The sequence below is a fragment of the Hyaena hyaena genome, unplaced genomic scaffold (assembly GCF_003009895.1).
Source record: "Hyaena hyaena isolate Hyena2069 unplaced genomic scaffold, ASM300989v1 scaffold_34, whole genome shotgun sequence".
NCBI classification, from domain to species: Eukaryota; Metazoa; Chordata; class Mammalia; order Carnivora; family Hyaenidae; genus Hyaena; species Hyaena hyaena.
In genome coordinates, this window is record NW_024080665.1 from 1,922,876 (window position 1) to 2,034,931 (window position 112,056).

General features: G+C 47.6%; 2 protein-coding genes across 3 annotated transcripts; one reads left to right on the forward strand and one right to left on the reverse strand.

The window, feature by feature from the left end:
* Positions 1–7,586: 7,586 nt before the first annotated feature.
* On the forward strand, positions 7,587–16,844 carry SERPINH1 (serpin family H member 1). Of its 2 annotated transcripts, XM_039228744.1 has the most exons (5): positions 7,587–7,750; positions 11,722–12,386; positions 12,786–12,884; positions 12,983–13,215; positions 15,793–16,095. In XM_039228744.1, the coding sequence occupies exons 2-5, from the start codon at positions 11,765–11,767 to the stop codon at positions 16,093–16,095; spliced, it is 1,257 nt and encodes a 418-aa protein (XP_039084675.1). In that variant the 5' UTR covers positions 7,587–7,750; positions 11,722–11,764. The 2 variants fall into 2 exon arrangements, with proteins under 2 accessions (XP_039084675.1, XP_039084676.1); XM_039228745.1 differs by lacking the exon at positions 7,587–7,750 and having other exon boundaries at positions 11,765–12,386; positions 15,793–16,844.
* A 20,032-nt stretch (positions 16,845–36,876) lies between these two features.
* On the reverse strand, positions 36,877–111,835 carry MAP6 (microtubule associated protein 6). The gene is made up of 4 exons (XM_039228690.1): positions 110,711–111,835; positions 58,644–58,857; positions 56,458–56,654; positions 36,877–38,008 (listed from the first exon to the last, which is right to left on the reverse strand). Exons 1-4 carry the CDS (start codon positions 111,625–111,627, stop codon positions 37,180–37,182), a joined length of 2,157 nt encoding a protein of 718 aa, XP_039084621.1. The 5' UTR covers positions 111,628–111,835; the 3' UTR covers positions 36,877–37,179.
* Positions 111,836–112,056: the final 221 nt, after the last annotated feature.

Genomic DNA, 112,056 nt, shown 5'->3' on the forward strand with positions numbered 1-112,056 from the left:
CTTTAAAAACACCATGTGACCTTGTCTGTTCCCTGCTAAATGGTCGTCAGGGAGAAGCTCCAAGCTCCCCAGCCCCCAAAACTCTTGGGAGACCCCTGGCTGACCATCGTCTGCAGCTTTCCCCACACATACTCCTACCCCCTTACGTGGTGACCTTTGTTGGTACCTTCCCTCCCTGCTTCGGTGGCTTCCCATGAGACCCTGTCAGGATCTAACTCATTTTAGCCAGAGGCCAGCCAACAGGCTTGTGGTAGTGGAAAATGCTAGGCCTGGACAGATGAGCTCCAGCGCCAGCCTCCCAGCCTCCCCGGAGGTGAAGTGAGGGCCCCTGAGCCCCAGGCCCCATTGGCCAGCACTTCCCTACCCCCCACTCAGGCAAAGGTCCTTCAGACTGGCTTGACCTCCCATTGGATGTTTCTTTCCTATTCACTTTATTGATTTTTGAAAACTGATTATAAAAGTAATCCATACAATTGAAATTTTTCAGAGAAGCAGAGAGAGGAAAATAGAAACAACATGTATTTCTATCTCCAAAGATTAGTATTAAACCATTTAAGAGTATTTCCTTCTGACCTTTTCCTATGAATACTGTACACATTTCTCTATGTTTTTTATTAATACACATTCATTTAAAAAAAATAAAACAACTTCAGAGGTACCTGTCTGGCTCAATTGGTAGAGCGGGTGACTCTTGATCTTGGGTTGGGAGTTTGACCTCACGCTGGATACAGAGATTACCTAAAAAAAAAAAAACAAAAAAAAAACCTCTTTAAAAATAAAAAAAAATCCAACTTGAAATAGCAGACATGTTTTAAAAATTAAGTGGAAAATCATCTAATAACAAGGGTGGACTTTTTGGTGAGATATGGACATACTTTATCTGTGCCTCTGCACATAGAGTTTTCACAGATATGTTGTTTTATAAGCTGCTCTGTTCTTTATTCACAAATCCATCGAGCTGTCTTTCTCTGCTTGAGGACTGAAACAGCTTCCTCCTTTATTATGATGCCCATAGGCTATCCCTTACTGACACTGTCTCCAATATTTGGCCCTTACAAACAAGGCTGTAACGAGCATCCTTGTACTTGTACCTACACTCATATTTTCAAAAATAGTTTCCTTCAGCCGAATTTAAAAAAACTGATCTTTTTATCAAAATGAACAGAAACAACTTAACGTTTTAAAAATGTGTGAATAGGGGCGCCTGAGTGGCTCAGTCGGTTAGGCGTCCGACTTCGGCTCAGGTCATGATCTCACGGTTTGTGGGTTCGGGCCCCACGTCAGGCTCTGTGCTGACAGCTAGCTCAGAGCCTGTTTCGGATTCTGTGTCTCCCTCTCTCTCTGACCCTCCTCTTCTCATGCTGTCCCTCTCTCAGAAATAAATAAAACATTTAAAAAAAAAATTGTGAATAGGTAATGCATTCGTATACAGCTGGCCCTTGAACAACACAGGGATTAGGGGTGCTGACCCCCCACAGAGTCCCCAAGTCCACATATAACTTTTGACTTCCTCAAAACTTAATTGTTAATAACCTGTTGACCAAGAGCCTTACTGATAACATAAAGTCAATTAACACGTATGTTGTATGTTCTACGTATTATAATACTGTATCCTTACAATAAAGTAAGCTAGAGAAAAGAAAATGTTTTTAAGAAAATCATAAGGAAGAAAAAATACACTTACAGAATTGTACAGTACTTCTCCAAAAAATCTGCATGTAAGTGCACCAACGCAGTTCAAACCCATGTCATTCTGGGTCAGCTGTCATCCAAAAATAAGTCTCCCCCCTCCCTTTCTCCTGTACCTCCAGTCCTTCCCCTGAATGGAAGGAATGTTACCACCACCTCACCCACCTGCAGGGATGATCTGTGCGGATCTAACTGTGGAGTGAACCCTCACAATGTGCGTGCGTCGCTTTGCTCTTCCGTATCAATATCAGGACATAAAGGACTTCCTACCTTTTGTTTTTCCCAGCTTCTTGGTATTCTCACTCCCTACCAATGGACAGGTTGTTTCCAATTTTTGCTATTACAATCAAAGCTGTAGGGAATTATCAGTAACATGTCTTTAAAGCTTTCAATGCAAACTGCCTTCTAGAAAGGGTGTGCCTCTCTATCTGTCTCTCTCTCTCAAAAATAAATAAATAGTAAAAAAACAATTTAGAAAGGGTGTGCCAGTTTCTCCTCCTGCGGGAACACTTCATGCTGTTTAAAATGAAATCCCTCAGAGCCTTCTAGATCCTGCTCATGTCCCCCTGTTACAGACGAGAGTGAGGCACAGAGATGTAGGTGACTTTCCAAGGTCACTCAATGGGAGGTAGCACCAAGACTTCCTAAATCCCAGGCTTGGCTCTTGCCCCTCTGCGATGCCTCCCGTGTGTGTGTGTGTGTGTGTGTGTGTGTGTGTGTGTGGGCGCGCGCGCGCGCAAGGCCGGTGGGCGGGGGGGGGGGGGGGGGGAGTGGAACCACAGGATGGCCCTCAGAGCACAGAGCAGGAGTGGCCAGGAATGACTGGCCGTGAAGAGGCCAGCAGAGCGTGGAGCAGAGAGCCTAATGTCATTTGGAGTCCTCAGAGTGCTCTCCCAAGTCCTTGTGTCATCTGTGCTTCTCATTGTCTTTGAGATTACCATTCCCAGTTTACAGAGGGGCCTCTGGATCCTGGGCACAAGGCTAAATCACAGCCGATCTGGGATAGGATCCAAACCAGGGCTTCCTGTATTCCTAACACCTAACACCCAGGAGGCTGCACTGGGTGAAGTAGATTAGGGCTGGGGTATGGGAGGGTGGTCAGGATGTAGGGGTCCCTTTTCTGAGTATCAGAGATGGTAAGACAGGGAGGGGAGCCCTGTGGCTGAGGTGGGCATCGCTATCATTACAGCTGCCTATCATTACAGCTGCTGGTGTCAAGTAGGGGAGAGGTAGAGAGCTGGGAGCAGGGTGAAGGGGTGAGGGAGACAGCGGGGGCAGGGAAAGAGCCAGGCACTATCTAACAAGCCTCTACCACCCTACCAGCCCTCCAGGCCCAGCACTGCAGGCAGCTGGAACTATTTCCATGGGGCCGCCAGAGGAGGTCTGGGAGGGAGAGGCTGGGGGGAGGGAGGGAACTACTGATTCACTCAAAATAAAATGTGCTCCCCTACTCCCCAAAGCCATGCTTTCTTAAGAGCAACCTCCCTTGCTCTGCCCAGGGGCACGAAGGACCTGTAGCTGCAAACTGGCACACCTGATGCAAGGTCATAAGGGCAAAGAAGGGGCTTGGGTTTTCTCCAGGGACCATTGGGAGCCACAGAAGAGCGAGTACAATGGAGGGAGCCCCGGGCTGGGGTCCGGACCCTGTCCTGTGCCTGTGTTCTGCTCATTCCATTTCCCAGTGGGAACTATATCCTTGCCTTGTAGAGCTTCAGGCACCCCATGTATAATAGATGCTCAGGAAATACCTGCAAGTTTAGAGGTGAAGGCAAGGTGATTGTCAACTGGCAGGGAGTAGGGTGGTGAGAAGAAACACCCAGTCATTTTACTAATGGAAACGGAAGCCCAGAGAAGGAGGTAACTTTGACAAGGCTTCACAGCAAATGAGGGGTGAAGAGATGAGAGGAGAACCCCAGACTTCCCAGCTGCGCCCTTTCCCCTGTTGTGTGTGCTTGTACACAGGTTCCTATTAGGCACGTGTGCTACATGGGGTGTGCTTGTGTTGCTAGAGAATACGCACACATGCGTGTGCATACGTGTGTACGCGGATTTCACGGAGGGGCCGCAATGGGTGGATGGACACATGTGCATCTGCCGTGTCGTGTCTGTGGGCGTGTGTCTCCTGGGTGTCGTGTCAGGCGTGTGAGCGAAGGCACTGGGTTTCCCTTGTGACTCCCCTTGGCGCCAGGATCGCAGGGGGTGGGGGTGGGGCAGGCCTGCTCTGGGAGGAGGAGGGGAGAGAGCCTGTGCTCACCCTCCCCACCCCCACACGGGCCTCCCGCCCTCCAACGTGGCAGCTTGCAGGGCCGCCCTCTCAGTCTGAAAGCCCTACACTACACCGAGGGAACCAGAGATTGCAGAAATTGCGTTTCCCTGACTCATGCTTCGGGCTGTGAGCATATTCTTGGCTCCTGAACAGCATCTCAAAGAGCTGCCTGTGGTGGCCCTGGCTCCCTGAGCGAAAGGGCCCACAACAGGCCGGTTTTCGGAGCCTTCTTTGGCCCCAGTTTTATCCCATGTAAAAAGGAGGAAAGGATTACACTTCCTTCCAGTTAACGTCCTATAATTCAGAGTGAGATACCGGTTCGGTGCCCAGCACAGCCAGCCATAGCAAAGTGCCCCATCTATGGTCATTTTTCTGTCCTCCCCTTTCCCTACCTTCCCACGGACACACAGACCTAGTTTAAATCCCAGTACTGAATGCAACTCACTGTATGCTTTTAACCACTCCACTTAACCTCCCTGAGTCTCAGTTTCCTCGGTTTTAAGATGCTGACATTCTTACTTACCTTGAAAGTATTAAATATGATATGGGTATGTGGAACACTTAAGTAACCTTTTATTTTTTGTGCTAGGATTCTATGGGGCAATGACTGTGTGAATCTAGCCACTGGGACCAGAGCAAGCTGTTCCTGTAACCCCTGCGAAACGGGGCATGCTTACCTGGCTGGGTCAATTAGAAGCTGGTTTGGGGGAAGGAGAGCTGGGGGGTCCAATGCCTGGGCTCTGGACCAGCTCTATCTCAGACTTGCTGGGTAACCTTGGGCAAATTTCCACCCCTCTGGGATGGGATGGATGTGGCAGACCCGCTCCCAGAGGGAGCCAAAGGCACAGAAGGAATCCAGACCTGAAATGCTGGACAATCTCTCTACAATTCAAGAGTGTTTCCACCCTCCGAAAAGAGTGCTTTTTCCAGAAAGTGCAGCCTGGGAGTGTGGGGGAAGGGCCACAGCCTGGCCTGGGCTAGGCTCAGAGCTAAGAATAATGTGGCAAAGGCACTCAACATTTTTTTGCTGATCCTGGAAATTTAAAGGAGCCGTTGTCTTTCTTCAGGGAGGCGGTGCTTGGAGCCCCAACGACTCAGGCAGCCACCTCTCATCACTCCCTCACTGGCTGAGCTTACCAAGTTCTTATTCTGGGCATGTGCTTTGCTGGGTACTTGCTGTGCTGGGTACTGGGGACTCCGAGTAGGAGGCTGGGGTCTCCAGTGACACTCAGTGACAATACAGGGTGATGACATAAATCATGCCATAGAGGAGACTTCTGACCCACTATGAGTTACAGTAGCGATCCGGTGAGGCTGGCAAAGGGTCTTTCAGACCCAGCCTTCTTAGGCATCGGCTTCTCCCTCTGTAAAGGGGTTGGGGGGGGAGGGCAGGTATTAGTCCTTTCTACTCTAACCTTCTAGGATTCTAGGTTTATCTAACAGCAGGAGACTCAGCTTACCCTTCCCACTCAGGCAGTCACTGAGAGTCATGGCATTCAGCTTACCCCTAAAAGTGCTGGGGAGGCCTCAGAGAGCTAAGAGATGGAACCACGTGGAAAAGACGAAATCCATGTGTGATTTTGACAATCTGGACGTACTGGAAACCAAGACCAACCTTTCCTTTATTCCACCGGCTTTGATGGACTCTTAGTACACAGGCTGATTACCATAGGAGGACCAAGCTGGGCGTGGGGGTGGGGTAGAGGGTGGGGTATGGCCTGTGACCCAGGTGGTTTCCTTGGATAGCAAAGATTTACCCTTAAAAGCAGTACAGTTGAGGCAGGAAAGCACATGAAAACTATGACAGCCACTCAAAAGAAATGGACACCACTCTATAGAGGGACAATTCTGTTAATGATCAGACCTATCCCAAGAAAGAATACCGAGCTGCCTCTGTGGGACTCGAACTCCCTGTTCTTGGAGGTGCTGTGTGCTTGCCTTTGGGATACTGTACACAGGCTTTGGCCTGGGGCTGCACACAGGACTCCATGACCTCTGAGATGCCTTGCAGCCCAGAGCCCCTGCTTCTTTTCTTCTACGAGTTTCTGACTATGAGATTTAACACCCGAAGCTTCCTTAGATGGATTCAAAGATTCCATGAGGGTTCAAGGAAGATACCCCTTCTATGATGGTCACTTCAGGATTCAAGTCCTCTCTAATTCTTTGACCCTGAGTCAAAAAGTCTGAAGCTCTTTGAGTCCAAGATTTCTCACTTTTAATCAGACATTGAGCAGCAGCACCTAACCCGGACTTCCAGGTTAAGTCACCACTGGCAGACTGGGGTGGCCAGAAAGGGCCCTTACCCCACCCCTGCTGCCAGGGTGGTGGGATTCATTCATTCGATGATCTAAGGATGCACCTGGCCGAAAGAAGATATTCAGCATAGTTGATTAATCAAATGAATGAATGAATGAGCAAATGAAGGGTCCATCTACCCTGTCCCTTCTTCTCCATACCATGCCCATCTGTCATCTATCACTTCACTATTAGAAGAATTTTGGGAAATAGGGGGATGTCCTAAATAATCTTCTTCTGCCTTCTTGAGTTCCCTAACCTGCATGTTTCCTCCTCATAACGTAAATCCTTGAGGGCAGGGACTTTGTCCTGTCTCAGCTGTATCTTTAGCACCTAGAAGAGAAATGAATACCCAGCTTAGCTCAGAGCTCAAGGGACTATCAGTTGTTGGAGGGAGGGATTGATAGACCTGGAGCCATGGGAGGGAACCAGGACAGGGAGGGGTCAGGGATAACCAAGGAGACAAGGAGACAGACATACTTACAGACAGGGGAAGGAAGCAAGGAATGACAGCACCACATTTCACAGCCAAAGAAGGAACTGTGGCCTAGAAAAGGAAAGTAATTTGCTTAGGGAACATAAGCTCACACAACATACTACTTAGTGGACAGCCAGGCTTCTCCTTCCTGTGCACCCCTCCAGACCTGGCCAAACCACGACGTTCCCCCGGAGTCCCCGTTTCTATCACTTCAAGACTTTACAGGGCCCCTTAGGATCCTTCTTCCCCTCAGGGCAGTCACTAAAGTCGAGTTCCGCCGCCACTGCCAAGGTGAAGTGATCGGGAGAAGCTACGGATGAGAAAGATGCTGCTTCTCAATTTCTGACCACCTTTCCTAAGACAAAGCTGAGAGGCCCTGACCGAGGAGGGGACGTGTCGGGGGACCCAATTAAGTTTCAGCTCTGAAACGGGGGTACGGATTCCCTGGGGCAGAGCCCCTGCAAGAGAAACGGCTGCTGGAAGGAAGTGCGATCGGGGGTAAGGTGGTTTGTGGGCATTGGGGGTGCTCCTCTCCGGGGAGCTGGGCCCTGAAACCCAGTGTCCCCTTGCAGCTCAGTGATTCGAACTCCCCGCCGTCCGGCCCCGCTCTCCACCTCCAGGACTTCAAAAGTCCGGAGTCTTCGCCGCGTCCGCGCGCAATGCAGGTCGTGCGGTTCGGTGCCCAGCCTATCCGGTGGGGGTTCCCAGCGACCCGGCCGGTGGGGGTTCCCAGCGACCCGGCCGATGGGGGGCAGTAGGACCCAGAGGCCGGGTGAGAGCCCGCAGGGGGGAGGGGCGGGAGCCGGGGCGGTCTGGGGGAGGTCTTTGGCTTTTTTTTTTTTTTTTTTTTTGGCGGAGCCGGGGCGCCCTCCGGAAGCTTTTCCAACTTTCCAGAAGTTTCTCGGGACGGGCGGGAGGAGGGGAACGCCGTATATAGATCTGGGGAGCCGGGAGCGGCGGAGAGTGGAATCCGTCCGCGGCTTGAGTGGGACTACCGTCCGGCGCCAGCCCGCCCGGCCCAGGTGAGGGCGGGGACCGGTCTGCGTGCGGCGGGCGCTTTGGGGCCGCTCCGGGGAGTGGGAGAGGGCAGGAGGCCGCCGGGAGGGATTGGGGGCCAACCCAGAGCCTGCAAACCGGAGTCCCTGGCACTTTGGGAGCAGCTGGAGCGTTCGGGGTCGGGAGCCAGGGGCCAGACGGTGATGGCAGAGTGAGCCATAAGTACTAAAAAAGAGCGAGGTGAGAGCAGGGGTGGGGAGTCGGGGCACTCGGAGGCTCGGAAAAAGTGCAAGGTTCGATAGAAGGTTGGGGCAGGGGTGGTAATGGCAGGAAAGAGTGGGGCTGGGAGCCAGGATGCCGAGACTGCCTTGTGCAGGAACCAGCAGGGAGGTGGTGGGTCGGGGGCCTCTCCAGCAAGGGTAGGACGCCAGGCCAGGCTTGCAGTTGAGGTCGCCTTCACCTCTAGGGCTGGGGCCCGGGGACCAGCGGGGGTAGGTGGGCCAGCCTCCTGACCGGCATTGCGGAGGCGGCATCTGAGGCTCCTGAAAGTAGGGTGGTAGGAAAGGAGATGAAAAAGTCTTGGCTTTTCTGGGAGGGGTTCTTGGGATCCCCACGGTTTGCGGAGAGTCACAGAAGGTGGCTCCATTTCTGATAAGCAGCCTGCCTGTTTACATGTTGGCAGCAAAGGAGGAACTTCACCAGGACCAGTGTCCCCACGTCCCTTAGGAAGGGAGTGAGGAATCAGCAGGCTCCATATCCCCCCACCCAAGAGGGGAGGGTTAGCTGATTAAAAGGCTTTGAGTCAAGTCACTCATAACTCTGTCCACTGCCTCCCGGTTCTTGGAGTGACTGCGGGGTTAAGGCTACTGCCAAAGGCCAGGCTTCCCTGGCCCCAGCCCGAGGACATTCCTGAGGCGGCCAGAGTGGAGGAAGAATGAAACCACTTCCAGCATGGCCAGAAGGCCCGGCCCCTCCTCTTCTCGGTTTCCGGCAGGTCCCTCTGGGCTGTGGGGCCCGGATGGAGGGGATGGAGAGGATGGAGGCCAGAGAGAAATTGGGGGCCTTGGTTCCCTGGAAGTCCCTGGCTGGCACCACACCCTCCTTTCTTCAGATGGTTTATCTGCCCATCCCCCCTCCTGAGGCCTCCGGATCCACTCCCTTTTGTCTCCGGTCACCGGGATTCCCAGCAGGAATGGTTTTGCTTTGTTTTGTTTTAATCTCACTGTGTAACAGGATACCACATCCAGCCTTCCTCTGGGGGCTCTGGGGGTGCTTCCAGGAGGAAGAAGCCCTGCCCCCCCGCCCCCCCCACTGATCCTGTGGGACCTGGGGTGGCTCCCTGCCCCACTCTGGCCTCAGTGGCTCCCACTGTACAGTGAGGTGGACAACTTCCAAGGTCCCTGTAGAGCTGGGACTAGCTGGGCCTTCCTTTGTGCCAGGGGCAGTGTAGACGGGGGTCCCGTGTTGGGGTTGGGCCTTCCAGGCCCCGCCTCACCACCACTCCTGCTCTGTCGGAGTCCATCCTCCTCATTCTTCTGTTTTCTTTCAGAATGAAAAAGGCAGGCACTGGCCTCCCCCTGAGGCAGTTTCCAGGTACTTTAGACCCCTCAAGCGTTTGAGACCCTCTCTGGTGACCCCTCTAGCCTTTGCTTCCCTTCCCTCTTATTTACAAGAATCTGGAATCCAGTCTCAACTCAGTCTGGCCAGCTGTGGGCCCAGCCCTCGGCTCTCTGATGTTTTGTTTTTTTTTTGTGGGCCTGCAAGTTCATCTAACCTTGGCCTCAGGGTTGGGATTTCTCTGTGGCAGCGTGGGCTGGGCTGTGGGAGGCTGGCTTGCTTGCAGTGACTTGCCTTCCTCTGTTGCCGCTGCTGGGTTAACAGGGCAGCCCTTCTTCACAGCCACGCATCTCCCTGCACTTCCCTGCAGAGACCCATGTGCAGGAGCTAAGGCCAAGGAGGCTCTGGGGCACCCCCTGGGACCTGAACCCAGGCCTCCTGCTTCCCAGGCTGGAAGCCCCCCTCTGCTGGCCGAAGGAGATAGCTCAGTCCCCAGCCTGCCACGTCACCTAGAGCAGGAGCTGCAGCAGGAGGAGCAGGAGCGCAGCTGTGTGGCTGCCTGAGGAATCCCAAACTAGTCATTTGGAGCTTTCTTGGAAAGCCCCTCCCAGCCCTTTGAGGTTCTGGTTGGCTGGGGGGTGGGGGCTGTCAAGATGGTATCTGCCACGTGGCAGGGCTGGGAGCTGGGCTCTTTGACTCTCTCCCAGTGGCATGCTAGTGGCCTTTTCCCGGGAGTCTGTGCTCTGGCATCAGCTGTATGGACCAGAGGTGGCCTTTGAGTTGAGTGACCAAATGCCTGGTGTCCAGGCATAATAATCAGTAGTGCCCCATTTGACTCTTAGGTGTCCTTTTTTGTGCAGTCATTCTATGGTCGTTCTGCCTTTGAGGCTCCAGGCCTGGTGGGGAAGCAGCTAGGGTTGGGAGGAAGGTGGGCCCTGAGATACCCCCTCCCCAGTCTGTGCTCTAGGGTCCAGGTCTCTCTTACGCCTTGCCTCCTCCCCCCACTTCTCTCTCCATGCATCCTTTGTGTCCCGTTTACACTGCACCTTCTGAGAGGTGGCCGCCCAGGGAGGGGGGGACCTGCCTTGGTTCACAGGATGGCTACAGAGTGGAGCCTTCCCAGAGACCCAGTGCTCCTGCAGACAGGCCAAGTCCTGAGGGTCCTCTGCCAGGATTCTGAATTTGTGGTCTTTCTTAAGGACCCCAGGATGGGATCTGCTGGAGCAGTGGGACCCCAGCCTCCACCAGAGTTCCTACCAACCCTTCCCCCCCCATCCTGTATGAAAGTAGTGGAGAAGTATCCCATGCGGAGAGGCTGTCCTGACTAGAGGCCCCAGGAGGAGAGTGAAGCTTGTTTAAGGGGCCACTGCTATTGCTGTGGTTTGGAAGGGATCCTGAGCACAGCCCTGAAGCCACAGAGCAGAGGGCCTGTGTGACAGCCACTGTCAGATGGGAAGGCGGAATGGAATCTGAGGTGGACCGAGCTTCCTGTGAACACGCATCTGGCTAGCCTCTGGCGAATGGGAGGGGGTGTCATTGCTCCATTCAACTGCTTACTTACCCCTCCTCCGGCATCCTTCCTCTCAGGAAACCTGCCTCCCACCCTGCCTTCGTCCTGGGGATTTCCCATCCACTCTCGGGACTGTGGACAGAGGGGCAGGCCTGTCCCTTCTAGGACAGAGGCCTTGGGCATGGAGACCTAGACCCTTACAGCTTGGGAAATGGAGACTGAGGCTGAACGAGGGGTGGACACACACTCAGGTCACCCTTGGGGCAGCAGAGTTTAGCATCTGGGTTCCTCCATGTAATGAGTGAGCCAACCGGTGGTGACTCATTAACATCCCAGGGCAGGATAAAAGGCATAAGGGGAGGGCCAGTCCTTCATCCTGTCCCAACAGGACATCCTTTGTCCAGGCATTAGAGCTTCATGCAGACCTTCGGTCCATCCGCCACTTTTTTTCCACTGGAAAATGGTCCTGGGGTCGTATGAGATCAGACCTAATCATTATACAAACTGAGGACCCTAAGTCTGGCCAAGTGGCCCTGATTTCTCTTCATTGAGGAACAGCTGAGGCCCTTTGTGTGCTAGGCACTGGAGATGTAGAGGAAAACCAGACTGGCTAGACTTCTGTCCACCTGGAGTTCACAGACTAGCAAGGGATGGAGATCATGTATAATAAACACAAGACTAAGTGTTGTAGGTTCTGGGTAAGAAATCAATAGGGTGGAGCTGGTGACTTGCTAGAAACCCTGCTCTGGATTAGGAGCTCAGAGAGAGTGGGCAGATGGAGACCTCTGATCTGGACAACTCTGAGTTAGGTCTGGGTTCCCCAGAACTCCGGGCTCTCTTGGTCCCATCTGCAGGGGACTTGGTGGCATCCAGGCTGGGGATGGTTCTTGGGGAGGAACATCTAGGGTTTCAGGGCCACCCTCTCTGCAGCCCTCACAGGTCCTCCGTGGTGCATACAACCCGCCTCCCAGCCATGCGCTTCCTTGCACTCATCAGTGCCTGCTGCCTCCTGGCCGTGGCTCTGGCCGCCGAGGTGAAGAAGCCTGCAGCTGCTGCGACACCGGGCACCGCAGAGAAGCTGAGCCCCAAAGCGGCCACGCTGGCTGAGCGCAGCGCCGGCCTGGCCTTCAGCCTGTACCAGGCCATGGCCAAGGACCAGGCAGTGGAAAACATCCTGCTGTCGCCCGTGGTGGTGGCCTCGTCCCTGGGGCTTGTGTCGCTGGGGGGCAAGGCGGCCACGGCGTCCCAGGCCAAGGCGGTGCTGAGCGCGGAGCAGCTGCGTGACGAGGAGGTGCACGCGGGCCTGGGTGAGCTGCTGCGGGCACTCAGCAACAACACGGCGCGCAATGTGACCTGGAAGCTGGGCAGCCGCCTGTACGGGCCCAGCTCGGTGAGCTTCGCCGAGGACTTCGTGCGTAGCAGCAAGCAGCACTACAACTGCGAGCACTCCAAGATCAACTTCCGCGACAAGCGCAGCGCCCTGCAGTCCATCAACGAGTGGGCGGCGCAGACCACCGACGGCAAGCTGCCCGAGGTCACCAAGGACGTGGAGCGCACGGACGGTGCCCTGCTGGTCAATGCCATGTTCTTCAAGCGTGAGTCCGGAGGGGCTGGGTATGGAGCCCTCAGCAGCTGGGGTGGGGATTCAGCTCTGTGCGTGTCACCCAAATGCCCGACAGGGGCCAGGGCAGAGGGCGGATGTGGCAGTGGCTGAGCAGAATTCTTTCTCCTGAAAGAATTCCTCGTCCTGTGGAATAAGGCAGACCCTGACCATAGAGAGCCATAGCTTCAGGCAGCATGTCCCGGAGCCAATACCCCTGTCCCCCAGAGTGGGGAGCGTGTACGCTGTGGACCAGGTGCTCAGCGGGGAAGGTGAGCCCCACACACTGGAACGGAGACCTGTGGCTGAGAGAAATCCAGCGTGTGCGGCTGGGGATCCGTATCCTGAGGGGGGGCCATCTGTTTCTGACCTTGCGTTCTGCTTCCCACTACAGCACACTGGGACGAGAGGTTCCATCACAAGATGGTGGACAACCGAGGCTTCATGGTGACCCGCTCCTATACTGTGGGCGTTACGATGATGCACCGCACAGGTGGGTGACCTGTGGAGCCGGGGGGCCAAGGTGGGGCTGTGCGGGCACTCGGGGCCCGGCCCGCTCCCAGCCCTGCGCCCTCTCGCCTCTCCTCCCAGGCCTCTACAACTACTACGACGACGAGAAGGAGAAGCTGCAGATTGTGGAGATGCCCCTGGCCCACAAGCTCTCCAGCCTCATCATCCTCATGCCACACCACGTGGAGCCCCTCGAGCGCCTCGAGAAGCTGCTGACCAAGGAGCAGCTGAAGAGCTGGATGGGGAAGATGCAGAAGAAGGCTGTTGCCATCTCCCTGCCCAAGGGTGTGGTGGAAGTGACCCACGACCTACAGGTGAGGGGAGGCCCAACTCAGGGTCTGCAGGGCCTGAGGAGAGGGGTGCCTGGGGCACCCATTCAGCTCAGCAGACCTATCCCGAGCCTCTGTGGGTGTCCAGGCAGTACTGGGCACTGCTGGGGGAAGAGGCATGTGTCCTTGGGAACATAACGATGACATCAGTAGTTAAATGCAGTTGAGCGCTTGCTGTATGCCAGACGCTTCTGAGCACTTCATACATGTTAAATTTTCAATCCTCAAAAACAACTTCGTTAGGTAGGACTAACAAGCTTCTTAGAGATGAGGAAACTGAGGCTCGAGAAGGTTAAACAACTTATCCAGAGCCACACAGACAGGAACTCAGACATCTGGCACCAAGCTGATCCTGTGCTGTGCTGCCTCTGAGTCTGAGGTGCCCCCAGATCTAGACTGTTCCAGCCGAAGCGTCGTCCCTTGTGCGGCAGTAGGAGTAACAAGTGAGGCACTTGGGATGGTGTGAAACTGAAGCCACGCACTCAGCATTATTTTCTCCTCATGAGCACGCTGGGTGTTGGGATGTTGGGCAGTGGCTTGGAGGGAGGCAGTGACCTGCTGAAGGTTAGGACCTTGGTTAGTGAATGGTGGAGCTGTGATCAGTCCTCAGGGTGAAAACTCAAGGTGGCCTTTCTGTCAGTTGGGAGAGATTTTTTTTTCTTACCTACTCAAAAGGGAAAACTTTCATCTTGTTCCTGCTTTGGATGCCAGAAATGGTTCCTCAGCAAGCTGCTCACTCATGGGATTGATTCAGATTCACTGCTGACACTGTGGAGAGAAAGACTGCGATGAAATGGGGCTTCAGCTCCGAACCGCAGGCCAGTGGCGCTTGCATAGCCTGCACTGTGGATCGTGCTGAGGTGGCCAGAGAGGAGCCATCACTGTGCCCTGGGCCTGTCCCAGTTCTTCCCCAGCTCCTCCTTCTGCCATGGCTGCTATCTGACTCTTCTCCTGTTTTTCTTCCCGTGTCTTCCTGGAACCCCGGGTGGGCGCACCAGTCCATGGGGTACACTGAGTTGGGAAATTTGAAGTGTGTGACTTGCACAGGGTCATTGGGCCTGGAGTAGCTGGGCCTAGAGCGCCTGTCTCGGGACCCGCTGACCCTCAGGACCCCAGTTCAAGTGCCTGTTGGGCCTTGCCGGGGAGGTGGCCTGTTCTGCAGGAGCCTGGGCCCGGAGACTGCTGCTTACTCAGCCAGTAATCCTTCTCTGCAGCCTCTTCCTTGCTGAGCCGCAGGGAGGCAGGGCTCTGGTCTTGGGGGATAGGGCAGGCTTCCTGGAAGAGGGGGTGACTAAGGCCTTCTACAGGGATGGGCGTGGCCATTGAGATACCATTGAGGGTGCCGGCTGTAGGGGCATGCTAAGGGGTGAGGTCACAGCACAAGCACAGTTCACATGTGAAGAGCTTGTGCTTAGCGCTCGGGTTCTGTAGAGCCATGGAGTGTGCGTGTGGGGAGAAGGGTGTATGTTTGTTGGGGGGGTTAATTTTTTACTATGGAAATATATAAAAATATATATCGGGGACCTGGATGGCTCAGTCAGTTGAGCGTCCCACTTTGGTTCAGGTCACGATCTCATGGTTTGGAAGTTCAAGTCCCACATTGGGTTGGTTCACTGCTGTTAGTGCAAAGCCTGCTTCAGATCCTCTGTCTCCCTCTCTCTACCTCTCCCCCGCTTGTACTCTTTCAAAATTAAACATTTAAAAATATATATATTACATATGCATTAAAATTGATCTGTTAAATGAGCTCTCCTGTATCCATCACCCAGCTTCAACCATCAGCAACTCATGACTAATAAGGATTATCTATACACAGCCATTTCTCCCCCATCAGATTATTTTTTTAAATGTTTGTTTGAGAGAGGGAGAGAGAGCACGAGTGGGAGACAGACAGAAATGGAGACAGAGGATCCCAAGCAGGCTCTGTGCTCACAGGGCTTGAACTCATAAACCATGACATCATGACCTGAGCCAAAGTTGGATGCTCAGCTAAGCCATCTAGGCACCCCACCCTCAACAGATTATTTTGAAGCAAATCCCACAGGCATAAAGCACTGTGGGCAGGGTGAGATGGTCAGAGCTATCCTTAGATGCATCTTCCTTACATTTAAGTGTGCCAAGGATTACCTACAGATTTTGTTAAAGAAGATTCCTGTTCCCTCCCCTAGAGATTCTGATGAGTGGCTCTGGGAGGGAGAGGGTCAGGAGATGTGTTCCGTATGAGCTCCCAAGGGGCGCCTGTACTGGCAGTCCGTGACCCATACTTTGAGAAGCACCAATCAAGATTGCTCAGCAGGACCAGGGGGTAAATTCTACCTTCACCCTGAGCCTCTGTTTCCTTATCTGTTATGTGGCAATTAGAAGCTCATGCAGGGTTGCCGTGAGATTAAGAAAGCAATGGCTGAAGTGCCCACATCCCATCTGGCATACAGGAGGTGACGGGGAGGTAGTGATCTCTGCTCTGAGGAACGGGGTAGGAGATGATGGGTGGTGAGGGTAGAAGTTGCGGGTCTGGGAGCCTTGCCCAACGTGGCCTCACCTGGCACCCCCCTCGTCCCACAGAAACACCTGGCCGGGCTGGGTCTGACAGAGGCCATCGACAAGAACAAGGCAGATCTCTCACGCATGTCTGGCAAGAAGGACCTGTACTTGGCCAGTGTGTTCCATGCCACCGCCTTCGAGTGGGACACGGAGGGCAACCCCTTTGACCAGGACATCTATGGGCGCGAGGAGCTGCGCAGCCCCAAGCTCTTCTATGCTGACCACCCCTTCATCTTCCTGGTTCGAGACACCCAGAGTGGCTCCCTGCTGTTCATTGGGCGCCTGGTCCGGCCCAAGGGTGACAAGATGCGAGACGAGCTGTAGGGCCCTGGGGTCGCGGGATGGCAGGAGGCGGCCCGAGGCTCCTGAGACACATGGGTGCTATGGGAGTGGGGGGAGTTGGTTGAGGTACCGGCCTTGGATTTTCCATGGGGTGGGGGTGGGGAAACAGAGCAGGCTCCCTGTGTGTCTGAGCAGACCTTCCCAGCCAGAATTCACTCTGCTTGGACGTGGCTCCCAGATACCCTGATGCTAAGCCCGGGGACCTCACATTCTGTGGAGCCTGGGCAGTGGTCAGGTCCTACCCTCAGAGCCCTGGGATTAAGCCTGCATCAATCAGTGTTCATATTTATAGGTGAGTGCTTTCTCATCTGTGAGACGGAATCGAGCTAGTGGGGGTTCAGCACAGCCCCCATGGAAGGGAGGCCCTCTTCCCCTTACCCGACAATCACCTCAGCCCTCTCTCCAGCTCTATTCCAATCCTCTCCCAACTTCCGTCAACTATAAAATGAGGTGCTGCAGCCCCTGGGACAAGCACGCCCACTATGGCCCTGGCCCCAGTGAGGGGGGTTGGGAAATAGCTTATGGGCAAGGGCGGGGGGTAGTGGGGTGCTCGTGGGCAGATTCTGGTCAAGCATCATGGGGACGAACTGTTTTTTTTCTCCTTTTGTAGATTTTCAAAGATGGGGAGGGAAGGGGGAAAATGAGCCTTTGTCGCTGTCACACCAAGAACTTATTTGTACAATTTTTTTTTTCAATAAAACTTTTCCAGTGAAGTCTTGTTGGAGCCTGGAGGGTGACTGGATCAGAGATTCGCATGTCATTCTTCCCAGGAGACGGGCTCCTGGTGTTAAGCCAGGGCCCATAGCAATATGGCCCTGGAATGCTGGCACATAACCACAGGCCCTGCAGGCCAACTCAGGAAATGGTTTGGCTCTGGCTGCCCTGGAGAGGTGGCTTTGGGGCTGGAATGACAGTGCTGGACCTGGAGCCCAGGGCATTCTACACTGGCACTTTGGCTCTCCAGTCTTCAGTCTCCTGGCTTTTCGCTTCAAACTGATCTCATCTGCATCCAGGTTAGATAGGCTGCCAGGCTGGGCACGGCTTTGGCAGGAAGGAACTTGTGGGGTCCTTGTTCCGTCTGGGTGTGTAGCAGGAAAGGAGGAGGGACCTGATGGCAGCCCTCCTCACATGCTCCTATGGTTCCCTCTCATGGTCCGTGGGGCCCTTGACACCATAGCTCAGGGGAGGAGAGGGTGAGTGGGATGCACAGAAGACCTGCTGCAAAGGAGCAGAGGAACCTGGATTCGACACCCATCTCTGCTGCCTGCTGGTGTGATCTCGGGCAGGTCACTTCCTCTCTCTGGGCACCTCTCTGGCTCCCCTCTTCCAACAACTTTGCTCTGGGGGTTGTTGGTCCAGGGAGGGGAGTCCCTGCCTGGCCGGACAACCCAATTGGAGTCTTCCATGATGTGACTGAGGCTGCAGAAAGGCCAGCTGACTCACCTCTGTTGGTACCAAAGCAGCATTACAATACCACCGCAAGACCTCCAGGTCTGTCCTGTGCTATGGACCCAGTAAATCAGATCTCTGCCCTCAATGGGCTTCATCTGAAAGTGCAAATTTACAGTGACAAATGTGCTCACTACTGTGTTCCAGTCCCCTGGATCATTCTGTTCCCAGACTGCCATACTTATTCCCTGCCTCAGGGCCTTTGCACTAGCTCTTCTTTCTGCCTGACAAGTGGTTCTTTGTCAAAGGTACTTTTTTTTGGTCATCCAGAACTCAGCTTGAATGTCATTTGCTCAACAAGCCCTTCCCTGATAACCCAATGTAAACAGCAACTCCCCTGCCTCAGTTTCTGTACTATGTTTTCTCATTTTACGGATTCCCTAATGCTGTGAAATTTCCCACCTACTGACATATTCACTGTCCCCATTAATAGGATGGAAGCCCCGTGAGAGTAGGGACCACATCTTACTAATCACTGTACATCCTGCACCTGGATTCAGCCTCATACCCACGTAAGACACTGAAAACCTATTTGCTGAGTTAGTAAGTGAAGCAGCTATGCCAGAAGGTATAGGGGCTGTGGAAGCACACATGGGGAAGCCATGACCACCAAGGGGAGAGACAGAGGGCTCCCAGGAGGAGGTAACAGCCTTGAAGGGTAAGTAGGTATTTTTTTTTAATCAGAATAATTTAAATATCAGCTGGTACTACCTTTGCACTTTGTATCTAACACCATGTTTGTGCAAAATACCATGTCAGTCTCTTGGTGTATATAATTTTATCCAAACCTCTTAGCAGCTTGGCTAAGTAGGAATTCTTCCTGTTTAGTGGTGAGATAACCAAGGCCGAGGGAGGTTAAATCACCTGCCTGAGGCCCCACAGCACAGCCAGTGGGAAGTGGCTTCTAGAGCGTTGGCTAGTTCTTCCCCCATGCCACACAGGAAGGGCAGGAGAGGAACTGGCCAGATTCTAATAATGAAGGTGCATAGCCTGCTCACAGTCTATATATGTTGTCCCACGTCTTCCCCTCCACGGCCCAGTTGGGTGGGAAGTCCTAATCAGACAGGAGCAGCTCAGAGATGGGCAGAGACTAGACAAGAACCCAGGGCTCCTGGACCCAAACTTCAGCCTGCAAGAGCGCCCTCAGCAGGTGGGAGTTCCCCACCAGGGGGCGCTCACAGAGAAAGAAACCAGGCCTGGTGGTGGGGGCCACCCAGATGACACAAAGGGGGCCCTGAGGCCACCCGCGGCCATCTGGGCACATGTGCGGAGCGTGGTGAGAGGTCTGTGCTCCCTCCTCATCATGAAAGGTGGAGTTGCTAATGTGTAGGGAGACAGGTCAAGGTTGGGTTAGGGTCAGACACCAGGTCTGTGCCACCAATGGCCCATCCAGGCCCTGTGTGGAGCTTTCCTGCCACCTGGAGGCCACGCAGGGACATCCTATTATTGCCACCACGCTACTTGTAAAGTGGCAGAGATGATGACTCTGCTGAATTGTGAGGGTCCTGGATGCAGTGCAAGTGCAGGAAGGTGGGGACTAACTCTACTGAGCGCTGACCCTGGCACTGCTGTGTCTGATCTCATTTAATCCTCAGAGCGTACCTGAGGGGTGGCTATTACTGTCCTGTGTTACAGATGAGCGGTGAAGTGGCCGGCCCAAGGCCACCCAGCAGGTCAATGACAGGGCCCGGCCTATATGGGCACCCAAGCATCCTGGCTGTGGAGGAGAGAAGCTGTGGACAAGCATGAGTGCCGTGCTCTATAATTTACAGTGGGTAGTCACCAATGGGGTCCCATGTCATCTTAACCCCAGTCCCTGCCGCACGGAGCTCGTTACCTGTATCTATGCAAGAGTACCCCAGCTGAGATCTCCCTGATCTCAGGCCCTGGTCTGCCTGTATCCTGCCACACCCCATACCTAGCACAAGGCCTGGTACACAGGAGGCGCCTAATAAATGCTCACTCAAAGAAATTGTCCAGTGGGTGCTCTGGTGCTTTCTGGCAGAGGCGCTGGAGCCTGACAGACCTGACCTGACCTGTGGTCCTGCATCCTGGCTTTTCCCAAGCATGGTGACCTCCAGCTTCTGAGAAGAGGAAGGCAGGAGCTGAGGCCCTGGGGCCTGGGCTCTGCAACTTGCATCATGACACCTCCCTCACATTCTGTTGGCCAAAGCCAGTGGTGAGGTGTGCTGAGATTCCAGGGGCGAGGAATAGACTCCGCCTCTCGGAAGGCGCAGCGAAATGGCGTGGGCATGGTGTCAATCCACCATCCAGCGGAAGGTCAGTTCTCCTCATGCCTCACTCCCATTGTCTCCCTTCCTAGAACTGGAATTCTGTGCTTGCCTGCCTTGGGGAAGCTAGTTCCAAAGTCATATCTGGAAGGCGGAAGCATACACATCAAATGAATTGCAAGGTTTTGCTAACTTCAGGAGCACAAAATCTGGAAAACATGGGAATGTTTTCTGTGGGTGCTGGTCTATGGAGGGAGGAACATCATTTTATTGGCCTAAATCTATGTATGTATGTATGTATATACAGGAGGGGAGGGGAGGGGAGGGGCAGAGAGAGAGGGAGAGCAAGAATCCTGAGCAGGCTCCACACTGTCAGCGCAGAGCCGGACACAGGGCTGCAACCCACGAACCGTGAAATCATGACCTGAGCTGAAATCAAGTCAGACGCCCAACTGACTGAGGCACCCAGGTGCCCCCTGAATTTATTTGATACAGGATACATTTACCTGAGATCCTAGATTTGGTGTGCCAGCCTGCGCAGCGAGGGGTGGTTTTCGTCGTTGGTGTCACTGATTGACCGAACCCCAGATTCAATGGGAACTACGAACTATGCCTCATTGATATTGAAATGCCAGGGATTTCTTGCTTTAAAATAGGGCAAGGACCCGGAAGACTAAGACAGGGGAGTGTTGAGATGGGTTTGCCCTGCATGACCCACCGCATACCCCCTCGCTAAGTCCCACGCCCCCCAACTTCCTTCCCTAGAACCTTTGGGAAACTCCCTTCACCAAGGCATTGCGAACTCCATTAGTGACGGCAGTGTCTTTGAAACAGGATGTACCACTCATCCTCTGCAGGCTAGGGATGCTGGTGGAAGAGGCTGCTACAGAAATGGGCTCCATAATTTCAGCGGAAGTGTTGGGATCCCAGGGGAGCAGAGCACACACGGCAGCACTTGGCCTTCGGGGACATCAGACGTCAGGTGGTAATCAGAATGGTTTAACTTACAACTTTATCTTTATCAGAGGCTAATTGTTCAAAGACCAAATAGGACCAACAGGCAGCCTCTAAACCCTCCCCAATCTGTGTAACAGAAACAGCAAAACAATACCCGGACAGAACCTTCCGTGTTGGGCGGTAGAAGCCCTACTTGAGCCACTGTGAAAGAGAACCTCGGTTCCCTCACTCAAAGCCCCTTGAATGGAAGAGAGGCCAGTACACTTCGGAGCGAACCCTTCAAAAGCACCCCAGACACATACTGTAAATCTTTCCTGGGCCATTTGCCAGGGAACTGTGCTCTGTGAAGGGAAAATACACAGACTTTTCGGGGATTAGCAGACCTCGAGTCTATTTAATGCTAATTTCTGAGGACACAGAGAACCACTGTACAGAGGCTCCAGCGGATCAGGTGATAATTGGAGTTTTGACCCGAGTCCAGGCAGGCTGCACCCAGTGAGACTCTGGACTCATCCTGAAATTACTGTCTTAGTTTCAGGGTGTATAATTGAAATGTACAAGCAGAATTCACACGTGACTATCCAGGCCTACTGGATAAGGGCCATTACAGTAGAAAGGGACAAGTCAAGGCCCCCTGGAACTTCCCCTTCTTACCAGTCAATACACTGAAAGAGTGGTTCAGCTCTGAGAGTCACAGAAATTTGTGCCATCCTCAAAGACTTGTAAGACGCAGGGGCGGTTTCTACCACAGGCCACGTAACTCACGCATTTGGCCTGTGAAGAGGCACTGGTCTCTGAGAATGACGGGGAGCGATCACGGGCTTACTCAGATGAGGATGCCACTTGCAGTTGCTCTTGTAGGCGTGGCTTTTTTTTTTTTTTAATTTTTTAAACATGTATTCATTTTTGAGAGACAGAGCACAGGCAGGGGAGGGGCAGAGAGAGAGGGAGACACAGAATCCAAAGCAGGCTCCAGGCACAGAGCCTGATGTGAGGCTCAAATTCACGAACTTCCAGATCATGACCTGAGCTGAAGTCAGCCGCTTAACTGACTGAGCCATCCAGGCGTCCCCAGGCCTGGCTTTTCTGTGGGAGCAAATACACATATTTTATGCCACTTGATGTGAAACTTTTTATCTGAAAATATTTCTTTTCTCTTCCTGTACAGAGAATGGCAGAAAAAGTGTACTTTTTCTTGGCAGAGACAATAGGGCAGCTTTTTCATCTTCTCTTGAAACTTGTCAAGTTGCCAGTTCTCTGCTACAATTTAGTCGATGGGGATATTTTTTTTTCCTGATAGAAGGCTTTTTTAATTTTTTACTTTTTAAAAGCTTATTCATTTATTTTGAGAGAAGAGAGGGAGAGAACACGAGCAGGGGTTGGGGTGGAGAGAGAGGGAGAGAAAATCCCAAACAGGCTCTGTGCTATCAGCACAGAGCCCGATGTGGGGTTTGAACCTGCAGGGCTTGAATCCATGGGTGATTCACCGACTAAGCCACCTCAGTACCCCAGAAGAATATTTTTTTTCTTTATTTTTTTAAATTTAAATCCAAGTTAGTTTCCATGTAGCATAATAATGATTTTAGGAGTAGAATTTAGTGATCCATTACTTACACACAACACCCAGTGCTCACCTGAAGTGCCTTCCCTAATGCCCATCACCCATTTAGCCCATCCCCCCAATCTCTCTCCAGCGACTCTCAGTTTGTTCTCTGTATTTAAGAGTCTCTTATGGTTTATCTCCCTCTCTGCTTTTATCTTATTTTTGCTTCTCTTCCCCTGTGTTCATCTATTTTGTTTCTTAAGTTCTACATAGAAGTGAAATCATATGATATCTGTCTTTCTCGGACTTACTTTGCTTAGCATAATACCCTCTAGTTCCATCCATGTTGATGCAAATGGTACGATTTCATTCTTTTTGATTGCCAAGTGGTATTCCAATCAATGGGGATTTTGATTATCCTCTCAATTTATAGGGCATCATACTTGTCCACTGCATTGATGACAGTGTGCTCCTAGGATTTGGAGAGTGGAAAGTAGCAGGTATTGAGATGCATCGATAAGATACAAATGTGCTGAGCGTGGAAGATAAGGCCCATATGAACATAGAGGCCTGGCACCTGAGGAAGTTTCTGGGTGCACAGTGGTCAGGATTAGTTAGGATTCTCCATAGGAACAGAATCAATAAAAAATACAGATACATATAATATAGATATAAATGTATATAGGCAGATACAGGTATAAGGAGACTTATTATAAGGAGTTGGCTCCCATAATTATGGAGATCTGCCCAAGACCAGCAGTTGGCAAGGTGCAGATCCAGGAAAGTCAGTGATATAGTTCCAGTCTAAGTTTGGAGGCCTGAGAAGAAAGTGAGCTGATGGTGTAAGTTCTAGTCTGAAGGCAGGAGAAGACCAATGTCCCAGCTTGAAGACAGTCAGGCAGGGAGAACATTCTCCCTTACTCAGCCTTTTGTTCTATACAAGCCTTCAACAGATTAGATGAGGCCCACCCGAATCAGGGAGGCAGTCTGCTTTGCTCAGTCCACAGGATTCAATCGTTAATCTCATCCCTCACAGACACACCTAGAATAATGTGTGACCAAAGTCTCCCGGCATCCTGCGGCCCAGTGAAGCGGACACATAAAATTAACCATCACATCCTGCAAAGTGAAAGAACTTGCTGTGCTCTTGTCCCCTTAGTAGTAGGAAGAAAGTACACATGTTGGGCTTTTGTGCGTATGGGAGGCGATCTACATCACACTTAGGTGTGCTGCTCTGATGCATTTCCTGAGGGGCCTGTAAGGCTTTGAGAGGAGCCCAGAGCAAGAGAAGGTCTCCAGGTGGTCCAGGCTGAAGGGCAGGCAGCTCTTCCAATAGCGCCGATGACCCCAAGGGGATTCAGGTGTCTGTAGTGGTTGAGGGTGATGTTTGAGGTCATGGCCAACCGTGATAAAAGAACCACAATGGAGCATCTAGGATTTAGGAGCTAATCCGGGCACACTGTGGTGAGCAATTTTCTTCCTTTGGAGGAAGAGCTCTTGGCTTGTTGCTGGGCCTAGCTGAGGATGGACCCTGTGTGGGAGGCACCAGTAACTATAAAGCAATTAATGACTGTCAATCATAATTGTTTCTTTTCCAAGAATTGGGGTGTATGTGCTCAGTGATCGCTTACTGGGGTGTCAGTGAGTCATGCATCAGGTGTGAAAACACTCTCTATTTCTCTCCTTTTTTCTCCCTCATTTCCTAGAATCGGGCTGTTTCCTCCACTCCACAGATTCTGCAATTGTCAAGTTCGCCAGTGATCTCTTTATGGCTAATGCAATGGGGCTTTTAGAAAATTATTTTGGGGACACATGAACGACTCAGTCATTTAAGCATCTAACTCTTGATTTTTGACTCAGGTCATGATTTCACAGTTTGTTAGTTCTAGCCCTGCATCAGGCTCTGTGCTGACAGTATGGAGCCTGCTTGGGATTCTCTCTCTGCCCCCCTTCTCAGAAATAAATAAACGTTTTTAAAAAAGGATTAAACAAATAACAAAAATCATTTGGAAATATGGAAAATTTTAAACACATAGGTAAGTTGAGAAAATAGTGTAACGAACTTCCATCACAAAACCTCAACATGTATTGACATTTTACCCAGTTGCTCAGTGGACACTTCATCCATATTAGGGAAACACTCCTGGCCCCTTGCTCCTTGACACTTTTCCCAAGGCAACACCTTTTTCTAGTTCTCCTCTGATCTCTCCGATGCTCTGTGGCAGGCTCCACCCAGGCTTCCTTCCTCTCCAGTCCCTTCAATGGTGGCGTTTCCCCAGGCTCCGTCTTGAACCCTCCACCTCTGACTTTCCACACTCTCCCTTGTGAACTCACATAACTCCCTACGGTTGGTGAGATCTAAATTTCAATGAGGTCCCCATCTCTGCTTTCATTCCTGATCCCTGTCCAAGGTGGAGACTGCTATATCCAGAAGTCTCCTAGACACCTCTCCTTGGCTGTCGCACAGGTGTCTCCCACTCAACGCGAACCAAATTGAGTTCCTCCTGCCCAAATGTGCTGTCTCCTGGATTCTGATCTAGCCACTCAACGCACAGTCCTTACATTATCTATTGGGGGTGCAAGAAAAAAATGGAAGATTTGCAGTAAGCCAAGAAATCACTGCTCCATTTTAAAAAAAAAAAAGGACAATAACAAGTGTTGACAAGGATGTGGAGCAACTGGAAACCTCATACATTGTTGGTGGGAGCGTTAAGATGCCCCTGAAGAATCAGGTCTAAGCCCACTGAGGATTTAAAGTGGCCGGCTAGAGGGGGGAGGAGCCAAGACGGAGGAACAGCATGGAAATCTTTTTTCTGTCTCTCGTACATGAAATACAGATCAACACTAAACCATCCTGCACACCTAGAAAACTGATTTGAGGATTAATACAACGATCTGCACAACCTGAGCCACAGAACTCAGCAGACACAGGCGCGGAGAGGTGAACGGGGGAGAGAGGAGCCGCGGAGGGCAGGGAGCTGTTTTTGTTTGCAGAGGAAGGACAGAGACCAGGGGAGAGTACGGAGAAAAGCACCCCCCACAAAAGCAGCTGGAGAGAAAGTGGAAAAAAGGTGGGAACAGCTGCGGGAACTGAACTAAAAAAGGAGAAAGGAGAGGGTTTAAATTCCATTAAGACTCTATAACCAAGGGGAACACAGAGTCTGAAACCCAGCAGCTCAAATACCTGTGGTGCTCTGGTGGGAAGGGCGAAGTCCCAGGAGAAGAGTGGGTCTGGAGGTGCTCGGGCTACGCGTGACTTTCCATAATCGCGGAAACGCTCCTGCTACACGATCGCGGGAACTTTTTCTGGGGCGAGCTGGCAGCCAGCCGCAAGTACACTGGACATTGACAGCAGCAAGGCCCCGTGAAAGTTCCCCGGGTGTGGCCGGTACCGGGCCATTGCTGGGTGAGACCCTCCCCCAGAGGATCTGACCGAGTCAAAGCCATAGCTGCTCCGAAGTGAGGGATCGGGAAACACAGCCGCATCTCAGATAAAACTCAGGAGGAAGGTGCCGCCTGGCAACCCCACAGCGTGCTTAAGGACAGTGCAAAAGAGGGGAGTGGACTGAAACCAAAGACAAAGGATGGAGCACGATTCTTGGTCGCGGAGAGCACAGAGCTCTGATACCAGACCGGATACTTGACTGACGCCATTTTGACCCCGCCCGCCGAATGCGCACACACACCTATAGGCCCCAGAGTAAGCTACGCAGTAAGCTATGCAATAAGCTACGCAGCGCCATCTAGTGGAGAATAGAGCCATTACACTAAGCCCTGCCCAATCAGACCAACCGTCGTCTTCAGGAACACCACAAATCTCTCCATCTGCTTAGTTTACAGAATATAAAGTGCTTCATAGTTTGACTTCTAGGGGAAAACAGTGGAATATCAATTGTACTTCAGTCTGTTCGCTGGCTCATCTATTCAATTTTCTTTTTTCTTTTTCGTTTCTTTTTTATACGTGAATACAGAAAGATAAAAAACTTTATTTTTATTTTCAATTTTTATTAAAAATATTTTTCTTTATCTTCTTCGACTAAATTTTTTACTTTTTTGTAAAATTTTCAAATTCTATTTTACTTCCATAATTTCAAGTTATTCTATTTCATCGTATTCACGTTCTCAAATTTTCAAATGTTCTGTTTTGTTTCTTTTTTCTTTTTCTATTCTTTTTCCCTTTTTTCTCTAATCAGTCAAGCTCCTTTCAATAAACAGACCAAAACACCGAGGATCTAGCACCACTTATTTGATTTTGTGTGTGTTGCTTTTAACTTTTTAATGTTATTTTTCCCCTTTTTTCTCTAATCAATCAAACTCCTTTCAATAACCAAACCAAAACACACCTAGGATCTAGCATCACCCATTTGAATTTGTGTGTGTGTGTATTGTTTTTAATTTTTTAATTTTAATTTTTTCCCTTTTCTCTCTAATCAATCAAGCTCCTTTCAATAACCAGACAAAAGCATGCCTAGGATCTAGAATCATTTATTTGATTTTCCTTTGTGTGAGTGTGTGTGCTGTTTTGAATTTTTTAATTAAAAATTTTTACCTTATTAATTCCTTTTCTTCCTTCAAAATGATGAAATGAAGCAATTCACCCCAAAAGAAATAGCAGGAAGAAATGACAGCCAGGGAATTAACCAACACATATACAAGCAAGATGTCTGAACCAGAATTTAGAATCATGATAATAAGAATACTAGCTGGGGTCAAAAAGAGATTAGAGGGGTGCCTGGGTGGCTTAGTCGGTTAAGCGTCTGACTTTCGCTTAGGTCATGATCTCACGGTTCGTGGGTTCGAGCCCCGCATCGGGCTCTGTGCTGACTGCCAGCTCAGAGCCTGGAGCCTGTTTCAGAGTCTGTCACTCCCTCCCTCTTTGACCCTCCCCTGCTCATGCTGTCTCTCTCTCTCTCTCCTAGAAATAAATAAAACATTAAAAAAAATTAAAAACAGAGATTAGAATCCCTCTCTACAGAGATAAAAGAAGTAAAAGCTAGTCAGGATGAAAGAAAAAAAGCTATAACTGAGCTGCAATCTTGAATGGATGCCACGGCAGCAAGGATAGATGAGGCAGAGCAGAGAATTGGTGATATAGAGGACAAACTTATGGAGAAAAATGAAGCAGAAAAAAAGAGGTAGAGTAAAGCAAAAGAGCACGCTTTAAAAATAAGAGAAATCAGTGACTCATTAAAAAGGAACAACAACAGAATCATAAGGGTCCAGAAGATGAAGAGAGAGAAATAAGGGTAGAAGTGTTATGTAAGCAAATCACAGTGGAAAACTTTCCTAACCTGGGGAAAGACACAGACATCACAATCCAGGAAGCACAGAGGACTCCCACAAGATTAAAATAAAACTGACCATCAACATAGTCAAATTCACAAAATACTCAGGCAAGTATTTGTCCCACATACAAGTATGTCCCACATACAAGTATGTCCCACATACTGGGACAAAAATCAGTCCTCAACAAGCACAAAAAGATTGAGATCATACCGTGCATATTTTCAGACCACAGCACTCTGAAACTCAAAATCAACCACAAGAAAAAATTTGGAAAGAAAACAAATACTTGGAGACTAAAGAACATCCTACTAAAGAATGAATAGACTAATCAAGAAGTTAAGGAGGAAATTAAAAAGTACATGGAAGCCAATGAAAATGATAACACCACAGCCTAAAACCTCTGGGACGCAGCAAAGGCAATTATAAGAGGGAAGTATATAATAATCCAGGCCTTCCTAAAGAAGGAAGAAAGTTCTCAGCTACACAACCTAACCATACACCTAAAAGAGCTGGAAAAAGAATAGCAAATAAAACCAAAACCAGCAAAAGACAGGAAATAATAAAGATTAAAGCAGAAATCAATGCTATCGAAACAAACAAAAAAACCACCAGTAGAACAGATCAATGAAACTAGAAGCTGGTTCTTTGAAAGAATTAACAAAATTGATAAGCCACTAGCCAGTTTGATCAAAAAGAAAAAGGAAAGGACCCGAATAAATAAAATCAAGAATGAAAGAGGAGAGATCACAACCAAAACAGCAGAAATAAAAAACAATAATAAGCAAATATTATGAGCAATTATATGTCAATTAAATGGGCAATCTAGAAGAAATGGACAAATTTCTAGAAACATATAAACTACCAAAACTGAAACAGGAAGAAATAGAAAATTTGAACAGACTCACAACCAGTAAATAAATCGAATCAGTAGTTAAAAATCTCCCCAAAAAACAAGAGTCCATGGCCAGATGACTTTCCAGGGGAATTCTCCCAAACATTTAAGTAAGAGTTAACACCTATTCTCTTGAAGCTGTTCCAAAAAATAGAAATGGAAGGAAAACCTCCAAACTCTTTCTATGAAGCCGGCATTACTTTGATTCCAAAACCAAAGATCCCACAAAAAAAAAAAAAAGAGAACTATAGACCTATCTACCTGATTAACATGGATGCAAAAATGCTCAACAAGATATTAGCCAACCGCATCTAACAATATATCCAAAAAGTTATTCACCATGACCAAGTGGGATTTATACCTGGGATGCAGGGCTGGTTCAATATCTGCAAAGCAATCAATGTGATTCATTACATCAATAAAAGAAAGGACAAGAACCACATGATCCTCTCAAAAGATGCAGAGAAAGCATTTGACAAAACACTGCATTCTTTCTTGATAAAAATCTTTAAGAAAGTAGGGAAGAAGGATCATATCTTGAGATCATAAAAGCCATATATGAAAGACCCAACACTAATATCATCCTCAATGAAGAAAAACTGAGAGCTTTCTCCCTAAGGTCAGGAACAATACAAGGAGGGATGTCCACTCTCACCACTGTTATTCAACATAGTATTGGAAATCTTAGCCTCAGCAATTAGACAACAAAAAGAAATAAAAGACATCCAAATGGGCCAGGAGGAGGTCAAACTTTCACTCTTCACAGTGATATGATACTCTATATGGAAAACCCAAAAGATTCCACCAAAAAACTGCTAGAACCGATCCAAGAATTCAGCAAAGTGGCAGGATATAAAATCAGTGCACAGAAATCAGTTGCATTCCTGTACACCAACAATGAAGCAACAGAAAGAGAACTCAAGGAATCGATCCCATTTACAATTGCACCAAAAATCATAAAATACCTAGGAATAAATTTAACCAAAGAGGTGAAAAATCTACACACTGAAAACTATAGAAGCTTCTGAAACAAATTGAAGAGATTTCCAAAAAAATGGAAAAATATTCCATGCTTCTGGATAGGAAGAACAAATATTGTTAAAATGTCAACACTACCCAAAGCAATCTACATATTCCATTCAATATCTATCAAAATAACACCAGCATGCTTCACAGAGCTAGAACAATCAATCCTAAAGTTTGTATGGAGCCACAAAAGACCCCAAATAGCCAAAGCAATCTTGAAAAAGAAAACCAAAGCAGGAGGCATCACAATCCCAGACTTCAAGCTGTATTACAAAGCTGTAATTATCAAGACAGTATGGTACTGGGACAAAAACAGACACTCAGATCAGTGGAACAGAATAGAGAACCCAGAAATGAACCCACAAACGTATGGCCAACTCATCTTTGACAAAGCAGGAAAGAATATTCAATGGAATAAAGACAGTCTCTTCAGCAAGTGGTCCTGGGGAAACTGGACAGCGACATGAAGAAAAATGAACCTGGACCACTTTCTTACATCATACGCAAAAATAAACTCTGCCGGAGTTCCACTCCAGCCAATCCAGGGGTCCCTGAAGGACGGATGGTGTCGGCGAGAGAGTGATGAAAGAGCCCCGAGATTCTTTCTGATCATCAGGCAGGCATCTCTGCACTGAGTCTCAGCTTTATGTATGGGTAAGTGCATGGGGAACAGCACAGAAGTGGCATTTGCCTTAGTCAATGATTTCTGATGATAAGTTCTTTGATATGTAAAAATTTCCCAGAACATAGATTTGTAGAAGACTCATGCATAACTTTATCATTAGTGATTGATGTAGGTGATTTAGATAAGGGTACTCATGCTTATCATACGGGGAAGGAAGGTATCTTTAGCATTCAAATACAAACAAGATAATAATGTTTTTAGCATAGCAAAGATCAGTTCTTTATGAGCAGGGGTCAATTGCCTGTTTATCGTTTAAGGGGAAGTATGGAGAAAAACAGGATCCTCTGGAAACACAGTGTCTGCTCCCATAATCACAAAAGAAGAAGTTTCTACAATAAGTTCCTTCACAAGGTGCCATCAGCGTACCAGGGCCAGAATAAGGGGACAAGTCACTCCCAATACCAATCAACAATGCCTAGGGAGTTGATGCTCAAGCAAAAACAAGTAAGTGGGGAGGAGATGATATCTGTCATCATCTGACAGCAGGAGACCTTGCAAGCCTGCCTTAACCTCACAAGGAATATTCTCAACTACTAGTGAGTTCAGAATGACTCCCAACAAAACTCAAAATAGATTAAAGACCTAAATGTAAGACAGGAAGCCATCAAAACCCTCGAGGAGAAAGAAGGCAAGAACCTCTTTGACCTCGGCCACAGCAACTTCTTACTCAACACGTCTCTGGAGGCAAGGTAAACAGAAGCAAAAATGAACTATTGGGACCTCATCAGATTAAAAAGCTCCACAGTGAAGGAAACAATCAGCAAAACTAAAAGGCAACTGAAGGAATGGGAGATGATATTTGCAAATGACATATCAGATAAAGGGCTGGTATCCAAAATCTATAAAGAACTTATCCAACACCCAAAAAACAAATAATCCAGTGAAGAAATGGGCTAACGACATGAACAGACATTTCTCCAAAGAAGACATCCAGGTGGCCAACAGACACATGAAATGATGCTCAACATCACTCATCATCAGGGAGATGCAAATCAAAACCACAATGAGATACCACCTCACACCTGTCAGAATGGCTAACATTAACAACTCAGGCAACAACAGATGCTGTCGAGGATGCAGAGAAAGAGGATCTCTTTTGCGCTGCTGGTGGGAATGCAAACTGGTGCAGCCACTCTGGAAAACAGTATGGAGGTTCCTCAAAAAATTAAAAATGGAACTACCCTATGACCCAGTAATTGTATACTAGTTATTTATCCAAGGGATACAGGTGTGCTGTTTCGAAGGGGCACATGCACCCCAATGTTTATAGCAGCACTATCAACAATAGCCAAAGTATAGAAAGAGTCCAAATGTCATTTGACGGATGAATGGATAAAGATGTGGTATATATATATATATATATATATATATATATATATATATATACACACATACATACACAATGGAATATTACTCGGCAATCAAAAAGAATGAAATCTTGTCATTTGCAACTATGTGGACAGAACTAGAGGGTATCATGGTAAGCAAAATTAGTCAGAGAAAGACAAATATTATATGACTTCACTCATATAAGGATTTTAAGATACAAAACAGATGACCGTAAGGGAAGGGAAACAAAAATAAAATAAAAACAGGGAGGGGGACAAAAACATAAGACATTCTTAAATACAGAGAACAAACAGAGGATTACTGGAGGGATTATGGGAGGGGAGATGGGCTAAATGGGTGAGGGGCATTAAGGAATCTACTCTTGAAATCATTGTTGCACTATATGCTAACTAACTGTGATGTAAATTAAAAAAATAATAACAACAACAATAAAGTGGCCGGCTTGCAGAGGAGAGGGGGGTAAAGCATAGGTGCTTTGATGGATGAGGAGGTGAAGTGGCCTGACTTGGGTAATGGGGGGTGTATAGAAAGGGCAGGGAGCTGGGGAGCTGGATTGTGGGGCCTCTGAGGGATGGGTTACAGGAGAGCCTGGAGAAATGGCATAAACACCACCCAATCTGGGCAGACTTTGGGAGCTCCCCGCCAAGCATGGTGTAGAGGCGCTGGGGCCACCGGTGCCCCTTTGCCTTGGGCTGGGGGCAGCTGTCATGGTAAGTTGTGTCTTCTTCTCACACAGCCTGAGCCTTGTGGAACTGAGATTAGCCCCAGGGACAGGGGGAGGCTCTTGGTAAATGACGAACATTAGGGTTCCTGCCAACCCTGGCGATGAGAGGAGGGGACTCCAACTAGATTTCATGTGATTTATTACTCCCTGAGTGCCATGACGTAATATGGAACTATGAATTGGGAGACGTGTGAGGTAAAAAGGGGATGGTCATAGAGAAAGAGGGCAGATTTCCTATTTATTTAGCAAGTTGAGTGGACAGGTCTTAATGGTGGATTACAAGTGGAAGGTTGGAAATTGGAGCAAAAAACCCCGAAGATGTCCACGTTTCTGACTGAGATGTGGGTCGGTCGGGGTCCATTCCCCATCCCCTTCCTCTAGATGACCAGTCCTGGCTGGGGCAGAGACTACTGATGATACAGCCTCCACAACCTGGTCCCTGTCGCCTACCACCCATCTCCCAGTCACCCCCTTCCCGCTCCTACCTGGGGGACGGTGTGGCACAGAGCAGATGTTAAAGAGGGGGTCACATCACCACTTCCTGATAGGAGTACAATCCCAGCCTGTCCTAGGTTCGGCCACAAGGGGCTCCAATGAGGCCTCGGCCCGGTCCTTAAAGGGTTCCAAGACAGGCCAGGGAGGGGTCCGTGCTCATGGGGCTGAAGGTTCCCGAGGGTCCCTCTGCCCACCCGTGCCCCAGCATGTCCCACCCGCTGGCCAGGCTGCAGGAGACACATGGAAGGCAGCAGGCTGGCGCTGGGGCTCAGTGATTCTCGTTCCAGGGCAGGGTGGGATCCTGGTTGGAAGGTTCCCAGCCAGGTTGGGGGACCCTTGGGCTGAGTTTGGGCATCTTTGGATCTGAGTCTCGGATCAGGGCTTGGAAGCAGTCCTGGGTTTGGCCCTCGGCTGGAACCAGAGACTGCCCTTGCAGAGAAACCCCCAACCTTCCCCATCCCTCCTGGCCCCCTCAGCCAGGCCCTTGGGGGCCGTGGTGTCAGTGCCCACGGAGTGGCAGGCAGCGGAGTCCTTTGTGTGGATTGGAGGGGTGGCCGCAGCAGGGAGAAGGAGGGATGGAGGCGCTGACCCGGGAGGGGAGGGGGGAGGGGGAATGGCTGCAGCTGCGGAAGGCCAGGCTGGCGATGAAGTCTGTTTCTGAGAAGGACCGAGAGAGTCCGCTTCATTTCCTGCTTTTCCCCGTCCCAGCCCTGGACAGGAGGCCTTGGCCATCGCCTCTCTCACTGGGCCCTCTTCCCATGAAGTGGAGAGCTGGAGGCGCCGTGGGCTGGACGCTTTCTGCCTCAGGATCTCCAGGCAGAGAGGTTAACAAGGGGGGAAACTGAGGGGGCTGGTGCCGGGCTGGAGCCCAGGTCCACCTGTTAGAAAGCTGAAGCCGCCAAATGCAGCAGCCTCGGTCAGGTCCTCATCTGCACTATCTCTTGACCTTTGACACTGGGCATTACAGGCCGGCTACCAAAGACCCCTGGGTCTTCTCACAGCCTCCCTTTTAAAAAGACTCCAGAGCTTTGAACTGGGCCCACTTCTCTTCCATTGGGACACTGTCACTGGGAGAGCTTAACCTCACATGGGGCTGACTCCTGGCAGCTCTTCCTTCAGGAATGGAGCCCGGGTATAGCCAGTGGCCTCCGGGGCGTCTGCTCCTGGATGTCTGCGCCTCAGGGATGGCACTGTCATTGGCCTGGCCCTTGGGAATGTGTATGTTATGGGGCTGGGTGTGTGGGCCAGAGGGAGCTCTGAGAGTAGGAAGGAGGTGTTCACGCATAACATTTGTTTAACCTCAGTGTGGGCTTTTCTCATCCACAGGGCCCGAACTCTTAGAACTCATATGGCAGCAAGCTCTGTGTTGGGCCAGGAGGAAGAATCCTCATAGCATATGTGTGTGTGTGTGCGTGAGAGAGAGAGAGACAGAGAGAGAGAGAGAGAACAGTTTCTTGGGGGCAGAAAGCCCTGGTGCTATTGGGAATGGAGTGAGGAGGTAGGCTTGGGACCAGTTGCTCAAAACACTGACTCTTTGGAAGTCATCAGTATTTCCTGTGACAGTTTCTCTCTAACAACCAAGCTGAGTTACCTTAAAGGGAATCATTTAAAAACTGTTGTATGGGGGCACCTAGGTGGCTCAGTTGGTTAAGCATCCGACTTCGGCTGAAGTCATGATCTTGAAGTTCATGGGTTGGAGCTCTCATCGGGCTCTGTGCGGACAGCTCAGAGGCTGGAGCCTGCTTCAGATTCTGTGTCTCCCTCTCTCTCTGCCCCTCCTCTGCTCACGCGCTCTCTCTCTCTCTCTCTCCAAAATAAATAAACATTAAAAAAAAAACCCTGTTGTATGTAAGTGATGAATCATGGGACTCTACTCCCAAAGCCAAGAGCACACTGTATACACTGTATGTTAGCTAACTGGAAAATATAGTTTTAAAAAATTTTAAAAAATAATAATAAAAAAAAAGAGACCTTTAAGGGGCCCTTGGGTGACTCAGTAGGTTAAGCATCTGACTCTTTGATTTCAGCTCAAGTCATGATCTCATAGTTTGTGGCTTTGAGCCCCACATCGGGCTCTGCACTGACAGTGCGGGTTTGCTTAGGATTCTTTCTCCCTCTCTCTTTGTCTCTCCCCTGCTCTCTCTCTCTCAAAATAAATAAATAAACTAAAAAAAAAAAAAACCACTGTTAAAAAAAGAGACCTTTAAAAGGGGTTATGTGCCCGTGATGGGTTTTAAAGGCCCAAAAGGAGTTCGAGTGCTCCTTAGCTGTGGTGGGGCAATGGGTGGAGCTTCCCTGATGCCCCCAGGCCCCCAGGGCTCTGAGGTTATTGTGGCCCACACAGCGGGGCAGTCTTTACAGGACTCACCTCTGACCAAGGTGCAGCTTCAGCCCTGTTGGCAGTACCCCAGCGTTCTGCCCCGGCCTGCCTCCCTCCCTCAGGTCCTCAGGTTCAGAGAACTGGTCACCTCAGCCTGGTCCCAGTCTTCTGCCCCAGAGAACTGCCACACCCCTTGGTCAAGCCCTCATGCAAATCCACTACCTTTCATTCAAGGACTTTCTAGAAGGGGCTTACCCAGGCCCTTTACCCACACCCTTCATCGCCCCTGCCCGAGCTTCTGTACTCCATGGCCACTTTCTCTGAGGAGCCTTCCTGGATGCTCCCACCATGCATTCTCTCAAGGCCACCCCTTTAGTCGTCCTAGGGCCTCATCCCACACCACCTTTTATTGCCGTAAGACTGAGGCTTCTTTCCCAATGTGACTTCCATGCCCAACGATGAGCAAGATAGAATGGGCGCTAAGTAAAAGTCTGTTGTAAATGAACGAGGCACCTCAGGCATTGTTTTAGAAGCCTTGGCCAAGCTGTCCTGCATACGGCATGGGATGAGCAGATGTTAGGTTCAACCCTCATGAGTGTCCTGGAACTCTTCTGTTTAGAGGCCTGGTTTGCTTAAGAAGCGTGACCTCTGGATGAGCTTTAGGACTGAGCCCTTGATAAAAAACTGTCACCCAGAATTACCTTGGGCCCGCTGAGCCCCTGTTCTTCTTCCCTCTTTAGGCTTCAACTCTGACCAGTCCGGAGCTCAGCCTGCTGTGGCTTGGTATCTGTTCCTAGGCATTCATGGGACCCAACCTGTGAGATAATAGGAAATATATGCATTGTTCTCCATCCCTGGTTCCTGGCACGGAGCTCCTAAAACTCTTAGAACTCCTAGATGATAGGACTGTCCTTTGTTTTAATGAGGCAACTCTTGGTAGTCTCCTGGATAGTTTCCAGATGGGTGCTGGTCACCAGAAAGACTAAGCTTGAACTTTAAGTCCTACCCTTATCCTCTGGGAATGGGAGAGGAGCTGGATATTGAGTTAATGATTGACCATGCCTACATGATGAAGCCTCCAGAGCTTCTGGGTTGCTGGAGATACTGAGAGCATGGTGTGCCTGGTGAGCGTGTGGAAACTTCATGCCCCTTCCTCCTTCTCTTCCATCCGGATGTTCATCTGTATCCTTTATCCTTTAATGATAAACCGGTAAACATAAGTGTTGCCCTGAGTTCCCTGAGACATTCTAGTAAATTATTGAACCCAAGTAGGGGGTTGTGGAAATCCCAATTTATAGCCTGCAGCCAGAAGTGTAAATAACAGCCGGGACTTCAGTTGGCATCTGAAATGGGGGTGTGGGAGCAATCATGTGGGACTGAGTCCTTAAAACCTGTGGAGTCTGATGCTATCCCCAGGGGGATAGTGTCAGAATTGAGTCAAATCACAGGACATCCAGCTGGTGTTGACTAATTGTTTTATGTGTGGTGTCAGAAGTGAAGTGTTGTGGGAGTAAGAGTGAAGGAGAGACATGGGCTTGTCCTGCCCCACGTCCTCATCATGGTGTCCTGTCCTCAGTCTTCTAGCATCCCCCCCCCCCACCCCCCATCTTACACTATCTACTCGCAGAGCTGGGAGTTTGTCAGACTCATCTGACCCAGATGGATACACGCAGAGAGTCCTGCATGCCCTCTTTTAAATGTGCATGGCGTGCACGTGTGCGTGCACGCACGTGCGTGCGCATACACACACACACACACACACACACACACACACACACACACTCAGGTAGAGCCAAAGACACTGCTGCGCCAGAGGGAACAGCTTTATTAGATTCCAGCAAGACTATACAGTACGTGTTTCATGCAGATTAAATATGTGTCTTCGCTACCCCGGGAGGGAGCACTTCCACTGCCAGATCCTTCCTTGGTGTGTCGAGGGGCGAGTATCAAGGGGAACTCTCAATGTATTCCGCATGGGGGACAGTTGGGATCATGACTGGGGGTGGAGGTGGGACAGTGGGCAGCTGAGGGCCCCTGGGACCTTGAGTCTTCAGAGGTTCAGGGACTATAGGACCTTGGTCCTTTGCTGGCGGTGACACCAGCAGGTCTTAATCTTTCAGAGGCACTGGGATTATAGGAACTTGATTCTTCACAGGCTCAGGGACCATGGGATCTTGATTCTTTGGAGGCTCTGGGACCATGGGAGCTTGATCCTTGACTAGTGCTGGGACCACAGGACCTTGATTCTTGACATGTGCCGCAAGCACAGAATCTTGATCCTTCAGAAGATCTGGGGCCACTCCACCATGATCCCTGGCTGGCTCCAGAACCAGTAAACCTTGACTCTTTACAGGCTCAGAGAGCACAGGACTTTCATTCTTCATAGGTGCTATGACTGTGGCATGTTGATCCTTCAGATGCTCTGGAACCATAGGACCTTGATCCTTGCTCAGTGCTGAGACCATGGGACCTTGATCCACAGGCTCAGGCACCATGGGGCTTTGATCTTTGACAGGCGCTGGGACCATGGGCCCTTGAGCTTTTAGAGGCTCTGGTACCATGGAACCTTGATCCTTAACTGTTGCTGGAGCCATAGGACTTTGGTTCTTCGGAGGCACTGGGACCAAGGAACCTTGGTCTTTTACTGGTGCTGCGACCATAGACCCTCCATTCTTTAAAGGCTCAGGGGCTACATGATCTTGATCCTTAACTGGTGCGGGGCCCACAGGACCTAGATCCTTCAGAGGACCTGAGACCACAGGAGCTTGACCCTTCAGAGGCTCTGGGACCAGAGGGCTTTGATCTTTTGGACGATCTTGGATCACAGGACCTTGATCTTTCAGAGGCCCTGGGTCCATAGGACTTTGATCCTTGTCTGGCTCTGTGGCTACAGGACCTTGATTCTTACGTGAGTCACTGGTGAGTTCACCCTGGCTCCTGTAGAGGAGAGAGAGGTAGTCACTGTGAGGGCCAGCACTCAGGCCAAGGATTGGGCAGAGCACAGATTGCCTGAGAAGTCTCAGCCTAGTGGAGCCTGGGCAGGGCAGCTCTTGCCAGAGAGCCGAGAGGAGAATCTGATTTCCATGTTCCTGGTACAGAACATGGAGTGGGGAGAGGGGCAGGCTCAGGAATCAGTCATTCAATGTGCTTGCCAATTGATTATAACCTGCGCGTGGCACAGCGGGGGGGGAGGGGGGGCACCTGGCTGACCAAGGCAGTGCTGTAGCAGGACTGAGAGTCCTCCTGTGGCTGTGGGCATCCCAGCAGCCCATCCACCCCACACTCCTCCAGGCCGCTCTCCCTTCCTCCATGAGAGCGGGGCCCTCCTGTGAGCCCATCTTAGCCATCCCTTGGATGACCCTAGAGGCCAGGACACTTTCCTCTTCTCAGGGCCTCCAAGCCTCTTCCCTCCTCCCCACCCCTTAAATCCCCTGTTAAGGGCTGACTGTGGAGAGGGATAAGAAAGAAGGCAGGATAGGGGCACCTGGGTGGCTCAGTGGGTTAAGCATCCAACTTCGGCTCAGGTCATGATGTCATGGTTCATGAGTTCGAGCCCCACGTCAGGCTCTGTGCTGACAGCTCAGAGCCTGGAGCCTGTTTTGGATTCTGTGTCTCTCTCTCTGCCCCTCCTCTCCCCAAATAAATAAACATATATATATATATAAAAGAAAGAGGGCAGGAGGATGTCCCTCTGACTCCTCTTCCTGCTAGGGGGAAAGTATTTTCTCATTAACATTGTTTAGGATGGCCTGCACAAGGTGATAATAAAAAGCAGAGTGGTTTTTCATTGGTTTTTCTTACTGCATTTAAATTCTCTATAGACAATGCACCACATTGTTGCCTGTGCCACTGCCATCTTTCCCGCCTTTGGTAGGTGAGTGGCAGTGACTCTCCATTCAGAGTGTGAGGAGGCCCTGCTCCCCTCCCTCTACCCCTGCTTCTGGCTCCCTCTCCTGGCCGTGGCCCCTTGCCCTCGCTTACTCCAAGGCTCTGGGGCTGATCCCCCTGCAGCCGAATCCAACCCTCTGACCAGGCTTTACTGTGCAGACACCTGCCTTGTAACCTTGGCCCATTCACATCTTGGGCAGCGGGCGACATCACTGACACATTCAGTGCCACACTCAGAGCCCGTCACTCTAGTTTAGAACACACATTCCTTCCTCGCAGGCCAGGCGTGGCCACCGGGCCAGTGTCCCAAACCCTTGCACACCTAAGCACATTCCGCTTTCCCAATCACTTCTTCTCATAGCTCATTTCAGCCACCCCATGACCCTATGAAGCATGCGGGGAGGATTGAACTACCCTTACTTGTCAGATGAAGAAACTGAGGTCCAGAGAGCACGTGATTTGGAAAGTGAAGACCTCCGTGGGCTCTAGAGTCTGGGTCTTTCCGCTCCTGGAGCCTGTTCTCCGTTCCCGGTCATGCCGGGCATGCAGAGGCTGCTCTGCACAGGGTAACTATTATTAACTCTTTTACACTTTGTAGCCAAACAGGTCTTTAAGCTTAATTACTCTACAGCATTTTAACAGTTCCCTTCAGCTTTTAGGACTATGTCTTACCTGCTTATGAAAGCTGGTCCAATAAGACCCCTACTTGCTAACACTTCCATCGTTCCTGACGGTTTCATCTCTATGGGCCTCAAGTTTGTCATCTATTTCATTCGATATAATATTTACTCAGAAGTTCATGATCAGAGGTCATGTACACAGAGCATCTTGTACCATGATATTACTATGCAATATTACAATTATTTTTCTATTTATGGGGTGGCTGGGTGGCTCAGTTAGTTAAGCAATGGACCTTTGGTTTCGACTCAGGTCATGATCTCATGGTCATAAGATCGAGCCCCATGTCAGGCTCTGTGCTGATAGCACAGAGCCTGCTTGGGATTCTCTCTCTTCCTCTTCCTCTGTCCTTCCCCTGTTCTCTCTCTCTCTCTCTCAAAACAAATAAATAAAAAGTTAAAAAATTATTTTCTATTTACTTAGAAGTCAAGTTACACATATCTGGACTATTTTTATTCTAACATGTCCTCCTGATCCAGGAGCTTTTTACTGTATTTAGCATCTTGAACTACCTAGGGGCCTATTTCTCTCAGCAGAGTACCCAAAGGCATGGGCAGACTCTCTGTCAATCCCTCTGGATGTTTCTGAGCATTGCAGTGGACTGACAGAGGTCAAGGTGGCTTGTTAGCTCAGCATGACACAGAGCACAGTTTCTCTGGCTAGCTGGACACAGCTGGCTGCCATCAGTGGGACCTTAACGTTTGCAGGGAGAGCCAGGCAAAGCCACTGGAAGTATGGCGAATCCAAAGATGGCATTAAAATACATCTAATACTTGATGGCTGGCCAGAGAGGAAATAAAAACCACCTAATTCAGAGTAGAACCAAGTAGGAAGTGGATTGGAGGAATCCTATCAGATAGTGAACAACCTGGGTCGTGCTGAAGGAGAGACTGACCTGAGGGAGAAGACACAAAAAGTGACAGGGCTTAGCTTGATCTCTGGAGCTCACCCTGCAAAACCTACCTCACTGGCAGCACATAGACTTAGCGACCCTGGCTGGCATGGAGATGAAACAGGGGGGCCTGGCTGGCGTGGAGATAGAACGGGGGGGGGGGGGCTGGCATGGAAATGAAACAGGAGGTCCTTGACTGGCATGGAGATATAATGGAAGGGGAAAATGCATTTCCCTGGATATTTGAGGCCCTGGCCCCCGTGCCATGCTCACATTTCTGTTGAATGAGCCTCTTAGCCACCTGTGAGCTAACCCCGTGTATAGCCCTAGATTGCTTTGGCTGGTGAAGCTGTTCCTTAGTAAGTGTCTTTACTCATGGGAAGGTTTAGAATGAAGATTAGAAATGATAAAATTGATAAACCAAATCTACAATATTATCCTTTTTGGGTATTAAGTTAAGGAAAAATCTATGTAGATTGATTTTGAAAATATTTGTGATGTTAAAAATAATTTGGCATATTAGAATATCTAACATTAGCTTTGTGATTCCAATATAAAATGTATAATGGAATAATTAATTTAGATTTGCAATTTTAAGTTGAAAGAAGACAATTTTATAAGTTTTAAAAACAATGATGGAACTTTTATGATAACCCAATAGTTTTTTAAGTTTATTTTGTTTTATTTATTTTTTAATGTTTATTTATTTTTGAGAGAGAGAGAGACAGAGTATGAACAGGGGAGGGGCAGAGAGGGAGGGAGACACAGAATCTGAAGCAGGCTCCAGGCTCTGAGTTATCAGCACAGAGGCCGATGTGGGGCTTGAACCCACAAATTATGAGATCGTGACCTGAGATGAGGTCAGATGCTTAACCAACTGAGCCGTTCAGGTGTCCCAGTTTGTTGTAAATTACTTGTAATTTAATTTAAATTATTTTTAAGGGAACTGAATTAATTACGTTATAAAATCCCCCTTAAAAGAGACTGTTGAATTTTACTAGATTTTTAAAATGTATTACTTTTATAAATTAAGCATTCATTTTTAAAACCAAAGCAGCCTTGGGGCACCTGGCTGGCTCAGTCAGTGGAACATGTGACTCTTGGTCTTGGTGTTGTGAGTTTGAGCCCCATGTTGGGTGTAGACATTACTTAAAAATAAAGTCTTAAAATAATAATAATAATTAATAAAATCAAAGCAGCCTCAGTTGGTTTTCCTATGGACAGAACCACCCTCAAGGACAACATAAAACTCTCATTGACACTGACTGGCCATCACGTGGCTCCACAGCGCCTCGCCAGTCTCCCCATCTATAAAATGCCCTGCCATTCCCAGTAAGGCCGCCAGAGGCCGCCTGCACAGTGCCGCCTATGTGAATGATTCTAAGTTGCACCCTCAGCCAGTCAGCAAGGTGAGACGGGCTGGATTCAGCCCTGTCGGCCCCCAGGCCAACTGTCCTTGGTGTGGGCATGTCCTCGGGCACGGCCCCACCTTCACAACCAAATCTGGAGCCCCGAGCCAGCTGCAGACCTTTTCAGGACAGCACATGCCAAGGACCCCCTCTGCCTCCCAGCCTGCACATCCTCTCTGAAACAAAAAACCTGTTGGGTTTATCTTGAGGCTTCTGTGCTGTTTATTGCCTGCAAGATTTTGGGCAATGACTCAACCACTAGAGACCTCAGTTTCTCCACTTACAAAATGAGGATAACAATACAAATGTCAGGAACTCTTACAACAGAGGATCAGATGATCCTGTTGGGCAGGGACGTGAAATCACAATTCTCGAGATTTCTTAAGAGTACTTTGGTGCATCACGTGGTTGAGTCCATTCCCATGAACTGTAGTAACAGCTTACTAAATGCTCACATCCTCCTTACTTTAGTTCACTGGGCCCTTGGGGGAGCCCTGGAGGAAGGCAGGGAGAGGGGTGACCCGCCCTGTAGCCTCACTCTCCTGGCACTGTCCTCTGGCCAGCCTGTGCTGTTTTAGACATTCCCAGGGCTTTGTTTCTTGCTTCTGCCTCCTGGATTGCCCCCCTTTACCCGCTTCACCCTGTCTGGCTTTGACGGTTCAGTTCAGACCCCACTTTCTCCCAAGGTCCTGGTTGCATCTCTCCAAATGAGCTTCCCCTTGCCGCACCATTTTACAGTCTCTCCCACATTCACAGATGCCGCAATTAATGTCAGTTTCCCCCAGTGTGACCGTGAGCTGCCTGATGGCAGGGACCATCCTCCCGGCCCAGTTCCCAGCACAATACCTGCCACAAAGAAGGTCAAACAGAAAGATTTACTAATTATTGCTCCTGAGACCTGGTTCATCATTCATCTCATGACCCCGGCCAGAAACTCAGAGTTATCCTTGATGCCTCCTTCTTCCATAAAACCTTCACCTAATCCATCAGGAACCACACGTTCCAGCTCCTAACATTTATCTCTTGAGTGTTCCCACTTATTTCCCTCCTTTTCTTTCCTCCACCAGCTGTGTCATCATTTCCATGGACCACTGTCACAGCCCCCTAACTGCTATCCTTTCCTCCTCCTCCAATCCATTCTTCATACAGAAATCAGAATGACCTTTCCAAAAAGCAACCCTCTTTGCTTACAACTCTTCATGGCTCTCGTTGCACTCAGCATCAAGAGCAAAACCTGTGTGGCTCAGTTGGTTGAGCGTCTCAGGTCATGATCTTGTGGTCCATGAGGTTGAGCCCCACATCAGGCTCTGTGCTGACAGCTCAGAGCCTGGAGCCTGCTTGAGATTCTATGTGTGTGTGTCTCTCTCTCTACCCCTCCCTTGCTCGTGTGCTGTCTCTCTCTCTTTCAAAAAGTAATAAACATTAAAAAAAAAAAAAAAAGAGTGAAACCTGTTACATAGCCCCATCTAGCTGAGCAGCCTGTCCCCACTGCCCTCCTGACTCTATGTCCCCCAGCCTCAGGACTTTGTTCTGTTCCTCAGTGTGCCCTGCTCCTTTCCATTTCCAGTTTTGCATGTGCTATTGTCTCCTCCCAGAACATTCTCTTGCTCCCTCTGCCCTGGTTAATATGGACTCATCCCCTAGCTCTCTTTCCCAGGGAAGCCTTCCCTGATCCCACCCATGTGACCAGGTCGCCTGCTACCTGGCTCCCTAGTCTCTGCACTTTCTTTCCTACCCCTTAACGCAGCTTATTACTTGCATTCTTTTGGATTGTTTCCCCTACTAGATTGAAGCTTTCAGAGGGCAGGGCCATGCTGACTTTGCATATCACTATATCGTCTGTACCTAAAACAGCAGGGAATACCCCAACTAAATACTTGTCAAATGAATGAATAAATGAGAGCTTTTCTGTGCTGGGCTCTGTCTTATTTGCAAAATTTAATGTTCCAAGGTTACATGAGACATCCTAAATCTTAGGAACTTAATTTTCTGCCCTTCCTCCTGTTACCATGGAGACAGGCAATTGCCTCCTGGGCACACACACACTGGCCTTGGGTCTATGCTTTATCAGAGTCTGGAAACAGGATTAGCGAGCCCTGCCAGAGACTATCTGGAGAAAGGGCTTCCTTCCCTCCTGCTGGATTCCTGCCCTTGCACACAATTCTAATCCCATAATCCACCCATGTGGTTTTTTCTCTCTTTTTTTCCTCCCCAGACTGTCTCATGATGCACCATCAAAGCATCCCAGAACTGGGGCAGTGCTCCTAAGTAGGGCCCTATTCAAGAATCAAGGACCTATGGGCTCTGTCTGTGAATTCCCTGCCCTCCACAGCTTGGAAAAACCTTGAGGAAGAAAGAAACTCCTATTTTCTGAGCAATAGCCATGTGCCAGGTGCTTTAACATAGATCATTTCTTATAATGTAAAGGGCAGCCCATGGCAGGAGGGGCGGGAGGTGGGGAGTGCATGGACTGGGTCGGGGGCCAGAAGAGCTGGGTTTGAATGACGACCCAACACCTTTCTAGCACAGGGGATGTCACTGCAGGCATGCTGGCCTTTATGCCTCCGCATCCATAATCTGTAAGATGGGGATTATAGTGCTCACCTTCTAGGGAGGATTAGTTCATGTGAACACTCATGGCATGACCCCTGGAATACGGGGGTTTAGTAGATGTTACTTCCAAAGAGGGACTCAATGATCTAGTCCAATTGTGTTACTCTGTGATGGGAAAGTGGCTCAGAGTGGGCAAGTGACTCTCCCATAGCCACACAGCTAATAGATAGCAGGTCCAGGACTGAAACATGCGCCTCTCGACATCTTAATAAATAGAAGGGATGGAGCAAACTCACTTGGAGCAAAGATAGGCAGGAGGGGCTGAGGCAGGGCCCAGGCCGACTGCACCTCAGGGCTCTGGCAGAAGGCTGGGGAGACAGTGGACACGGTAATTTGATGGCTTTGCTCTCCTCCTGTCTGCCCCCATGGGTCTCATCTAGGAGCACACATTTTCCAGACACAAACAACGCTCCCAAGGCAGGATAGGAAATGCAGCTACCAGAGGGGGAGGGCCAAGGAAAGCATCTTGGAAAGGCTCATTATTCTTATGAAGAATCTGCAGGAGACAAGGCATTCTCAAAACAAGGACTCCTGTGCCTGCCTCTCTCCATGACAGGCTCCATGGTGGTCTCAATGTCAGCAATTATCCTGGTGTTTGGTAATGACCTGACTCTCCTGCTGGCCCATGGGCTGTGTCTGGTTCACCTTTGCATCACTAGTGTCTAGTGTCTGCCTCACGGTAGTGCCTGCCTCACGGTAGTGCCTGCAGACATTTGTGCGAGTAACAGATGGCTGGTGTGTCGCTTTCACTCTTTATTTTTTTCCCTCTTTTATCCATTCATTGGACAAAGTCTGCTGAGCCCCCACGCTGGGTCAGGCCCTGGGCTGGGGGCGCTGGAGTAAATGAGATCTGGGCCCTTCAGGAGCCCCTGGGGTGGGGAGCAGGGGACAGACCCACAAGCACACACCAGGCACCCTGTAACACTGCCAGGGTGCCGGCACCCCCACCAGCCCTGACCCCAGGGAGGCCCAAGGTCCTTTCCAGGGCAAAGACGGCGCTTTGCTAGAGAAGCCTTCCCTGCCTGCTCCAGGCAAGCACAACTCCTAAGAGTCACTGGGTCCTGAGTTCTGTCACTCTCTCCCTGCCGACGGGCCCCTCCACTGCCCACGCTGCCCCGAGGTAGGGCACACACCTCCCGGTGGCCTAGTGTTTAGAGCCTGAGCAGAAACCTGTGTTTTGGTCACTCTGCTCCCTCCCACCCCTGCCCCGCTCCAGGTTCTGTGCTCAGGTGTCGCCCTCTGTGAGAATGCCATGCGGCCTGTTCCGGGACAGCTTCTCAGCTATTTGGAGGGGCAGCGATCCTTCTCCTTGGATTCTCTGGGCAACATACACCTGACAACAGCTCAGATATTTGGTTTCCGGAGCCCTCGCTGTCCCGACTGCTCTCCTCACAACACATCTAGGTTGACCCTCACAACTCCTTTGGAAAGTGTGACCCCCCAGAACTGAAAATGATACGGCAGGTGTGGTCTCCAAGCAGGAAGCACCGCCTCTGCCCTCCATCCATACAGCACTCGGCTGCTTTAGCTCCCTCTGGGCCCCGAGAGCGCCGCTGGCCACTGCCCCCCTCCCCATCTGTCTGGTTATCCCTTCTCCTCCTCTGGGAGTAGAGAGTCAGGTCCAGAGTCATGTTCTCAGTGAAACCTTCCACCTGCAGGCTCACCGCTGTTCCTATGTTCCCTCCCTGCTCACAGCAGCCCCGTCACATGGGTTACCAACTGCTTTACAGCTGCCTCTCCAGGCTGGGGCGAGACCAGAGACCGCCATCGACTTCACCTCTTTCCTCTCTTTCCTTCCCTCCCTCCCTCTCTCCTCCCCCCCGCTTCCTTCCTTATTTCTGAGAACATGTAATAAATGCCTACTACATGCCAAGCCACGGAGAACCGGGGAGCTCTGGCATGGGGTGGGCAGGGCACATAGTAGGGAGAGACTGTAAATACCACTCAAACAAGGTCAAATTCTAACAGCCACGTTTCCATGACAAGCACATCATGTCCTACTCTTAACTGCCTCAGTACCTTTTTGTCCTTTTAAACGGGTAAGTCACTTCTCTTTATTGTTTCTAGCAGGGCTTGACATACAGTGTGGCACACAGCATTCTCAGGGCAGCCCTGTCGGCCAGCAGCTGGGAGGCATGGGGCGGGGGGTGTGTGTGCAACCCGCACCCCTGCCCCGTCTCCCATCTGTGGGTGGAAGTGGGGTGCCCAAGGTCGCAGGGTACGCTTGCGGTGATGTTGAGACCTCAACCAAGGAGGCCAGACTTTTAGTCAAGCTCTCTCTTCTCTACAACCATATCCCTGAGGAGCGGGACTTCAACTAGAGAGATTCCAGATCCCTCTGCTGACATCTGAGCAGGGTCTGGCTTTGAGACGCCCCTGCCTCGTTCTGCCTGGTGTGGGAGGCTGGGGCCACCGACCTCTGAAGGTTCCCCAGCTCCTAGCTCCCACTGCGTCTCTTGAGACAGTTGCACCTCTGGGGGCCAGGCCCCCAGCCACTGGTCCCTCTTCACCTCAGCCCTTCCCACATTCCCTACACAACCACCCCCCTGGGCTTACTGCCTGACACTCAGCAGACCCTGGCAAAGAAGACAGTCACAGAAAGCAGTAGCATCCTGGCCTAAGAGTGCCCATCTATGCCCATACCTGTACGCCCTACCTGTACGGCTGCCAATCGGTCTCCCAGCCTGGAGCCACACAGAATGCACCCAGATGTGGCGCATCAGCACAGGGGGAAACAGTTAGGACCACAGCTGGGGAAAATGCTGCCACCACAAGGCTTCATTCTGGGTGGGGGTCATCAGACAGAAAGTGACTGTGCTCATCAGACAGCATCTGTGACCTTTATCTGACTCATTTTCCACAGATGATGAGAGCACCTAGGGTCACTGAAGGATTTGGAACAGGGAAAGGACAGGAGGAAGATGCTGCCATTTTAGGAGAATGCACATCTTCCTGACCGAATCCTAGAGGTGGTCCCAAGTGCTGGACGAAGAGGGGGCGTTAGTAACCCAAACCTGGCTTCAGATCCTGGCTCACCTCTTACAGGCTGTGTGACTTTGTTACTTAAGCATCAAGACTTGGTTTCTTAGTGGAAGACCTCTGGACTCTCCAGCCTTCTGTAAGGATTCAGTGAAGACTGAGGTATGAAAGCCAAACACGCTTTCTTTTCCTTCCCTGAGGCTGTGTCCACTCTGCATTTCACAGAAGTGGAGCCAGACTCCAGGTTCCCTGCAGGCAGGCATGTGCTTATGAAGCGTGGGGAGATGGCTGCCCTGGTGCTAGAAGGCTAGGTTTTCTGCCCTGTGGTGGTGGTGGTTTTCTTTCTGCTGTTAAACATCTTTTCTAGAGATAACCTGCTAAGAAAAATTAAATAAATTCCCAGTTGTATGATAAGTTTTTAGAAAAGCATCCTTGGCTGTTTTAGCACCAAGAAGGCAAAGTCAAGGGCATAGTTGACTGCTTCGATGTGCTGCCAGGAGTCTGATAGTCCTGTTAATGACCCTTTTTAAAAATGTAAAGTGCTAAACTCAGGCAACCAGACAGTAAAGGATCAGTTCTGGTCTAGTTCTGTGCTCCTGGGAACTTGCAAATCCATTTTTGTCCTTCTTCCCACCCTATCTAAAGCAGAGGCTGGGATCTTGAGCAATTAATCAAAATTGGTTTCATGTGTCAAGAGGGGCTCAATTAAAATGAACATGTAATTGCGGAAATGGAATCTATACGGGGTGAGTTCAGAGAGGAGGGGCTGGGGAAGGGCTGGGGAGGGAGGAAGGTGACAAGAACCAGCACTAGGTGGGCTCTGTCTCAGGCGATGGTGTGACAGAGGGAGTGGATATACCACACGTGGCTCCAGCCACCACATCACTGGGACCAAGGGTTGGAAGTGACTAGGAAGTGAGACCATCCAGAAAGTGAACTATTGACAAGGGTGTTCCACTTTGCTGTTGACAGAGGACTGTCACATGCATCTTCACTGGGCCCTCACAAGAGACAGTTCTGTGGATCAGAAGCAGGTATTGCCAGCTATTACACTCTTACCACCTGCGATCCCAAACTCTGGAACCAAAGGTTCAAATAAAACTATGTTCCTTTCTTGGGGCACCTGGGTAGCGCAGTCAGTTAAGCAACTGACTTCGGGTCAGGTCATGAGCTCAAGGTTCATAGGCTTGATCCCCAGGTCAGGCTCTATGCTGACAGCTCAGAGCCTGAGGCCTGCTTCAGATTCTGTGTCTCCCCCCAACCGCTCCCCTCTCTCTGCCCCTCCCCGACTTGTGTTCTCTCTCTCTCTCTCTCTCAAAAATGGATAAATAAACTTAAAAACAACAACAACAACAACAAGAAAAACAGCTATGTCCCTTGCTGACCAAACTGCTACTTTCTAGATTTGGGAAGCAAACAGATTTGGATAGTGGTGGATACTTGCATTACTCTGATCTCTCTGGGGCTCATAGAAATTAAGATTCATTTAAGGTCACACAGCTAGTAAGCAGGAGAGCTTGGATTTAAAACCAGGCCTGTTGGCTCTACCTCCCAGCCCTTCTTCCTAAGCCACCTCCCCAGGGGATGGCTCTCTGCCGTCATCAAGTAAGGAGCTCTGCACTGGGCAGGGGGTGGGATTAGCCGACCTCTTAAGATTACCCTCCAGCCAAGAGTCTATGCTTTTTTGAAGTCAGGCCTGTTTAGAAAAAGTGGCTACGTAAAGGACAGAGGTAGGCTGGCCATCACAAAAGCAGCCATCCACTGCTCTGTGATCTGTGCCATGACCCTTCTTGAAATCACCCTTTTCGTACGAGCAGAGGCAGTTATTAGGCAGAATAAGGCCTTGTGAAAGCGCCGTGGTGAATATGGAGGCAGATGGTGAAAATCCTCATTCATTCGCTCACTCATTACTCATTCAACAAACCACGTATAAGACGTTCTCTGAGGCAGGCGTTGGGCCAGCAGCTAGGGCGACAAAGGTGAACAGAAGGAGCTGGTCCTGGCCCTGGGGGGTGGGCACAGTCCAGCGTGGGGGACACACACATGAGCAGATGGCACAGTACACGTGGTGAGTTCTGTGATGAAGACACACACAGGGAGCATCTTACCCAGCGCGGGAGGTGCGGGAAAGGCTTCCTGGAGCAGTCCCCTGAGCAGAGTCTCGAAGGATGAGTTAGCCAGGTGGAGAAGCAGAAGGGCAATCGGGCCAGGTGGGGTGGCGTGGGTAAAGGCATGGAGGTGAGAAGCAGCATGGTGCACCGAGGGGACAGGAAGCTTCTGCGGGCCACAAGCAGCCCACGGATGGTTGAAGGCATGGTGTGACATGGTCAGATCTGCATGTTCTAAAGATCCCTCTGGCAACTTAAACCAGTAGCCACGGCAGGAACTTATTTATCTCAGCATCTGAAACTCTCTTGGCCCCAGATAAGATGTCTGGGTTGAGACAGTTACAGACAATGTCAAGTTAACCAGCAATTAAGGACCATTTATATGAGGACAAGGGACAGACAGTGAAGCTCAGTTCTACTGCTGGAAATTAAAAGCACAAAACTGTGGTCTCTGACCCAGTGCCTCAGGTAGTGGATGCCAGTTTTATCTTGGTATTTCTAGCACCGAATATAGTTCTCTGGAATGAAGAATTTGTTGGATCATTCTGTGTTCAATAACCACGCAATTTAGTTACCCAGTTAATTTAGTACCCCAGGGAGATAAACCTTTATATTTGGCTGAGGCAGTTGGTCAGTTCAGTCAGGATGTTTGAGCCCATGGTACGGGGAGACCTGGTCAAATCTTAATACCCCCAAATTTGTATCTGGGTCCCAAGATTTAAAGAACATTCAAGGTAAGCCTGTGGGAGGCCCTGCAGTGAGGTGTGGGGACAGTTTCAGTCGAGAGTCCAGCTTGATAACTGAAGCCCTATTCACTTCTAGCCAGTGCCAGCCTCCCTCAGGTGAAGGGGAGAATAAGCACAGGCGGTGGGCCAGAAGCCCCGGGCTCCATACAGGTGCCCCTCCTCTCTGAGCCCCCGTTTCTGTTAACCTGGCACAGACACTTGCTCCAGACCCAGAGGGGTCGATAGAACAGCCCAGAAAGAAAAGCTTTGTGGGCAGTCGATACATACAAACTGTTAAAATATTATTGTTTAGGTCTGTGGACTCAAGGTGATTCGACAGCTAGAATTCTTTAAAAGTATTCTTCTTAATCAGAGCGTTTGCCTCAATTGACCTCGAGTATTATCCAAAATGACCTAACGCTAACTCTCTATCAGGAAGCTAGTGAACGCGGACCCATCAAGCACTGTAAAAGGAAGGGGAACGGCCTGAAATGACCTGTATTTAGTGTCCATGTGGGTTCCCTATGGCCATTGTGTCATTTCACCCTGGCTCCTCTCCTCTGAGGTGGGTGTCAATGTCCCCATTTTCAGAGGTGGACAGCGAGGCGGAGAGCGCTCAGGGAATGACACAGGGTTGTACAGCTGGCACGGACCTGGAGATGCCCAAGTCAGTGCCATTGTCAACTGGCTCACACGAGAAAGTACGTGGTGACGCGGATTCTGTTACAGGCATTCCAGGGTGGCCTGGCTGTTGTAAGGGTCTGTGCCTCAGAGGCTAGTGGGAAGGAGCAGCTTTGGGCTCTGTACTTGCTTCTGGAAGAGCGGAGTCTAAGAAAGATTTCATGCTATTCTTTTGAAACAGCTGCCTCTCCTGCCTCGGTGGCCTTAGGTGGGGCTGGGGGAGGGTCCTGCCTACCTGGCCTTAGGTGGGGCTGGGGTAGATGGAATCCACAGGCTACATGCTCAAAGAAAGCTTTAATACCTGTGGTCCTGAAAATGTAAACTGCTTCAAGACATTTTAGCAAAGGACCTTGAAGCCATGACGACACATTAAGGGGGTTCATAGGCTTTGTGCAGAGGGACTCAACACTGCCCAAATCTATGAGAAGCAGGTTATACACTTTAAACCCTAGTGAAAAAAAATGAGTGAAGGACTTCACTTAGAAATCACAAACTGTAAGGAAGAATTAAAATACACTTCTAACTAATGTAGTGGCAATGAGCTATTTTGAAACTAGTGGGCTGGTTTTAATTCTGTTTGGTAGCTGTTTGGGGAAGCGACACTAGTGATGGATTATAGATTTGCCTCCTGGGCTTCGGGCAGCATCAGGGAGCACGGGGGCACCACGGGCCAAGGCTCGGGCTGAGGCCAGACCACTGGTCACACAGAGGAAGGCAGCAAGGCCCTCCATCTCCCTGCCCCCTCCGCTGCCTGACTCATGCCCTCTGTCTGGTTCTGAGTTCACCTCACCTTTTCTCAGCTTACTATCGGCGTCCTCATACATGTATTTCTGGTCTCTTTCCCTCGTGGCCTCTATTTCTACCTCTTCGCTTTCCTCCTGTCTTTCTTTCTACCTCTCTCAATCCCTGGTTTTGATCAAAACAATGAACTGATCAAAAAAGAGCTGAATAATAAACTTTTATGTATGTTTTATTCATTGCACCGAATTCTGTGTTTTCTGCCTTATACAAAAGCAGGCAGTGCGTGGAGCGTTTCCTGCTCATCTGGAAAACAAATAGATAGTGGGTTTCCTTGATCGAGCCCCACTATGGCTCCTCCCCAAAACCCAGAAATTGGGGACCAGCAATGGAATAAAAGTCCCAGCCTAGAGCTCCTAGCCTAAAGCAAGAGAGGGCCTGTGGCTGTTGCCCGAGTTGTGGGGAAGGACGAGAAGCATGATGGCAGGGAGCATGCAAAGGTTGGGGGGTGCAGTCTGGGTGTATGGAATGGAGATCCCAGTTAGTAGCCGCCCACTCACATGGCACCAGGCCTTTCCATGATGGTTTCTGCCACTTTCCGGCCCTTGCCTTGCTCCTCCCTGAGTGAGCTGCTCCCCCAGGCCCTGTGCTCACCTGGTATTGGACCCCTCCACACCTTTGCTCTTGAAGCTCCTTCTGTCTGGCCTGCCTCGGCCACCCCAGACTGTTCACCTGGTCATCACCTGCTCATCCACTGAAGTTCCCCCTGATCCACGGAACCAGCTAGCATGGGCTCCTCCTTCATGCCCCACAGGGGCCAGAGGTGGGGTCTCAGTCATCCTGGTTCCCTAGTGCCCAGCACAGTGCCTGGCACATAACAGGTATGCAATCAACATACGTTAGTAAAAGGAAGAGCGATCCCATACAAAAAGCATATAATCTTTCATCTCCCACTTTAGCAGAAGGATCTCCCTGTGGTTAAAGCTGGCCCTTGCTGAGGTTCCCTCCCGGATCTGCTCTCCTGCCTGTGAGCCTGCCCCCACGTGCCCTGCACACCCACATCCCACCCGTTCTCCAAGGGTCTCTCCCCCATGAAGCCCCATGATTCTCCGCCCCTGGTACCAAGACACCTGCCCTTCATAGGAGCAACCAGCTACCAGGTCCCTTGTTACCTTATTTGGCTCTCTCATGGCTGTTTCCACCTTCCCTTGTCAGGCACACACAACACTGTTGCCCCATAACCCACACCATGAGCCAGCCCCCAGAGGGCGGAACCTTCACAATGACCAGATGGACTGGTTACGTGAAGGCGTCTCTGCCATCTCGTGGGAGGAGAAAAAGCCAGAACCGACGGTCCTGCAGGTTGCTGGGAAGGGGGGTGGAGGACCCGGGCCCAGCCTCCCAGCGTGGTGACGCGGAACTGGGCGCAGGCGGTCACTCATCCCCAGCAGCACGGGGTCAGAACGTTACACTACCTTGTTGGCCAGTGGGTCTCTTGGTCCGTCTTCGCCTTTCCCAACACTTAGCTCTGACTGCTTGCAATTAGTATCTGAGAGGCCATCTAAAAGAGTCAAGCTGCATTATGGAGAACCCCAGAAAAACTGCGAGGCACAGCTCCTCTCGTGAAGAGTGGCTCAAATGGCAAAGGTTGGTTCCTTCGCCTACTCAGCTGGGCCTTACCAAGGAAATAAGATCAAGAAAGTGGTGTTCGTCTTTAGCATTTATTTATAATTGGAAAAAAAAAACTGTTTGTTTCTGAGCAAGCACAGACCACAAGCACGTCACAATCAATTGGCTATACATGAATATTTTTTTGTCATTTTCTTACTAACAGCAGGAATGAAATAGCACCAAGAGAGGTGTGCGCTACACATTACATAGACAATCTGTGGTATGCAACAGAACCCAGGCCACAAAATCGTAATTAGACACTTCCTGTCTGCCTTGGAGAGGCAAGGTATACGGACCGGTTGGAAGCACCAGCAGAAAGGAAAAACTTGGAGAAGCCAGCGCACAGCCTTAGGCATTGTTTTTGCAGGCAAGCAAAGCAGGTAGGAATGCTTCGGCCTTGCTCTCTTGCCGTGGGTTCGGGAATCAGCAGGGAGATATACAAACAGACTGACAGGCATCGGAAGCTCGGTCATCTTCAGAAAGGCAAAACCAAAATACTGTTTGTGAAACCAGCATCGGTTTCAGTCAGTATGTTTGGGATACAGAATGAGATTGGCTGAGTTTTATTTGTAAACAGTAGAAATCAAAGGAAGTTTCTGGCCAGGAAGGGACACATTCAAGAGTCAAAGTGAACGACAAACAGGGTTTTCTCAGTTGCAGGAGTTAAAAAGATGGGGGTCGGGGCTGGGATGGGCTGAAGGGTTGACAAGACACAATACATATCACATCTAAAGCCACAGGTGGGACAGGGTAGGAAATTCAGTCCCTGGGGCTGCAAAGTGGGTGGGAAGCTACAATTTGGGCAAACAAACTTGCATCAGACACTGAGATAAAGTCATATTTGTGCTGCCACGAAAACAGGTTTATGTATAGGACCCGAGGTGCCTAACATGGTGTCTGGCACACAGGCTTTCAGTACGAGAACATGGAATGAATGTTCCTCTGTGCGTTAGAAGGTTTGATTTACTTGATCTGCAAAACATACATGACTGCTTCTGGAGAAATTCAAATTGTGGCTAACATCGATGTGCCTGACGAATGCCAGATCTTGAGCGAACAAACATACATTGGCAAAATTCTCTGGGTCAGGTCAAATCACGTTGCTAGAGCTCTCTGGTTAATGTTAAGATTAGCTAGCAAATAGCTAGAATCAGTACTGAGATCTGGTCATTTCCAGATAGGCATCAAAATCTGTGATGTATGAACAATGAAACTCACTAACAGTTTCTACCTTCTTCAAAACTTCTCAGTTCCATGCCCTGAGATAGAGAGGGAGGTGACAGTGGGCCTGGCCGAGTGCTTCATTTCTAGGAATCCTGTTCTCTTAACAAATGCAGCCCGCAAAGCACACGCTTGATGAATTTGCAAAAGACGTCTCAGTCAGCCCAAGGTGCCCGACAAAATGGTGTAAACAGAGACTCTGCTGCTAGAATGGTCAGAACTGGAGAGGACCGGGGGAGGCCCTGCTTCCTCCACACTGAAAGGGATTGGCCGGCCCCGCTTGCCACCGCTGTCCTTACACAGTAGGACTTGGCACCAGATGACAGCCCAGCAATGTCACGGTGCCGGCGATGGTCAGGATTTCAAGGACGGGAGAAAGAAAGCATATGGAGCAATGTACACGTCGCAAGGTATGGAAATGTGATTTTTTTTCCCGGTAGGTATTTTGGGTTCCCTCGTGAGCACTGGGGGTCTTTTTACAACTCTCTGACTAATGCCTACAAACACAACTCTAGCACAACTAAGGTGCCACTTGCCACCCCTGGGGGCCTTGGCTACACAGACACGCGAAACACAATACGGTGAGAGCTGCCTTTATTCATCAGTGAGGTTAAAAATGCTTGCTAACCACTTACTAGGGAGCTCTCCTAATCTTCAGCTAAGTCACAGACATTTCTGCTAACCTGAAGCTCGGCATCCTCTGTTCCTCTCCAAGGAACAGAGTGCACAGGGTTCAGGAAGGGAGAGTGAGCGTCACCATACTTGTCACTACGTCTACTTCCCACCTTGTGTTTCTCAGAAGCAAGGAAGCCGCGTTCTAAATAAACTACCCCTGACCCCTGAACTTTCTTCCTCAGTCATCGGTAACCAGTTGCTCTGCAAAATTGGTAGCACTGGATAGGCTGAGGGTAAATGGAGGAGGCTAATCTCCTCTCAATGTTTTCATCTTCCTGTGATGTCTCGAACACACCTCAAACACCTAACCTTTTTTCCCTGGCCTGCGTGGAGGCATCAGTGGTATATCTATCACTTGGCATCCAGTGGAAAGCCCACTGATAGGAAACTAAATCTAGTCACGTCGTTTCTAACAGAAAATTCTATGGAAAGAATTACTTAAACTTAACAGACACAATTCATTTTATGGACGTTAAGGCCGAGGTGTTTTGCTTTTTAAATCGTCCCACAAATGATGTCCATCGCGGAAGCCCAAATTGAGCCTCTAAAGCACATGATAACCCTCTGAAGTTTGGAAAAGAACACATCCGCCTCAAGTTCAGAACTGATCACTGACACAGGAGGAGGGGAGAACAGGAAGAGGACGCCCGTCAGGCATTCCCGAGTGTGACTAGGAGACTTCCAGCCACTCGGAACTGCCTCTGCGTGCCTAGGCCTGCCTGCCCCCCGCCCCCCGCCCCCCGCCCCAGCGAGCCGGCTCACGCACTGTGGGAGGCACGAGCAGGATTCCTGGTGTTCCAGCCACACACACACACACACACACACACACACACCCGCCCCCGCGGTGTGGACCCCCTCGCCGCGCTCAACCGGCGGGGGGGGGGGGGCGGCTGGTCTAGATTTGGAGAGGAGGCACGCCGCGAGGTCTTTGAAACAGCATCCCTCCCTTGAAAGAAACCAAACCAAAGAGCTCCTGGAACACTCAGGACCAAGGCAGAGGAGAAGCCTCTAATCAATTTTGTGGCCTTTTTTGTTGGTTGGTTAAAAAAGAAAAAGGAAAAAAAAAAAAAAGGAAAGAAGAATAAAAGGAAAGTGCAGTGAAATTTACTCTTTAGCCTCAGCCAGTTTATTGTTCATCTCTTTACTTTGCTCCTTGTCGTCAGGCTGGGCGGCACCGGCACCCTCCGTGCTCTTTTTCTTGGAAGCCCGGCCCGACCCCACCTGCTTGTCTTTGGCCTTCCGCGGGGGCTTATGGCTTGCTGAGGTCTTTTTTGGTTTGGAACTCTGAACGCTAGGTTTTTCCACCTGCTCGGAGAGACAGACAGACAGACGGCAAATACAGAAACACAAAAGGGGGGGAGCGAGAGAGACAAGTTAGAGAGAAGACACGATTAGCTGAACAGTAACTGTGATGGCAACACTGGACACTGGGGGGTGGGGGGGCGCAGACCATAAGGTGTTTTCAGTGACGGTGGGTCATTTGGCTTCTCCCGCGTGAACCGGCAGGTCAGTGGCTTTGGCCACACGCTCACTGGCTACATTGGCTCCCCTGCATGGCGGCTGTCGCCACCAAACCACCCTGGCGGTGGATGATGTTCTTTCTTTGCCGTATCTGCTGCTGCCCCTCCCTGAGGGAAGATTATACCTCGTCACCCTGTTCAACTCGGGCAGGCCTATGATTTGATTTCATCCATGAAAGGTGAGCAGAAGTGATGTGGGTCACCTCTGACAAGCTGAAGGGTCAGCCCGTGCTTCCCAGCACCCTCTTCTCTGCTGCGAGCGAGGCCCTCCGTCGCCTGGGGCCCAGACTGCAGAGGTGGCGGGGAGCAGGGCTGTGGCCCAGCCGTGGTGGACAGGTATTAATAAGAAGTCAACCTTTGCTGATAGAAGGCACAGAGATTCTGGCATAAGCCAGCCTTTCCTCTGCTTCTGTCTCTAGGATGGTGAGCTCGTGTGGAGAAACAGTCAGCGAGGCCTTCAGCACTCACTGCCCGCCATCCACTCCTCCTCTCCTGCGGGCTCCCCGGACCTTTCTCCCAGAGCCGCCATTCCAGCCCGGTCGCTCTCCCCGAAACCCGTCCTCAAGCTCTGACCCCTCACTCCCAGGAGATGGCCTGGCCCTCTTTTTCCTGAGACTCTGGGACTGCTGTGTATGGTCCCTCAACATGCCCTCCACCTCCAGATTCCTATCCCCTGATCTGCCCTACTTCCTTCCCTTGAGTCTTCCTTTGTGCAAAGCCAGCCCTCCGTCCTGGGCCCCACCTTGTCTATGGATTATGGACAGAGATGATTTCAGGGCTCACAGGCTAGATCATGTCCTCAGTGAGCTGTATAGAACATCACCGACCATCCTGGTTTGCCCGGGACTGAGGGCTTTCGTGGAACGTGGAGCCTTCAGTGCTACAACTGGAGGGGTCCAGGCAAACTGGGGTGATCAGCTACTTTACATATAATCAGTCCTGGGCTAAACAGGAAACTATTTCAGTGCAAGACTTTCCGACAAAAGCAGAGGACAGGATCTCACACTTTTCCTGCTATTATAGATAGGGGGGCAGATATTTGCAGGAGTCCATGTGGCTTGATGGCACAAAATCAGCTCTGGGATGTAGGATTCCTGCTTCCAGCTGCGTCTCCAACGTGCCTCTTCCCCTCAGGGGTGTGCACTGGATCCAAATAAGCCAAAGTCATGTTATTATATGGAAACCCCTGAATGCACTGCAAGTTCCTCAGAATTGTAACTCATTCACAGACTGTTCATTAGAGTAACAAATTACCCGGAACACATCTTGCAGCTGATGTGACAGGTGTCCCTTGACAGACTAAGAATCAGTGGAGGATGGTGTTTATGGAGGAAAAGGATCATGAGGAGTAAGGAAATGTCCAGGGATTGGAGCTGAGGCTGTGGCAGGGGCAGGGCGGGGAGGGAGGCAGGAGATAAACCTCCAATGGCCAGCTCTTCAGGGGCAAAAGCAGCTAGTTTTAAGACAGGGGTGGATTTAGGGCTCAGGTAAGATTTTCTGCCACTTTTTTGGAGCGGTGTGCTTCTTAAAATCAGACGCTAGTTCTCTGAAAACCTGCCAGTCTTCAAGCTGTTTTATTTTAGGCACTATTCCTTTTGAACATGCCCTTTGAATTTAGCAAAGGTTCCTGGTAAGAGGCCCCTTAGTGTCTGTATGCTATGAGAAGAGAAGGAATTTTCCAGGAGCCCTTGGGGGCTGGGCCCTCACGCTCTGCTGCCACGAGCCCCTCTGTCCTAGGTTGTGCTGAGGGGGTTCCCCACAAGATCTGTCTCACCTTTGGAGGTTCCTTGAAAGGTTCACTGTAGAGGCTGCGTATTCTTCTGCGATCAATCACCTTATTGTCAGCTGGCGTCGGCTTATTGGCTTCCCCTTTGAACTGGGCGCTATAGCTGGTCTCATGAGCCATCTTATCATCTGGAGGCTTATACTGGGGCTTGGCTTTTATTGGTTTCACAGGCTTGATGTCCGTCCATGCTCGGAATTCATTTCTGTGAATCAAAGAAAGCATAAGTGACATGAAACATTATCTGCTGGGAAGCAGTGCTCCCTGCCAGAGGCTGCAAACACAGAGAGCTCACGATCAGTGCTTGTGGTGTGGATGGAGATGTGTTTGGGCCCTTAACATCACTCTTTCCTCATGGGTAACTGCACTTTTTCCTCCCCATCAAGTTAGTGCGGGCTGTGGGAATTGTAAGGAGGAGATCGGGCTCCCAGCTACCACTGAGTGATCAGGGATAGGCAGCCCTAATCTTTGGGCCCCGCTTTTGCAATATCTAAAACGAGGCTGAAAACACGCAATCCATTCAGTCACGTATGGGTCTAACCTATGTGATTGAATGCCTGCTGTGTGTGAGGTCAAGAAAGTGAAAACGAGACCGTGTGTTAGACGCTGGTGCCTGCTATACTGTGACCAAGGCCACATGCCAGGTCCCTTCCCTGCCTTGTCATGATGGAGACCTTTTGTTAGCTAGAGCCCTCAAGGATAATTCCTCCCCTTGATAGCAGGGGGCTCATTTCTTATACTGCCAGAACTTTAGCAATCTTAGTTACTGTAGATGAAAAATACTTATGGAATGTCTAAATGCTTGAAGATCATAAATAAACAACGTAGTGAACATACTTTGGATGTCACTGATAGGACTTGCACTGGGGTGTGTGCATGTAGGAGAGTATTCGTGTGCTCCGGTGTGAATGCCTATTGACCCTGACCCTATGATGACCACCATCGGAATCAGTGTCCGTTTTCTTGTTTTTTTCTCGGTGAAGATCTTATGGATTCTAATCAGCTGTTTCTGATTTGTTATTGGGCTGGAGACTAGCTGGGGACAATGTCCAAAACAGGGTAAAATACATGTAGCTGCTGATGGAGGCCACACAGCCCCTCCTAAGTATTGAGTGCATGACATTTTCTGGGTCTGTTCTCATCTGGGGCCATGAGAAGCTGTGCTGTAGGAAAGGAAGAGTTAGGGTGTGAATATCTGTGGTTAGGCTCTTCCCGTGTCCTCCTCACCCTCATTGCTAATGTCCTGCTTTGGGGCTCAGAGATGAGGGCACAAACAGGAGGCCACAGGGGAGGGCAGGAAGAGCTGAGACTAGGATGAAGGCACACGGGTCCTAGCGCCGCCTCTAAAGAGCGCTTGAGCAGGCTTCTCCCCTCTCCATGCCTTAGCTTCCTCACTTGTCAAAAAAAGACTCAGACCAGACAATGTCCTTATAATGTCCTCCAAGCCTGGAGGCGCCCTGAGTCCCTAAAGCAGTTTTGGTAACACTGAGCCATTTGCTGGTCATTGGACTGCCTGAGGGGAATGGGCTCCTTTGTGAGCTGAGTTTCTTCAGAGACCCTCCCCCAAGCTTCAGACTCGCCTCTCCATTGCAGCTTGGACCCCCACCTGGAGGCCCCACCAACTCAAACTCAACATCCCTAGAACCAGGGGCGCCTGGGTGGCTTAGTCGGTTAAGCATCCGACTTTCGCTTGGGTCATGATCTCACGGTTCGTGGGTTCGAGCCCCGCGTTGGGCTCTGTGCTGGCTGCCAGCTCAGAGCCTGGAGCCTGTTTCAGTCTGTGACTCCCTATCTCTCTGACCCTCCCCTGCTCACGCTGTCTCTCTCTCTCTCCTAGAAATAAATAAAACATTTAAAAAAAATTAAAAAAAAATCCCTAGAACCAAACCATCTTGTCTCGCCTGACAAATTGTCTTCTTCGGTCCCTCATCAGTCAATTTCCTTCTCTCATTCATTCATTCATTCATTCATTCATAAAACATTTATGAGTGCCTAAGGTCTGTCTGGCAAGATGAGCTCTGTGGAGCCCAAACTGAGTAAGAAGGGGCTCTGGGCTCAAGAGGTGGGAGGCAGAGGGAGTGAGGTTACTCCAGGACAATAAGGAAAGAGCCAAGAAAGGGGGAATGGTGAGCATGGCCTGTGCTGGCCCGGGGGGAGTCGGGGATGTTGGTTCTGGAGTGGAGTCAGAGACAGGGCAGGGAGCTAGCCAGGGTTCCGGGCAGAATGGGGTACACAAAGGGGCTGCTGAGACACGGCCCTCGGTGGGGACCTGCAGGCTGTTCGGGTGCTTGGGGTGAAGCTTGTGGGAAAAGCACAAGAGGCTGGCAGATCCTGAGGTCCCGCCAGCCACGCTGAGGGGGTGGTGTGGACTGTAACAAGGAATTGCCAAATGGCTCCAAGCCAAAGATGAATGTGGCCAGATCAGTCTGGGGAGAGAGAACTTTGGCAGCAGTGCGAATGGCAGACAGACGGGGAGAGGGGAGTCGGGAGGCCAGGCGGGAGACTGTGCGGTGAGCCAGGAGGAAAGCCCAGCCTGAACCAGCACAGTGGCAGTGGGGACGGAGAGTGGCTCTGAGTCAAGGGGGAAATGGGTGGGACTTGAAAACGGCTGAGCTGTGTGAGGCCAGGGTCAGAGAGGAACGTGGACAGACTCCAGGATTTTGGTTTGTGGGTGGCAGGTGCTGCCCACTGAGCCAGAGAACGTGGGAAGAAAAGGGGGCTTGGAGGGTTGAGACCCTCCTGATTATGCTAATGGCACCCATCTGCTCTGGCATCAAGGCTACTTTATCTCCTTTTCTGTCCTTTCCTCCTCCCTTTTCCACCTCCATTGGTTCAACCAATCACTATGACCTGACTTCTGAGCCATTCTGGCTCTTGCGCAGGCCTAGAGCTGGCCTGGGTCACAGTGGGGGGGGGGGGGGGCATCAGGACCTCCAGGCTCTCCTTCCTTCCGCCCAGCCTTCAGTACTCAAGAACTATCGAAGCCCCTTATACACAGCTCACAAGTAACAACCTGGCTCCCAAATATATGATGGCAGAATCCGGAGCTCTCCACGCCTGCCCCTTCCTGCTTCCAGAATTAGGACTGAGATAGGTAGATGCTGGTCCTAAAAACCTTTTCCGGATCATTTCTCCCGGGCCAGCCTCTGCAGCTTTCCATATCTGCAGTGGTACCTGTGGGCTGGCAAGTGTATCACTGTGAGCATTATCCAGGGGCTATGTCCCCGTGGGGACAGTTTGATAACCTCTGACCTTAAATAACAAATCTCCACATGACGCCATGTTAGTGGTCCTATCTTAAGTTCACTGCAATTATGATAGACTATTAGGTTGAAACCCACATTCTGTTTCATAGAACTTTCTTCGAACTCTCCACAAAACCTTCCCTAGCCACGTGGAATAACTAATCACACCTCTAAAAAATAGAATTAACTACTATTCATTAGTCACCTTCAATAAGCTGGAGGGTGGTTTGGGTTTGGTATTTTCTCTATAATCCTTACAACAACTTTATGTGGAGGTAGTATTAGATCTCTTTTACAAAAGAAGGTAACAAAAGCTCAGAGAGGTTAGGTGGCTCGTATAAGAACAAACAGCTGGGAGACAAGCAGAGTTGAAATATGAGCCCACGTCAGTCAGGCTCCACAGCCCACATCCTTCCCACAGCACGTGGACAACGTGCTGGAGCTGTGCATGTTCGGCCTGTTCTCACTGGAGGTGTTCCCACGGGCTCAGGCCAGCTGTCTGCAGGGCCCTGGAGGGTTTATGTGATACACATTGGACTAGATGACACCTGAGCTCCTCCAGTCCTGAAATGCTCAGAAAAAATGGGCCATACTCTCAGGTCAGTCATGTCCAGAGCCACTTGCCACAAGTTCATGGTCCCCTGTAACCATGGACTCCCTTGTTTGCGCAGTTAGATTTCAGCTTGATCATTCATTCATTCATTCATTCATTCATTCATTCATTCATTTGGCATTTACCAAACACCAGCTACAGGTGTGACATGTGGCCCACAGGCAGGAGTAAGCTCTGGTTGAGGTGGCTATGGTTTAGTAGGTCCAGGATCTGTCCATGTGTGAGCCGAAGTCAATGGGACAGAGGGAAAGAGGGAAAAGGATGCTTACTTCTGAAAGGGCCACTAAAGAGCATAGACAGAGAAGTGGACAAAAGGAATTCAGGCTACAGTCCGAGTCCATGTGGCAGGTTCAGAGAGCAGATGAGCTGCTCCAGGTATGAAGACTGAAGTTCTCAGAAGGATGCCAAGGTGACTGGGCTGGGTAGGAGCTGTGGCCAGGCTTACAGAGCCAGGAATGCCAGGTTTAGTTGCTTGAGCTGAGCCTGGGGAGCTGCTGAACATTTCTGAGTGAGGCAGCACTATTGCTCCATTGATGATGTCCCCTCTCAGACTGCCCCAGTTTTAATTATACTTCAAGGCCCAGCTCCGGGCTCTCCTCTTCCAGGACCCCCTCCTTGATTTCTCAGCCCAAAGTTTCCTCTCTCTTGGCTCCTGGGTACTTTACTACATTGTTCAATTTTGTGGTCATCTATTTTGTGGTCTCATGTTATTTTAATTATTTCATGAGTTCATTTTATCTCTGTTTAGGGATAAGATATGTAATAGAAAATTCTTGACAGAACTCTGCCTTTGAGTCCCACCTCATCTGCATGGCTGTGAAGGGGTATCCTTCAACTTATCCTGGGTCCAACTGTAGGGTAGGGGCAGAGCTGGGTGAGGACCACACCTGTCTCCCCCGGTCCGGCCAGTGCCCTTCTCTCACTTGGGCTCCCACTCAGTTCCATATCTTTCTCACATCCTTCACAGGATTTAAGGGCTTGGCATTGAGTGACTATTTAATGGGAGTGGCTATTATTTGATTTCACTTCTGGTCAGCTTATGGCTCCTTTCCGGAACCCTTCCTGCACTGTCCAGATAGGGCAGGCACCTGCTCCTGGGAGGAGTGAAAATGTCCTGCCTGCACTCGTGTTCCAGTGCCCATCATGCTAAAATGAGTATGTGCTCACAAGCGCCTGACCTCAGCACCAAGGACAGACCTGCGTTTATCTGTGTTTCCCTGGTGCCCCACACAGCTCAGAGCGATACCCTCAGGCTGTATTTGGAGAACTGCTAAAACCCACACTCCCCGCATCCTCAAGTCCTTGTAGGGAAGAGTTGCTCTTACTAAAGCAAGCATTTATGGCGGTAAAGGGATGGGGGAAGGAAGGAGCACCTGGGAATCAGGGCAGGAAAGGAAAGGAAAAGTTTGCTAACACTTGCCCGATACCTACCTCCTTTAGTTTGAGCCCTCTGCGGATCCAACCTCCTTTTACCCTTTTAACATCCCTATGAGGTCACTGTTATTAGTCCCAAGTTATATATGAGGACTCTGAGCATAGACAGGTGAAGAGACTTGCCAAGCCAGCAAGCAGTTATTGAAAGTGAGTGTGTCTGACTCAAAGCCCCACCCCTTCCACCATTCCACACTTGGGGCACGTAGATAGCCTGCCTTCAAGCTCATAGCAGCTTTGGATTTGGGCAGCCATCACAAGACAGCAGTTCCTTCTGCCAGTCTGGATGCCCCAGCATGAGGCTCTGAGCATACTGGGAGGGCCCCACCTCTGCAGACCACTGCCCCTGGCATCCCAGAAATGTTCCGCGTGCCATGGCTTCTGCTGTATCACCATGTGGGGAAGTCGTGGGGACAGGATTTCCAGCTGCATTGCCAAGGGCCCGTTGTCCCCTCCCCAGCAGGTCATCTGAGGCTTGATGCATGATTTCTCCCCTGCACAGTCCCTGCAGGGGCAGAGAAGAGTTGGGGACCATCATGTCCGTCCCTCTGTGGGTGGGTAACCTACACAGACAAGGAGGCCCAATCAGTATGTTCAAGTCTGGGTTTACAGGACCCCTCTGATGGCTCCTGTATGCGGGAAAATCTATGGAGAGAAGCCTGGCCCATCCCGCAACCTTCCATCAAGGAATGGCAGAGGTAGACCCAAGGTGAGCCACGTCATGGAGACTTGGGGGACAGGATGTTCCTAATCTGTTCCCGCAGGACCTTTAAACAGGTGTATGCCTGTGTTCAGAGCAGCTGCTAAAGCAGCCTGCTGACTAGGCAAAGGTTTTAAAGGAGTCAACAAATACCCTACTGTCCCCTCCTCCTGCCCAGTCTCCCCCACACCATCTCCTCCTGTCCAGTCCCCCCGCACCATCTCACTTCAGCCGTCGGTGCCTCCTCTCTGTCACCTCCTCCTGCCCAGTCCCCCCTGCACCATCTCACCTCGGCCCTCGGTGCCTCCTCTCCCTGGACCACAGCATCAGGATCACAGCTCCAGAGTCCTGGTCCCCTGCCCCACTCTGATTCATCCAGCACATGCCATGGGAGAGATCTTCCTCTAGCTTGGCCGTGAGCATGCTACTCCCCCACTAAAACACAACAGATCCCAGCTGCTACAGGACCAAAGATAATCCGAACTAAGGCCCCTCCTAGTTTCCACATGGTGTGATTCCTCAGGATGACTTCCCCTGTGACTTGGCCCCACATAGCTTTCCAGCCTCACTTCTTTATCTTTGTCAGTCATTCACATCATCATTTAGCAAGAATTTTCTGGGCACCAGGCACTGTGCAAAGCTCTTTAAATGCATGAGCTGATGTAACCCTCACAGCAGCCCCGTGCCGCAGGCACTATCTGATTTTACCACTAAGAACACCATGCTGCCCTTCCCCAAATGCATACTGCACCTTCCCACCACTGAAGTTTGCCCATGCCGTTCCCGTCCCCAGCATGCTCTTCCTTCCATGCCTCCAGCTACTGAAATACCATACGACCATCCATGCCAGGCTCGGGGTCTCCCCTAGGGCTCTTCACCTACCCCACCATTGCTTTGAACTTGTTCTTCTCTGACCTTCTTCCCTCTATAGCACTCACTGTGCTCTTAGAGTAGGTCACCTGTATAGATGGCTCTCTTCCCTCCCAGAATGTGCAGGTGTTAAGGATCAGGGCCGTCCTTTTGCACCTGTGTAATGCTCACTGTGCCTGGGCTAGGAATTTGAAATGCAGCCTCCACCTCACTCCCCCGTGTGAATGGCTAAACAGGAAGCCCCCGGGCTGCCCCGGCCAAGGACAGGGCACAAAGTTGCTACACAGGCATCTCACGGCATCTGGCATCCATATCACTTCTCACCATATGTCCACAAATTCTCGGACACTCGTCCCTCAGGGGGTTCTTAATTCCCCTTCCCCTAAATGTGATTGGACTTAGTGACTCACTTCCAACACAAAATACGGTAGAAGTGTCAGTACCTAACTTCTGAAACCGTTGCGGGCATCACAGTCCCTGGCTTGCTTTCTTGTGGAACATTCACACTGAGCACAGAAAGCTGCCGTGACCTGGGGATACTCCTACAACCCTGATGGAGAGGGCTGTGTGGCTGGGAACTGAGGTCTCCTGCTAAAGCCATGCAAGTGAGCCATCTTAGAAGTGGATCCCATCACCTCAGGCAAGGATGACATCAGATGACATAGGGAGAGACCACTGGCTACTCTGTTCCTGGATTTCTGACTCTCAGAAGCTGTAGGAGATAATAAACATTTGTTGGCCTGAGGTGTTAAGTTTTGGAGTAATTTGTTACATAGCAATAGATTCTAATACAGACCCGAGCAGAAGTTATGCCTCTCACCAACATGGGTTTAAAATACCCACGCTTCATTTCAGTAAGGCAGAGGGCACTGGTGTGAGTAGAGCACAGGAAGTTCAAGCTCCTGGCAAAGCTGTGGCTCTGAGTGAACCAAAGATTATGCTCTGGTTGTAAGAAACTGAGAGGGACCACACAGCAGCCTTCAAGAGAAGGTAGCAAAGCCTCTGATGCAGCAAGGCTGATAAAGCTGCACCTGCCTTGGGCCAGAAGGGAAAACACAGGAGAAAGTCATGTCTCAGAGCACGCAGCACACGCAGGGCTCAGGGAGGTGCAGGCAGAGAGGTTAACAAGGTGATAAGCCACAGAGAGACCGGGTCAGAACAGAGAAGGTGGTTCACTGGCAAGTTCACAGGCTTTGGAATGAGATAAACCCAGGCTCAATTCTGGCTCTAACCCTTGTGTCAGGCCTTCACCTGCTCTGAACCACAGGGTGGGTGTGAGGTTCAATGAGAATGTATTCACTGGAGAGGCCCTCTGCATTGGCGTCAGAACTACAAAGCCCGTGATGGATAACTGTGTGATACATGTATTTAATTTTCATTACAGAGTTGTTTGTTCAAGAAGAATTATTGGATATCGTCTACCTGCCAGGCACAGAGCTAGCGGCACAGCGTGAACACGCAGAGGCAGCAAGTGCCTCTACTCAACGAGTGCTCAGGCGGGGAGATGGGAACAACCACACAGTCAAACGTCTGTCCCTATTGTGTTTCTGACCACTGCGGTCATAATTCCGGTCCTAGGAGAGGACACGGTTTGGGCAGCAGCTTCCAACGCCATGTTTGTTTCTGAATGCATTTCATATTAGACTTGAACAAAGTCACGTTCAGTGAATGCCTGATTAATGAAATCTCCAATACTGTCTGCCATACACAGATGTTCACTTCTTAAGGACTTGTCTCACACACGCACATTTTCTTGCCATGCTTCAAGGGGAGATACTGAAAGAGCAGTTATAGGGGGGAAACTGAAGACTGGCGGGAGCCGGGTGATTGATGAAGCCAGGCCCCAGGAGAGGGAGGAGGGCGGGCGTCAGGAGAATGGAGAGAGGGTTTGGCCTTGGAGAGAAAGTGTTGCCAAAGAAGAGAATAGGGGCTGTGCTTTAATTTCTAATTTGGAAAAGCCTGCCATTTATAAGAAACGATGAAATAGAATTGTACAAGGAATAATTTGACTGCTGGGGAGAATATCTACATGTGTTAATTGGTACGAATCACTTCTCGACAAAAGTAGGGATTTAGAATAATGGATTATTGCCAGGTATGCTCAAATAGAAATTCGTGTCTGGCCCAGAAGGCCCAGATTTATTATGTATCTGGGTTCTTGGGAAATAAAATTCTCTCCCCATCCTCTTGACAATGAAATTTTCAACAACATTCCTTGACTGCTTTACGAAGGAAGAAAACCATGCTTTTAAGCCTTAATGGTCTAAAACCTTTCTACAGATTCTCATAGGTAATTTATGTTGTCATGGAAACATATGAAGTCTCTGTTCAAAAGTCGTGCCTACATTTGTTATATTGAAGTGTTCTCAAAGAAGGGGAGCAGGCTCTTTCATGAAATCTGATGGAGACAGTGAACGCTGTCGGTTGCCAAGCTATTGTCAGGAGCTGGCTCAAGGAAGTAAGGTCTGTAGATTAAAAAGAAAAGAACACCTGAGCCTAGAGTGTTTCAGGGGGCCTAGAGTAGCTTCTTTCTCTCTTTAGAGGAAAATGGAAGATAGTTTCTTCCTGGCAGAAATGACAGGGTCAAGAGAGGAGCTTTGTGATCTATGACTGTGTATATGCTTGCATGTATCTTTCAGCTCCTTTTGTGTGAAAGGGAGAAAAGGGAATCTTATAGAGAATGCCAATGTTCTAATCATTTAGGACCTCCCTTCTTATCCATGAATATCTAGTAAACACATGCACACTGTCTAGAATGGTTTTCTAAAATGAGGAAAGCATACACTTAAATGCAGATAGACGTCTGGATGTAAAGAAAAGTTTAAAGCTAGTCTAATGTGAATAGAGAATGAGTGGAAAAGAATCCACCCTTTCCCTTACTTGGAAAGATCTGACATGGGTAGCTGTTGGCAATGATGAGTGTCAGGGCTTGGGGTCCCTCATTAGGCAAATGGAGATTCTGCAGGTAACTGCTGAGTCCTGTCATAGTCTGTGTGCAATTCACAAGCCCCTGTGCACCTGGGAGACAGTGTGTCACACAAAGAAAACCCATGTGTACAACATGTATAGAGTTACGAGGAGAGACAGTTAAAAATAAAAACTGTTCAATTAGGAGTCAGTGTGTTTCTACACAACTTAATTTATGTTGCCATATTTACTAGGTACTATCCTAGGAACTGCATGGAAGAAAAGGGGTGCAAAATAAGAAAACTACAGTTGGTAGGTGGGGGGTGAGAGAGAGGGAGCGTGGTAGTTAAAATAAGTACACATTCAAATACACCCCAGCTAGAAAAGAAAGGAGAGCTAAATGAGAGCTTATAGGAGAATCACAACGAGTCCCTCCTCACTCTGCCTCACGCCCCACTTGCCCATTACTATCTGGGTTTTTTTAGTCATAGGAATTCTGGGGTGGTTTTGCCACAAGACCACAGAGCTCTCCGGTTGAGGTTGAAAAGGGAAGGCTGGACTCCTCTGGTTAGTTAGGTCCCCAAAGATCTGTGTACATTAAGTGCAGAAAGCTGGTTCCTTAGACAGGAAACAGAAACACTGAGAGTGCATTGTGGAAGGCGGCAGCGAGTGTGGCCTCCTTCTGTGAGTGGACCCAGAATTCTGGGAGTCTGCTCCTATGAGATGAGCTGCACACAGTGCCAGGGGCGATGTATGATACAGCTAGCGAAGTGGTCAATAAATTTAAGTTTCCTCATTCTCTGTCTGGTGCATAGGGAGTACTTAGTAAATATCTTTTTAACAAGTAAAGCTGGTCCTGAGGAAAACACTTATTTTATGACTTATTGAGACACATGCTAATTTACTCTTTAAAATGCAGCTCAATTATAAGGGAATACTAGGAACAGCTTCATGTCAATACATTTGACAATGAAGATGCAATGGACAAATTCTTAGAAAGATGGAAATTATGAAACTGACTAAAAAAGAAATAGAAAAAACTGAATAAATATGTATCAAGTAAAGAAATTGACTTAGTAATTTGAAATCTTTCCACAAAGAAAATCCAGTCCCAGATGGTTTTGCTGATGAATTATGTCTAACATGAAGGAAAAAATAAATACCAATCCTAACAATGTCTTTTAAAAAACAGAAGAAGAGAGAATACTTCCCAACTCATTTTAAGATGGGTATTTTTCTGATGCCAAGCCACTCAAAGACTTTACAAGAAAACTACAGGCCAACATTCCTCATGAATACAAATATTGAAACCCTTAACAAAAAGTCAGTAAATCAAATCCGGCAAAATAGAAAAACATTTAAATTCCGTGAATGAGTGAGGGGTGCCTGGATGGCTTAGTCGGTTAAGCATCTGACTGGATCTCAGCTCAGGTCATGATCTCATGGTTCATGGGATTGAGACTGTCAGCATGGAGCCTGCTTGGGAAACTCTCTCCCTCTCTCTCTCTTCCCCTCCTCCACTTCTCTCTCTCTCAAAATAAATAAATTAACATTAAAAAAAAAAAAACCCTCCAAGAACAAGTGAGGTTTATCCCAGGAATGCAAGGTTGGTTTAACACCCCCAAATCAGTTAATGTAATATACCATTTTCAGAGAAGAAAGGACAGAAACCACATGATCATCTTAATAGACAGAGAAAAAACGTTTGATAAAATCTAACACTTTTTCATGATTAAAAAAGAAGCTCAGCAAAGTAGGAACAGAAGAGAACTTCCTCAGCCTAATAGATAGCACCTATAAAAACTCTATAACTAACATCATATTCGATAGTGAGAGACTGAATGCTTTCCTCCAAAGATCAGGAACAAGACAAGGATGTCCACTCTTGTCACTTCTATTCAACATTGTACATAGCCACTATAATAAAGCAAGAAGAAGAAAGGAGTAAATCTGTCATTATTTATACACAGATTAGGAAGAAGTAAATCTATCATTATTTATATATAATAAGAACTTGGATTTAGAAAATCCTCAAGAATCTACAAAAAGTACTCAAATAAATGAATGAGCTTAGCAAGGTTGCTGGATACTCAGTGAATATACAAAAATTAATTGTATTTCTTTAGACTAGTAACAGACATTGGAAATATTTGAAAAAATCGAAATCCATTCACAATAGCATCAGAAAGGATAAAAGTACTTATGAACAAGTTCCACAAAAGAAGTGCAATGTCTGTAACTGAAAACTACATAACATTGCTAAGAGAAATTAAAGACCTAAAGAAAGATATATACCATGTCCATGAATTGGAAGATTCAATATTGTTAAGATAGCAATTTTAGAAATAGATCTATAAATTCAAAGCAGTCCTTACCAAAATCCCAACAGAACTTTTTATAGACAATGACAAGCTAATCTTAAAACTTATATGGAAATACAAAAGATCTAGAATTGCCAACACAATTTTGAGAAAGAGAAACAAAGTCTGAGGATTTACACTACCTGATTTCAAGTTATTATAAAGCTACAGTAAACAATATGTTACCACATAAAGACAGACACATAGATCTAAGAACAAAAGAGATAATTCATATTTTTGCATACAGTAGTGTGTTGAAACTGACTTACATTGGTTCACAGTGCTAAGTGTTAAATCTTTAGTAATTTGGTGAACTGATTATTAAACTACTGGTAGCTTGAAATCGGCCATGTGAAAAGAGTCATATCAGGAAATTGACCGACACTGTACATCAGGTTCCTCCTTTTTCTCCAGAATGCTAGTGAAACATTTACCATCATACCAGTGCTCATGTATGTGGTTTATTTATTTTTGAAAAATGTGCTAAGGTAATTCAATAGGGAAAATGATAATTTTTCCAACAAATGTCTGAGAGAACTGGATATCCATGTGAAAAGAAAACGAATCTCAATCATTATCTGACACCACACACAAAAAATTAATTAGAAATGGACTACAGACCTAAATGTAACCCTAAAACCATGCAATTTTTAAGAGAAGAAATAGAAGAAAATCTTTGTGGCCTTGGAGTAAACAATGACTTCTTAGATATGATACAAAACCACAAAGCAATACAAGAAAAAAGAGATAAAATTAAGTTAATCAAAATTAAACTTTTTACTCTTCAAAAGTTACCGTTAAGACAAGGTAAAGACAAGCCATAGTCTGAGAGAAAACATTTGCAAAACATATGTCTGATAAAGTATTTGTAACCAGAATATATAAAGATCTCTTAAAATTCAATGATAAAACAAACAATCCAATTTAGAAATGGTAAAATATTAATAGACACTTTACTAAAGAAGATATACAACGACATATAAATACATGAAAAGACTGTCAACACCACTAGTCATTAGGGAAATGCAAATTAAAATCCCACTAAGATACCACCACATACTGATGAAAATGGCTAAAATAGAGCACACTGACAATGCTGAATGTTTGCAAGAATGTGGAGTAATCTATCTCTCATACATTGCCGATGGGAATGTAAAACAGTTGGGGAAAAAATTATTTTTAAGTTAACCGTACACTTACAACATGACCCAGCAATTCTACTCCTAAGTACCAAAGAGAAATGAAAATATACATCTACAAACAACTTATACATCAATGTTGTAACAGCATTATTCATGGGAGCCAAAAAGCTGGAAATAACCCAGATGTTCATGAACTAATGAGTGAATAAAGAAAATGGGTAAATCCACACAATGGATTTACTCAGCAGTAAAAAGGAATGAACCAAATCGGATGAATCTCCAAAACATCAGGCTAAATCAAAGAAGCCAGACAGAAAACACTACGTATTGTATGATTCCATTTTTATACAATTTCCAGAAGAGGCACACTGTAGAAGCAGGAAGATCCATGGCTGCCTAGGCCTCGGGTAGGAGGGTGGGCTGATTGTAAATGAACACAAGGGATGGAGCATTCTAAAACTGTCTTTCAAGGATGCTTGCACCACTATATTCATGGGCTAAATCTCACCAAACTGTGCCCTTAAAAGGGGTGAATTGTAGGTTATGTAAATTATATCTCAATAAAGCTATTACTAATCCAGTTGGAGCATCTTCTTCTCTCACATCCCTCCTCTTGTAGGGAGGTGATCACTTCCTGCTTTGTTGTCTTGGGACTTCCCTGTGCCAGCTTCTTTGCCTGGTTTCTCACATTGTCTTCCTAGTTATTTGTTTCCAAGACCATCTTTGAGAACATGGAGGGCGGAGGTGGCTTCAGAGCCATCTCTGTGTCCCTGACGCCTGGTTTGGAGGCTCCAACAGTTCAGCAGGCAATCAATCCATGTTGCTGAACAAGCAGACACCCCCGAGTTTACTCTCTTAATTGTAAAAGTAACACATGGTGGGGGCACCTGAGTGGCTAAGTAGGTTAAGCATCCAACTTTGACTCAAGTCATGGTCTCAACAGTTGTGAGTTCGAGCCCTGCTTCAGGCTCTGTGCTGAGAGCTCAGAGCCTGGAGCCTGCTTCTGCTTCTGTGTCTCCTTCTCTCTCTGTTCCTCCCCCACTTGTAATCTGTCTCTCAAAAATAAATAAATGTAAAAAAAATTTAAAAATAAGGAACACATGGCAATCATAGTTGGTTTTTCACTTTTCTTTTTCCTATTAATTTTTAGAATTCTCTACAACTCCTATAGATAAAAATAGAAGATAGTAATTCTTTGTAGCTATGTTTCCCAGTTTATCTTTTGTTTTATATATATATGGAGAAATGAGGATATGAAAACATATCTTTATCTATATATCCGTATATCAGTATCAGAGAGAAGGAGATGGAGATCTATATCCACAGAGATATCCATAGCTATATTCTATATGTATCCATGTATAAGCTTTACATTTGAACATGGCCTTGTCTATCAACCTTTTCCTGTGTCCCATTTACTCCTGGGGTTGAGCTTTAAAACTTCCCTTATGCCAATCATATAAAAAATTACCTATAATTCCTTTTGGCATGTTTGTTTCCTGCATTGAAATCTTAAGCCACTGGGAATATATTACTATTTTTGTGCGGGCTGCTCAAGAGGGAAAGGCAGGACTGTCCCCATTGCTGGCAAGGTGGGGAAAGTACAGCCTGACTCAACCCAGCAGGACACGGCTGTGGCTAGAGGGCCTCGTAGAATATCTGGTACCTCGCAAGTGCTCCATGGGTATTTGTTGAATATGTGAATTAATGAGGGAAGCCTTACAACTGCTATCCTTTGATCTAGGAAAGAATAAGTTTTCTATTTCTAGAAACTTGTCATAAAGAAATAACTGGAAAAGAAAGCATTCTTTTCATGTATTACAATCTCTTGATAATCATCATGTGTGAAGGCTGCAAATTATTCCTTTGTTTGGAAACATGAGTCCATTTTAGGTCTGACAGTGCTGGAGCGTGACCAAATCTCAGAAATCGTTAAGTAATAGTGAGCATAAAAATATTAAGTAGGTAATTCCCACGACGCCATTTTGGGTGCATTTAATGTCACGTTTGTTTCTTGTTGCTAATGATTCATTGGCAGTGATACCCATTAAATTCTGCTTTTGGCTGCCTGTGCTCCATCTCATCTGAGGTGATGGGAGCTGTGGGGGGCCAGCAGGGGAAGCACCAGCCAGCAGTGAAAGGGTGGGCAGTCTGCTGAGTGGAATCATGGACTTCATTTACATTACAGCCACCACTAATCTTTCGTGGCTTCACTGCCTCTTTCTTTTTGCAATGCAATTGTATTTCCAGCAAGGCTTTCAGCAACCTGTCACCTCTAAAGAAGTAGTGGGCACACTTGGAGGCATCAGAGTCAGAGAAAATGTGAGACCATTTTTCAGGCCATGAAATCTGAAAGGTTGTGTCAAAAATGGGACCTAGAATATCTTCATGAAGCTGCAGTGTCAAACTCAGTCCCTGTCAGTCACTTCCTGGGGCCAGCAACCAGCGTCACGGTGATATGGTGCGGCACCTTTAGAGGCCAGTTTTGCTAAGGGGCAATGGGAGAGCCAGGGCTGCTGACTTCCTTTTTCCTCTCTCTGCTGGAGGTGGGAGGCACTCACACATACTCATTCTTTAACCTTCAGGGCAGCCCTGGAAGGTTGGAGTCTCCTGAACCCCAGATTGGTGCAAGAATTTACTTGGGGTGTCTCTGTCAGTCAGCGCCAGGTTTGAACCAGGTCCGTTCAGCTCCTCACTCCAAGCTCCATAAGCTGCCCCATGAAAGCTTGAAACACTTTCATCAGTCTGTGTCTTTGCATGGGTCTGTCCTTTGAATTTTTTCTTTCCCTTTCCTACTGGGGAAACTGCTACCTCAAGATGCAGGTCAAATACAGGCAAAGAAGGCAGTAGAGAAAAAAGCTTAAAGACACAAACCAGCATAAGTTACAGGGCCATCAGGAAAGGGTCGGGGTTCCTGAGAAAAGCAAGTGTCACACGGCACATTAGGTCCCTGACTCTCCTGGCTCGTGTCCCCACTGGTCAGCAAACATACTGAACACAATGCCTTTCACGCAGCAGGTGCTCAACCAATATTTTATCTTATCTTTTACATTTTTTTAATGTTTATTTTTGAGAGAGAGAGAAAGAGACAGGGAATGGGTGGGGGAGGGGCAGAGAGAGAGGGAGACACAGAACTGGAAGGAGGCTCTAGGCTCTGAGCTGTCAGCCCGGCTCCCAGTGCAGGGCTCAAACACACAAACCATGAGATCATGACCCGAGCCAAAGGTGAATGCCTTAACCGACTAAGCCACCCAGGCACCCCTGAACCAGTATTTTAACCATGGTTTCATGCCTCTGAGCCTCTGACAGGTATTCTGTTGAATAAGCGTTTATGAAGCAACCCTGAGTATCTGCCGTTAAGGAACTTCCAGCCGAGTGCTGTGAGATGTTCTGAGGTAGGTTCCCACGAGAATCTGAAGGGTTTTTAGAAGATAAATAGGAGATTTCAAAGAAGGGGAGACACTGAACTTCCTGCGATCTTTCCTGCTCTGGGCTTTCCAGGGCTCTGCACACCCACAAACTTCTGAATGCAGCCTCAGCACTTGGACTTGTCTTAGTGGCCTGGCCTTCTTTCCCCAGATGGTCTGGAATGGCGGGGATCGGCCAGTGAGGTCGCCAGCTTTCAGGTGGGGGAACAAAGCCCTTCAGAACACCTAGTATTTGGGGGAAGCAATTAACATTTCATAGGAAACCTCCTTCACAGTGCCCCTGCATTCTTTGTCACTATGCAGGTCACTGGGCTGGCGTCCAGATGACTGGACATCCAGTGACTGAGAGGGGAGGGAAGAGAAGGAGTGTGTCAGGGCCTCCAGTACACCAGATGCCCCACAAAAATGTGCCGTCATCTGTAACCCCCACAGCAGTGCTATCAGGTGGGGACTTTCCCCCTTTTTACAGAAGAGAAAACCAAGGTTCAGAGAGGCAAGTGATTTGCTCAAGGGCACACAGCTAGTGCACGGAAGGGCCAGAAATCAAATTCAAGAGTGACTAACTACAGACTTGACTTTTCCCTATTGTCCTACATTAATCTGTTTCTGTATACAAAACAAACAAAACAAAAAATTTTTTAAATTACTCTTTTCTCTTATTCAAATATTAGAATAAAACGTGGAGCCCAATATAATGTGTAGATGAGGTGCCTAGAAGGAAGGCACGCTTTTGGCCATGGCTGTCGGGTAATGAAAGGGCCTCTGTGACCTCTACACCTAAAGAGTAAGGCCAGAATCCTCACCAGACGTGGGTTCCAGCCCTGCCACGGCCAACCTCCGCAGGCCCGCTGCCTCCTCTCACATGCCTGTGCTAGTCTGCACTAGTCTGTGCTCATACTCTTCCCTCTTTCTGGAATGCTCTCATAGGCCTTACACTCTTTGCTTCAACCTCCCTCAAATGTCACCTCTGTGAAGTCATCGCTGACCCTCAGATAGGCTGAGCATTTCTGCCCAGCTCCCACAGTGCATCCTTCCCCACCTTAACCACGTCTTGAAGACAGCTTATATTCTCCTCCAGGCTAGAGGCCCCGAGGGCAGAAGCTGTGGCCTAGGCCCCCAGCCAGAGCCTAGCACAGAGCAGGCACTCAGGTAAAGGCGTGTGGAATGAACAGGATTGTGTGAATCACAGAATAGCAAAGCTGGACAGGCAACCTGAGATGTTCTCACGTTATTTTATGGGCAAAGATTCTATAAAGGGCAGTGGAGGCAAGATGGGTGGAGAGGTGGGGTGGGGCCAAGTACGGGAGCTCAGACTTGACTCTGGAGACAGAGGGAGCCACTCAAGATCTCAGAGTGGTAGAGTGATGTGATGATGTGGCCTGGGAGCCACTTTGGTTTTCTTTGTTTTAGTTTTTTTTTGCTTTGTTTTTTCCTTATTACCTGTAGTTTGTGAGCAAAACTTGAATTTATTCATTTACAACTTATTTTCTAATTTTTTGTAGCAATTACTTTCAAGACAAACATCTTATAATTAAGTAGAAGCTAAAAACAATGTAAACAAAAAGAAATCGAAAACAATGTTATCAGACTTAAGTACAGTAAAATTGAATGAAGGTTTCTTCCTACTGGGTTCTATGTAGCAAATTGATGTTTTATGTTTTAACTTAGTTGATTTCTATTTCTTATTTAGTTTGTCTTTCCAATTAAAAAGTACATAAAAACTTTTGTCTGTTTTTTAAAAAATTTTTAATGTTTTTGTTTTGTTTTAAGAGACAGAGAGCGCAGGGAGGGGCAGAGAGAAAAGGAAATATAGAATCTGAAGCAGGCTCCAGGTTCTGAGCTGTCAGCACAGAGCCCGACGTGGCGCTCAAACTCATGAACCATGAGATCAAGGCCTGGGCTGAAACCAGACACTCAACTGACTGAGTCATGTAGGTGCCCCAAACTTTGTTTCTTTTAACTGAACAATGTTGATGTAGGGAGCTACTTTGGTTGGGCGAGTCAAGCCACTCAGGGACAATGAGAGGCTGGGGACAGGGAGAGACTGGAGGCTACCTATTCACATATGTTCTATTTAATGATGGTGAACTAGAACTCACTGTCAGTGTTGCTCACAAATTATTTCATTCATTTGCTGAGTGCCTACAGTAGTTATAAGGCCCTTTACCGAGGGCCCTACAATATACAAGGTACTTAGCCATCATGATTTAATTTAATCCTCAGCACTACCCTTTGAGATGAACACTATCACTTTCCAACTTATGGATGAGGAGACTGAGCTCAGAGAGATGAATACCCAAGGCCTCAGAGAAATCATAAGTCATGCACTGAGTTAGCCCCTAAGGATCATGGACAAGGAGCTCATGATCTGGTCAGGGCCGGAGAGGCAGAGAAACAGACTTGAGTCATGTGGTATGAGAGGTGCTATAGCAGAGAGAAACACAGGGGGCTGCAGAGGCCCCAAGCAGGCCTCCAACCGCTCTTAAGCATGATGGACGAAGTCTCACTGTGACGCTGGCAGAAAAAATGCAGCGCACGCTGGAAATAGGCCTACCATCCTATTACTTCTCTTTTCTCTTTTTGACTACGCAAAACCTAGGAAGAAATGACTGAAGGCAGAAGGATAAATACGCGGGGCATCACTGCATGAGATCCAAAAATCATCTTCATGCTTTCAGTCCTTTAACATAGAAGTCCTGCATGTGATTTCCCAACAATGGGGATTAGCCCCATCTCTCTGTCTGGGGAAACCGTGGGGCCATTAGGGCAGTCCCCAGGATCCTGAGGGAGAGAGGGATGACAATCCAGCCACAGATGGCTCCACACAGGCCCACCGTGTAATTAGGTTGCTGTGAGAGACAGTGTAAAGAGATAAATGAATTAGATTGAGGGGGGTGGGTGGCGGGGGGAACAGGCACCAAGGGTGCCGGCTGTGGGACAGCCAGCATCAAAGGACGGAGACACCTCCAAACAGCCACCACTGTGCATGCGCAGCTGTGCCTGTATGCACGTCCCTTGTGTGTGCACGGGCGCTCTGGTCAAGCAGGGGGGCAGGGGGTTGGTAACAAAGGGACATGTAATTCTGCTTTAAGATTAATCATGATAATGGTGACAGCAGTGAACACAGCTTCCATTACAGAGGACCTTGCCAGTGCCGGAAACCGTAGAAAGCACATTTCTCATTATCTCATTTAATTCTCCCGGAGACCTCACGAGGCAGGCACAGTTAGTACCATTCTCATTTTACAGATGAGGAAATAGGAGCTGAGGGTAGTTACGTGTCGTGACCTTGGACAGCGGTAAGTGGAGATGCTGAGGTGAGACGAGAAGAGTACGATGAATAGCCGTGTCCCAGTACTGAAGCGGGAGCTGAGCTGAGACACGGAGATACTGCGTTCCAAAGTAAGGCAAGCTGTCACCACACAGAATTGCCAAAGCAAAGGCTGAGAACAGCGCGGGGACAGGATATTGGTGAGAACTCTGTGTGCCACCAAGGGGCCGCTTTCCCTCCAGCGGAAGTCAAGAGAGAGGCGCAAGGACATCTGGATCTTAGGGAAGGTGATAGTGACTCTCCTGAGAGATCTGAAGGTCAGAGATGGCTGGCTAGTCTGGCCAGGAGCAGAGACAGGGAGAAAGGGCTGGTCTGGGGGGTCTCGAGCTGTCTCATGGTTAGGGCAAAGAATGTATGGTGCAGTTTCCCAGGACCAGAGGGGGGTCAAGAGGGCTACCCCCAGGGGCAAACACTTCAGAGGAAGCTAGAGGGGTTATGGGATGCCCAGAGTGGAGGAGGGAGTGCGGGACCTGCCAAAGGGGATCCACTTGTATCCGTCTCCTGTAGGGAGAGGGCCACGGTGGTGAGGCAGAGGCCTCTAGACAACCCAGCAAAGCACCCACAAGAGACAGTCCGTCCTGAAAGCCTGCTGCTCCGGAGAGCAGCCATCACCGAGACCACGCCAGCCCCAGAAGAGCCCTTCCATTCCCTTTGCTTCCTGTTCTTGCTCCCTGAACTCCAACACTGGGCAGGTTGGATGGGGCGAGGGATGGCACATGCGTAGTAGAAGCCCCAGCGTGGGCTTCTCCTCTGGAGCAGGCCAGTGTTGCAGGAGGAGAAAAGGTATTAACTTTAAACAGACTGACATGGTGACTGTAACATGGGATGTCCATTTGAATGACAGAGGACTTTTATTCACTGAAATTTGCTGTACAAGTTATTGAACTTGCCCTCATTTTCAAGCAAGGGTAGCAGAAGAACTCATCCCACAGAATAAATTTAAAAAGGATAGTGGAGGGGCGCCTGGGTGGCTTAGTCGGTGAAGCGTCCGACTTTCGCTTGGGTCATGATCTCGCGGTTCGTGGGTTCGAGCCCCGCGTCGGGCTCTGTGCTGACTGCCAGCTCAGAGCCTGGAGACTGTTTCAGTCTGTGACTCCCTCTCTCTCTGACCCTCCCCTGCTCACTCTGTCTCTCTCTCACTCTCCTAGAAATAAATAAAAAAATAAAAATAAAAATAAATAAAAATAAAATAAAAAGGTTAGTGGAAAGCAAAAATAAAGTCACCTCATAATTTGTTCAATGTAAAAGTCACATTTCAATAAGTGAAAACATACCGTATGCCAAAAGCTTTCATAATAGATTTACATACTTGATCTAATTTAATCTCAAGACAACCAACCCTTCAAGATACAAATTACTATTCCCATTTTAGAGATTAGAACATGAAGGTTCACAGGGGTAAAGTGAACTATCTCAAGTCATAGAGCTAGCAAGTGGCTGCACAGGGCCCAAACTCACAAGGACCCCAAGTCTAGATCTTTCTATCGTGTCTTTGCTTGGGACTCTAGCAGGTCAACCAGTGCTGAAGAAAGGGTTTCCCAGAATGCGATGTTTTTAGCATGCTCAAATCCCAAGTACATGTATTTTGAATCAATTCTGTTCTCATGCATGCAATGAAGAGTCTACTACAAAGGATAAATGCCTTTGCTCTAAATACTAACACAAAATGTGCCTTTTTTTTTTTTGAGACCAAAGAGATTGGAAAGAAAACAGTTTATTCCATAGCGGCCATCACGTGATTGTTTGTCAAAGGATTAACATAAACTGCAGCGGTCCTAACTAAATACAACAATGAAAGGGGCTAGATCTAGATCTGAATTCAAATTTGTAAAACACAGCTGGAGGTACACCGGCGGGGGCAACGGTGGTGGGTGGGGTGGGTGGTGGCGCACAGAGACAGGTCTGTGAGGCAGGGACAGGAGGCAAGGTCTGCTAGGCGGGGAGAACGATGGGGGAGGAGAAAATCAATCAGGCTGAGTAAATCTTGCTGAAACCAGAGCAAAAGTCCCACTACTTGTTCCTAAGATACATGTTTGGTTGATCATCTGTTGATACATTTTAGATATCCACAGCAATGAGAGATCTAGAGCAGGGAAAAGGCCAGGACCTGCCCTAGAGAAGAACACTTAACTGCTGGATTTCAAGTCTGTGTGTTTGTGAGTGTGTGCATGTGCTGTGTGATTGTAACCCCTACCACCGCCAACCGCGATCACTGTCCTCATCGTGAAATCCACCTGCCAGAGGCAGAGAACCAGCAGCTGACCCACCTTCACTGGTCAGTCTTGGGTCTCTGCCCGGGAAGCAGAGTAATGCTGGCCTTTCACAATGAGCTGCGAAGTGCTCGCTCCTCTTCTATGTTTTGGAAGAGTTTGTGAAGGTGGTGGTATTAATTCTTCTTTGAATGCTCAGTAGAATATACCAGTTTATTTGTGTTTGTCATCTATTGTACCTTGGGCACAGCTGATAAGTTGAAATGAATCTGTTTCTATAATTTTGCATCTTACCTAATTTATTATGAACACTTTATTTAAATATTTCAAAGTAGCTACTTGATATATTATAGAATATTATAAAAGTCTAAGGCCTGGGTGGCTCTGTCGGTTAAGAATCTGACCTCAGGTCAGGTCATAATTTCATGGTTTGTGAGTTCGAGCCCCCCATCAGGCTCTGTGCTGACAGCTCGGAGCCTGGAGCCTGCTTCAGATTCTGTGTCTCCCTCTCTCTCTGCCCCTCCCCTGCTCATGCTCTGTCTCTCTTAAAAAAAAATTTTTTTTAAGTCTAGAACGAAGGCCAAATTTCAGACAATCTATACCAGGACCTGAATTTTATAGTTGTGACCTACTAGTCAGTACTAAAAAAAAGTTCCCTTAAATTCCTCCAGGCACCAAATAAGATTCAGTCAACTGAGCCCTGCAGAGTTCCCACTTCCTACTCATGTCCTTTCTAAATTCATTGTTCATTAAAAGAATCCCTAACTATATTTTAAATACAAAATGCCTAACTTAGAAAGGCTTCAAAAAAAGTAGTGAGTGATTTTAAGTGTTTCATTAATAAGAAGAATCTATTACTTTTTAAGAACTGTTTTCAAGCTTTGAATGCCAAATATTACCAGATAATTTCTTTCTTTTTTTTATTGAGAGAGAGTGCAAATGAGCGAGGGTGGAAGAGAGAATGAGAGAATCCCATGAGGGGCAGAAGGTGGGGGGTGGGGGAAAGAGAGAGAGGATGTTCATGAGAAGCAGGGCTCGTTCTCACAAACTGTGAGATCGTGACCTTAGCAAAAGTCAGACGCTTAACTGTCTGAGCCAGCCAGGTGCCCCAAGAATTTCTCAATAATAAAAATCCCACTGTTCCCGTCCTTGAGGTGAAGCCCTGGAATCTGTATTTTAACAGGTTCCTGGGGTGATTCTATTACAGTTGGTCAGAGGAACACAATTGGAGAAACACCACTTTGAAGTTATGGTGACCTCATGGGGGGGAAAGGTGACAAAGAAAGGAAATAGTGTCCATAAAGGGCCCAGCACAGCGCCTGGTTCGAGGCAGCCTGCCCACAGTGCCAGTGTGACTAGTATCATCTGAATTACCTTGAAGAGGGTTATACCTGGTACACATTTAATTGTTGACAGGACTGTAAATCATCTCTAGTTATTCTTGGTCCCTCTTCCGCAATCCCCACTGTCCTCAGCAGTAACAAGGCACAGCCTATCAGCAAGAGCTTGGGTTTGAATCCCAAATATGCCACTTACCAGCTGTGCAACTTTAAGGAAGTGACCTGCCCTTTCTTTTTTTTTTTTTTTTTATTTCTAGGAGGGAGAGAGAGAGACAGCGTGAGCAGGGGAGGGTCAGAGAGAGAGGGAGTCACAGACTCTGAAACAGGCTCCAGGCTCTGAGCTGGCAGTTAGCACAGAGCCCGACGCGGGGCTCGAACCCACGAACCGCGAGATCATGACCTAAGCGAAAGTCGGACGCTTAACCGACTAAGCCACCCAGGCGCCCCGTGACCTGCCCTTTCTAAGCCTCAATTTCCTCATCTGTAAAATGGGGATAATGTCATCTACCCTGCTGGGGTAATGTGAGGATTGAAGGAAATAGGGTTGAAGAACTTTTGCTTTTTTTTTTTTTTAACTTTTACTTGAGTATAGTTGACATACAATGTTACATTAGTTTCACATGCACAGCATCATGACTCAACTTTACACATTATGCTGTGCTCACCACAAGTGTGGCTACCATCTGACACCATCCGACACTATTACAATGTGCTCCCTGTGCTGGGCCTTTTATCCTCGTGTCTTGTTCATGGCGTAACTGGAAGCCTGTACCTCCCACCCCCTTCCCCCATTTTGCCCCTCCCCCTGCTCTAGGTGTATTTTTCTTAATTGACTTTTGCCCTTTGCCTAACCCCCTGCCCACGCTCTTTCTTTGGATGGGTTCATTTAACACAGGGCCAGTGGGACACAGCACAGATGCACTTTCACAGCTCTGGGGATGGATGGCCGCAGGGCCCTCCCAGCTAACAAAACTCAAACATGAAAAGGGGGAAAAGGACAGATTCAAAGGCTGGTGACTAGAAGATTATAGTGTCTGGAAGATCAGATCCAGATCCAGCCTCTGTCAATGCCTACCTCTGAACATAACCTCACCATGAGCCCTGTGAGATTTAGCTGAAGGAGAACATGCTTATATTATATTATCTTATATTATGCTTTGATATATTCATGGGGAGACAGGAAAGAATATCAAGGTCAGGTCTAAAGGAGATCAATGAAAAGTGATCATTTCTGCTGTCCCAGGAGATAGGCACCGGGTATCAAGTTACGTTACTCATCTGGAATAGTATCATTCCATCCAGCAAATACCACTGGCAAAAGCATTTCTGATCTATTTTGCTGCAATGGATACCAAGTGTGGGATTGAGCGAATCCCTCGCAATGGGAAATTACCTCTGTGGGCACCGTATAGACATTTCTTACTTTAAATCCACTGGTTTAATCAACAGATAGTTAGAATTATGAGACAGTCTCCTTTGATTCTTTTTATACTCATTTCCTACTAGGCCTCTGGGGTCCAAATGATTAGTTCTGTCACCTTGGGAGCAAGTTACTTTGCTGAGCTTTTATATTTCATTTTCATTTCAACCCAATTAACTCCATTCTATTTCCAGAAAAATGAGGTATAAGCTGTGCTTTACCCAAGGTCGTGAGCGAGTTATGGCTAGTGAGTGGTAGACTTGAACCCAGGCAGGCTTCCTGTGTGTTCTCATCCATTCTAGTTCTGAGGACTTGCCAAAGGCACAAAGTTAGGTGCGCAAGATCTCTCGGATGTTCTTCTGGGTCTTTCCCTGTCCAAACCTCTAGGACTACAATCTGCCAGAGGGAAGATTTGACATGTAATTCTCTGTAATTCTTGTGCAATAGTGAATAAAGGAATACCTCTCAAAAACAGTTGCAAGTAAGAAACAGGCTCCATGAATTTTATATGTTCCCCTGATTCTTAGATGTAAGTCAACATACCTATCCCTCTTCTGCCTTCTTTTTTCACAGAATAAATATCCTCCAGTTTCCATCATTTCTGTTTCTTTTGACTTTATCTTCTGCTGTTTTCTGTCTTCAACTCAAAGAAGACATAGGGACTTCAGGGATGTACATAAAGTTTTTTCAGATAAAGAGTAGGGCTTCTCTGGGCTACAAAAGAGCAGGGAGAGTGTGGGAGGAAGACCCTAGAACCGACAGGAGAGTTAAGACTGGTCAATGTCATGAAAACTAGAGTCTCCCGTCCATCGTTTCAGCCAGCCAGCCAGCCAGGCACCAATCCCCAGGGCCTAGAAGTTTAGAGCTGGTAGGCCTTCCAGAAAGAATTTAATCCAGTGTGTCAACTTTACAGACGGGGGAAATAAAGTAGAGAGAGGGCAAGTAAGTCCATCATATCACGTAGCAAAGTCTGACAGAGCTAGGACCAGCATTCCCTGGCCTCTCATTTCCTAGCCCGGGCCAGGTTTGGTTCTGTAGTGGAACAGTCTTGATTATATTAAAGATGTTAATATATCTTGTCATTAAAAACAATAGATAATATCTGCACAAAACCTAACAGCTTGGAACATACCTTTACATAAGTATTTCATTTGTGTTACCATTTACATGGCATTAGAAATTATTCCTCGGTGGCTCAATCGGTTAAGTGTCTGACTTTGGCTCAGGTCATGATCTCATGGTTTGTGAGTTTGGGGCCCATGTCAGGCTCGGTGCTGACAGCTCAGAGCCTGGAGTCTGCTTCCGATTCTGTGTCTTCCCCTCTCTCTGCCCCTTCCATGCTCATGCTCTGTCTCTGTCTCTCAATAATAAATAAATGTTAAAATTTTTAAAATTATTTCATTGTGTTCTTCAAATTTCCTAATGTTTGCCCATAAATCCCCATCCCATGGGACTCATGAAGGCAAACGGTCTTTCCAATAAGTCTACCTGCCTATTTGTTGTTTGTGTTAATTCTCGTATAACTTGACATTAAACTTCCCTCCTTTGGCAGACACTCTGAGCATATTTATGATTTTCCATCAATTAGCATTTATTGAGGGCTCACCGGGTGATGCTCAGTAATTCATTGCTTCATCTATTTAACCTATGTTAACCTAGATGTTGTCAATTGGAGACTGGGATACAATAGAGGGCAGACTGGACAACACCTCGCTGTCTTGGAGAGCAGTAGCTTACCTTCCGGTGAAGGGGGATGGACAATAAACCAATAGGCAGTTATATACTATACCAGGTGGTGGGAAGTTCTAACAAGACTAACAACAGCGACAGAGTCACGTGTACTTGTCTATATGTGTATGTGTGCTGTGTTACCTAGAGTCAAGGACAGCCTCTCTGATGAAGTGACATTTGAGCAGAGACCTGAAGGAAGTGAGCCTTGTGGAAATCCGGTGGAATACTCCAGGTGGAACGCTAAGACCTTGAGGCAAAGGGTGTGTGTGGAGAACAAAGGCCAATGTCACTGGATTGGAGCTGTCAGGGGAAGGGGGGAGGAGTGGGAGATAAGCTCAGAGAAGGAAGGGCGGGTGGGGTGGGGCAGTGCACATTGGAATGAGAGATTTGATTTCATTGTATGTGAGATGCAGAGCCACTGGGGGGTTTGGGCACTCATCTCGCGCTGAGTGGCGTGATTTGCCTTTTGTTTTAGAAGGTTAAGAACAAGGAGGAAGCAGGGAGACCAGCTAGGAGGCTACTTCAATAATCTAGATGAGAGATCACAGGGAAGTGATCCTGTGTCCCTGTCACCAGGCCAGGCAGAAGAGACTCCGAGTAAAGGTATTTGCTGAATGCTTGAATACTATTATACAGGAGGTATATAAAAAGTGCTAAGGGCAAATAAATGAGAAGACTTAGTCTACCTTTGGGAGAGAAGGCAGAAATGTAGAAGAAGACAGGAGTTGAATCTTGATGATTAAGAATTCACCAAAGATGGGACATGGACTTTTTCATGGCCGAAGGGTGAAAGCAAATTCCACAGGGGTCCCAAGGAGGCTGCGGTCAGGGTCCTGGAGGGTAGGGAACATGGGGGTGTATGGCACTCAATGAAGCCAGATGGCGGGGGCCAGGCCTGCTACACTGAGGACCCCTAACTCCCATTTCTCCAGTCCTCACCCCAACAGCCATGCGAGGTAGAAGCCGGCAGGACAAAGCCTCTGCCCCCAGCAGCTTCTGACCTGGTTTCAGGAGAAGGGACTGTGAAGTGCAGGCACTGGGGACCAATGGCCAGGATACCCTTCTGTCAGAGCATGCGTCCTTTCCAGTGCTCAGGACACTCTCCCCCACGTTTCTCCCTCCCCTCCCCCCCCATGGGTAGGAGGCAATGGAGGGGCACGGACGGTGCTCATGGCTGCTGCTGGGGTTCTCCTTTACTGGCACTTTCCGAGGGCCTCCACACACTTAGGAATGGGCTCTTAGACCACGGGGAAACCTGGACCCTTCAAAGGAACATGGACTGATTAAGAGATATGCCGACACCTTCCAAAAATATCGTGCAGGAAAACCCCCCCTTTTCTTTTAATGAGGGCTTGAGGGCTATTAAAACTGTATTTGTCATTTGTAATCTTGTAGCTCATAAAGAGACGCCCTTTTATTATTCTTTCCCTGAGCTTTCTCACACCAAATTCCTAATGAGGTAATTACCCACATATAATTACTGCATAATTACTAGGGGGAGCGGGAAGAAGAATGTGGAGCAAAATAAGCAGCCGCAGTTTGGGTTGTTATGTCAGAGATCTGATAAGAATGATCTCAGTGAAAGTCAGCAAAGGGAATTTTTTTTTTTTTGGTTTATGAAATGAGAGATATATCACCAGGGTTTTATAAAAGTAATTAGAAGTATGCCTTTTAACCCCACCCTGGGGATCTAGCATCTTCTTGGAGGGAGTCTAGCCGGCTGGGGAAGCAAGGGGAGTCTATAATCAAAGGGAGCCCGCTGAAATCCCATGCACACCTTCCTTCCCATGATACCTTGTACAAGTGACTCACTTTATGAAAGTAAAATGGGGGAAAGGTAACTCATAGGTTTTCTGTGAGGACGGAAAACACCAACCCCAAGGTCAAAGGAGCGGTGCTTCCCCAGTGGTAGTCTCTCTCCTTTGACCACTCTGAATCACCACCAGTTCATAGGCATCTATCTGCCAAAAACCCAATTAGGCAAGGCCTGAGGGCTTAGCAATTATTCAATAATTCTTACCCATATATTTTCCCTTGAAAGTGCCAAAATCGCTTTTGGTTAGTCTGTCAGTTTGTATTTTTAGAAATTGGAGATAAAAATAGAAACCCACGCAGATAAACATGGAATCTGAAACACACAGCTGCATCGGAGGCCAGGCTGTGAGCAGAGCGAGCTCGCAGTCAGGGCTGCACTCACCCTGAGGCCTGTGGGAACGACTGTAACGACTGTAACTGTAACGTTAGCCTCCCCCCACAGCCCCCACAGCCGGCCTCAGCCGGGCTTTGGGCGCTACCTCTGTGTTGTCTGTGTGTTTAACATCTACCTCAGCTTATGCTCCGGGAGGCAGGCAACCCAAACATCATTCTTTTGTAAGGACCTGACGGGCATGAGAGCCTGAAGCAGGTGTAAGCCATAGTTATAATAAGTACATAGAATCCTCTTTACATGTACTTTACCCTCTAGATTCTGGAATGTGCCTAGCACTGTTTTTTTCTAGGCTGATCTCCAACTTTAGTGTTCCTAAGAATCACTTAGAGTGAGGGTGAAGGGCTTGCTAAAATGTAGACTCCTGGGCCTCACCCTCGCAGCCTGATTCTGGGTCCCAGGAAGCTGGATTTTATTTCATTATTAAAAATTTTTTTAAATGTTTTATTTATTTTTGAGAGAGAGAGAGAGAGAGTATGTATGAGCAGGGGAGAGGCAGAGAAGGTTCCAGGGTCTGATGTGGGGCTCAAACTTGTGAACTCCAAGATCATGGCCCAAGCCAAAGTTGGATGCTTAACCAACTGAGGCACCCAGGAGCCCCAGGAAGCTGTATTTTAAGCAGACACTACAGTTTTAATATAGGTCCATGGACTGTGCACAGTGAGAGAAACACAGAGCTATTTGCTTGATCTGCATAACAACTTTGGGATATAAACAGAATAAACATTATTTGGAGGTTTCAGTAATTGGCCCAAGGTGGGCAACTTGCCAATGAGTGGTAGGAGCTTAGACCCCACCCACCCACACATATCCCTTCCTCTTCCCCTGCCCCATCAGTCCTCTCTGCTGAAAAACCATTTCTCCCATTAAGCCTTTGTCAGAACAAGTGTTCTTGAAATAGTATCTTCTCCTTAACATCCAAGTGTGCTTCATTTTTGTTATTTACAGCCTTGCATCTAATAATGCTACAATTAAGTATCTGCCTTGCCTCTGTGTATTAAGCACGTCTTTTTATTCTGGTGTTTTGGCATCTGGGGCCTTACTGACCCAGGGGAAACAGCCTCCCACCCCCACCCCAGGGCTAGCTATTCCTCAGGGTAGTAAACATGTCTTTCATATGCAAACCAACCAATCTGATGCCCAGACCCCAAATACTTCTTTTATTGGGCTCTCACACTTGGGCCACTATCCTACCCTAATCATTCTGGGGCGAGGCACCGGACAACTATGACCATATGCCCCAGAGTCCACTGAAATTATTCAAACCAGCCAATCCTAAACCTGCTTAGCCTGCTTACCCTGCCCAACCCACTTCTTCCTGGGAAAACCACATTTCCCCCTCACTCCTTCCGCCTCCTCACCAACCCTGGTGCTTCCCCACGTGGTGTAGGCTGCCCCCTCCCCTCGAGAACAAGCTATCTTTTCAATGGCAGTCCTCTCCTGACCTGCTGGCTTACCATGCCTGGATAAAAATCCAGCCCACATTTTTAAAGCCAGCTCCCCTACTCAACTGGAAATGACTTGAGGACAAACACTTTCTCTCTGAACAACAATTACATTAACTCGCTGTAGTGTTCACTGCGGGTGTTCAAAAAAAATATTTGTTGAATTAATATTAAGAGTCAAGAAGCTTAAATGAAGCCTTCTACCAGTGATTTTGTTCACTCTGAGTGTTAGAATTTTAAGTCAGTTTTTAAGCTGCTTCCAAACTTCTGTTGTTTTTCTCAAGCCAAGTGTAAAAGCGGAAGGCAGATCGTGTGGGAGGCTGGGTTATCACAGGCTCCCTTCAGTCATGCAAGGAAAGTATTTACTGACACTGAGATGAAAAAGAGGCCGTTCCAGCTTTCTTGTTTGCCATGGAAACAGACAGTACTGACTTGTAGGTAAACACTTAACAGGACAGAAACATTTAAAAGGGCAGGTTGCGTGGTATGGTCATTGGCACACAGAAGTGGGCTTCAGGGCAGGAACTCGAATCTAAGTCTTTTTGGACTCTTGGTCCAGTGCTCTCTTCTCTCTCACCAAGTGACCTGCAGCTCCAGCTTTTTGTTTTGCTTCCTTACGTATTTCACATCCCATCACACAGAATACTGACTCATAGATACATACTTAAAAGAATCATATTTAAAAGAGTGGAAACACATCGAATAAAGTAAACTCTGCTTCTTACAGTGTCCTGAATGGGATAACTTTGGAGAACTTCCAAGAAATGCTCTGATTGAAGTGGCATCTTAGTCTCAACAGCAGGTTTGCACATTTCAGCTGGGAAGATTCACTCTTCCCTCAAATGTGAGTGGTCACTTGAGGGCACAGCACCTGCCCTTGGGGCATAAGTGCTCTTAGAGCAATGCAAAGGACAGGCTGCTGGTTGTAGCAGTTAATTAAGGAGAAATGACCCAGATATATATTTCTTACCCTGTTAGATCACATCCTAGGGTCAATACAGCATTCTAAATCTTAATGCTCTTTTTTGGATGTATCAAAGCAAAACTGTTCCCCATTCTTTTCTTCCTGTCGGAAGAATTTTATCCCCTTTATGCACAGGCTTCAACGAAGTGGATGAAATACACAAGAAATCCCCAACTCAAAACCTGGTTGTAGAGCTAAAGGGGCACCTTCAGCTAAGATGGCACAACAGCAACCACTTAGGAATATCCATTTTGGATCAATTTGTCATTTTGGCCCCAGCCACCCATTTTTAACCAGGCACATCTGGGATGTTAGTGCAGGTGGGCATCTGATCCAAATCCCATGCTTTTTTCTCAAAGTAAAATGCCTGACTCACAAGAACTTTCTGGAAAGCAGAATACAGAACTAGAAATGCATGGTTTCAACCTTATAAAAATATGGAGGGAGAAAGATGAACTAACACCAAAATGACAGCATCTGCTTATGAGAGTTGGGATCTGAGGTGACTGACATTTTCATTTTTACTTGTCTACTAATTGTACTGTTTTGAAATACTAAATTTCCTATTAAAGGAGGGGGGAAGAGAGGGAAGGAAGAAGAGAGAAAGGAGGGACGGAGGAAGGGACAGAGAGAAATACTAGTGTTCAGAAATACTAGTGTCCTCCCGGGCACAGCTGTACAAGTCAGTGATGTCTGCAGGCTTCCCCTGGGCGCCCAACCACTCGGGCATCTGTGCTCAACCCCACCCCTGCTCTCACAGCTGACCAGTCTCCCATTCCACCCAACACACACAAGTCTGTCACTTTCCGTTCCACTTGATTTCCTCTCTCCCCCCTGGCTGGTGGCCATGGAGTCCTCTTGGCAACCTTCATATTGGTTCCCATGGATACCCTCGATTCCCAGACAGGCGGCTGCTCAGAGCAGATGGTCGTTGGCACTGTGCGGGGAACAGGCTGAGGGGACATCTGATTTATCCAGCATCCTGCATCCTTCTGCTCGCCCTGTCCCCAACACACTGTGCACACGCATGCACGTACATGCACACACACACTCACACACACAACCTTCCCCATATCTTGCTTGCTTCTGGCCTTGACAAGGAACCTGTGACATTTCAAATATAACAAATAGTACAACACCAATTGCTAACATTTACTGAGCACCTATTCTCTGTCAATGACCTACAAAGTGCTTTGCATACAAAAGGAAGGACATAATTTACCAGGACAGTTTAAGGAGTTCAATTTTCTGACCCAATTCAAACATGACTATTCGGGTCAAGTCTTTTTGGAATTAGTGTGGACTGTTGTTGACATGCATAAGGGCGATCTCTGAAGCATACTGAAATTTCCAGTTCTGGGCCCAATCTTAGCTATTCAGATTCAGAAGGTCTAGGGCAGCACCCAGGAGTCTGGGACGAGGCTGAGGGATCTGCACTGTAAATGACCGCTCCATGTGGTTCCAGTGCAAGTGGTCTGGGCCACTCAGGGGAAAGCCTGCCCTGGCTCAGGGATTCTCAGACTTTAGAGTGCTCAGGAGGTTTGTTAAAATGCAGTGTGACTCAGTATGTCTGGGGTAGCATCTGAAATTCTGCGTAGTTGATTAGCTCCAAGGTAAGGTTGACAGTACAGGTCCATGGACCACACTTTGAGCGACAAGAACCTAAAGGGTCAGCCTCCCAGAGACTAGTTCATACCACCCTTACCTGGCAAAAGCCCAATGAGGTAAGCCAAAGGTTGTAGCAAATATTTCGTAGTGCGGTTCAGAGAGAGTGCAGAACACTCATCCAACTTCCCACCAGTGCACTCCGTAAACAGGACTAGACCCAGCACATCCACTGGCACAAGAGTCCTTGACACGGTGTCAACTCTGCCCAGATTTCCAGTCACATCCTTGCCATTCCCTGGCAGGAAGTCTACACCCAGGCTTCCCATACTATCCCTGTTTCCTGTGCTTGGTTTCTCACACCACAAGCCTTTGCACCTGCTCTTTGGGGTGTCTGGAATGCACTTCCCTTACCACTTGACCTCCATCACCTAGCACCTTGCTGGCCACCTCAGCATCGTGGCCTGCCCTGCTTCCCGCCTTGGCCCTCTCCAAGCCTCTGGCCTCCCAGATGCCACACAGGCCTCTTGAGAATGCAAATCCAATCATTCATTCTCTTGTTTGGCATCTTTCAATGGTTTCCTGGAGCTCTCGGGATACAGGGTCCACAAACCCCTTCATGAATTACCTCTGCACTGCTTCTCTGGCCTCCTACTTTCCACTCATGTTCCTCAGAAGCCCTGTGATCTACCTTCCCTCATTCTGTTCCATCTGCCTGAGATACCTCCTTCCACTTTACACAGCAGACTCCTACTCAACCCTCAAAACCCTGCTCAAACATCAGTCCTTCAGGAGATGTCTATACCTATTTCAGATGTCAGTAGTGTGCTGAAGCCAGCTCATACTATCTTGAGAGAGCCAAACTGTTAAATTCCCTGAGCCAGGGGTGCCTTGGTGGCTTAGTTGGTTGAGCGTCCAACTTCGGCCCAGGACGTGATCTCGGGGTTCATGAGTATGAGACCTGCGTCGGGCTCTGTGCTGACAGCTCAGAGCCTGGAGCCTGCTTCAGATTCTGTGTCTCCCTCCCTCCCCCTCTCTCTCTCTCTCTCTCTCTCTCTCTCTGCCCCTCCCCCATTTATGCTTTGTATCTCTCTCTCAACAATAAATAAACATTAACAAAATTTTAAAAATATAAATTAAACAAATTATATGGAAAAATAAAGGTAACAAATGCTCAAAACACATCACTTTCTACTTATTTTACCACATGTTGCTATTATCCATACTCTCGAGCTGACTTAGGACCACCGTACCCACTGTATGGGAACGCCACATTCTGGTGGCTTCTGCACAGCTCTTCCCAAGCCCCCAGTAGGGAGTGGTGTAGAGGCAGCTGGGAGTCAGCCGTGGCGGGAGTGCGAACAAATGCTGCAAACCAGTGCCAGGTTTATTGTTTCCTTGGCTGTTTATTAAGAAAGTAATGGAGTACAATGTTCATGATACAGCTTGTCCTTAAAAAAAAAAAAAAAAAGTGTTATATCTGTAGCTGTTATGTTGCGGGGAGCACAAAAAAAATTGAGGAAATATTTTTCCAGTACTCAAAATGATTATCTGGTTGAGCAAAGGAGCTCTCAGCATCCCCTAATGAGTGAAATTCTGACACGTCTTCAGGCACCTTCACTGATTCCCTTTCACCTTCTCCTCAAAACAAACAAAAAATACCAGCCAATTATTTATGTCAGAACTACACTTGTTTGCCAGGAATTTGAGTGACTTCTTTGTTGGAAACAATAGACAGATGGATGATGCCAAATGCAGCCCCTCTCCTAGGTAGCTCCTGATTCTATATATATTACACCTTATATTCTCAACACCCTAGATAACAAAAATTCTTATTCTTAGAGGTATATGACAATAAACTTATTTTCTGTCTTTGAGGCCCCTCCCAAGAATCCCATAGTGTCCTGAGCTTCCTCCCAAGCTGTTCTGGAAGGGCCAAGCACCAGTACCCAGACCCTTGTCCTCTAGTTTCCCACTGATGGCCTTGGCAAATAATCCTCTTGGGCTCTGGTTTCCAACGGTGTACAAACCATTAGTATAATAGGGGCCGTGTGATCTAGGGAGAGGGGCATATAGGCTTTAGGGGGTCTGTTCAGGGCTGCAAATTATGCCTTCAGTTATTAGCCATGTAACACTGGAAAAAGCATCCAACCTCACTGAGCCTCAGACAGCAATACCTCTGGGACAGAGTTGGAAAGACTAGACATAATGTACAGAAAGCTGTTACCATTGTTTCTACTGCCACAACAGCTATTGCTGCTAATAATATTTATGATACCTTAATTGGGTGCCGGTACTAATCCAGGCGGTTTACAGGATAGTAGACTCCTCATAGGCAGGAATGGGGCCAGAATACCGTGGAGTGATAGTTTTAAAGTGCTAAAAGAAAACTAATGCCTACCTAGAATTCTTCACGCAGCTAGCTAGCACGAAAATATGATGATGAGATAAAGATATTTTGGACAAAGAGCATATTTCCAGAAGGCAAGGGTGGGATTTAAAAAGCAATGATGAGCAAAATACTATTGAATATTGAGGCAAATCTAAATAAGTATTGGACAGAAAAATTTTATCACCAATTATTTCTAAATTAGAGGGCTTATAAAGCAAAACTGAGTTAAACTATAAGATAGCAGGAACATGGAAGTTGGAGGGGTGATCAGAGGTAAAGGCTGGCCAACTTGAAACTTAAGTCAGATCTACAGATTTAAAAATAAGGTTAATCACCAAAGAAAGAAAGAAAGGAAGGAAGGAAGGAAGGAAGGTAGGAAGGAAGGAAGGAAGGAAACCAACAAAAACCTAGAAATAAAATGCATAAATTCTACACAAAAGGGAATACAGAAAAATTTAATCCACTCAGTAAAAGGCTGAGATGGATCAAAGAAGAAACAAAGGAAAATCATGGTAAATAGAAAATCCAAGAAAATCTGAAAATAATTAACAAGAGAAGTCATCAATCTTACAGGCACTGGGTAAATATACAGCAATTTTGTTCCTATATATCACTAACAACCAATTAGAAAAGGTAACCAAAAAATCTCATTCACAATAGCAACAAAATCTAGAAAACATCTAGGAAAAAACAAAGAAAAAAGACCTTTTTTGAAGGATCCAAAAGAAGACCTGAGTAAATGGAATGATGTATCTTGTTTATACCTGGGAAGACTCACTATGATACAGATGTCAACTTTCAGATTAACCTATAACTTTAACCCAAACCTAATCAGAATCTCAATAGTAATTCTGGTAGCTGAAAACTAAGTCCCAAATAAATATGGCAGTGTACATATCTAAGTAAGACCAAGACAATTTTGAAAAAGAACAACCAAGAGAGAGACCTGTCCCATTAAAAATCAAAACACATTACACATTACAAGGCTATTGTGATGAGGTTAAGTGTGGTATTTGTTAGGAATAGACAAATAGGTCAGTGCAACAAACGAGAGAGCCCAGAAACAGACCCACACAAGTGAGGGGACTCGTCATGCCATCAGAGAGAGGGAACTTTTTAAATCAGTGGGAACAAATGGCCTGTCAAGCAAATGAGTTTGAGATCTCTGGCTTTCTACATAGCAGAACATGGAAATGTATATCTATCCAGGAAGACTCATTCCAGATGTGCTACAAACCTGAGTGTGAAGAATAAACCTTGAAACTATCAGGGGCGCCCGGGTGGCTTAGTCGGTTAAGCGTCCGACTTTCGCTCAGGTCATGATCTCACGGTTTGTGGGTTCGAGCCCCGCGTCGGGCTCTGTGCTGACTGCCAGCTCAGAGCCTGGAGCTTGTTTCAGAGTCTGTGACTCCCTCTCTCTCTGACCCTCCCCTGCTCACGCTGTCTCTCTCTCTCTCTCCTAGAAATAAATAAAACATTAAAAAAAATTAAAAAAAAAAACCTTGAAACTATCAGAAGAAAATAAAAAAGGCATGACTATCCCTTTGGGAGTAAAGGATTTCTGAAATTAAAAATAAAAGGTACAGGCCACACAGGCAGGGACTAAACATACAGAATACATGAAAATGAATTTCCGTGTGATCAAGACGCTGTAACCACAGGTAAAAGATAAGCCACAAGAGAAAATTAGTCATCAGAATCAGAAGATCACATCCTAACAGGGCGATGGGCATGGGGTGTGAGCATGCAGTCCACAGAAAAGGAATTGCAGAGTTTGATAAACATGTGGAAAGTTTCTGAATTTCACTGAAAATCGGGGAAATATGAATTAAACAATGGCCATCGTCACACAGTGAAATTGGCAAATATTTAAATGCTAACATTATAAGAAAAATGGGATAATTTTTACACAATTGGTTGAAGTATAAATGAGTCCAGCCACTAAAAGGAGCAATTTTCCAATATCTAGTAAAATGTGTATAACCCAAGATCCACCAACTCCTCTTCAAACTCTTAATTATATTCATAGAGTGACATATATAAGGATACTCACTGAAGCATTATTTTTGATAGTTAAAAATTAAGAAAGCCTAACATAAATAGAGTAAGATAAATATGTGATTTATTCAATGCTGGAGCCATTGAAAAGAAGGAACTATGTATATAAATGGGTGTTTATGCCCACATGTTTGTATTTTTTTCAAGACATGTGGTGCTGGGTAAAAAAAAAAAAAATAGTCACAGAATGGTACAACCTGTTAGATGATATCTAAGTAAACACACACACATATAGCAATGGCGTTTGCGTTTTATTCAATAAAAAGATATGCACCCCCTGGGGCGCCTGGGTGGCTCAGTAGGTTAAGCATCCAACTTTGGCTCAGGTCATGATCTCACAGTTCGTGAGTTCAAGACCCACATCAGGCTCTGTGCTGACAGCTTAGAGTCTGGAGCCTGCTTCAGATTCAATGTCTCCCTCTCTTTCTCTCTCTTCTTCCCCTGCTCTCTCTCAAAAATAAATAAAGATTAAAAATTCTTTAAAAAAGAGATATGCACCCCAAAGTCATGAGTGGTAGCCTCCTGGGGGCAGAGAGAGGAACAGGATGGGTCTGGGCCAGGCAGACAAACAGAACTTTTTTTTTTAAGATTATTTATTTATTTATTTATTTACTTAGAGAGAGAGAGAGAGAGAGAGAGAGAGAGAGAAAATTCCAAGGAGCTTACTCCGGGCTTGATCTCATGAACTGTGAGATCATGACCTGAGACAAAATCAAGAGTCAGACAGTTAACTGACTGAGCCCCCCAGGCACCCCACAAACTTTATTATGAAAAAAAAATTGTTTTAACACAAAAATGACTGGAAGTCAATATAATAAAATGTTAATTTTTTACATTCGGGGTGGTGAGAATATGGGTGTTAGGCTATTCTTTGTAGTGTAGTTTTGAAAGTTCAAGGGTAAAAAAGGAAAAGAGAAAGTGCTTTGAAGATTCCTCGGCCAAGGTGGTGGCAGATAGTGAGGGAAGAGAGCAGTATCAAACGGACGCAACCACATCCTCAGCCGTGAGCTAACTCTCCCATGTCATTGCAGTTTCCCACCACAGTTATGCTCTCTCCTCTGCCCTGTCTTCTCTTCCGCAAGCCTGGGGACAGGGCACTTTGGCATCTGCACTGGAGTCTTTAAGGGGATCTTAGAGTGTGGTTCCTTCGCGACCGGACAGACATTAGGGGGGGAATTGCCTAAGCCCTTAGTGACACGCCAGGGAATGAAGCCAGAAGGAGGGGCTCATACGGGGTCACACAGAAGGCGGGGCAGGCATCAAGGCTCACCTTCATCTTTCAGGGCTCAGCTCAAACACCACTTCCTCAGATGATAGCTTCAACTCCTGGTCTAGGTTAGGCCTGTCAGCTTGCATTAGATGCTCTCCTAGCACCTTGTACTTTCCCTGCCTACAATTCATCACAGCGTATTAAATAATTAGCGACTGGAACGCATGCTTAACACCATATCTATCATCAGATTGCTCACTCCATGGGAACTGCGTCTATCTTGCTCACAGCTGTAATCCAAGACCTTAGTTCAGAGCCTGTTCCCTGAGGGACTAATCTGTCTAAACCTGTGCGCATTCAGATTCCCTGCTCATTCTTGAGTATTAATATTTAACATTTCACTGCAAGATTTATAAAATATGTACATATCCATGCAACCTATGACATGTATAATTAAATGGAAAGGCTGAGATTTGAGCTGATGTGTATCTGATAAGTTTGGTTAATCCACTGAACCATGGCTATCAGATCAGTAGTTGAGGTTACTAATTTCCCTTATGTTCTTTACTTTTTCTTCAAAACTCTTTCCTCTTCTATCACCCCCAGCCCTAAAGACCTTTCTTAGTTAAAGGCATCCATGCTTCTGCCACTGTATCATCTTCTCCTGCCTCCTCCTTTTCCATCATCATCATCATCATCATCATCATCATCATCATCATCATCATATTTTCCCCTCCCATTGAAGTAGGAACAGACACAGAGTAAATCAGAATGTGCCACCAAACTGTGGACCTCACAGCCATATCCCCAGAGCCTAGCTTAGGGTCCTATTCATAGGAAGTCCTCAACAAATATGAATGGAATTCAATTCAATTCAATTCATTCATTAACAAAGTAATACTCTCTACCCAAATTCCTCCATCTCGATAGAGATTAAAGTAGCATTTATAAAGTACCACCTTCTCATGGTAGAATTCTCTCCTGTGCTTTTCTTAGGTGCTGAATCCTGGGCAAGTGAATTGTGCCCTCATGCATCTCTTAATCGCACTTATTCCTTATCTCTTTTTTTTAAAGTCTTGTTCCAGCTCCCAGGAGAAACCCACGCAAGATTGTCATAGCAGCCTCAGGCTGCTCTTACTTCACAATGGTGACTCCTGTACCTTGTATCCTTGGTTGCTACTAGAGATGGGTTGGTTACCCATTATATATGAAGACAAAGAAACTCTCTCACACATACATCAGTGCCCTGTTGCTTTTCGTTGTAAGGAAACAAGAGAGTGACTGTGTCACTTGGGAAGAATAAATGACGTGCTTAATAAGAAACAGTCAAACCAAATATTCTCAGGTACTCTGTTCAGAAGGTTATTTGCCACTTAAATACAGAGTCTGAAACTTGGTAGTACAGTGTTCTGTCCTCAACAATAAAGATCAGAGATTGGCAGACTATCGTCCATGAGCCAAATTCAGCCCTTTACCTGGTTCTGTTCAGCCATGAACTAAGCATGGTTTTTGTAGATAAATATGTGCCATCAATATGATGAAAGGGAGCACTAATTTTGAACCTCATTTCAACAAATGTTATTCCCCTTAAAAAATCCATTCTTCTCATGAGTAGACCTATATAACAAAATACTCTATTCAATTATTATTATTATAGTTTAAATTTCAACACTAAAACTTTTGGGAAATTTGTTCTCTCTCTTGTTATATAACATAGAAGGGCTGGCCAAGCCTAAAATATATATTACCTATCCCTTTACAGAACGTTTGCCGATTAATGCTCTAGACATTTCAGACTCATCTCCTGCCATGTCACTCCCCACACTCAGAACACTTGTCATATCTGAATATCTCTGGTTCCCCAAATGCATATCTAGCTCTCCATGTCCCAGCTTTCCCTTCTGCCTGGAATGTGCCTCCTCTCTGCCTACCTGATTGTTTTGCCTATGAAATCAGACTGATCCTTTAAAGTCCAGCTCAATTGCTACCCTCCTTTGTGAAGTCTTTCCTGATCCTTCAAATCAGACTCAAAAATACAGAAAATCTTTTACCTAAGGATTTCATGGTTCTCTTCACAGAAATCCAGAATGTGTACATATAGAAGGGCAAAATTACCTCTTTGTCTTAGCTGAGTGGTGCTTAAACCCATTTGGGATAATGATGATGAGAATAGTTACCATTTATTGAATACTTGCTATGAGCTAGGTATTATGCTAAATACTGTACATACCTCATTCATTCATTTGTTCAATTACTATCTATTGAGCATCTCCTGAATACCATGCACTAAGCTTGGTGCTGGGGGTGCCATAGTAAATGAGACAGATAAGAGAGTCACCAACTTAATATTTAGTCTTCTAACAACTTTGCAAGGTAGGCATTGTTGGTTCTATTTTACCAATGAGGAAACAAAATCAAAGAACAGAGCTTAAGTAATTTGCCCAACATCATATAGTTAACAAGTGGTGAGCAGAATTTGAACACAAGGCCCCGGATAAAGTTAGACATCTAAGAGGTGAAAATTACTAGTAAGTATTGTACTCTCAAGTGGTCTTCTTTGTTCTTTTCTCATTGTTAAAGACCTTGAGGAAGAAATATATAGTTCCTGACCTCTTCCCTTCCCAATGGAACTAACTCCATGCTTTTGACACACTGCACAGGTACACCTCCTTCAGGAAGTGGTCCCTGATTCAGAGTGAGTCAGACACCTCCTCTTTCCGCTATATCTTTTCAGTATCCTGTGTATATTTCTACTATTGAACAAACTACCAACACTATAATTTTCTCAATATGTTTCTCTCACTAGACCAGGAGTTTTTAAGACAGGTACTATGTGTAATGCATTTCTGTATCCAGGTCCTAATATGGGGCCTGATAAGTGACAGATGTTTGCTGAGTGAATAAATGAAAGACTTTCATTGGTAGCCTACTCTATTCTATTCTTTCAGTGATAACTATATGCGTTATATAGTAAGTGCTATATAAGTATATAGCGCTTACTGTGATAGGCATGCACTAGGTGAGAGTGTTACCTCCCCTTATCTTCATCATGACTCTCGAAGTTACTACTATGCAATTACCTCCATTTTACTGATGAGAAAACTAAAGACTTTCTTGGGGTCAGAAAGATTTTTAAGTCACACAGAAATGATTCAAACTCAGTTTTAGGGGTGCCTGGGTGGTTCAGTCGGTTGAGCTTCTGACTTTGGCTCAGGTCATGATCTCACGGTTTGTGAGTTTGAGCCGCACATTGGGCTCTGTGCTGACAGCTCAGAGCCTGGAGACTGCTTCAGATTCTGTGTCTCCCTGTTTCTCTGCCCTCTCACCCCCAGCACGCACTCTGTCTCTCTCTCTTAAAAATAAATAAAGATTAAAAAATATTTTTTAGGGGTGCCTGAGTGGCTCAATCAGTTAAGCGTCTGACTTTGGCTCAGGTCATGATCTCACAGTCCATGAGTCTGAGCCTCGTGTCGGGTTTTGTCTGTGCTGACAGCTCAGAGCCTGGAGACTGCTTTGGATTCTCTCCCTCTCTCTCTCTCTGCCCCTCCCCCATGTGTGATCTGTCTCCCTCTCTCTCAAAAATAAACATGAAAAAATAATAAATAAATAAATAAAACATTTATTTAAAAAGTTTCTTTAAATCCAGTTTTAATGGTCAGCAAATCCTTCGCAGGGCACCAGGACTCATCCCATCATCCCATTCATGAATCTTCCAACAGAAGTAACCAGCCCCTATTGCGACCCTAGAGAACTCTGATTTTAATGCTTACCAGGCCCTGCCTGGTACTTTAGATACTTGCATCCATGTTACCTGCCTCACAAGATGGCAAGTGCCTGTGAGTGGGGATCATGTGCTCTGCACATTAAATCCTCATAGCCCATAGCCGCAGCCTTTGCATGCTCTGAAGATGATGCTGCATTAAACTTGAAATAAAAATATTAAGCCCACTGCATTATTATTATGATATTATGATCAAATAAATCCAACCTAATTCCCTGCTTTACAGTATAAGCCTCTTTCACAACGGACTAGAAGCTCTGAAGGATAGGAGGGATTTAGAAGGAAGACGGAGGGAAAACTGAGGAAAATCCAGCCATCATTACATGTGGGGCTTGTCAAGGCCCAGCTCAGTCTGTGATTCAGCTAGATGACCTGCTCGGGCCCCCGTGGTTTTAATGTGCAACCAGAACTGAGAACCTCCAGGAAAAAGCATCAGTTGTGTGGGGAGCAGTGGGCAAAAATGCGGGAAACACCAGATAGCTCAAATCCTCAAAGGCCTTGACTGCAGCCTGAGGTACTGGGTCTTGCCCAGGAGGGGAAGGGAATCCATGGAGAGCTCAGGACAAGGAGCAATGGGATCAGCAACCCTCTCCCATCCCAGAAACAGGTTGGAAGGAGGATGGCATGGGCTTAGGAGAGTGAGAGCCAAAAAGAGAGTATGAAGGGCAAAGGGTGCACAGCAGCCCCCTGGGAATGGCATGTCAAACTGGTACATGGTATGTGTCTGCTTGTGCTGTACAGGCAAGACACAAAGGCGGGCTGGGAAGAGGAGACACAGGTTACTGAGCCACTCAGCCGTTGACTGGTATGTGATATCAGTCCCCAGACACCTACCCACCTAGTTTTCATCTTTAAAGTGAGAGAGATATTCACTTTAAAAGGTTCTTATGAAGTCTAAATAAAAAGATATGCTAAAGCAATTGGCATGGAGGAAGCACTTGGCAATTGAGGTTGAAAATTATGTCTTGTGTTCTCACTAACGTTCTGCAACTTTGCTTTCTGCCATTGTCTATCTTATATCTGTTATGATGGTTAATAGAGAACAGTTCTTACAGGCTAAGATGGTTCTAAAAATGCACGGTAGGATATGCCACAACATCAGTCAACTTTTTGAAGTCACTGTACGAAACAGACAGTGACCATAGGGAACAGCACCGTGGAGGAGGCGGTATTTCCAGGAGGCACTTAGGATGGGTTTTGTGGCTTGGGATCTGGGCCCAATTTTCCCACCAGAAGAGGCTGCACCCGGCTTGGTCCTGCAAAAGCCTCTTCATTCAGCTTGGAAACAAATACACATTGACAATGGGCTGTGCTAGGGCAGTGAGGATAGGGAAGAGTACTATGACGTTTTCTATATGTGTGGGGTAGCTCTTTCAGGGGACACGGAGGCCAGAGGTAGGGGAGGTGGGAAGTTGGGACAGTGGTGGGGGCTATGCTCTCACTCTGAGATGGGGACAACACACAGACACCAATGGTCCATCCTTGGCCTACTCTTCTTCTGCCTACACCTGATGGGTCAATGCGTGTTGGGCCCCGGCCTCAACATTCTCTTTTTCTCACCCTCTTTATTCCCCACCCACCTTGAAGCCTGTGGGTTTGATCCTCACAGCTCCATGTCCAGAGCTTTTCCATTCTGCCTTTTCTCTTGAGCATCAAACCTGTATCTCCATTTACTTGGTTTATACTTTGTTTTCTTTTTCTTTGTTGAGTCATAACAAACATAGAATAAAGTCCATAAATCTTAATTTTTCAAATGTATAGATCCACATACCCACCACCCAGATCAAGATATAGAACAATTCCAATACCTCAGAGGTTCCCTTGTGTTTCTTCTTAACCAATGACACACCCTACCCCCAGAGATCACCACTATTCAGACTTCTATCACCAATTCCTTTGACCTGTGTTTGAAATTCATACAAATGGAATCATTCGATAAGTGCACTTGTCTCTGTTCCTTTCACCCATCATTATGTCTGTGAAATATATCCATATTATAGAGTACTGCAGTAATTTTCTCATATAACACTGGTCCTCACCATGGGCAAGTTTTACCCTTGCAGGGGGCTTTTGGAAACATCTGGAAGCATTTTGATTATCACAACTTAGCAAGGGTGAGGGTGCAGTGGGGAATGCTACTGCATGGAATGAATTGAGGCCAGAGATGCTACGATGCACAGGACAATTCCTACAATAAGGAATTATTCAGTCCAAAATATCAGAAGTGCCAAGATTGAGAAACCTTGTATATTAGTTTCCTATAGAAGCTGAAATGAATTACCACTAACTGAACGACTTAAAACAATGCAAATGTATTATCTTTCTTTAAGTTTATTTATTTATTTATTTTGAGAACGAGAGAGAGAGAGAGGCAGAAAAAGAGGAAGAGAATCCCAAGCAGGCTCCATGTTATCAGCATGGAGCCCAATGCGGGGTTTGATCTCACAAACTGGGAGATCATGACCTGAGCCAAAATCAGGTTGGTTGCTTAACCAACTGAGTCACCCAGGTGTCCCCAAATGTATTATTTCATAGTCCTAAATTTAAAAGTCTGTAATGGGTCTCACTGGAAAAATCAAGATGTCAACAGAAGCAAGGTGTTCCTTCTGAAGGCTCCAGGAGAGAATCCACCTCCCTGCCTTTTCCAGACAAAGTCTGCATCTTTAACAATCTAAAAACCTAAAGGCAGACAAGTGGGTCCTAAGCTCTGACAGGGGAAGTAATAATACCATTTCTGCAGGTGTACTATAAAGATTATAGGAGAAAAGATTCTACTATAAAGCATCTAAGATTTCTAGCAGCCTGCAAGGCACATAGTAATCACTCAGTTAGCTACTATTATTATTTTAATGGTGAAAACTAGCATCTTTAGTATACATCAAGAGAATTTTTAGTTTTTTGGTTGAGGCTCAACAGTTTTCTTCATTTAGTAGAGAATTAGAAGCTCATCTGCCTGCATTTATACAACTGATAAAACTTGTAAAGCCAAAGCTGCATTGATTATAGACATGGATATAATCTTACGGACATTTATTTTAATCTTAGTGGACATTGACTGGAATTTTTTAGTTTTGTATCTGGGAAATTGAATGATTCTTAGTGACTGCAGATTTAGATTTAAAACTATCACTGGCTTGACTTTTTTTTTTTTTTAACATTCATATATGCCATTCCCCCCCCACCCCCGCAAGAAAGCAATCAAAAATTACCTGTATTTTATCTCCTCTCCTCTTTGTGGGTTAGTCCCAGTCAACGTTATATATCTAAGAGTTGACTGCACAAGGTCAACCAGTGACCTAGCAAAATGCTTTGTACACAGTTATTTCTCAGTAAAACTTCCCAAATAGGCATAAGGCATTGCTGAGATAGGTACTCAACATGATTTCTGTGGTAAGTTGTGATAAGTCTCTGTTCTGGTCCCCTCTGATTACTCCTTTCTTTTTCATGTCCATTCCTTCTGCTGTCAGTACCCCCCACCCCATATTCTTGTATCCCTCAGGGCTCCATTCTCTGATGGCTAATTTTTTATACTCCCTCTTTGGGGATGATATCAATATGTATGCAAACATTTCAAATAAAAATAGCAAACCAAATTCAGCATCATAAAGAACATTTTTATACAAGTAGGATTTGTCTCAGGAATGCAAAGATGGCTCAATATCAGAACAATCTATTGACAGATTTGCAAAGAAAAACCATATGATCATTTCAGCTGATGCAGAAAAAGCATTCAACAAAATTCAATACCCATCCACATTTTTGGAAACCCTTAGTTAACTAAGATAAGGAGAAATTTCTTAACCAGATATGAAGCCATCTCATAAAAACACAGAGCAAACCTCATGCTTAACAATAAAACTACAGAAGCATTTCCATATCTCAAGACAAAGATGCCTGTTATCACCTACTATCAAAACCACACCCTATGTCCTCACCAATGTAGCAGCGCATTCACATGTGTGCGTGCACATGCGCACAAACACACACACACAATATAAATATTGGAAAGAAAATTGGTATTTGCTAAAAACAGACATTATCTCCACAGTCCAAGAAGTCCGAGAGTCTACAGACAAGACTAACTACAGAGTGTGATAAAGTTTCTGAATACAAACTCAATATCCAAAAATTAATACATATGAAGAACAAAAAATTATAAAATGTAATAACATATAATCTTCACAGTAGAAAAAATAATTTAAAATATCTTTGACAAAAAGAAAAGATGTTGGTGTGGCATTAACTCAGAATAACAGAATAGAACAGAGATCTCAGAAATATATCCAAGCATAAGGGATCCTTCTATGATAGAGGAGATTCATGGAGATATTAGTGATGAAAAGTTGAGCTTAAAAAGGGTATTGTTAATATACGTGAGTTTCCATATGGGAAAAAAGAAAATTGGATCCCTACCTCATTCCATACATAAATTTAAAATCTAGTTATATTGTTAAAGACTTAAATATAGAACAATAAAACTTAAAAACGTGTGTGTGAGACACTCTTGTGGAGAAAATGACAAAGTGTAAGTGAAGGACATAAAAGACTTAAATAAATGGGAAGCAACACCGTGTTTGTATATGAGAAAACTAATACTTTAAAGGCAGCAAATGTCTGCAAGCAGTATTTTCCCAACTACAGATTGAAGTTCACCTGCATCAAAATTAGCCAGACTGCTTGTTAAAGTGTAGTTTCTTAGGCTCTAGTTTAAACCTACTGAATCAGTATGCCTGAGGATGAGGCCCAGGAATCTGCGTTTTAGGAAACTTGCCAGATCATTCTTTGGTGTACTAAATTTTGAGAACCCTCGCCTTCGGGAAGTAGGTCATAGCCTGAATTACACATTAGAATCACCTGGGACCATTTTTAAACTATTCAGATGCCCACACCACACCCCAGAGCAATTAAATCAGCATTCCTAGGCAAGGCACCTATGCATCAGCATTTTTTAAAGCTCTCCAGTGATTCCAATGTGCAGTCAAGGTTGAGGATCACTGCTTTGAGTGCAGGAACATCAGGTTTCTTAAGTTTGCACCCTGTCCTCATTTGAACATTTACTTCTGGTGCTAACCTAGTAGAGACTGGACTTTATCCTGATCAAGTCAGGCACAACCCCTTACACAAAGGTTTTAATGTAATCATTTGGTATCCCCAAAACCCTATCTGATACATAGCAGGGGCTTGGTGGTCATTTTTTTTTAAAATAAATCCAACTAAATAAAGCTGAATGAAATGAATCAATGTATAGGTGGATAAGATTTTCACCAAACTCTAAATATTCTACTGGATTCAGCAAATCTACATGGCACCTAGGCACAAGGTTACACTGTGAGAAGTAGATGAACAAAATACAGCCCTGCTCTTCAAGTCTTTGTGATCTGGTAGAAAAGACAGATATGGAAAAAAGTATCTTACAATCAAGCCGACAATGAGAAGTGTATAGAATATAAAAAGGGAATACAAGAAAAATTAGTTCTGAATGGCAGATCCTGGAAGGTATCCTTAAAGATTCAGTATCTGAGATTGGCCTTGAAACATTGCTGAGACTTGGCCTTGAAACATTGCTGAGACTTACCCAGGAAGAAATTAGGGAAGTGGGCAGTTGCCCTAGAAGCACAGGGTGGTTCTGTGAGCAGAAGCCACGTCAGAAGGGCCTTTCTCTAACCTTCATGGGAGACTGTAGGGCAGATACTAAAGGCTCCTTTTCTTTCTGATTTCCTTGTTTCTACTCTCATTTGTCAAATACTTTGCCTCTGGTTTATTAATTCTACCTCCTGGTGCCTCAGCTGACTTCTTCCAGGAAAAGGTTCTCATTAGCATTTCTATGGGGAGCACCTGCCACCCCATCTATCTCTTATTAACTGATGGTGAGGGCAGTGGGGTTGACCGAGAGGGGAATTTTAATCCCCTCCTCATGACTCACCTCTTTTCTGATTGAGAATGCTAGGTCTAAAGTCACAAATGGCTGCCTCGTGAAATCCATCCTTAACATTAAAAATGATAACAGAGGCATGCTTTCCTGATTTTATAATATCATCTATGTCATATGAGTGTACTAAAGACTAATCAACTTCATGATTGTGAATAATGAAAGATATCTGAGATAGCACTTAATGCAAAAATCTCAGGCTAGTGTGGATAGGTTATGAATTAGATGAACTGTTGAATTCAGAAGTTTTCTCAAAATCATAGCACCAAAGACATATGATGTTATCTACTAACTGAATATTGTAGGAGAAAACCAATTAGTATGTATATGACTCTGCGTGCTGAATGTATATTTTACATTATACACCAGTATGGTAAGCTGATGGATTACGTTTCCTTTCTCTACTTAAGCAAACTGCTCCGTGTTGATGTCATGTGACAGATGTCCCTTGGAAAGCCCATGAGATGAACCAGTCGCCATGGTGTAAGCCACCATGATTTATGTAGAGTGGCAGAAGAAAAGGTTCGTAAATCAAATTATCTTTGAAATGGAACCCAACTTGGCTTCTAATAAGACAATGTAAGACTCATCTTTGCCAGCCATGGGGCATACTTAAATTCAGGAGATATTTGGAATCATAGCAAGGGAAAGAACACGAGACAATAGGGAAGGAAAAACCAATGTTCCAGATAAGACTACAATTTCCAGGCATCTTTTTTCTTTATGATATATCTGATTAATTGATTATCTTATTTCTTCATATCTAGTTTCACCCAAAGTGCATTTTCTTATGATTAGTTAATTTTTCTTCTGAAACCAAAAACAACATTAAATTTCACATCAAATTGTCATGCACTTAAATTGCCCATTAAGGAAATTTATGTCTCTTAGCAACACTCATTTCCTCAATGCTTCAAACCCCTCCTGATTATACAGCAAAATGGAACTGCTGGCCCCTAAGTCACATGCATAATTAAATTTTACAGAAGACCCAAATGAGAAAAAAAATTTTTTGAGGTGCTCAGAGATTTTTTTTTTGATAGGTTGGTGGAGTTCTGATAGCCACTAAAAATAATCATTCTCACCAGCTGCAAGAGCATAGCCTTCCCCCATTCAATTCCATCACTTGTAGTGTGAGTATATTTCTAAGTTGAAAAAAAATGTTTATTTATTTTAGAGAGAGAGAGAGAGAGTGAGAGCGGGGGAGGAGCAGAGAGAGAGACACACACAACTCAAGCAGGCCCCAAGCTCCAAGCTGTCAGAACAGAGCCTGATGCGGGTTTCAGACTCACAAATGGAGAGATCATGACTTGAGCCGAAGTCGAACACTTAACCAACTGAGCCACACAGGCTTCCCTGAGTATATTTCTAACTGTAAAGCCTGACATGCTTACTGTACAGTTAAGGTAGTGTTTTGGGGGGAAGAGGCCAGATGGAACAACGATACAAGCCAAAATATTTGGGGGGTTGTAGCTGAAGGGTAGGTCATTCCCTGACTCTCCTGCCAATAATCCATGAATAAAGAAAGTTCTACTACCTTGGAAACATAAACTGAGGCAGATCACCGAAGGAGATTTGAGAATTTGGGATCTCTCTTGATTGGCCTTGACTCTGTGGAGGTGAGGGGGGGTAGTTCCTCTGAGGAGGTGAGGTGGGTGTAAGGTTCCACTTGCCACAGGGTAGTAGGATGGGAATACGAAGATGAGGAAGCCAGATCAGAAATCTGTGATGTTGGGCCAATGGTAGAGCTCTCAGGGAATGAAGAGAGCTTGTAAACAAGCTTGTAAAACAAGAAGGCCATGGCAGAATCACAAAACTACATCTTGGCTTTGTTTTTCATGCTCCTTGCTTATTTGCTTCCTTCCTTTCTTTTTGATCCTCTCTTGGTAGTAGAATGAAGAAATTGTGAAAATTCCACTCCTGATGGCTGGGAACCAAGGAAAAGGATCTGGCCTGACCAAAGCCATAAAAAAAAAAAAAAAGGTAGTGCATTCCTGGGGGACCACTGTGGTCGAGATAACAATAAAACAAGAGAGAAATGGCCAGTGGGAATTCAGGAAGATGGAGTAGGTGCCAAATATTAGCTGCCCCCTCTCATTGGAAAATGCTTTCCGGAGTCAAAACCTGGGAGGGAGATGATATCTATCTATACTATGCTTCCCTCAGCATGTGAGGGAGTGGTTGTTATGTTCACTGGAGAAAGACATCAGTCTGACATGAGGCTACATATAGGGTCTTGGCAAAAGACACTAACTCTGCAGTCTCCCCCAACCACAGTCTCCTGCAAGAGAGAGGCAACTGGCCATGGCATTGATGAAGGACCCGATAAGCCACACCACTAGCTCATTTATTCATCATGTACATCTGTTTCCCCAGAGACCATACAGCCCAACGTTACACATTCAGAGTCAAATGGGATCTGTTAGCTTCTTGATCTGGGTTAAAACATAAGGGCAGGATGGAGAGCTAAGCATTCAGAAATACATATTGGATATATGAAGGGTGAGAAGGCAAGTTGGAAGGGCTTGAGGCTGCAGCCGAGGGAGAATTCTAGAAGGATGGAGAGAGGGAGAGGGAGGGAGGGAGGAAGAGAGAGAGGCAGAAAGACACACACACACACACACACACACACACACACACACACAGAGGGAAAATGGATATGCCCTCTCTTGGAGGCATTCATTTACAGGGAATTTAAATGTGCTAAGGAAGGGGTTCTCAGTGGTAACAGAATGAACAACACAACTGGAGAACATAAGGGGAAAGGAGAAAGAAAATGCATCAATAGGGGAGAAGGCTGGAGGCATCTAGGAAGTGGAAATCTGAATAACAAGGCATCATGCACAAACTTGCAATTGAACTAAGACATTGATTTTACCTACGATGTGCCAGGCATAATTCTCCTACTCCATCTCATTTAATCCTCACAATGTCTAGGGCAGTGCCAGATATATAGTAGGTGCTCAAAAATATATCCAACATTTATATTTAATAAATGAACAAGCAATTCTAAGAGAACAATCTACCATCAATCGCATCTTACAAGTAAGAACCTGAAGCCCAGAAAGGTAAAGAAACGTGCTCAGTGTGTCACAGCTACTAAGAGGAGGAAGGAATCTGACTTTACAAGGCTGATGTAGAAGGAGGAGGGTGGTCTCTAAGAGCCCTGCAGGGAATCTGGAAAAGGGTGTGGTGCTTGGATCTCTCCCAGGGACTGAGAGAGGGAGGGAAGAATGAATGGCCAAGTAGACTGGACTAGGGAGGAGGGGGACCGGCCATTGGTAAAGAGGTCTTCCTCTAGGAGGATGGGGCCCTGCGGGAAGGCACCAAGGCCAGTGGGCAGCAGCTCAGCCAGCCAGGGGCAGCGTCCGGGCGAATGCAGCTGGTGAGGTGGGTGGGGCAGAATGGCACAACCTGCGAAGAAACAGCAAAGGGTCTCTGTTGAGCAGGCAGGGATCTAAGGTGGGGCAGGGCTGGGGGCGGGGAGGGGGGGAAGTGGCTAAAGCGGTAGAGGGAAAGACGGCAGGCCGGGGTGGACAGCACTAACAGCCTCACATAAGAAAGAGCAGGAAGAAGCCAGCCCTGGAAGGGTGTCTGGGATGCGGCTGGGGAGAGGGTGTGGTCTGGAAGGGGAGGGGCTGCATGTGAGGCCTGCGGGTGCAGAGAATGAGCCCCGGCCTGAGCAGCCTTCAGGAAAGGGTAAGGGTGACTTGTCGTCTGCGCTGAGGCCCGCATCTCACCTGTAGGAGCTGCCCACCGCGCTCGCCACCTCCTCGCGGATTTGCCTGTTGAGGGCGTCCACCGCTGCACGTCCCTTGCCACCCTCGGGGACCGCGGCCTGGACCTGGGCCTGGGCCTGGACTGCGGGCAGAGGCGTCTGCTCCGGCCCCTGCCCCTCGGCGCGACGCAGCATCCAGGCGGGCCCGGGCTTCCTGCGTGTGTCGCGCTCATCTGCACCGGAGGGCTTTCCGGCTGCCAGGCCACCCGCTCCGCCAGGGGTCGCCTCCTGCTCCTGGGCCTCGGCCGCGGCCTGCGTGGGCCAACGCTCCTGGCTCTGGGGCCGGCGCTTGGACGCCCCGAGAATTGGCACCGCAGCCTGGGAGGACGCGGGGATCTGCACGGGCTTGGGAATCCACGGGTGGTCCCCGCGGCGCGGCAGCGGCCAGGCGCGGAAGTCCTTCTGGTACTGGGTCTCGCGCTCGAAGGGCGCGTCGGAAGGCTGGTACTCGCTGCGCGGCCGGCAGCTCGGCTCGGGCCGCTGCACCTTCCAGGCGCGGTAGTCCTGACGCATCACCGAGTCCGCGGGGCCCGCGCTGGAGGTGGAGCCAGAGCCCGGGCCGGGGCCCGGCCCGCTCCGGCCTGAGGCAGCCGCCGCTTCGCGTTCGCCGCTAGGCCCCGGCGCCGGCCCCGTTGCCCGGGCAACTGCATCCAACTCGCCCTGGGCCGGCTGCGTCTCTATGGCGACCGCCCGCGCCGAGGGGGGCGCGTGCGCCGGCTGCGCCTGCTGCTGAGGCGGCGGCGGCTGCGGCGGGGCGCTCGGGGCCTCGGTGGCCTCCGAGTACTTGGTAAAAACCAGCGGCACAGCGATGTCCGCCTTGTCCAGCTGGTTCCAGAAGCGGGCAATGCAGCAGGCCCGCGTGATGCACGGCCACGCCATGATGCTAGCTGCAAAGCTGGCCCTGCCTCTTTCTTTTTGTGGCTCTCAAGCAAGTCTCTAATCTTACTTCAGTCCCTTGGCCCTCGACCAGTAGCTAATCTGGTTCCCACCGTTTTTCCCCTAGTGGCCTGCGCTACCTCGGTCTTCTCCCTCAGAGAGCGCCCAGGAAGGTCAAACTATCACCGAGATAAAGTCCGTAAAGTCCCCCGATTACCGGCTGCAAACGCCTCCGGGAGCCTCCTGCAAAGGTCTTGGGAGCGCAGTCTGCTGCGGGCACAGATGGGTGAGACACAAGGCGTCCCCGAGTCCCCGGGCGAGGGCGTCTGGGTCGCGCCCCTCCCTGCGGCGGCGGCGCGCAGACCCCGGCCAAGCGAGGCGACGCGAGGCGAGGTGGCTGCGGGCTTAAGCCATGGCGTAGAGGAAGGGCCG

Coding starts and splice junctions, on each gene's coding strand:
- SERPINH1 (XM_039228744.1), top strand. CDS start 11,765: ATGCGCTTCCTTGCACTCATCAGTGCCTGCTGCCTCCTGGCCGTGGCT. Junction 12,387..12,785: donor CAATGCCATGTTCTTCAAGC/GTGAGTCCGGAG, acceptor TTCCCACTACAG/CACACTGGGACGAGAGGTTC. Junction 12,885..12,982: donor TACGATGATGCACCGCACAG/GTGGGTGACCTG, acceptor CTCTCCTCCCAG/GCCTCTACAACTACTACGAC.
- MAP6 (XM_039228690.1), bottom strand. CDS start 111,627: ATGGCGTGGCCGTGCATCACGCGGGCCTGCTGCATTGCCCGCTTCTGG. Junction 56,655..58,643: donor CTTTCAAGGAACCTCCAAAG/GTGAGACAGATC, acceptor CTCTCCGAGCAG/GTGGAAAAACCTAGCGTTCA. Junction 38,009..56,457: donor AAACTGGCTGAGGCTAAAGA/GTAAATTTCACT, acceptor TCTCCTCTACAG/GAGCCAGGGTGAACTCACCA.